Source organism: Mus musculus, chromosome 11, assembly GCF_000001635.26.
Source record: "Mus musculus strain C57BL/6J chromosome 11, GRCm38.p6 C57BL/6J".
Taxonomy (NCBI): Eukaryota; Metazoa; Chordata; class Mammalia; order Rodentia; family Muridae; genus Mus; species Mus musculus.
Window position 1 is genome coordinate 39298428 of NC_000077.6, and position 144179 is coordinate 39442606.

General features: G+C 35.7%; 1 long non-coding RNA gene across 1 annotated transcript; it reads right to left on the reverse strand.

The window, feature by feature from the left end:
* Positions 1-9275: 9275 nt before the first annotated feature.
* On the reverse strand, positions 9276-91798 carry 4930553C11Rik (RIKEN cDNA 4930553C11 gene). Its single transcript, NR_126439.1, has 3 exons — positions 91223-91798; positions 89045-89088; positions 9276-9448 (listed from the first exon to the last, which is right to left on the reverse strand). It is a non-coding gene; the product is annotated as an RIKEN cDNA 4930553C11 gene (long non-coding RNA).
* Positions 91799-144179: the final 52381 nt, after the last annotated feature.

Consider the following 144179-nt stretch of genomic DNA (forward strand, 5'->3'; position numbering starts at 1 on the left):
AAAGTAAATATTTGTACTTCAGTGATGGCTAATCAGGCATCTTTAGTAAATGCTAAAACTGTATTTTACTCAAAGTTTAACATGGAATGGTTAAAGGCAAGGACAACTTTCAGGTGCCCTTATCAGCATATTAGCCCCAATTGCATTTTCCAAATATGTTATCAAAATGGTAATTCTATGCTTTCCTTTCTGTAGCTAGACTAGGTTTCATAAAGGTAGAATTATTACTATAAATATATCGGGGGGAAACTATTTCAATTACTGAGAGAATATGTAACTCCAACTCTATTTATTTCAATTTATTCAACTGTCTTGATATATTCGTGCACAGAACTTTATAAAGAATGAATAAATTCACCTTGAAATTGTACCAATTGACTTTGGCTGGGCTAGACTGTGAGAGAAATCAGAGTCCCCTTCTCAAATAAGCCTTGACAATGCTGATCAAAATAAAGGGGCTATTCATTTATTAAGCTGACAGCTCAACCCAGGCTTCAGGCTTATGGGATGATGGGGCCTGGGGTGTTAGTCATGGCCTGGGGTGCTGGCCTCTACCAGATACATCTTTGCTACACACACACTCAGGGCCTATATCTGATGGTGTGACATTTCCTATGGCATTGGCAGCTGTTCAGATGTCAAGCAGCTGGTGTGAGAACTGTCATCCACTCCAGGTTATTATGCCATGAGTGACATGTTAGCACATCAGAATTTTTTTTTCATAAAACCACCTTAGTTTTCCTTTAGTTACTTATAGTCGATCAAAAAATTGCAGCAAAAAGATGTGTCATGATGAACAACTATATTAAAGCACATTAGGGAATGTAATAGTGACTCTAGAGAGCTAGTTATTCTTTTTACAGTGGTCACATATGCATCAAGCAATTTGTTTCTAATCCATCCAGTTTACCAATTTTCATGTTCAAATGAGTTATTTTTAAAACTGGTTTTAGAATCTACTCTCTATTTAGGACTATTTAGGATCCATGGTTCACCCTCAGGACCCACAGTGTAGAAGGAGTGAATAGAATCCATAAAGTTGTTTATCTTCTTCCCATGGACTACTACACACTCATGTTTGCATTTGTCAACATACACATGCATGTATATATGTATAGATAGATAGATAGATAGATAGATAGATAGATAGATAGATAGATAGATAGAGACAGAGACAGATGATATAGAGATAGAGATAAAGTGTGTGTTTGTGTGTGTGTATGTGTATGCATATATATAATACATATTACATATGTGTATTATATATGTGTAACTAAAATCTGTAGAATAACCACTGTAATAAACAGAGTCAAACATTGAGCACAGAGTAAGGAATGTGGCAATGCCTATAAAGCCCTGACTGCCTGTGGTGCTTCGTGGGCTTCCTATACTCATTAAACAATATTTTAGTGACAATGTTGTTTGTTATTACTCTGATTTCTCTACTGACATTGTCCCTCCTCAAATGGTTGTTATTTGTACATTCCTCTAATACTACATTCTATGGTAAAGAAATACCCCATTAGGAATATTATGGCATTATGGGGGGGGGCAACTATCTATGGACATAAATTGGTATGAGAAAGCACTGGGCTAAAAGGGTCTAAATGTGAATGTAACTTTAAATAGAGCAGAGCGCAATGCAAGCAAACTGGCAAAACATGGACAATTTCAAAGCCACTGTTAAGTTTTGTCTTTCCAAAAGAAAGAAACAAACAAACAAACAAACAACAAAAAAACAGAACAAGGGTCATTCAGGTTTATGCAGGGACTTTAAGGGATAGTCTGTGAATTTTACTATCATGTTAATAAAATAAGAACCAGAACTTTATAAAACTTTTTTATAGTAAAACAAATGTTTATCTCTCTAATCTTTTACTTTAACAGTACAATGGATAAGTGGTTTCTATTCTCTATATCTTCTACATGTTCATGTATCCAATGGTTCTAGGGTAGTCGCTAATATAGAATTAATATAGTAAAAATAGCTAGTTTTCCAGTCTTGGAAATAGGGTCATACTTTTAAGCATCAGCTGCTAGTCATTCATTAGAAATCCAAAAATAATTTTTGAGGAATTATACAAATAATTTGTTTTCAAATTTTAAACTGTGCGCTATTCTGAGTAGAACAATGGAATTTTGTCATTTTTTTCCCATTTCAGCTGACTTCAGATGAGTAATGTGGCCCTTTCCCGTGTCCCCATGCTGTATGTGCCACTGCCAATTGGTCAGCTTGGTTGCTGTTTTTATTTTAGGTCATCTGTTCTAGTGTCAAGTAGCTTTGGCTCTAGTAAACAATTCCTTTACTAACGTGATCCTCAAACATACAGTGATGTATAAATCCAGCTACTGTAAATGTGAATGGAAAACCACAGTTAGAAGGTGCATATGAGATGCAGAATCATAGAATATCTCAAGAGAATTGATTGGGATAATTCTAGTCCTATATTATAGGTGAATTTTTAGGGAAGTTCACTGAGGCTCAAAATCAATCAACATACAAAAGATAGTTTATGTAAGAAATGAGCCAAACAGAAGAAAAACCAAAAGCCATAAAGAGATTATGGTAATGTACACAAACTTGATGAAACCATTCATCTCCAGAACTCACCGCCTCTCATGTATTTTCCTTAAAAGAGGAAACAAATCTCTAAGCTATTGTAGTGACTTTCTAACAGTTTGCACTTGGAAGAATGCTAAAGAATATTCTAAATTTTTACTTTTTATTTTAAAGTTTGTGAATGGATGCACATATCTGTGGTTGTGTAAGAAAGAATGACAATTAAATACATTTAAATAAGACATTAATAAAGTTCACTAAGTTATTTTGACTATATTGTAAGACAAATCTAGTTATTATATACCTGCACATATATATATAAAACAACTTGTGCTTTTATAAGGAAATGATTATTGTACACTCTTCTGCTCTCATAGATTCAGGCTTATCTGAAAATCCTAATCTTGAACTTAGAATAAAACATTTATAATTTAAATATTTTTATATTAATATAAATAATGCACATATATACATACACATATGAGGTTTAAGATTATCATAAAAGGATCAGTAATTTCAATATTTGACATATTGTATATGTGTATGTATATATGTATGTATACATATATATATATATATTTAAAGGTTGTTGTAAACACTTCTGTGGATTAACGTATTACTCTGTTTGCAATCTTCTTTTTTTTTTTTTACTGGTATTATAATTATTTTAAATTAGGTATTTTCTTCATTTACATTTCAAATGCTATCCCAAAAGTCCCCCAGACCCTCCCCCGCACTCCCCTACCCACCCACTCCCACATCTTGGCCCTGGTGTTCTCCTGTACTGAGGCATATAAAGTTTGCAAGACCAAGGGGCCTCTCTTCCCAATGATGGCCGAATAGGCCATCTTCTGATACATATGCATGACATGCATGACATAAAGACATGAGCTCTAGGGGTACTGGTTAGTTCATATTGATGTTCCACCTATAGGGTTGCAGACCACTTTAGCTCCTTGGGTACTTTCTCTAGCTCCTAATCTTCCGATTCCCCAAAATTTACCTGAAAATTATATTTGTTTACTCAGGTAACAAAATTGTGGCCCCAACCCTGTTCTTTTCTGATTCCATGCAGTCCTCCTTCAATTTACTCAAGACAAACTAACCAAGATCATATTTGTCAGATATTTTCTAAACGTTTATTTTCTGATGATTAGATTCTAAATAACAGTGATTGTTTTGTTAACTTTGTTTCTATTAATGTAGCAAATTATAAGTGTTGTACAAACTTCTTTTTATATAACTGAATTTTTCCAACAATTCTTTGGTGTTATCTTTCCCTTTAATAAAATTTTACATTACAAACTAATGAGTCAATTAGTTATAGGTGGGGTTTCTACTTTAAATCAGCATGCAAAACCTTGAGTAGAATTGTAGAATATTATCTGATACTAATTTATACTTTAGGTCAATTAATTTACTTGAGGGAAAAAGGCCAAAATTTATTCTTATTCAGTATTTCACACTTGTTACTTACAGTCAGTACACAAAATGGTAAGAAAAATTTATGACTTTTCTTATACTTCATAATTTTATTACTATTTTAGTTTTCAATGGAGAAAGCATCTGATAATTTAAGATGCAAAGAGGGAGTCAATGATATTTTAAAGGCATTTGAAAATATGCAAAATACCCTGAAACAATAATCACAATAAAGGCACAAAAGCAATGAATATTAAAATTACAGCACAGACGTGTGGGTCAAACTTGAGGAAGAGCAGATTGTAGAAGGAAGGACCAGGAAGAAGGTAAAAACCCACCACTCAGTAGCCCAAGAACAATGGCTAATATGGTGCAGTTAATCTTAGAAAGTATTCTGTGTTCAATGTCTCCATGGTCAAATAGAATCTGCTGCACTGAAATGGCATAACCAATTACAAATTTTAGGGGTAGTAGCTAGAGATTTTGGGCAGGTTGTGAGGCCTTTTAACCCAACCCCTTTAATCCTCCATATTTGACAGGACTGTATATGGAGGAAGTTAGATTCTATTCCCCTAGCCTAACCTACATGTAAAGGACTTATCTCTTATGGAAGAAATTTAGCACTATTCAGTAGTTATATGTGATAAAAAGTAATTACTCCTGCTTTAAAAAACTCTATCTTGCGCTTTTACTTTAATACCACAGGCTGGAATGCATACCTCACTATGTAATATAGATAAGTACTTTTAACATTGCAAAATATCCCTTCATTTTAAAGCTCTGATTAAGTGAACTGCCTTACTTTCCCAGGATACATCACAAGTTCTTTACTACCTAATATCCTATTTTTAGAGATTCTGATCTATGTACTTTTACTGTAAATTCTCAAGGCTTTAAATCATTTAATATAAAGGTCTAGGATAGAATATAATAGGATTTTTACAGTCACCGATGATATTTCATCATTTGTGAATTATAGTAAAATGTTCTTAAATTTGCAAAATTTTTATATAGAATATTGGGTATAATGTGCAGTCATTCTCAGACCCAATGAAATTCAGAGTTGGGGTTTACATTTTTCTAATCAGCACCAATGATTAAGGAAAAAGAATGTGTAACTCTAGCTTTGTTTCATCTTTTAGTTACATATAAAAATACATGTAAAGAAAAGAAAATGAAATCATTAAATGTTCTATCATTAAAGAAAGTAAAAGTGGTCCAGGAGGACCAAAAGAAAGAACAGGAGCAGGAAGTGTAAGAAAGTAGTGGATGGAGGCATCCAGGAAGACATTATAAAGTCAAGTATTTCATCTAAGGACATAATAGTCCCAACGTGACTCTGCAAACTTTGGTGATAGAGTTCACCTGATATTATTATGATGTAGATGTGTTAAACTAGATTTCCTTAACTATTATCTTGTTCAAAGAGAAATCTATCAAAGCAATGGTTAGTTCTGAGCAGTAGTGGCACATGCCTTTAATCCCACCACTCATTCAGATCTCTTGTCACTCTGTTTGAGCCTAGCCTCATATACAGAGGGAGTTTCAGGATACCCAGGGCTACACAGAGAAGCCCAGTCCTTAAAATGCTAAAAAGAAAAAGATAATAAGAGTAAGAATAAGAATAAGAATAAGAACAAGACCAATAATAATAATAGTGAATTCTTACAATAAGGACAAAGTAACATGAGAAACTTGGTTTCATTCATAACTATTCATACTTGACCTAATCATATTTTACTAAATAATTTCCTTTGGAAATATATTAAATGTCACTTAAAGTAGGACTTAGACATTTTTCATCCTCTCTTCAGTTTCTGGATTGTCTTAGAAATGCTCATGAAAGTCAAGGTATTATAATAACAATAAATATTTTGAACTGTGAATAACTTTCAAATAAATACTAGTGTATTTTTTTCCGAGGGAAAAGGGCATGCGGATATTTCTTTTTTATTGTATATTTTCTTTATTTACATTTCAAATGTTATCCCCTTTCCCTATTTATCCTCCTCCCTGAAACCTCCTATCCCAATCTTCCTTCACCTGCTTCTATGAGGGGTTCCACCACCCTCTCACCCACTCCAACCTTACCACTCTCCATTCCCCTAAACTAAGGCATCTGTCGGGCCTTCATAGGACCAAGGATCTCTCTTCCCATTGAGCCTGACAAGACCATTATCTGCTATGTATGCAGCTGGAGCTATGTGCACTCCTTGGTTGATAGCTTAGTACCTGGGAGATCAAGGGATCTGGTTGGTTGATATTGTTATTCTTCATATGAGGTTACAAACCACTTCAACTCCTTCAGTCCTTTTTCTAACCACTCTATTGGGGACCCTGAGCTCCGTCCAATGGTTGGCTGCAACCATCTGCCTCTGTATTTGTAAGGCTGAGGCAGGGCCTCTCAGGAGACAGCTATATCAGGCTCCTGTCATCATGCACTTCTTGGCATCTAGTACACTGTCTGAGATGGGTATATGGGATGGATTCCCAAGTGGGACAGTCTCTGGATGGTCTTACCTTCATGATGATATTTCAAAACACTGAAACACTCTGTTGTTTTGTGAAGGGAAGTTGCATGGATCTAGCCTTTATAGGGTAGTTAAATTTGTTATAGAAAACAAAACAAAAGAAAAAACAAAACAAAACATCAACAACAAAAATAGTATGCAGACTGTGACTTAAAAGTTCACTCCCTTTTGACAGCTCTGGAAACTGGGAACACTATGGATTTGCCACTTAACATAGATGTAGGGTCCATTCAAGGAAAATCTTTTCATTCATATATAGTCATCTTCAGATCAAGTCATATGTGTAGAAAATAGAAACTCTGTGTTTCTTCTGTCTCATCATAAAGACAACAATCCCATCACATGGCTCCGCAATTATAGTAACCTAAGCCTATTGACTCCCAACAACCTACCCTTGTGGGGAGCCGCCCTCACATTCGCCGTTACAAGATGGCGCTGACATCCTGTGTTCTAAGTGGTAAACAAATAATCTGCGCATGTGCCAAGGGTAGTTCTCCACTCCATGTGCTCTGCCTTCCCTGTGACGACAACTCAGCCAATGGGCTGCAGCCAATCAGGGAGTGACACGTCCTAGGCAGAGGATAATTCTCCTTAAAAGGGACGGGGTTTCGCCGTTCTCTCTCTTGCTCCTGAAGATGTAAGCAATAAAGCTTTTGCCGCAGAAGATTCCGGTTTGTTGAGTCTTTCCTGGCCGGTTGCTAGAACGCGTGTAAGATACCCTCTCACACAATCAGTAGTATTAGAAGGAGTAGCCCTTGGGTTTTAAAGCTTCAGTGTATGCATGGTTGAAGGACAGAAGAATTCAGTCTACAGTAATATCTGAATAATTATATCTGCAAATGTATTCACATAAATTCATTTTTAAAGGTAATTAGTATCATTTGAGAATGTTAATATATTTGAAGAATTTAATCTCACATCCCTTGAATTCCTGGGATACCTGAATCTCCTGAAGGATATTCATAAGCTAAAATGATTTTCAAATAAACAAGATGTGCAACTGTTTTTATCTTAACACATACATTCTTTTTTTTTTAATTAGGTATTTTCCTCGTTTACATTTTCAATGCTATCCCAAAGGTCCCCCATACCCACCCCCAAAACCCCCTACCCACCCACTCCCCCTTTTTGCCTCTGGCGTTCCCCTGTACTGGGGCATATAAAGTTTGCAAGTCCAATGGGCCTCTCTTTGCAGTGATGGCCGACTAGGCCATCTTTTGATACATATGCAGCTAAAGACAAGAGCTCCCGGGTACTGGTTAGTTCATATTGTTGTTTCACCTATAGGGTTGCAGTTCCCTTTAGCTCCTTGGGTAATTTCTCTAGCTCCTCCATTAGGGGCCGTGTGACCCATCCAATAGCTGACTGTGATCATCCACTTCTGGATAATAGCCCAGAAACTTAGGATACCCAAGATATAAGATACAACTTGCCAAACGCATGAAATTCAAGAAGAACGAAGACCAAAGTGTGGACACTTTACCCTTTCTTAGAAATGGGAACAAAACACCCATAGAAGGAGTTACAGAGACAAAATTTGGAGCTGTGACGAAAGGATGGACCATCTAGTGATTGCCATATGCAGGGATCCATCCCATAATCAGCTTCCAAATGCTGACACCATTGAATACACTAGCAAGATTTCGCTGAAAGGACCCAGATATAGCTCTCACTTGTGAGACTAGGCCGGGGCCTAGCAAACATAGAAGTGGATGAACACATACATTCTTCTTAGTACTCATTTCAGTGTGTGTGTAGACCTGGTTTTGCAATGTAAATTGTTTCTTTTAATTTAAATGCTGATACAGTTAGTGTTATAGTCATTTGTTTGATGAAACATTTGTCTCCTATGCAGGAAAAAGAGATACCTCATGCAAGAAAATGAGAGAGAGAGAGAGAGAGAGAGAGAGAGAGAGAGAGAGAGAGAGCGAGCACTTGAACCTGTAACTTTGAATAGATCTATATCCCTGCTGGTTCTATTTTAACTAATAGGTATCTTATGGTTACTATGAATGTATACTTTAATTCACTCTTCTGGGTCATTAAAATTCTTGTTTCCATGATCATATTTGTGCATTAAGTATGTGTTGGAAAATTTTGAGTTCATCATTACAATACTAGTAATTCTGCAGTTAATAATCAGCTTGTGATTTTCGGATTAATAATTTATGCCTTAGAGAGAAGGATGAATAAAAAAAAATCCCTTTAAAAAGTACCAAATGTTAAAACATATAATAAAGTAAAGTGAGCAATGAAGAAAACTGTTTATCAAATGGCATAATTATTTAGTAATTATTCACTTTGTGCTTTCAAAATATGGTACAGTGTTTGGGTTTGCAACAGCTCTTTCATTTTTCATGTGAAAGCATATCCATTAATATTTGTCTAAGTAAAGACCTGCTCTGTGTACAAATGATTGTTGAAACTGAGTGCTTGGAAGGAAGATCTTCAATGTTTTCACTGAGAAATAATGAAAACATATTTGATAAATAATTCATTTATACCTGCTGTGCATAATAATCACTGCTGATGTTGGAGTTCTTTCTAGAATAGTTCTCCAAATAACTTGTCCTTTGCACAGTGTTGTTTTCAGTGATGGGATGAGAATTTTTGATACTTCATCAGACATGCTGTTCTAGGAATTAATACAGTGAAATTGTGTCCCAAAGCTTTGTATAAATGATTTATTTTAAATGTGTGATGAGCTTGGCCATAATTTAAATAAGAATTTCCTAAAAGGTATAGAATTATTCTAATCCTATGCAAGACCCACAATTTAATTTCAGTTCTATATGCATTCAGTATATTAAGCCACTTAAGAAATCTTAAAATATATGTGAATGAAAGACTACTACCACTTGTCCATGCTTGATTGTCTGCTTTTCCCGAGAGTCGCAACTGAATGTTACAAAATGGTAAATCTTCAGTGTCCAGTCTGGAAGTAGATATAGAAAATGGTCTAAGTTTAACAAAAGCTCAAAGGGATTCTGCTGTTTCCTGGACTTAAATATTACTGATATCTCTGATAAGAGGAAATCATATTGAAGACAATGATTTACATGCTATTACAGTGAGTATCACAAATGAGAGTCATCACCTCTGAAGAGCAAGAATTTGAGAGCCAGTAAAATATTTTGTTGTAGAAAGTATTTTTCGTTTTTTATTCCAGTTTAAGTGAATTCCAAGTATTCTATATTTATATTGAGAATTTCTTGAATTTTACATTTACAATAAGCTTTAAGAATGCTATTTTTACAATATAAAATAAACACCTTTTTATTCAACAAAGTAATTTGATATATATTGCTCACATTGTATCATGTGGTACTGGTTTAAAGATTCTAGATTGTAAATTTTATTCTTCCAAATGTTTTAATAAATAAAATAGTGATGAATATATGGGAACCAATGCATTACCAGTAACATTCATGACAAGAAAATCTTGATAAAATATTGATAAAACTGGCCACACACTGATATAAGGACGACATGCTTTTATATGATCTCTTATAATGTACATTTAGTAATGTTTGAATCTAATTACTAAACATCATAATTTCTAAAACTACATCTTTATTGGAATTATTTCTTCTTATAAATAAATTCAAAAATTAGCGCAAAAAATTAGAAATGTCTTCCCTAACAATTGACTGAGGGTTCAGGGAAGTCCACATTGAGTTGGTAGCTTTCAGTAACATGTGGCAATTTAATTCATGATACAACTGAGAAAGCAGTCTAGGGAAGGAAATGAAAATGTAGATGCTCACAGATCAGAAAAGCAAAAAACATCAAATCAGAAGGATATTTTTATAATAAAGCTTGTGTACCTTATAATTGAATTGTTACTTCAACTTGAGGTCCTTACTATCTAAGAGACAATTCAAATACAGAAAGACTTGCATAGACTTTTCAAGACTGTGTAAAATGAAAGGCTACACAAAGGCAAACTGACGAATAGGAACTCACAGACAATTATTAAAATAAATTATTTTCATGAAAGGAGTGCTTGTGGAGTTAATCAACACAGGAGCAGAGAAGTCTCCTTGATAGACAAATAGTAGGAATTCAAGTTATATTATTTCAAAACTGCTGTTATTTTGCACTGTTCTCATGAGAAACATTCAGTCAATATGCTCAATATGTGTTCTCATATTACTCTTGAGCATGGCCAAGTATTTTAAACATGTTTTTCCTAAAAATGTAAATATGATATTCTCAATAGCGTAGATGTGAATCAGGTATTTGTGTAAGGTTCTTTCAAAATTTGAGCAATATTGGAAAGACATATTTTTTATTTTACATTTAAGGATTTTTTTCAACCCAAACTGCTTTCATGTTGAGCAAATCTATCAAGCAGTGAAACTTCCACAATTAGTTTAGAAAGTAATTTAATCATCACTATTCCATCTGAGGTACAATCTTAGCAAGCAGGTAATGTACTGGTCACTGGAGTTGATTATTTCTGCTTCTCAGGGCTCTGTTTGCTGCTACCAAATGGTGCATTAGAGGCAGCTACGTGCAGAGAAGAGGTTGGGGAAATAGGTACACAACTGTGTCAACATGTCTCCTAGCAGCGCATTAAGCTTAAATGTGCTTTCATGATTTTCCGTTTTTTCTCCCTCATTCCAGGGCTCCCTTCAACCCTTCCACTTGTATATACTCTCCCCCACTAACATCCCACATATACATATGTCTGCTGGGCTCTTCGTGTGGCATATTGAGAGCAGCAGTTTGTTTCTGCAGGACATCACACATGAATGACTTATTTCAATTTTCTCATTTCTCTTTGGTGCACCATGTCACCAGCTGCAGATGTGATCCTGACTTTGGAGTTCTAGGTATAGTAGTAATATTGATCATCTTTCCTTCTTCCTCTAACCCTTTGGAGTATCTTAGATGTTTCTGAAGACAAATCCTAAAACTAAAAAGTTTTCTTTAACCCTTCTATTGGGAAATGTCTCTCTGATAACACTAAACAATACACAGTACAATTTAGTTTGAGGTCTCTGGTGATGCTCAGCAACCAGATCAATACACTGATCATCATTAGCACTCTAGATACATCACCCTGTTGTTACCTCTCAATAACTACTTACTGGCAGTTTCGACAGACATCTCAACTTCATGAAAGAATTTTCTTTCTTTCGTATTACTTACATACTGAGAATGAAATCCTAATATTCATTTCATTTTTTTACTATATTTATAAAATCTGCCCAATCATGTAGATTCTTATGTCTCCCAGTAATATCATTCATGCAACATTACACATATTCTTTTGTGCAGTTTCATTTCTTTCATTTTATTGATGCAGAGTGTCATCATTTACATTTAAGGTAATTTAATTTACCTATATATCAGTGCTAAGAAAATACTGTTATATGGATTTTCTCCTGGTACTGAACCTGAAAGGATGATTGGTGATCTATAAAACACACACATTTTTTATACTTAAAATGAAAAGTGAATGTGATATCAAAATCTATCTCACTGCTGCATCATTAGCAAGTTCTTAGCACTCCACGCCTTTGCTAAATTTGAGTTGTCAAGCCTTATAACTTCAATGACTCTAATGCCGACGTTGACTTTTCCTGGTTAACAATCATTAGCCGACAATGTTTTTAACTTATATCTGATACAGATGTCTTATTAGAGTCCACTTCCCACTCAATCATTTTTTTTACTTCTATTTTTTAGGGATCATTAAGAATTCTCTAAATATTCTTTCAGTTATGATTATATTAAAACTATATTCTCATTTACACTTACAAACATTTCACATTGGCCCATTGTGAAAATGAGTTCTTAATTTCACTGTCAACTAATCAAATATTTTGCTGTATGGCTATTACTTTGCCCTACTTAAGAAACAATATCCTATTTTATGATGGACATATTAGTCTTTATTAACTGAGAGAAATTTTGCAACTGCTAGCTAAATGTGTAATTCCTAGAGATTCGTTCTCTAGACACAGTTTTGTTAAGTAACACCATTTCCATTATGGACAAATGATTGCTCCAGAATCACCTGTCACTGCTAGTAACATTTCCTGGCATGGACTGTATCATCCATGTTGGAATAGGCATCTACACACACATGTCTGCTTCTGCTTTGGCTACTTAGCTATTCCTGCATAGACAGTACATTACCTCTCTACTGAAGTGCAATATTTAAGACTTGATTGTCTGATAGATTGAGTTCTTGCCCTTTGCTAGTCTTCAAGGAAACGTGCAATGTCTATTATTAGCATGTGGCATATTGGTAACAAACACTGTCTGTCCATGGAGTTCAACAAAAGCTCCTGTTGGAATATTCCAGGAGGATGCAATAAATCTAAAGGTATAAGTTTAAACCATTCATGATACTTAGTTTTTCCTTCCATCAGCATGTTATGCAAATCAATATTCTTGCTTTTTCATTAATTTTACTCAGGAAATATCTTGTCTTCCCTTGCAGAAAATATTGCAATGCAGTATGCTATGCTGAAAGACATTGTTTTTCATTGTAATTTTCTTCTCTTGGTTATAAAATTAAATTGTTTTGCATATTTTGATTTATATCCTGGTAATGGGATGTAGCACGGTATTGATTTGAATTGAGTTACTATTCACATATGAATATTCACAGACAAAAAGTATTTTCTTTCTTACTGTTGGGACAGTGTTAGAAGGAAGAATAGCAGAGCACCAGCTAGGGTTAGGGTTAGGGTTAGGGTTAGGGTTAGGGTTAGGGTTAGGCAATGCAAAAACTGTGGTGGGCTTGGATTAGGTAGTGCTTTGGAAATCAATACAGAGTTGTGAGGGAATGATTTGAAATGTTGGAAAGACCGTAAGAAATTATGTGTAAAGCCTAAGTGTATGTGTTTACATATATAGCTTAATGAAGTTATGACACTTAGATTTGCAATGACCTCCCTAAGAGCCATACTGAGGTGACACAAATCCCAGAATGAGGCCTGAAGTCTCTTGCATTTGTTGATCAGGATAATCTAAGATATTCCCAAAACAATATAGACAGTTGATGTTACCTTTGAAGTTCATGATAGTGAATACACAGGGCATTTGAGCATAGGACTTTAGATGATGTGAACTGGACCTGACCTCAAATCTTCCTCCCTGAGGAATAGCTTTCACAGTATGGAAGGGGCTGAGAGAGCTTCCTAGGGAGGAAGGAACACAATCAACAATCCCAACTGTGATATCTCCAAATAATAGCAATAAACGATATTGCAATACCTCTAACATTGAAATAGTAGCACTCATATCTTGAAAATAAACATCAGCTTTCTCAATAAGCTTAAGCATCAGTACACAGAAAGGAAATCATGCCTCATACCTGAAACCAATCCATCTGATTTATCTTAAAGGATCATTGATGCTTAGACCCAGCTGGTATATCTACAACATAGCTCTTTCACCCAAGGCTCAGAAAAATATCATGAGAAAGAAGGAAGAAAGATTTTAAGAGCTATAGGACCAAGAAATCTCCTATGAAGTTGTATCTCCTGGAATTAACTTGGAAATTTCAAGACTTATATGCAAAAGTATGGCCGCCTTATCAAGATCTCAACAAGGACATTAGTAGACATGCTAGTGAGTTCTTAGCCATTCCAACTGGGATGGGATGAAATATCAAAGTTCTGTTGATTAGCATCTCCCTCATGGCTAAAGAATTTAAGCACTTTTTAGATGTTTCTAAACATTTATTTTTTATTTCTTTGTTCATATCCATAGCCTATTTTTTAGTTCTGTTATTTCTTTTCTTGAAATTTGGGGTTTTGTTCCTTATGTATTCTGGATATTAATCCTCTGTCAAAGATTCTCTACCAGGTTAGGGATCTCTTCACTCAATTCATTGCTTCCACCTGTCAATTATTTTAATTCCTGACCAAATGAGGTCCTATTCCAAAAAGCCTTTTGTTGCACCTATACATTGTAGAGTACTCACTATCCATGTTCTTTCCTAGATAAACATTTCTCAGCCTGAGGGCTGTGACTCCACAGATGTCTCATGTCAGATATCTTGCATGATTCATAATAATAGCAAAATCAGAGTATTGACATAGCAATGTAGTAAATTGATTGTTGGTGGTCACATGACATGAGGAGTAGGGTTAAAGAGAAACAGCACCAGGTGAGTTGAGAACCACTTGTCTAGATGTTTCGCCATTTTGGCTTTTACAGTGAGATTTAGATCTTGGAGTTGATGTTTGTTCAGAGATAGCTATAGATATAATTTTATCTTTCTTTGTGTGGATATCCGACTTTTAATGCACAATATGTTGAAAGGGTATGCCTAAATAAATTTTAAAAAATCCAGGCAGTGGTGGTGCAAACATTTAATCTGAGCACTTGTGAAGCAGAGGCAGGGGGATTTATGAGTTTGAGGCCAGCCTGGTCTACATAGTCAGTTCCAGGACAGCTAGGGTACAGAGAGAAAACTTGTCTCAAAAACAAAACAAAACAAAACAAAACAAAAACAAAACAAAAACAAAAAACAAAAACAAAAAACAAAAACAAAACAAACACTAACTAACTAAATAAATAAATAATAAAATTTTAAAATATGAAAGGAGTATCTTTTCTCCATCTTATATTTTGTCACCTTTGTCAAATATTAGGTAATTGCACCTACATTCACTCTTGATTTGCTCTTCTATTTTTCCACTGTCTATACATCAGTTTTTAGTAAGTAATATACTGGCTTTGTTACTAAATCTGTGTAATATACATTGAAACCTGGTATGGTAATATCTCCAACATTATGTTCAGACTTGCTATGGTTATGTGGTATTTTTTGTGGTTCCATATGAATATGAGAGAATTATTCTTATGTCTGTGATGCTATGGGGAGTTTGATTTGGATTACATTACTGTGAATTGCTTTTGGTAAGAAACAGAAAGATTGTGAGAGCCAGAAGAATTAAGAAGCCTACTGGGAGATTGTGTCTGCTGTATACGACAGGCAGAATGCATCTATGAAATTTCAACTATATACTTGTTTAAATAAGACGATAACAATAATAACACTGGTGAGCATGCCAATTTCATTGCAGTAAATCTCACAGGTCTTAAATCTAGATGATGAACTATTGGTAAATAATGACTAGAGAGAGAGGGGGAGAAAAATCAGTCTTGCCTAGGAATAAGCAACCAAATTGCATATCCAATAGCAAGTTGTCCTAGAAAAAAAAATGTACTTAAAAACAAAAGTAAATGAACTCAGCAGATGTGAATGTCTGCATGTTTGTTTGTAGGTGTATGAATGTGTGCGTGTAACAATGGCAACTAAAATAAAGAAGCCATGAATTTGAGAAGAACCAAGAGCACTGAAGAAGTCAAGTGGGAGATGAAAAGCATCCCAATACAGTATTATGTATAAAATTCTTTAAAAATATAAAACATGCATAAATACAAAGATAATGTATTAGAATGTGAGATATCTTGATAACGTTTGGGTTTGTTGGTTAACATTTAAAAATATGTGTTCTCAATGGAGTAGCTTTCCAAAGTTATCTGGACAAGTATCAGAAAATGATACCTAATTCTGTAATTTTCTGAGGCTTAGCCAAATCTTCATTTCAGAATGTAATAATTCTGCTAGCTCTTACAATGATGTACTTCACACACTGAGTACTTCCTCCAACAAATGATGCAGTCAACAAATAATTATTGAATGATTAAAAATGAAATGTCAATATAGAAGATGTTTAACATAGTGTTTGGAATTAGTTGAAAGTTACATAAATGATAGGCATTATACATTTATTGTTATGAATCCAAGATAATTGCAATCATCTCTTGTCCATCTGCAGAAACAACTATTGTGCTTATCCTCTTCAGCTTTCTAACATATTTCAAATAGTTATCCCAAGTCTCTAAGTATACATATTTGGACTTACATTAAAAAAATGTGACACAGGAATTAATAATTTTCACCTTACATTAGACCAGAGTATTTTACTCTGCAACAATACAGGTAAATATAACGTGGGGATCTTCACTAGCCTCCTTGGATATTTGTAATTTGTGAAGAAAACTGGGCAGTGGTGGCACACGCCTTTAACCCCAGCACTTGGGAGGCAGAGGCAGGCAGATATCTGAGTTTGAGGCCAGCCTGGTGTACAGAGTAAGTTCCAGGTTTCTACATAGAGAAACCCTGTCTAGAAAAAAAAACATAACAATAATAATAATAAAGTTGTGAAGAGAATTTTAAAGATATCATGGATGCAAATAATTCTGCCATAGACGTACAAATATAAGTAGAAATATTTAAGGCTTAGTTTTCAGTCCCATCATTACATTGTGATTGTGTTACAAGGGAATTGGTTGGTCTTTGAGAAAGTCAGCACCAATGAAATTAACCTCAAAAACGATTATCAGTCACCGGCCAATTACCAGGGACATGGCTTAGTGTTTGGCAGCTTTTCTCCTATACCCAGTGCCCTTGGTTAGATCTATATACCCATAAAATGTAAAGAAACAAAAATAATGCTAGTGACCATTGTAAATTCTGAAAGAATACTAGGATTTATATTGCTACCCTATTTATTTGACATGTGTGATGTTACAATAGAATTTACTGCAAAGATTATTCATTAATATAATTACCCACATAAATCAGCACTGTGAATTGTATGTATATACATATGTATATATGTATGCATACACATATGTATATATGTATGTGTATATGTATTAATGTGTAAATGTATGTATGTATATACATTTATATATGTATGTATATATTTGTATACATGTATATATATATATATGTACATATGAGTATATATGTACAAATGTATGGGTGTATATATGTATTATGTACATATGTACATATATGTGATTATATGTATGTATATTAGTATATCTATGAAAAATTATAATTTTTACATGTGTCCTTTGCACATAGGTACATAAAACTAGATTATCAGGTACAAAGATTCATGAAACAAAATGTACTATTGTGTTGCAAAAATGTACTCTGAATGTATGTAACCCTAAGTCAAATCTATTGCATCTGTTTGATTTTAAACTTTTTAATCTAGTTTATCTTTGTCTTAAAATCTTAATAAATTTAATTTTCAACAAGATCATTGCAGTAAATGGACACAGACAGCATATAAAATTATACCTAATGAATTTTCCCTGTTTAAATGTCTTTCTAAAGACCAATATTTTGATATTTATTGTAATAAAATAGCCTTACTTTCTTAAAATTAGCAAATTTAATTGAGACAAGTAAATTGAGGCAAAGTCTACTGTTTACTTTTTAGCATAAATGGGATACCAGACAGAAGCAAAACTTAACTTTTGTATGAGCTCAAGGTAAATTACAAATACATGTGTGTGTGTGTGTGTGTGTGTGTATTCTTACTATGATAATTGAATAGTAACCAGGAAGATGAAGGTGCAATTCATAAAATCATTGCATATAACTTAACAGGTGATAATATTATCTTCTCACAATATATTTACTCAAGCTTTACCACACAAAGACTCAAATTTTTCATCTAAAAATAATCCAAAGTTAGAAGAAAAAGTACATTGCCTATGACTACTTGACAATACCCACAAGCCAGATTCCCTTCCAATAATCCTATTTTATTATAATAAATATCAAGATATTGGTCTTTTTTTTTTCCATTTTTTATTAGGTATTTAGCTCATTTACATTTCCAATGCTATACCAAAAGTCCCCCTTACCCACCCACCCCCACTCCCCTACCCACCCACTCCCCCCCTTTGGCCCTGGCGTTCCCCTGTACCGGGGCACACAAAGTCTGCGTGTCCAATGGGCCTCTCTTTCCAGTGATGGCCGACTAGGCCATCTTTTGATACATATGCAGCTAGAGTCAAGAGCTCAGGGGTACTGGTTAGTTCATAATGTTGTTCCACCTATAGGGTTGAAGATCCCTTTAGCTCCTTAGGTACTTTCTCTAGCTCCTCCATTGGGAGCCCTGTGATCCATCCATTAGCTGACTGTGAGCATCCACTTCTGTGTTTGCTAGGCCCCGGCATAGTCTCACAAGAGACAGCTACATCTGGGTCCTTTCAGTAAAATCTTGCTAGTGTATGCAATGGTGTCAGCATTTGGAAGCTGATTATGGGGTGGATCCCTGGATATGGCAGTCTCTACATGGTCCATCCTTTCATCTCAGCTCCATACTTTGTTTCTGTAACTCCTTCCATGGGTGTTTTGTTCCCACTTCTAAGGAGGGGCATAGTGTCCACACTTCAGTCTTCATTTTTCTTGAGTTTCATGTGTTTAGGAAATTGTATCTTATATCGTGGGTATCCTAGGTTTTGGGCTAGTATCCACTTATCAGTGAGTACATATTGTGTGAGTTCCTTTGTGATTGTGTTACCTCACTCAGGATGATGCTCTCCAGGTCCATCCATTTGGCTAGGAATTTCATAAATTCATTCTTTTTAATAGCTGAGTAGTACTCCATTGTGTAGATGTACCACATTTTCTGTATCCATTCCTCTGTTGAGGGGCATCTGGGTTCTTTCCAGTTTCTGGCTATTATAAATAAGGCTGCTATGAACATAGTGGAGCATGTGTCCTTCTTACCAGTTGAAGATATTGGTCTTTAGAAAGACTTTTAAACATGAAAGATTCATTAGGTGTAAATTTATATGTTGTATGGGTCCATCGATTGTAACCTTTTTTTTTTATTATAAAAATTAAATCCACTAAGACTTTAAGATGAAGATAAGCTAGTTTAATTTTTGGTTTATTTTACTTTCCCTTTCAAATACTACTATGAAAGCTCTTCACACATTCAACTTATTTCTCCTAAAATATTCAGGCCATTTTTAATTAAACCATCCTGCATTTCATATGACAGGTCAATTCCCCTCTGTCCTTTGTGAACGGTCACCCAGCTCCTTATTAACAGCATCCCAGGTGATGGCGGACAACTTTATTTCTTGGTTTATAGGCATTATTAAGGAATGCTCCACTGCTAAGTGTAAAGACTGGGATTCCTATGGCATCGTTCAATGTTCTATCCTCCACAATACTTCTCCATCTGTTATTATCACATGAAAAGCTCATTGTTTTCTGGGTAATTTTACATTTACCAAATGCAAATTTCAAATATTTATCATTTGATATTATCATGAATATTTCTTAGCTAGTTTCACACTTAAGATATAATATCATGGTTGATAAGATAAACTCTAATTTAGTTTCCCAGAGATGTTCTTGGGATGACAGATAAGAATATCTGGGGACTTTAAATTCAAAAAAATCATTCCATGAATGTGACTAACCTAATCTGTCCAGTATCAGGCCTTCTCAGGTTCATTATCTGCATGTGTATGTAACACAGCTTTAACTTAACCAATGGAAAAAAAGTGCTTTGCGGGGCCAGAAGGGTCCAGAACCCCTGTCCTGGTCTTTCACTTATGACAATGTGTTGGTTCTGTATGGATAAATGAAGAGTGTTGAGTTTACCAGAGTGCTTTGCTTGGTGTGTTGACTTAATAATTTCACCTTCCAGATTATAATGCTATTGCACAGCACTACTAATATTTTTCATGAAAATAGGCTCATTAGTATTTTGAAGGTGTTATTGGTTTTAAAAACTTCCATACTTAACGTTTTTCTTTATTTTTGATATTATATTCATACCTACTTCAAACTCTGCATAGTCCACATAATGTTACTTGCATGCTATTCTTTTAGCCCATTTGTTGTTGTCTAAGAACTAATTTTTTAACCTAAAATACACTTTACTTCATTAATATATTTATCATTAACATGCTCAATGTATCACAGTTTTACCTAACAGAGGGAGGACCACAGCACAGTGGAGCATTTCAGTGGTATTTGGCATCAGATCAGTAAAGGTCTTTCAGTTTCTGCTTCCTTTATGCTTTCACCTTAGGCAAATAAGTACGTACAAAAGGACATTTTAAAACTATTACATGTGCCAACCCAACTGGCTGTGCAGTGCTTATCCATTATGGAGGCCCATTAAACCGTTATTAAGTAAAAAGGAATGAGATAGAGGTAACAACATGCTTAGGGAAATGACCAACAATGAATAAGATTTTAATGAATGTCAATCTTCCTACTACCACTTACATTGTTGCCCTGGTGCTATTTCTTTTTCCTCATAGGTGCCATTATCTCAATAGGCAATTCTCTTGTATTTCACAACCACGATCTAAATTGAACAGTGTATGCCTTCCTCATTTGAATTAGTGTTGTCCTTTGTAAACATTTGAGACCTCCTCTTACTGTGTATTGCTTTCTAGTCTGTTGTAATTTTCAAAGATGTTTTCCATGTTCTACTGAGGACACCATCCTTACTAATATACCATGTGTTCCTATGAGATAGCATAAAGTATAATTTAGAGATGGTGACATGATGGAGGGAACAAATCACTGAAGACACTTGTGTATAAAATGAAATCATAGAGATTTCGGTGTAGTTCATGGCAAAAAAAAAAAAAAAAAGAAGATAGAGGATTAATAGGGACTGCTGATAAAGAACATTAAAGTTGTAAATCTATCACATATTTTGGGGCTCATGTTTTAAAGAAAAATAAGCATAATATTATTACATTAAATTTACAATATGTGTGGGGTGTGGGGTCTGCCCTTAAGTGGTTTGGATACCAAATCAGACTCCCTTTGAAGGAGCTGAAGCAGTTTGCAAACCCATAGGAAGAACAACAAAATCAACCAACCAGAGCTCCTAGGGTCTAAACCCCCAACCAAGGAGTACACATAGAAGGACTCATGGCTCCAGCCATAAATGTAGCAGAGGATGGCCTTGTTGGCCATCAATGGGAGAAAAATCCCTTGATCCCATGAAAGCTTGATGCCCCAGTATAGGGGAATGCCAGAGCAGGGAGTCAGGAGTGGGTGGGTGGGTGGAGGCACACCCTCATAAAAGCAAGAGGAGGGGGTATTCAATAAGGGGTTTCTGGGGGGAATCAGGAAAGGAAATAATATTTGAAATGTGAATAAATAAAATATCCAATTTAAAGAAAATTTTTTTTAAAAAGAAACGAAATTTTCATTTGGTAGTAGATATCACTTAGAAATATTCTAAGAATTCTAGATCTTACAGCAATGTGCTACCAAATGAAAAATTCGTTTCTATTTTTAAATGTTTTTCTTTAAATTGGATATTTTATTTATTCACATTTCAAACGTTATTTCCTGATTCATGAAACTGCAAAGCTTCTGTAAGGCAAAAGACACCATCAATAAGACAAAAAGGCCACCAACAGATTGGGAAAGGATCTTTACCTATCCTAAATCAGATAGGGGACTAATATCCAATATATATAAAGAACTCAAGAAGGTGGACTCCAGAAAATCAAATAACCCCATTAAAAAATGGGGCTCAAAGCTAAACAAAGAATTCTCACCTGAGGAATACCGAATGGCTGAGAAGCACCTGAAAAAATGCTCAGCATCCTTAATCATCAGAGAAATGCAAATCTAAACAACCCTGAGATTCCATCTCATACCAGTCAGAATGGCTAAGAACAAAAATTCAGGTGACAGCAGATGCTGGCGAGGATGTGGAGAAAGAGGAATACTCCTCCATTTTTGGTGGGTTTGCAAGCTTGTACAACCACTCTGGAAATCAGTCTGGCGGTTCCTCAGAAAAATTGGACATAGTACTACCGGAGGATCCCGCAATACCACTCCTGGGCATATATCCAGAAGATGTCCCAACCAGTAAGAAGGACACATGCTCCACTATGTTCATAGCAGCCTTATTTATAATAGCCAGAAGCTGGAAAGAACCCAGATGCCCCTCAACAGAGGAATGGACACAAAAAATGTGGTATATTTACACAATGGAGTACTACTCAGCTATTAAAAAGAACAAATTTATGAAATTCCTAGGCAAATGGATGGACCTGGAGGTCATCATCCTGAGTGAGGTAACCCAATCACAAAGGAACTCACACAATATGTACTCACTGATAAGTGGATATTAGCCCAGTAACTTAGAATACCCAAGATATAAGATACAATTTGCAAAACACATGAAACTGAAGAAGAACAAAGACCGAAGTGTGGACACTTTGCCCCTTCTTAGAATTGGAAACAATCACCCATGGAAGGAGTTACAGAGACAAAGTTTGGAGCTGAGACAAAAGGATGGACCATCTAGAGACTGCCATATCCAGGGATCCATCCCATAATTAGCCTCCAAACGATGACACCATTGCATACACTAGCAAGCGTTGGCTGAAAGGACCCTGATATAACTGTCTCTTGTGAGACTAGGCCGGGGCCTAGCAAACACATAAGTGGATGCTCACAGTCAGCTATTGGATGGAGCACAGGGTCCCCAATGGTGGAGCTAGAGAAAGTATCCAAGGAGCTAAAGAGATCTGCAACCTTGTAGGTGCAACAACATTATGAACTAACCAGTATCCCAGAGCTCTTGACTCTATCTGCATATGTATCAAAAGATGGCCTCATCGGCCATCACTAGAAAGAGAGGCCCATTGGACATGCAAACTTTATATGCCCCAGTACAGGGGAATGCCAGGGCCAACAAATGGGAATGGGTGGGTAGGGAAGTGGGGGGGAGGGTATGGGGGACTTTTGGGATAACATTCTAAATGTATATATATAAGAAAAATCTTCTGAGTTAGGGATTGGGGCTTGTGTCCATAACCTCTCTGAATACTAGGACCCCATCCAGCTTAGACTTATGCATGCTCTGTTGTGCTGTCATGTCTCTGTGGGTTCATATGATCATTAGTTTTGCTGTGTCTAGAAGTTCTTGTTTCCTGGGTGTCTTCCAGCTTCTTGACCTCTTAGACTTTTTTCCCTTCCTTATCTACAGAGTTCCCTGAGCCCCATGGGGAGGGATTTGATGGAGACACATTATTTAAAACCGACTGTTACAGGGTCTCTCACTCTCTGCACGCTGTCCAGTTGTTAGTCTCTATATTTATTCCCATCTATTGCAAGACACTGCTTCTCTGATGATGGCTGAACAAAGCACAGGTTTATTGTTATAGGTGTTTATTTTTTCTTTTATTTAATTTCTGCCTGATTTGTAGTGAGAGAAAAAGAACAAGAAAGGATGTGGATTTGGGTTGGACAGGCAATGAATGAGATCTGAAAGGAGTTCATGGAAGGGAACCATAATCAGAAAACATTATATGAAAACAATCTCTTTTCCATTAAAAAGTATGTGTTGAATGGACATAGACAGACATACACACACAAAAAAGTTACACACACCTACAAAGGAAAATGGTTGCTGGTGCATCCATATTTTTGCATAGAATAAATAATTAGATGCTTTTTATCTTTCAGAGGGTTGTAAGGTTTGCATACATAATAGAAAATGAAATGTGATTGATGGATGGTTTCAATGTCTTCATGTTAGAGAGTAAACCAGTAAAAGTAATGGGAATTTAGTGATGTATATTCATTTCATGGGTATGTCTATACAATACACTAAGGTATCTGTGGGTTTGCTGAAAATTGCAAATTATTATATTTAAGTAGGTATTTGATAGATGTTTATACCACATTAGAAGTATTTTAAAGTCTGATCTCAATTCTAAAATAAACAAATTTAGATAAGCATTCTATGAAACAAGTACTCTGTGAGGCATAAGGCAAATACTATTGTCATTATTAATGAAAACAGCAGAACTAAGCATAATTGAAATAGTCTTGAAGAACATTCAGGGTTTAAAAATAAGAGATAAAGAAACAGTACTTTTATTAAATGACTGTGTTTCTTTGTGTGTGTGTGTGTGCCTGTGTGTGTGTGTGTGTGTGTGTGTGAGAGAGAGAGAGAGAGAGAGAGAGAGAGAGATGACAATCCTTAAAAATGTTAAGGGTTTTGTATGATTGTGGAGCATCTTTTGAGTATATGACCAGGAGCAGTATCCTGGTTCTTCTTGTAGAACAATTTCCAAATTTCTGAGGAACCACATGACTGATTTTTAGAGTAATTGTACCAGTTTGCAATTCTACCAACTATGGTAGAGTGTTCTCCTTTCTCCACAGCCTTGCCAGCATGTGCAGCCCCTTGAGATTCTTATTTTAGCCATTCTGAATGGCATAAGGTGGAATCTCAGGGTTGTTTTGATTTGCATTTCTCTGATGATTACTACATCGTTTTGATTTTAGTTCACAGTTTGCAGTGTTTCATTGTTTAAGAACTGCATAGATATGACCTGTGGATGGTCCTCCTTTTATCATTTAGGAAAGAATTATGGTATTTGACCTCCAATGCTGTTCCTATTTCTGTGTGAATGCTGTAGAATTTTCTTTGAGGTATGAAAACAAAATGAAATCAGAAAATGTTTATGAAAATTCTAACCAGTATTGATTATGGCACTGATACCTCCTTTGTACTAAGATCACCATATGTCATTATGTAATTACCTTTCAAATATAAAGGTAGTGCACACTATCATTTAAAAGGAAGAGTCAACACCATTTATTATAAATTCTGTGAATAAAAACATATTTTATCAGTATAGCAAGTTGTATTAATTTTCGACTAATGATCCTTAACTCTTTTACCTCCTTCCTTTTGTTAATTTTGATGATAGTTTGGTCACAATTCCAATTACCTTTCACATATATTTTCATGTGAATTCAGATAGCATAAGTGCTAAGCGTACATGGGAATCAATAGCTAATATATTTCTGAACACAATCCTCAGCATTTTTATCTTGAATTAAAACAACTTGAAATGTTCACAGTCCCACCTTTAATCAAGTGGAACCATAAACTACAAAGAATTGAAAATGAAATGAGTATAAGAAATTTCACACTCCAAGCAGTTGGATGATAATAAGTTTCCACCTGTTAACATATTAATAACAGTGTTAAAGAGCACATTGTGCCTGAGGTATTACAAGTCTGTGCAATTTTACATGTGTCAAGAAATGGTTTGCTTGTTAGCAACTGGCTAGAGTATCAAAGCAGAGTGAATTCCTTTGGGGAAAGTAGTTGTGTAATAAGGAGACCTGGAATTCTCCACTCACTGAGTTATTTAAAATAATCTGTGAAAACCACTGGATAATACAGGAACAGGGATTGCCCTCTGGAGGGTATTAGATGACCTACAGTAATAGATCATTTCAGTGCCTAATACCTGTTATTAATATGTCATAATTTTGAAAAGTACATTCTGGGGGAGAGGCAGAAAATGGTCATATAAGGAGACAAAGCACACAAAGGGACAAAGCTTAAAACACAAAGCAGACATCTTGCACCAATGATTTTGATTATTATACCAGGCAAAACATCTGGTTAGAATTGCCAAGAAGAGAAGAGTTAGATGACATTTTATTTGACTCTTTCTTTATGAGATGTTCTCTTTTAGATAAACTGGGTTCAGTGATATATTAAAATCCCGAAGGTGAAAATAGAGCAACCTACATTTTACATAATAGTTACCCCCAATAAAGCCCAAAGGAACAGAGATAATGCAACAAGATTCCTGAGAATCTGGGGTGTGCTTAGAATGCTGTAAACAATGAAAGACAAATAAGCCAGTGGGTTCTCGATTTGCATGTAAGTTGATGGACACAAATATTCCTTTTATATTTTAACAGTCTTATGGGTGAAATAATATTACAATAAAGTTATTGCACTACCTTATATGTACCTGTTTGGTATTGACTCCAGGAGAATATTTAGCTGGAGCATAATAGTTCATTTCAAGTGAAATACTTTATGACACAGTAGATAAGAATGGCAGAACAAACAGCAATGAAACACGAAAAGGTGGGAGAGACCCTTTTGGCTGTATCTAACAATGATAACAACCAGGCACCAGCATAGCCTCAGAAGAGACAGCTATATCAGGGTCCTTTCAGCAAAATCTTGCTGGTGTATGCAGTGGTGTCTGCGTTTAGAGCCTGTGCCTGGCAAACACAGAAGTGGATGCTCACAGTCAGTTATTGGATAGAACACAGGACCCCCAATGGAGGAGATAGAGAAAGTACCCCAGGAACAAAAGGGGTCTGCAACCCTATAGGTGGAACAACAATATAAACTAACCAGTACTCCTAGAGCTCGTGTCTCTAGCTGCATATGTAGCAGAAGATGGCCTAGTCGGCCATCACTGGGAAGAGAGGCCCCTTGGTCTTGCAAACTTTATATGCCCCAGTACAGGCGAACACAAGGGACAAAAAATGGGAGTGGGTGGGTAGAAGAGTGGGGTTGGGGGAGGGTATGGGGGATGTTTGGGATAGCATTTGAAATGTAAATGAGGAAAATACGTAATAAAAAATTGGGAAAAAAGAATAATAACAACCAAGGTATATTTTGGGGATAAGTATTTTAAAGTCAACTTAAGGATATTTAAAATTCCAAATGGGATAGGTCATGGCTACAGTCTCATAATTTGAGAGCCATAGGGAAAAGGCTCACTCTGGATTTGAAAGAGAATGGAGCTGGTTCTCCATTTTGTGAGGGGGGGCATTTTTTTTCTCATTTTTTTTTGTTGAAGTTTATCTTCCAGAAATTGTACATAACTTGTACAAAATCACAAGATGAGTAAAACAATGTAAATATAAGGCAAATTAGCATGGTAAACAGCAAAGAAATACTATTGAAAGTAATCATGGCTCCCTTATAATAGAAAGGTGCCCTTACCCGACTCCCTGTTGGGAAGGAGACTGAACGTAAACTCTGCTGAACCAATATTCGCCAGCACCTCCAGCCTGTGGGAAAACCTCCACAGCCACAGATAATCAAGGAGGCTCCAAAGCAGTCATTATGCTAACCACATGCAGGGAAGATCCGTATAGGAGCATTTTGATGATTTCTTTAGCATACCTAGTCTCACATTTTAGATTGAGAGGAACTAATCGAAGCATGCTGACAGCATGCCTGCTATAGAAGAGGAAAAATTTGTACTTAATGTTTCCCACTGAGCAAAACCAGAGACTACATTCTTCAGTAAATAACAAAAAGTTCATATAAAACGCCACGTGGAAAATAGACAGTGATACATATTTTATAAAGCCAAGTCTATATACATTTTATGAAGACCCCCGTATTCATAAAGATGCCCATTCCTAAGTCAATTATTGGATTGCAGAAGTTAATATAAATACAGATAAAGCTTGGAAGTTCTGCTTGCTTTTAAAATCATGATATATGTCACTATATTAATTATCTCATTAGTATCATATATAAGCGAAATCATCTGGCACATCTAGCAGTACATCTGTAGTACTGTAGAACATCCCATTGTCCTTCTACATTAGATACATGTTTTTCATAAGATGTATATGTAGAAAGTTTGAGTAAGGTTAATTGAAACTGCAACAAAATATCCTCAGATGGACCATGGAATATCCTTATCTGTAATGAGTTGGAATTGCATTCCCCCAATCTCAGAAAAGTCAGTATTTTTCCTATAGGTAAGAGAAGAAATATGAGACATGAGACATGTATAATAGTCAAATGATATACCTGAACATTTCAAAAACATCTCAAAAATTAACGAAAATAGCATTGACACTGTACGTGATTTTAGCATTTTCTAAATTTACATTATTTGGCTTACACCAAAATTTTCTTCCTCAGTCAGCATTTCTTATAAAAATTTGGACATATGTATATCAATGTTTTACTTTTTGTAAAAGTAAATTTAAAGGTGTAAAATAATAAAGTAATATGTATGGCAGTAAGTAAATATATTTTAACCATTTGAAACTACAAGTTAAAACAATTCAACTACTTCACTCTGCTGGGAATTTGTTTTCCAGATAAATGGCCTATGACAAAAATAGATGAAAATAATTTTAGTGCTTATAGTTATTGCAACCACATCTTGCCTAGAGTACATACCTTTTATTGGTCTGTGATCCTTCTTTTAATAGACACTAAGTAAATTTGAAATCACAGATAGTTCACAAATCTCTTCCCATTATTTTGAAGCAGAATTAAACTCTTTTCCATATCCTGAAAATCTGTTTTCCATCTTGCTTTCTCAATGGCTGACTTCAGAGTATGATGTTGCTAGAACAGGCTATCTTCTTTTATATGAGCCAGTACTTCTCACTCATTCCCTGTTCTCTAGATATTGATATAGCTGGCTTCCTTCAGTTCATAAAACTGTCACAGCTCTAAGAGTAATCTATTAGTCTCGTTATCTAATGAAGCTCACCATAGACACCACTATAGAGCATTTCATCAGATGCCTTATCATTGCCTAAATTTGTCTTAATTCCTTCGTGTATGTTTCTCTTTCTGTAACCATTGGAGCTGCAGGAAGTGAGGTGACATTTTTGTCTTCTTTAGAGTCAATTCTTTGAATCCTTAAAAAGCATCTGATTCATTAAATACAATCAATAAACATATAAGGTTTGAAAGAACACTTTGATTGATATACAACAAACTGTAAACTTGAATTAAGTTGGAAAGTGTATGGGACAATAGACAATAATCAAGAGCAACCACTTTTATTAATTGTAAATCCCTATGTGCATAACTAATTCATAAGATTATTTAATTTATGCAGATTTTATGATAAATACTTTATGATAAATTGGATTTTGATAATTGGATATCTCTAATGAGTATCATTTTTCTTGTAGTGTGTATGTAGTTGTTTATCTGTATTTATGTATGTGTGTGCATGTGTGTGCATGTATGTATGTGTTTGTGTGTTTACGTAGGTTTGCAAGTGTACACATGCATATAGAGGCAAGAAGAAAATCATATCCTTCACTGTTCTGGCACTACCATCTTTTTTTTTTTCTAATATTGGAATTCTCTCTTGATGAGAATTTGTCAACAATGCAAGGCTGGTGAGCCAGTGAGCCTATAAACCTGCTATGTCTATATTTTAAGAGTTGGAATTACATTGTATATCATATCTTGCTTTTTTTCACACATGTTCTGTGAAATGAATGTAAGCACTCATTCTTGAAAAGAAGAGGGTCATCTTACAAACTGAACTCTCTTCCTACCTTATCCCCTTATATTGTCTCATCTGCAGATACTGTTTTCTAGTGACACACTACAATTCAATTAGTGATAAAGGAAACTCCTAAGAAAGAACATTTGTTTGGAATTAAAAGACTGTATTGTAGAAATATATTAGTTCAAATTCAGTGGATAGATACTAGTTGCCTTAATTAATAGTAACTTGGGGATTTCTTTAAAAATTATTACTCAGCGATGGTCTGGAAAAGTCTCATCAAATAACTATTACCAAGAATATGTTTTAATAATAAATATTTCCCCTTAACTTCTGAGTTCCTAAATTCTCCGTATATAGCAAATTCTAATTGCTCAATATAATTTTCTTAATCTGGAATATGTCTCTTTTGCATCAGTGGCAATGATTCAAATATCCTGTGTGGTGTGAAAGTTTGATTTTCAAGTCAGAGCAGTTGTTGATAGTGATGAAAATAAACAAAAAGAAAATGCTATTCACAAAATTCTGAACCTGTTAAAATATTAGCTGTCATGAATAAAATTTTGTTTTAATATTCAGAACACTGCAGGTCAATTTACATAGCAATCTCTTTCCTCTGATATTCTTCCTATAAACTGTTTAACATGTAGAAGCTAAAATAACCTTTACCAAATATCTTGTAAATGATACATTTTCCTTACATTTTAGAACACACCTCATGTTATTTTACTTCTTTTTTTAAATTAGGTATTTTCTTCATTTACATTTCCAGTGCTATCCCAAAAGTCCCCCATACCCTCCCCCCCACCCCCCTACCCACCCACCCCAACTTCTTGGACCTGGTGTTTCCCTGTACTGAGGCATATAAAGTTAAGAGAGGCCCATTGGACTTGCAAACTTTATATGCCCCAGTACAGGGGAATACCAGGGCCAAAAAGGGGGAGTGGGTGGGCAGGGGAGTGGGGGTGGGTGGATATGGGGGACTTTTGGTATAGCATTGGAAATGTAAATGAGTTAAATACCTAATAAAAAATGGAAAAAAAACAAAAAACAAACAAAAAAAAATGTGTTAAGATAAAAAATAAAGTACATAATTTTATACCAAAAAAAAAAAAAAAAAAGTTTGCAATACCAATGGGCCTCTCTTTCCAGTGATGGCTGACTTCTTAACTAAAGCATGTTTTCTAATAGATTTCTTTCACTGCTCCTCAAATAATGAATGACTTTACTCTTCAAATGGTCCTTGGGATGAAACTTTAACTGCCTGTGTGTGGTAATCAGAAAAATGTTTTGAAGTTGTCATCTATTATATTTTTGACAGGTTTATAATAGATCAAGTTAACTTGATTTGCTGTCTTATACAGGATCTTCACAAAAAGATATTTTCAATGTGGAATTAGATAATGATTCTTTAAATACAAACTAGTGACTGAGAGAAGTACTGTAAAGCTATATCACACACACTTTACAAATTCAAACAAATATTAAACTATGCTTTCCATTTTTTAAACAAAAAGGTGTTTCTAAATACTTCCATTGTGTTTTTATAATGCTTTGGTAGCTGTTAGCAAAATTCTTTTCCAATTAAGTATTGTCACTGTTTTTAGAATAATTTGAAAAAAAATCTAATTGAAATATTTTTTAATAACAAGTACAGCTATCGATTTAGAATGTCCTAGTTTTTAAGTGAAATTTCAGTTTCATCATGAACACTAATTGAACAATACTCCATGTTCTTAAAAATAATTCAAGAAAACTGAAGATATATCCTTAACTTAAATTATTTATACATTTGTGATTTTCCTTTTCCCATATGAAATAATTTAACTCAAATTCTATTTTCATAAACAGTAAAAGTATATGCTTAAATGCAGCTTGCTTAACCATGGATCACACAGTCTATGACCAAATAAATAGCTCTGATTGTGTTTATAATTTCTCTATTTGTTTCTTACTACAAGAGAGGACATAATTTTTCCTTTCTTCTCTTCTTTTGTTAAGGATAATCATCTTTCTATATAATCCTTATATCACTAATTCATGATGTCACTTTATTTTTTTAAAAAATAGACATAAAAAATTGTGGACCTAGCCTTTATACAAATTTTGGAGATCAAGCTATTTTTTCCAAATTTTATTTTGTTAAATTGTGCATGTATAATTAATATAAATGTTTATAAAATGGAAATGATGATCCTGAAATATTATGATAATGTTTCAGAGGCCAACTTTGGGTTGTAACATCTGGGACTTCTGCTGCTCCTGAGCATCCTTCAGGTACTACTTCACGTCCTCCCGCTCACATCCTGTCTCCTCACCTGCTTCCACTCTAACCACTACAGAAATGGGTCTCTTAGTTCATTTGCATGGTGCATAGAGATTCGATGCTTGCTGGGGTTCCAATATGTGTATAACAAGTCACCTCATCAAAGAGTTTCTACTTTTAAAATCCTGATTAAATGCTGTAGACTTTCTAATTTGTGAAAAGATGGTGTTGTCTTATTCTTAATTTTAATAAACATTTCCTTTCCTTTGCCTGACTGGACATTCTAGAATGTCCAGAACACACACACACACACACTTGCTCACGCTTTGTGTGTGTGTGTGTGTGTGTGTGTGTGTGTGTGTGTATAGTGTTCTGAATTTGCTTTTATGTTATATAACTCCATTTAGTCCATTGCTTTTATGTTATATATCTCCATTTAGCCCAGTCGTAAACATTCCATGGAAAGAAAACTGCCAATAAAATTCTGAACATTGCAACTGGCTGAGCCCTAGGCCTATTGTAGAGCACTGTGAACTTCTATTCTGTCCTTCTATGGCTTTCATTCCTCCTCCTCCTCCTCCTCCTCCTCCTCCTCCTCCTCCTCCTCCTCCTCCTCCCACTCCTCCAACATGTCCTCTTCTTCCTCTTTTTATGCCTCCTCTTCTCTTTGTACTGGCTTTTAGCTCTTTTTCTCTCGATCCTGTTTCTCTTCTTTCATTCCTCTTCTGATCAATTCTACCCTGTTTCTGAACTCATCTAATGAAGTGCCCTGTACGGCTGCATTCGTGGAGGCATCTTGAACATCCCAACCTATAAAAATACATCTTGTAGTTGTGGAGAAACTCCTTGAATAACTCCTTGAAATATTCTCTAAGTTAGTTTGTTATTGTTCTCCTGTTCCACTTTGTTTATCTAAGATAACATTGTTTTTCTTCAACCATTTGACTCTCTAAGACGGACATTTTTTCAGTCTTTTCATATTTTTTTCATAGTAGACACTTGTCTGTGAGTTTATGAAAGATATGTTTGATTTTCTTTGTTGCCAAAAATAATACTATAGTAAACAGAGGTATTAAATTTACATTTTCTCAGTTCTATTGTCTTGCCAGGAAAGATTGGAATTAGTGGGGTGGTGGTGGCACATGCCTTTAATCCCAGCACTTGGGAGGCAGAGGCAGAGGCAGGGGCAGGCAGATTTCTGAGTTCGAGGCCAGCATGGTCTACACAGTGGGTTTCAGGACAGCCAGGGCAACACAGAGAAACACTGTCTCAAAACAAAACAAAACAAAACAAAACAAAACAAAACAAGAAAAAAGAAAGATTGGGATCTCCCCAAAGAACTACTTGCAAAGAGAATCACAACCCATATTTTCTATTAACCTTTCTTTAACCCTATCTCTGGTAGGTGGGCTAGAAGGGAGGTTGAAGTGTGAAAGAACCTCAATTAAAATAGGTTTTGAAAAATCTAAGCCTACAGGATCTTAAGAAGAAAAATGATTGCTATAGTAATTCAGTATCAAGGGGACTTTCAGGATAGCATTTGAAATGTAAATGAAGAAAATATCTAATAAAAAATTGAAAAAAAGGAAATAAACATTTAAAGAAAAATTAATATTATTTTCCAACATATCACTGAAAAATAAAGAGGAGAAAACAACGCAAAGTGTATTTCATTAAGCAAGTAGTGACCTTACTTTCAAACTTAGCAAAGTTACTAGGAAACAATATATAATAATCAATTTAATAGCAAGACTATCCCAGTAGACTTAGACACGAGTGTGCAACAGAGTTTGTCAGAGAAATGCAACAACCATTCTGTATATCAAGGCAATACATCACATTATTATGATTAAATATAAGTATATCAAATTACTAACACTGCAGTTCCAGAAAGATATAAAAGGATTGTCCATGAATGTATAATGGGTTTATGATAGAAATGCAAAGATCATTCCAGGTACCAAGGCAATGCATAACATTATCACACTTAGATCAAAAGACCATGTTATTCTAAAGAGAAAGTGATGGACAAAACGCCAACTTTCTTTTGTGTTAAAATGATCTCTGCAAATTTCTTCTAGAAAGAAACTTTCTCAATGTGATAAAGGGACATATAAAAAAGAAACCCTGCTCCACACACTTAACAGTAATAGGCTAAATCTATTTGCTTTAAGAATAAGTTTACTCTTTTCTCTTAGCATTTATGTATAAAATTCTAGCCCAATTAAGACATACCAAATAAAGATAATGAAAAAATATCTGGCTAGAAAGAAGCAAAACTATATTTATTTGTAGATTGTGTGCATGGTCTTCTTTGGAGAAAAATTTTCATGTATAGATGTATAAACACATATTTATATAGCTAATTTTAATATACATATATATATAATTTACAGAAATATTTATATTTGGTTAATCTGGTTATATGGACAAAAAGTACATACCATTGTGCACTTAAGGAAATTGAGGCACATTTGTGGTTGTTGGTTCTCTATTTCTACCAAGTTGGCTCTAAGTGCTTAAACTTGTGTCATCAGTCTTGGAAACACACATTTTTACACATGTAGGTGTCCAATTTATTCATATCACGTATCTAGCAAATACATATTTAAAATCAAGCACAGCTTTTGAGAATTCAGTAAATCGAATGATACAACATCAGTATACAAGAGTTTGCTCCATTTGTAAGCACTAGTAATGAGCTATCTAAAACTGACATTAAGATTTAATTTTCAATGGAAGAACTAGGCATACAAGGATCACAACATTATAAAAGCAACTTACACCAATTTCATAGCCAACATGAATCTAAATGGAGAGAAACTCAAAACATTTCCTCTAAAATCAGGAACAATTAGGGTTTTACACTATCTCAATACCTTTTCAACATAGATCTTGAAGTATTACACTGAACAATAAGATAACTAAAGGAGATCAAGGGGATACAATTAGGAAAAGAAGAGGTTTAAGTACCTTTATTTGTCAATGATATGACAGCATACTATTTGATCCTCAAAACACTAACTGGAAATTCGTACACCTAGTTAACATTTTCAACACAGTCACAGGATACAAAATTAATAAGCAAAACAGCCTTTATCCTATATGCAAATAAAATGGACAAAGGAAAAAAATCAAGAAACAACACCTATCAAGCGCCTTAAAAAATGAAAATATCTTAGGGTAACTAGCTAAGAATGTGCAAGACTTAAAGACTTTAAAGAAAAAAATTAAAGAAGATATCAAAAGAAGTTAAAATCTCCTATGCTCATGGATCAGTAGGATTATAATAAAACAGGCAGCCAATTGATAGCAATCTCTAGATTCAATGCATTACTCATGAGAATCCCAACAAAATTCTTCCAAAACCTAAAATGGATGATTTTCATCTCCCTATGGAAACAAACACACTGACACAAACATACACACACTCAAAGCAGGATAAGGAAAACATTAATAAAAAGAAATGCTGCTTTTATGAACCTATGAGATCTCAAATTGTATTACAGACCTCTAGTAATAAAAACAGCATAGTACTGACACAAGAACAAACTCATTGATTAATAGAAATGAAATAAAGACCCAGGCCTAACTAAACAGACCTATATTTTTTTGTATGTTTTTTGTTTTTGTTTTTTTTAATTAAGGATCCAGTAATACACACTAGTAAAAAAGATAGCATCTTCAAAAAATGAAGTTGGTCACACTGGATGGCTGGATGTAGAAGAATGCAAATAGATTAATTATTATCACCCTGCCCCCCCCCACACACACAAAGCAAACAAACATTAACTCTGGATGGATCAAAGACCTCAAAATTAGGTCAGAGACCCTTAGTCTGACTGAAGCCTATATGCTTGATAGACTTGAGCAACATTAGCAAAAGAAAGGGCTTTCTGAACAAAACAGTTACATAGCAGGCACCAAGAATACAAGTTAACAAATGGGACTTCATGAATCTGAGAAGCTTCTGAATGACAAGGGTTACCATCACTGGAACAGACCAGAAGGCGATTGGATAGGGAAAGATTCAGGGGAAGGGGTCATCTCTACTATGTGCCAGAGACCTAACACAGGGAGAACCCAGGGAGTCTATGAGGTGATTCTAGCTGAGATTCCTTGCCATGGAGGATATGGGACCTTAATGACAACTGCCTTTAACCAGGCAGGTCTCCCTGTGGAGGGATAAGGACAGCAAACCACCCAAAAAATCTAGAGTGGAGTACAGATGGAGAAAGGGCAAGCAAGTAGGAAGGAGGGATGGAATATGGGCTAGACAAATAAAGATAATTAAAGTAAAATAGGTGGAAGAGGGGAAGATGACAAAAATTAGAAAACAGGAAGATGAATGAGGTTTAAAAGAATAAGGAGAAAGCAGAGTAGTATGAGGAAGAGGACTAGAAGGAGAAAAGGGAGGATGAAGAGAAAAAATAAGAGAAAGGAAGATAATGAGGAGGAGGATGAAGATGAGGAAAAAGCACAAGAAGCAGAAGAAAGAAGACAAGAGAGGAGGAGGAGAAGGACAAAGAGGGCATCACCAACTAACTAATTTTGACACAGTCTTTGCCTGTGTAAAATGTGTTAGTCTATATCCTTGGCCCCAAATTTAGAAGTTAGGAGCTAAAGAGTTCTATCACAAACAAGGCCATTGTCTCTGTGGCAAGTCCTATGTGACAGTATACTCACATTTACATGTTTCTTTTATGGTGTGTATTCTAATGGCACATGAAAGGAATACAGGTCACATTAGTGTATGTACATATACTCTCATGTTCACACAGCTGAATGTAGAAGGAGCAGTTAACAATGAAAATGACATCTCTAACACCATGAAGACTTTTCCTTATCCAGCTGAATTTATATGCATAGAGTTGATATTTCAGTTGCTACTCCTGTGACAAGATTGCCTCTTGGGAATTCAAGTACAGAGGCTAAAAAGGGCTATGATGATGATGTTTGGAGAGGCAAGCAAAAGTGAATCTCGAAATTCCTTTAGAACTTTTGTGAAAAACACCAGTCTTGTGTCAATTATATATAATTATTTTTATATTTTCAGCAAGTGGCCTGGGAATTTTAACAAGATTGGTGAAAAGTTATCATGATATGATTTTAATAGCACCAACATATCAGGAAAAGATAATTACATTCTTATGTCTTCAACAATCTTTAGTCACTTTAAATATTTTATCAGGCTTAGGCATTTAGTAGTTTTTAAATATAAATTATATTAAAAGTATAAACATTTTAGCCGGGAGTGGTGGCACACACCTTTAATCCCAGCACTTGGGAGACAGAGGCAGACAGATTTCTGAGTTCTAGGCCAGCCTAGTCTACAGTGTGGGTTCCAACACAGCCAGGGTTACACAGAGAAACCCTGTCTCAGACAAAAAAAAAGTATAAACATCTTAATAATGAATTATTGAAAGTTCAATGTACAATGACTCATAAATGCATGTTCTGCCCTCTCCATATCTGCTGTCCACATGTATATTTTCATGTATCTACTCTCACAATACTCTAAGAATTCAGTTATATTCACTTATCTAATGCCAGCAATGAATTAAGCTAGATTCATTAAAAATATGTGGATCACAAATACTCAGACATTAAGAAAAATATACATATTATATAATTTTTATTTTATATATAATACATACACACAGTATTTGTCAGCTACACGGGGATATATAAAAAAAAGGTTTTATTCGATCTAAGTAGATCTTATTCACTTAGACACTAGACAAGTGTTTAATAGCAAAACATAGCCTAAAATTCATACATAAAATCATATATTTATATAATTTGTTTTATTATATACAGGTTACATATGATTTTAACTTTTAATACAAATCTGTAACACCTGTGTCAATATATTCATATAATTTTTATCTCGTGATGTTTCCATACTAGTAACACTGCTAAAACCCTGAACAAGTCCTAATCATTTTACTAAGATTTCCTGTAAACATGCCTGTATTTGTCAGCTATACAGTTCAAGATATTAGGAGTCCAAATTCATTAAACAATTTGACAAAAATCTGTTAATTAATTTCTGTTTGGGAGCATTTCTCAAAACAGCACAGAAAAGTCAAGCACCTATTTGGTATAGATTTGTTTCTCATGGATGGAGACTTACAAGGAAAAAAAAGGAGTACCCTGAATACTATAATGAAAAAGGTTTTCTGTCTTCACATGCATGATGTAGCCAAGAGGGAGCTTAGGCAGTTATCTAAATGGAAAGAATTAGCCCATAATTAATTTGGAAAAGAAAAACCATGGAAAAATTGCTTTGGTGAATAACTGGAAAATGACCAGGTTACTAGAACACACAGAGAGGAAGATATGAAGAAGGTTTTATGCAATATAAGTTGATCTTATTAACTTTAATAGATTGAATTATGGTTGCAACATAAGGAAATTCTATGAGGAGAAAATGCATCGCAGAAATATAATTATCTCAGAAGGTTCATTTAAGATGTAAGCTGCTTTTAATTGTGTATGTGTATGTCTATATAGTTAAGTATCTATGTATGGGCATAAGCATATGAATACAGGTGCTAACAGAGGCCAGAAGTTGGCATCCATTTCACTTAGAATTGGAGTTATAGGTGTTTGTGACCTGGTGTAGGTGCTATGCACCTAATTGACTCCTTACGAAGAACAGTAAGTGTGATTGGTAAATAACCATCCCTGCAATCCCCTTTAATATACATTTATCAATGTAACAGACAACTTTATAGTACAAGAAAGATACATCTTCTAATTTACTTTACTCACTATTCTATGGCCAATGATTGCTTTTGCATTAACTTTATCATGTTTTTTTTTAATTGAAAATAGACTCTTATCTCATAATAATTCTGACCAGAGTTTCCCCTTCCTCAAGTCCTTCCTGCTCTCCCTACAACTCCCGTTTCCAGAGCAACTCTCCCACCATTTCCTCTTCAGAAAAGACCATCCCTCAGAGGGACAATAGCCAACCTGAACAAAACAGGATGCAGTAAAGGGAAAGAAATCACCCCTCATATCAAGTATGGACAAGGCAACCCAGCATGAGGAAAAGAGTCTCAAGAGAAGGTAAAAGAGTCAGAGATACACCTGCTCCCATTGTAGGAGTTCCACAGAAATACCAAGCTAATAGCCATAATATATACAAAAAGTACCTGGTACAGACCCGTGCAGACCTCATGATTGCCTTTTCAGTCTTTGTGTGCTCATATGATCCTGCTTATGAGGGACACCAGGAGAACATGACACATTGAATCAGCATGTTCATTATCTAATGGCCCTTTCAGATAGTAAACTCCATGATTTATAATTCCTATGTAACAGTACAAGAGTTTGGTCATATTGTTTATTCAAGATTTCCCACTAGGAATAGCTGAAGGAAAATGCTGTAAGACACCCTCTCTGTTCAGCTCACTTTTATCTTCCTTCATCAGATAAGAAACCACATTGCACTCTTAGGAAGCAAAAGAAAACTGTAATTTCATTCTATCATTTGTCGTTTCAAAGGAGTAAAACCCATTGTGGAATCAAATGCCGAAGTTTCTAGTGACTCTATAAGAAGTGTAGGTAACTGTGTGGGATGAGTATTGTCCCGATTATTGGGAGATAACCATCTGAACAAATCAATGAAGCAACACCAAGCCTAAACCATTAAAGCATGCTGCAACAGCTCAAAGGAAATCAATCTTTCTTTTCTCACACACTTCTCCCTGAACACACTTCCCAACTCACTTTCAAGATTATATTTGGGTCAATGTTACACTTTTAATGCCTCAAAGCACTTACTCTTGCACACATGAAAGTTAACTTAGTTCAAGAAGAAACTACTATTTAAACATGACCTTGCAATACTGCCCTTTTTGACATTTGATTTACAGTGTCCTTGTTTTTAAAGAAAGCTATCCATTTTATTGGATATTTTCTTTATTTACATTGCAAATGTTTTCCCCTTTCTAGGATTCCTCTTCAGAAAGCCCCTATCCCCGCCCCCAGCCTCTGTCCATTTTATAACAAACTTTTTTGACATAGTTTGAGATGCATTTCATAATATTGTTTCATGTATTGGGTTCTAATGGGAAGAATGATGTGCATAGAATGACATAAAATTAAAATTGATATTTTGCTACCATTCAATCTAATATATATATATATATACATTTAAATATATATAGCAAAAAGTGTGTTATAATTCATACTATACTTCATACATACACACATATGTATTTCAAGATATGCAAAGTTACATAATAGCTACCAACCGCTACTACTCTCTAATGGTCATGTATTAAAGGCTTGGTCCCTGATGTTTCATTACTCATCTATTAAAAACAATGAATTCATGAAATTCTTAGGCAAATGGATGGATCTGGAGGATATCATCCTGAGTGAGGTAACCCAATCACAAAGGAATACATATGATATGCACTCACTGATAAGCAAATATTAGCCCAGAAAGTTAAAATAGCAGTGAATGTTTTTAAGTAGACCAATGTAAAATAGAAGCCTCTGAGTGTGTGTGTGTGTGTGTGTGTGTGTGTGTGTGTGTGTGTGTATTTAAAATGGGAATTCCAAATTTTACCATATATTGATAATATGCTTCATGTAGCATTCTGAAGTTGCAATCTATGGAAAAGGTAAACATGAGACCTGGTGGGAATGAGAGATTCTAGGTTCTCCAGTTCAACATCAAATATCAAATTTTACTGTTTTTATTGAACTCCTGGAAATTTTTGAATTGTATCAAAATTCTATTTGTAAAGAAAATACAGGGTCAAAATGTAAAGCACACTAACAAAACACACACACAAAACCCCAAATGATTAAGTGTAACATAAAGTAATACTCTGTGTAGAACATCGCTTGTTCATTGTGCTGGCCTGTGGATGTCTGTGCAAGACTGTCTTAGGTTTATTGTGGAAAAATGCTGCAAAATGTAGGAAGCGCTAACCTTTGGACAAAGGGCCTTCAACAGTATTAGAGTACAGAAATAGAGCCAAGAAGAAGCAGTCAAGTAGTAAACATGTATCAATTTCTCTCTGCTATTAACTGTGCCTGTGATGTGACTATTTAAAATTGCCACCTTGATTTTTGTTCACTAGAAGGAGGAGCAAAATACTCATAGATGGAGTTATAGAGACAAAGTTCAGGGCTGAGACTGAAGGAAGGACCATCCAAGATGCCACACCTGTGGGGATCCATCCCATAAACAACCACCAAACCCAGACACTATTGCATATTTCAACAAGATTTTGCTGACAGGACCCTGATATAGCTGTCTCCTGTGAGGCTATGCCAGTGCCTGGCAAACACAGAAGTGGATGCTCATCGTCATCAACTGGATGGAACACAGGGTCCCCAATGAAGGAGCTAGAAAAAGTACCCAAGATGCGAAAGGAGTCTGCAGCTCTATAGGAGGAACAACAATATGAACTTACTAGTATCCCGAGAATTCATATCTCTAGCTGCATATGTAGCAGACAATGGCCTAGTTGGCCATCAATGGGAGGAGAGGCCCTTGGTTCTGTGAGGACTCTATGCCCCAGTTAGGGGAATGCCAGGGCCAGGAAGTGGGATTGGGTGAGTTGGGGTGCAGGGGGAGGTGGAGTGTATAGAAGATTTTCGGTGAGGAAACAAGGAAAGGGGATAACATTTGAAATGTAAATGAAGAAAACATCTAATTAAAAAAAGAATGTGCTTTGCTTTATGAATATCTTCATTTTATTTAAAAGTTAACAATTGTATGTTTGGAAGTGTCTGAACAATTAAACATTAAAAGAACTAAATGAATTTTCTATAAAATAACTACAGTGTAAAATGATGCAGACCATGGGAATTAATGAGTTTGATAAACTTAACAGAGAGGTGAACAGATCCAATCTCACATTCAAGCAATGCCTACGTTATTATCATTTACCTAATAAATTCTTCTCCTTTATTCTCAATATTTGCTGTTATTCTATGGAAATCAATTGTGCATACTGAAAACCAAACCCGATACTCCACAATGTAATCCTACAATATAACAACAATCACAAATTACTGATATTTATAAAGGCAACATTAAAAAGTTATCACAGCAATGGCTTGTGCTGTAAAATCGAGAATCAACAAATAGGACCTCATAAAATTGCAAAGCTTCTGCAAGGCAAAAGACACCATCAATAAGACAAAAAACAGATTGGGAAAAGATCTTTACCTATCCTAAATCAGATAGGGGACTAATATCCAATATATATAAAGAACTCAAGAAGGTGGACTCCAGAAAATCAAATAACCCCATTAAAAAATGGGGCTCAGAGATAAAGAATTCTCACCTGAGGAATACGCAATGGCTGAGAAGCACCTGAAAAAATGTTCAACATCCTTAATCATCAGGGAAATGCAAATCAAAACAACCATGATTCCACCTCACACCAATCAGAATGGCTACGATCAAAAATTCAGGTGACAGCAGATGCTGGCAAGGATGTGGAGAAAGAGGAACACTCCTCCATTGTTGGTGGGATCGCAAGCCTGTACAACCACTCTGGAAATCAGTCTGGAGGTTCCTCAGAAAACTGGACATAGTACTACTGGAGGATCCTGCAATACCTCTCCTGGGCATATATCCAGAAGATGTCCCAACCGGTAAGAAGGAAACATGCTCCACTATGTTCATAGCAGCTTTATTTATAATAGCCAGAAGCTGGAAAGAACCCAGATGCCCCTCAACAGAGGAATGGATACAGAAAATGTGGTACATTTACACAATGGAGTACTAATCAGCTATTAAAAAGAATGAATTTATGAAATTCCTAGGCAAATGGATGGACCTGGAGGGCATCATCTTGAGTGAGGTAACCCAATCACAAAAGAACTAGCACAATATGTACTCACTGATAAGTGGATATTAGCCCAGCAACTTAGAATACACAAGATATAAGATACGGTTTGCAAAACGCATGAAAATCAAGAAGAACAAAGACAGAAGTGTGGACACTTTGCCCCTTCTTAGAATTGAGAACAAAACACCCATGGAAGGAGTTACAGAGACAAAGTTTGGAGCTGAGACAAAGGATGGACCATCTAGAGACTGCCATATCCAGGGATCCATCCCATAATCAGCTTCCAAACACTGACACCATTGTATACACTAGCAAGAGTTTGCTGAAAGGACCCAGATATGGCTGTCTCTTGTGAGACTATGCCGGGGCCTGGCAAACACAGAAGTGGATGCTCACAGTCAGCTATTGGATGGAGCACAGGGTCCCCAATGGAGGAGCTAGAGAAAGTACCCAAGGAGCTGAAGGGATCTGCAATCCTATAGGTGGAACAACAATATGAACTAACCAATAACCCCCTGGAGCTCATGTCTCTAGTTGCATATGTATCAGAAGATGGCCTAGTAGGCCATCAGTGGAAAGAGAGGCCCATTGGTCGTGCAAACTTTATCTACCTCAGTACAGGGGAACGCCAGGGCCAAGAAGTGGGAGTTGGTGGGGGAGCGTGCGGGGGATTTTTGGGATAGCATTGGAAATGTAAATTTAATAAATACCCAATAAAAATGCTAAAAATGAAAAAAAGAACTTAGTTCAATCTCAAATTTCCTGGAAAGAATACAAAAATATATCAAAATATAAATAAATGTAGAAAATTTCTGCACAGACAACATTAAAAAAAGTTATCACAGGCCTGGTATATTAGACAATATTTATACAACATTTTACATATTTATCAAAAATGCTTTCATGTCATACCATATGTTCATTGTTCCATCTCGGAGATGAACATATAAGGCACATCATTCCATGATCTCACATTAATATTTGGCATATAAAATTTAAACCTGGATCTGCTTGCCTTCAAATTACTCAGAAAACTGTCCTAAGAACTGACTTGAGATTTTTTTGGATTACTGTAGATTATTCATCTCCTTTGAATTTTTCCACTATGTTCTCTCTCTACTACTGAGTCACTAATCTGAATTTTAATATCTCTTAAATTAGCATCCTGTCTTTCTACACTGATTATTATGCTTCAGAATCACAATATGCATGTGCAATGAGCAACCCAAAAAATGTCTTAGTGACTTTAAAACAAATCACCTCCCTCCTGAGGGAATAATTTCTGGCTTTTTCTTACAGTGTGTTAACCATACTTAGAAGGATTTTTACTTAATGCTATTTAATACCCTGCTTTGTCTGGTAATCATAGCTCAAGATTTATATTTAATTCAATGATTAATTGTATGAATGTATGTAAACAGGATTTGTATACTACAATTTGCATGTGCTAAAGTTCTTAATTTCATTCACCTACTTAGTGCCTACTTTATTTCTAAAGTTTAGAATTCAATCTCATAAAATTGTTTTAATTGACTGTTTTATATACTTTCTTTCATTTATTACAATTACTGCTCTGGTACTTTTAATATCTTCCATATTGGGATTTTGCTCTTTTTGTTAATCCCCTTTTCACCTTTTTTATTGCCTTCTTTCTTCAATCTGAGAGAGTGTTTCAGTCTGAAAAAGTACCCCAGAGTCTCTAGTTAGTCTTTTTGTGTAGTGAGATCTGCATTATTTTTCCTGTATTTTATAATATTTTATTAGAACATGCATTCCTTCAGGCTCATTTTTGAAACAGCCACCTTGTTAGTGAATTTTTTCGTTCTTGATTTTATTATTTATGATTTATTTCCTGTGGTGCTTATTTCTGTTTTGGAAAATGTGAATTAATACTGGAGAAATATTCCTGATGCACAGCCAAACAGAAGTAGCAGTTTCCTGCACATACGAAATCCACCAAAGCAGAATTACACTTAAAGTATGATCATCTATGGGCCAATATGCTATTAGTAAGTCTTGGGCATTATGACACTGCTGACTTAAATGCAAAGTCTCAAACATAGGTTTGAAATATTGTTTGCTATTCTTTTGGTTTTTTTATTACATATTTTTCTCAATTACACTTCCAATACTATCCCAAAAGTCCCCCACACCCTCCCCCACCACTCCCCTACCCACCCATACCCATTTTTTAGCCCTGGCATTCCCCTGTACTGGGGCATATGAAGTTTGCCTGTCCAATGGGCCTCTCTTTCCAGTGATGTCCGACTAGGCCATCTTTTGATACATATGTAGATAGAGTCAAGAGCTCTGGGGTACTGGTTAGTTCATAATGTTGTTCCACCTACAGGGTTGCAGATCTCTTTAGCTCCTTGGATACTTTCTCTAGCTCCTCCATTGGGGGCCCTGTGCTCCATCCAATAGCTGACTGTGAGCATCCACTTATGTGTTTGCTAGGCCCGAGCATAGTCTCATAAGAGACAGCTATATCACTGTCCTTGCAACAAACGCTTGCTAGAGTATGCAATGGTGTCATAGTTTGGAGGCTAATTATGGGATGGATCCCTGGATATGGCAGTCTCTAGATGGTCCATCCTTTTGTCTCAGCTCCAAACTTTGTCTCTGTAACTCCTTCCATGGGTGATTGTTTCCAATTCTAAGAAGGGGCAAAGTGTCCACACTTTGGTCTTCATTCTTCTTCAGTTTCATGTGTTTTTATTTGGCTTGGAATCAGGTTTGTCCACATAGGATCCTAATTTTGGTATACAGCGTAGTGGATGTTATATTAAATCTGCTACTACAAGGGTGTGTTTCTAACCACTTTTTGGCTCCCAGTGGCATAAATTTTCTTAAAACATTCACCAAAAACATTGATCTAAAATATTGTATATGACTTGTATGGGGGATAAACACTTATATCCATAGTACTTAAATTGTCCTTTTAGTATGTGTTTCTGTACATCTGATACCATCGAGTAAGAAATTGTGTATTAGATGTTCAGATTTTAATTAAAACATACCATTCATTTGCCATAGGTGTTTTGTCATTGTCTTATTTTGCTTTAGATCATCTCTGTACATATACTACACACACACACACACACACACACACACACACATATCATATCATACATACATTCATTTGTACAATGTTATAAATTCCTCAAAATATTCTATAGCATATAGACATATATTAAATGTGTGATATTTTCCTTATTATCCATTAATTAATATAGTCATGATTTCAAAATGTGGTATTACCTGTTTTTACCTTGTTCAAAAATTTCATGGAATGGTATTAAAAACATGGTCAAATCTGGGTAAGGGACTTGGTATAAAACTAATACTTAGATAAATTTTTCTCAGTGAGTACACATAATATGAAATGAGTTTTTCAAGGAGCCAATGTCTTGATATTCCAGTACCTATGAATGGAATTAAGACAACTTGAAGGTTTCAGGGATGACTGTGATATGTAACAGGATCTCTGACAGAGCCAAATGATAGAGCTACATTTTTTTTTTAACTTGAAAGTTGTAAAGTCTACAAACTGGTGAGATCAAAGTAAAATTGGTTTAAAATTAGGATATAGTTATCACTAAGTCACAGGTCATAGTAATTCAATTTTCCAGACCAGTACTAAAAATGACTTATTACAGAATACTAACCCAAAGTGCTAGCCTTAAGTACAAGTAGGGTCACAATGACACTGGCCATCAGGTCTTCAGGGAAGGAGGTGGCTTAGCTTGTGGTTTGTTTCGATCCAGAAGCAGATACTGATATTTTATCCTCTGTGATATTGTATTAAAAGTGATAAGAACCCAAACAACCACTGAAAGATAATTTGTTAAGAAGAAATTGAACTCTTCTTGGCTTATCTTCTATTTAATCTTGTATTTTCTAAATGACAGCATGGTACATTTATGTGATATGTGTACATTTAAAATTGAAACTTTTTATTTTTCAAAACTCTGCTATTTGCTTTAGCCTATGAATGATGCAAATTGAAATTATCTTTAAGTTACATTAAGAAAATTTCCAATGTCAGCTAAGCAGAATTGAGTATCGGTTGGCTGTTCACTATTGGGGACTCTATGGGGATTGAGATGTTACATCTGTAAGCACATTTTAATAATACTTCATATATTATTGGGTCTTCACATTGTATTCATTTCATGATTATTCCATTGTGAATTAAATATGTCATATATCTACTATACATTGTATTTAAAATTATTAGATATAGCTTTTCTACTGTCATAAAGGCAACAAATATTTAGAGAAATGCATGAATGAAGAACTAATATGAATTTGTCTAAGAGTACAAAGCACTTGAGACAGAAGTGTTTCAATTATAAGACATTTTCAGATTTTAAAATGTGCATAGGTATTTCTTGTTAAGTTATTCCCAAATCATTAAACCTAGAATCTCAAATGTTCCAAAATCTGAAACTTTTGACTGTCATATGATGTTTCTATTAAAAAATGACAAAATTGTATAAAATCTATGAGTGCTCATTCAGAAATGACTACAAAGTAAAACAGAATAGTTACCTAGTAGTATTACTTAGATAAAAAATTATAGGGTTAAAACATTTTTGGCATAATTATATTTTACTAATAAATGGAAGTTAACTAAATTAGAATTACAGATGTTGAGTTGAGTTTAGTGATGTATAATCAGTTAGCAATAATAATCTGGGTGTAAATATCAAAGAAAGAACTGTGGCTTCTCACTGAGTTTTTGAACACAAATATCCTTAAAGGTCGGAGATTGAACGCTTTGTCCCAGGTGATGTTAGTTTTCAGAGGTGGTTTGGCTATGCTATTAAAGGATGGCCCTAATAAAGGCAGTAGGCCATTAGACGTGTACTTTGAAGGGACTATCCTGTACCTTGCCCCCTTCTGTCTCTGCAATCTACCATCTACTACCATGAAGAATCTTTCCTCTTTTACAATTCTGCCTCCCCATCGACCTAAAAACAACGTAGTAAGGAAAAAGCAGAATTTATTTTTGAAGAGCATATTTTGAAGGATCAAAATGCAATGAAATGCAGTGATGTAATTAGAAGTAAGTTTAGATTAGTCTTTAATTAATTATGAATTATTTGATAATACATACTAAATGAAGTAAAATAGTTTTGAGCTAATTACCTTGTAATTAAATTATCTAAAAGTTATTATTCTAAGGTATACAAACAAAGCTGGGCCCTGTGGCATTTTATTAACTCATATGTATATTTGCACAAAAAATGAATAGTTCCAAATTGCAGATTTTTCTCTTTTCATTCTTTAATTCCAACTGTCTAGAAGCACACCATTATCTACTAAATACAGCTGAACTTAAATTTGGACAATCAGTCTTGCAGTAATGTGGACCTGAGACATGGCCTGACAGAATAACTAATATACACACTACTGCTGGCTATGAAGAACACAAAGAGTGTGATCAGAGATGTAAGATTAATGTGAGGTAGTTATAAATCTATCATAATGGCTGAGTAGGACCCTTTTATATAGCAAATCTCTTTCTTCAGTGAAATTAAAACAACAACAAACAAAACAAAACAACACTACAACAAACAAAACTCATGGCTTTCTCCTTTCTTCCTATCCAATCCTAGTAAGTGCCAGGATTTACAGATTGCCTGTCTTTCTAATGTTCCTTTAAACTCTAAGATATTGGCCTTGAGTCTTATATGTTACTTCTTAAATTTTCTCATCAATAAGAATAGAAACCCACAAAAGGGAGCCCCAAATCACCCAATAATAATAGTAATGTTTACAATCACGATTAATGAGTCTTCTAACAATTGGAGCAGAGTCTGTCCCTGACTCTGTTGCCTGTCATTGGATCCCCTTCTCTTTGCTGGACTGTCTGGTTGGACCCCAGTGGGAGGAGATGCATTTAACCCTGATGCAACTGGTTGTCCCAGGGTGGAACGGTACCCAGGGGAAGCTTCCTTTCTCTGTGGGGAGGGAAATGGATAATGCAAGAAGGATCTGTAGGGTGACACTGGAAAGGGAAGAGGGGTGAGCTGCAATTGGACTGTAAAGTTAAAATGGATTTTCTTCTAAAATTCTTAAAAGTCATATTAATGCTCATTGCAACAGTGTTAAAGTAAGCACATTGGCTAAGTGATTAAGTCATAGGTTATTAGCATCCTGAGAATATTAACATTTATGTAAAGAGACTGAAGACAATACTATATTTCCTGATTATACTTTCTGTCTTTTGCTTAGCGATAATTTAGTTAGCTGTTGTCTTGAAAAAAGGTGGATTCTTTAACACTGGTACTATTTGGGTTTGTGAGCCTCTCAATACTAAGGTAGGAGAAACTTTTTGTCTATAATATCCCAATCTAAATAAGGCTGCTATGAACATAGTGGAGCATGTGTCCTTGTTACATGTTGGAGCATCTTCTGGTTATATGCCCAGGCAATCAATCAATAATTGGATGGAGCACAACATCTCCAAGGAAGGAGCTAGAAAAAGTACCCAAGAAGCTGAAGGGGTGTGAAGCCCCAAAGGAGGAGCATCAATATTAACTAACCAGTAACCCCAGAGCTCCTTGGAACTAAACCACCAATCAAAGAAAACACATGGTGGGACATGTGGCTCTACCTGTATATGTAGCTGAGGATGGCCTAGTTGGTCATCAATGGGAGGAGAGGCCCTAGGTCCTATGAAGGTTCTATGCCCCAGTATAGGGGAAGGCCAGGACTGGGAATGGGAGCGGGTGGGTTGGGGAGCAGGGGAAGAGGGGAGGGGATAGGGACTTTTTGGAGGGGAAACTAGGAAAGGAGATAACATTTGAAATGTAAATAAAGAAAATATCTTATTAAAAAAGTATATATATATATATATATATATATATATATATATATATATATATATATCCCAATCTAAAATATTGATATAATCATGTTATCTTTGGTCTATAGTACCATATTCATTCATGAAGGAACTTTTTAAAAATAAGTCCTGATAGAAATGCATATAAGCACATATGTTTTGAGTTATTTAAATCCAAAAGATATCTAAACAATTAGTAGCAATAAAATAGTCTAGTCTCAGAAGAGTAGGCTATATTAAGGAATAGAATCTATTTATGTCAAGCAAGTTCATTTATTTCTGATGCATAATTTGGATTTTACTTTTCATCCCCTTTACAACACTTAACACAACAGAATACATTATTTGTAATTGTCAATTCTAATAACAACATTGAAACTAAGGATATAAGTAAAGACATCAGAGTAATTAGGCAATACAAAATGATTACTAAAACATCAAATAAAGGGGAATGAATGGCTTTAGAATCATCTATAAGCATGAAAAGTTATGATTTATTTGGAATAATTTTAAAATACAGAAACATTTATTCATTCACCAAACAATTTTAGTAAATTTCAGCTCAGAATTTTCACTAGAAAATTTCAACTTAAATTCAATTCAAATTTTAGATCATTTCCTTAATTTTGAGTCCCATTAAATGAAGTGTATGTAATAGTATTTATCCACTAAGAATGGAAATGAGAATAAACTATCTTTGTTAACAGCTCAGTTTATGTAGGATAACTTTCTAAGTACTTCATCTCTGGAAGAGATTAATATTTTAATCTAATAATAATTACAATATATATTATTTGATAGTGGTAAATGTTACAAATTTAGTTTGTGAATAAGAATTATGTGACAACTATTACTATTCAACAATTTTATATTAACCAAGGAAAATTATGTTTATACTCAAATGAGTTATTTGTTGTTTTTGAATAGTATATGGCATGTAAGTATTAAAATAATATAGTCTATTTTGTCTATGTGCCCTAAATAAAACAATGACATTTTGTTAGTCATGAAAATAAATCTTTCTACTATCTTTGTAAGCTTAAAGACACCAAATTGATGCATGATAAGTAATACTGTTCCAACATTGACTGAGAAGAATGGGAGGATAAAGTATTTGCCATTATTCTTAGCGAGAAGAAAAGAAAATCTTTATTCTTAAAAATAGATACTGGTTTTCTGTCTTGAAAGACTATAAGTTTGCCCACAGAAGTGTTTGAAAGTGTTTCAGGAAATGTATATTAAAATAATATAATAGTCTCCTTCAAAATAAATTTAAAAAGATACATTATTTATATACACTTTTTACAATATAAATAATTCAATTTATCTACAAAGACTTAAGTAGTGGTACTTTTAGGAGCAAGTATATTTTTGTTTTAATTACATAGCTCTTGACAAAGTAAAAGGCATATACCTGTGAATAAATCATTACAAAATGCAGTATGTCATATTCAAAGTCATTAAAAAAGTTGTCTATACAGCATCTCCATGGTTACATTAGTGGTATGGAGATGAAGAAGAGAGGGGAGCCCATAAGAAAATGATTACACATAAAATGTCATTCTTTTTGAGTCTTGAAAAATAGGAGTATCATAGCAAATCCATGTGAATCTCAAAGCAAGTCATGCTGACAAAATCTCATGGTCAAAGCCTGAGAGCTAGCAGACCTGTAACTTAGAGTCTGTAAAGATGGACACAGGGAAGGGTCAGGGAACAAAATCAAATACTGAGTCTAGACATGAATATGTTTGCGTGCCAAGATAAAATAATCCACTTGGTGAGTAAGACAGGGAAAATGAGGCTCAAAATGCTGTTGAGCAGCAGCCTGGACAGGAAGAAACACATAGAGGAGTTTTTTTTAAAAAATCTTGAAAAGTGTTACAGTTTAAAAAATTAAAACTAACCAGTATCCCCCAGAGCTGTGTCTCTAGCTGCATATGTAGCAGAAGATGGCCTAGTCGGCCATCAATAGGAGGAGAGGCCCTTGGTCTTGCGAAGATCATATGCCCCAGTACAGGGGAATGCCAGGGTCAGGAAGTGGGAGTGGGTGGGTTGGGGAGCAGGGCAGGTGGAGGTTATAGGGGACTTTTGGGATAGCGTTTGAATTGTAAATGAAGAAAATATCTAATAAAAAAATCCTGATTGAGGGGAGCTTGTTAGACTATCTGCCAAAGAACTATTGTTTTAACTTTTGTGCTTCCTATACCAAACTTTCATTAAAAAAAACAAAAAAAAAAAATACAAAAAAAAATATACTGGAAATAAACAGGCCAAAGTAACCTCATACAAAGACATGGAAATCCAGCAGAAGTAATTATGTGTTAATGACTGTATATGCATTCTCTTTCTCCTCTCTCTCCCTTCCCCTGTTCCTCTTCCTGCCCTTCCTTCTCCTCTTACTTGTTTACAAGCTAATCATAATTTTTAATATTATACGACTTATGGACTTTTATAGTGTGCAATGACAATTTGGTTTGTGCTTCCTTCACATCAGCATGTACACACACACACACACACACACACACACACACATACACAGAGAGAGAGAGAGAGAGAGAGAGAGAGAGAGAGAGAGAGAGAGAGAGAGAGAGAGAGAGAGAGAGAACATCCTATACATTTTTGTGTAGTTCTTTTCCTGGTACAATGTGCAAAAGGCAACCTACTCTCTCACTTTTTTTTTTCATAAAAGACAAGAAAAAAGTTCTCATCAAAAAAGCTTTTCTTTCTTCCTCAGCAACATTAATTATGTTGTCTGCTGGTGCTGAAGGAATGAGATAGGCAGAGGCAATCTGATTCTCATCTTGTTTAAACTTGTCAGCTTCAAAATGAAGTAGAGGGTTCATCAGGAAAAATGGAGAAGGTCTCCTTCCTCATTTAGAGATAAATGAAAGTTCTGCCTCCAGGCGGATTTTTTTTTTTTTTAAAGGGAGGGTCACCCAACATCTGGCAGTCATCTGTTTGAAAAGGTATTGCTACTCTGGCCCTTCCCTGACACCATAGGTTGGGATTGCTGGTGTTTTTCATCAGAGACACTCCCAGTCTCAAGGCTGCAATGTATCATCAGTTGGTTGTGCATTTGACCCTCTGCTGAGAGAAAATGTGCCTCTAAAATGCATGGGAGCTGACAAGACTTAAACAATCAGTTTCAAGTTGAACTCTGGCTTCAAATCACACTTGTTCCTTAAGAGCCTTGCTGGCACACACAGCTCCTTAACAACACATATGAGAAGCCTATTTCTGCACATACCTTCTTTGTAGAACTATAGCTTTATTAATAGTCTTTGTGTGCTTTATAATCAGTAGAGAGAAGAGAAGCATGGGATGAGGTGGCAAGGCCAGGAAACAGCAAAGGAAGATGACCTGTGAGTAAGCAGATTGTCCACTCAAGGGAGACTTACACACATGGGACAGATAAGAAAGGATCGGTGTTAAGAGAGTGGCATGCAGGCCACATGCAGGGCTACTGGGAAAACGTTGCATGTGCTGTGCAATACAATTACTAGAGGTTTATATACAGTCTGTAAAATGAGAACAGTTTGGATCAAATGGTAGATTTTCTTCGCCTTTAAAGTCATAGTTTTTTCTTGTTCCTTAAACAATGTATTTTATTGAATTGTGTGTCAGATAATCCTAGAAGAAGGGAAAGAAAAGTGTGTGTTGATGTCAGTTATTGCAGAAAGTATACAGATTGAATTAATGTCTGACAGACTGAAAGACAGAGCTGCGCATGAATAATCTTATTTTAAGAGATTAATATGATTAATATGATTAATATGATTAATATGATTAATATGATTCATTTTGGCATCTGATTGCATGACCATGCTCATGATTTACATTCCCTTTGAATGAAGTATATTTTTACAGTGTGTTCTGAGAACTAGGTTTAAATGTCATTTTTTTTTTAAACAGAAGATTAGATACACTGGTGGGTATTGACGTTACGGGAACTAAGATCCGTTGAAGCAAGACCTTCTTTTTGCCAATGCTCTGCCTAAGCTCTGGTGTGACACTTCAGTGAGACTCAAGGGCAATATCAAGACCTAACTTTGGATTAGGAGATAAGGGTTCCTCTGCTCTCTTCCGCATAACCTGAGCCTTAAAGGTCAACTAATGGTGGCAAACTGATGGAAGAAAGAAACACAACAACAACAACAAAAAAGTTTTAGTGTTAAATTAAAAAGAAAAAAATCGTGATAAGTAACAAAGAATTCTTGATTTCTTTTTAAAAAGTGCATTTGCCATTTTTTTCTAATCTCTTTAAAGTTTTTTTCAATAGTTCTAAATTAAATGCCTTTCACTCCTATCTCTTTATCCATCAGAAAATCCGTAGGGTATTTGGATTCACACATCTATTGCACCAAAGCTCTTTCATTACACAGCAAAACAAGCACCTGTATTGAACAAGAACCCAATTACTTAACCTAGCTTCAGGTCTCATTCTACCCTGTGGCATCCACCCTGACAGAGGCTTACTAATCTCTTCTGATGGACGCTGCTACATATCAGTTCTGATACACAGAGATGATCCCTAACCTTCTTGTAGAGAACCACTGATTAAATAAACTGAGATGCCCATCTCAGCTTCCTTGGACCAATGAATAACAATGAGTAAAGGCATAGATGAAGGCTTTCATCTTCTGTAAGGCATGCTCAGAGAGGAATAAGGAAAGAATAGACAAACACTCTGAGGAAATGGTCAGCATTTGCTAGAGCTCATATTGATGTTAACTGAGGCTGTTTATAGCTTCTTTTGACACTGCAAATTACTGTCATACATCCTATATTTTACAATAGAAGAAGAAAGTCAACATCTTACAGATCATACAGAAATGCTGCTGCAACTAAAAACAATTATTGAGAAATAATGTTAATAGCTTCACATTTTTGGTCAGTAATTTTCAGCAATGAATTCTCATTATAACCCAGGGCTTTCTTTTTTTAGATTTTATTTATTTATTTTTGACTTATTCAGTTTTCATCTGCTCACTGCCCCCTCTACCAGGCATCCCTTCCCACAATTCTCCCCCCACCCCTCCACTTCTGGTCTGAGTAGGTGTGCCCACCCGCCCCAAATCTGAACCCAGAGATTTCTAAAGAAGATCAGCCATGCCTAGAACCTCCAAGTTAGTAAATTACAGTTGGCATGTGGACATAATTACTGTTTTATCTAATTGTTGTTATTACCATTAATTCTTCTATTATGACTTCTGTGTATGCATGTATAGTGAATTTGTGCACATGCAAATTCTCTCTCTCTCTCTCTCTCTCTCTCTCTCTCTCTCTCTCTCTCTGTGTGTGTGTGTGTGTGTGTGTGTAGAAAGCAGGGGTAAATTTTGTATTTCATATGTGTTCTAAGTTACCCCTCTCTTTTGGTGACAGGTTCTTTCACTGAAACTTGAGCTCAAAACAGCTTTATCAAGAACTGACACCATTTTTTACCAGCAGGACAGTCATTACTGAAGCAAGTGGCTGTACTTCATCCACTATAGTATCATTTTTAATAATTGCCAGCCAGCTCTGGAATAGACACAATGTTTAGTTATATCACAGAAAGTGGTGGACAGTGGAGAGTCAGCCTGCTAAGCCTTTCAGAAAAATTCAGAGAACATACTGGAAAAGATATAATGATGGTTTAAGATGAGGCCTCAAAGCTGAAATGTTTTCAAGGGATAACTACAGTAATATAGGAACTGTTTCAAGGTAAAGCAAAGCCTGGAGTTCTGTGCTCCAACACATTCTCTGTTCTCAACAACCATTGATTCAAGAGCCTATAGAAAATATATCTATGGAAGACAGATATAGACTTTTTTTCTTGACATTATTCATCAAGCAATGCAGTAGGACAACACTTAATACAGTTTTCACTTTGCCTAAACTATGATGAGACATATGGGAGTATAAGGTGTGGGTCAGATGTGTATAGGTTAATACCACATCAATTTATATAGGCTTTTGAGCATCTATGAACTTCTGAATTCTTACATGCCTGAACTGATTTCTAATGAATAAGGAAATGTGTCTATATCTGAAGCTACTATAGGTAATTTGATGTTCTGTGGGAGATAAGAAACATCATCAGAGACAACCAGAAGTGAGGTTAGAAAAGAAGATTACAAAGCAACAATATAGAGGGATTTTGTATTCAATTCAACTAGCAATAGAAATAAAAAACATGTCTCAAGATATTATTTTATTCTGAAAAATACCTTTATATTTTCAAGAAGCTAAAAAGAACTGAAAGAAAATATAATAGAGACTCTCTCTGGTAAAATAAAATGTCCACATAAATAACAGTACCTTTTAAGTTGAAATGACAATTTATTACTTTTGTAATTTTTACTCCCTATTGTGAACAGAGTCTTACACTTTTTGTGAGAAATGGTTGTCTATTTCATTAAGTTATGCACAGTATAAAGGAGTCAACAGGTGCCTAATGTGACTCCTCATGGTTAAGATCACTTTTAAATTTGTTTTGGCATAGTATTTCTGTCATAACATTCTAAGGCAGCTAATATAAAAAAATATGGCCCATTTCCATTACAGATCATTTATTGCAGGCTACTTATTGTGATTTCTTTACTCCCAATTCCTTGTCAAATGAAAGGCCACATCTCAGCTTCTCCCAAACAATTTTGAGCTGCTGAATCCCCTGTAGTGAGAATGTCTATTCACAGTTTCAAATGGGGTTCCTTGGTAAGAATCACAGAGATCCATTGTAAGGAAAGAAAATATTATACACACACAGACACACAGACACACAGGCATACACACACATGTATATGTATATGTATATGTATATGTATATGTATATGTATATGTATATGTATATGAAGATCTCTCTCTTTCTCAGCTTCAGTGTGTTCTTTAAAATGGCTCACTGGTTGTCTCTGATATGAAAATATTTCTCAAAACACACTAAATGTATTAAACAATATTCTATTCTCTGAAATTTTAACAAAACATTTACTACTCTGAGGTAAAAATAATGAGTTGATTAACTCAGTCTGTATGTCATCTGGTTATTGCATATCTTGAACATGAACTCAACATTGTTTCCAGAGTTCATGAATTGGAGATAGTAATTATTGTGTTTATTTGATGGAAGTATGTCATAATTTCTATGTAGATTAATATTTTTCATGTTTAATTGTTATTTTAATTGACTGATAAAGTCACAGACAATGAAGCTGCCAGATGAAATCATTTTGTGGAGTTTTCAAAACCAACATGTGAAGTAAGAATGGGTGGCTTATAAATGTTAGAAAAGATTCCGAATCTGCATCTGTGTTGACTTAAGGCAGCCTCTACCTTGTTATTTTGTGGTGTTATTTAGAATTTCAAATTCTTCACAAATGCAACAAAGATGAAACTTTCTGAAATCGTAGTGCAGCCTTAAAAATTCAAAGGCTAGCTGGGCATGGTGGTGCATGCCTTTAACCCCAGCACTTGGGAGGCAGAGACAGGCAGATTTCTGAGTTCGAGGCCAGCCTGGTCTACAAAGTGAATTCCATGACAGCCAGAGCTATGCAAAGAAACCCTGTCTCAACCTCACCAGCCCCCCAAAAATTCAAAGGCTGCTACAGATATGTCCATATGTATAAGTATTGGAACAGCCTCTTTTGCAATTGCTGAACAATTTGACAAAGATTTATAATTCACTATGTATTTTGTGTTCATCACTTTGAATACAGGCCCAAAGGATGGAGCTATGGTTTGCACTCTCCCATAATTTAGTTGGATATTAAATAGACACACAATTAGCATCACCTGTAGTTGGCGTGCTAATAAGACAAGTTAATTTATCAATTATACTGCAAAATCTGCTGAGGTTAGGGAGAAAGAGTCGAAGCATATAGAGCCCATGAATTCTTTAAGAAAAATTTCAGTTATAAACTAGAGTTTATAACAGCAGGCATTGTCTTCTAGACATGTTCTTCTAGCTGAGATGCCTTTTCTGGCCTCAGTAGCAGAGGATGCTTGTAACCTTACATAGACTTTATGTACCAGGGTTGAGTGATACCCAGGGTGCCCCTACCCACTCAGAGGAGATGTAGAGAGGGGCGGGGAAGGATTTTGGAAGTGGGTAACTGGGAAGGGGGCAGTGAACAAGATATAAAATGAAAAAAAAAAAAAGAAAAGAAGGCAGACAGGCATTATAACCAAGAAACTCTAAGTCTTAAGTTATGTTAAGAATGGTGACAGATAGTATTTCTGTTCAGTATGATGACAAATATCTGTAATCACAGCACTTGAGAGATAAGAGGTTAACTAGATTTGAATTCAGTATGGGCTATATAGCAAGATTGTGTGTGTGTGTGTGTGTGTGTGTGTGTGTGTGTGTGTGTAACAACAAAATTTGGATTTATCCCAACGATTTGGTAGAAATTTAGTGTGTTGTTGTTTTTAATTTAAGTACTCTTACCCATACTTTCAAAGATAGAAGAAAAAATAAAATAGATACCCTAAGCTATATTGCTTAATATATCTATACAGTGTTTAGTTTTCAAATAAAGTTTGTTTTTATTTCAAATCCGATGTTTTCAATATATGTTGCAATGGATAAACCATGAGGACAATGAAAAAAATCAAGTTAGACTTCTCATATTCTGAATCCAAATTCTGAAATTATCCAAAATCGGACTTTGGTTCACATTTCTTGGATATTATATGCTTTCCAATAATACATATAAAGGAAGCAGAAGTGAAGAGAAAGACCGATCATGGAGTAGAGAAAATTTGTACTCAACATTAAATCAAATACACTTGATGGTTTGAATTTTAGAAGAACCTTTGCCGTTGAGCAGTGGTGGCGCATGCCTTTAATCCCAGCACTTGGGAGGCAGGGGCAGGTGCATTTCTGAGTTTGAGGTCAGCCTGATTTACAGAGTGAGTTCCAAGACAGCCAGGGCTATACAGAGAAACCCTGTCTTGAAAAACCAAATAAATAAATAAATAAGTAAATAAGTAAATAAAAGAACCTTGCCAGTCTCTCTACCTATTATATTTTGTCAGGCTCATGTACAGGAAGGAAAAGTATAGAGCAGGTTTCAATAACCTTGAATATTTCATTCAAATTTATTTTCCTTTGCATGTGTGTGTGTGTCTACGAGTTCATGAGGCTCGTGTCCCAGTGTGCTCATGCAGAGGTCAAAGGCCAATGTCTCTTGTTGTTCCCTACTTTCCTCCTTGTTTTGTGTCTGGTTATCTTATTGTTTGCCAAGGTCATGCGTCACTATATCACCCATGGACTTCCTCATCTCCACTCCTGTCAGAGCAGCCCTGAGATTACATACACAGGCCAACTCTCCCAGCTTGACATGTGAGCTTGGGATCATGATTTATCCACTTATGTTAACTCCAGCAAGGACATTACCCACTAATCTGTAACCTCTGCCACTTTTTTTTTTTTAAATTTTTTATTACATATTTTCCTCAATTACATTTCCAATGCTATCCCAAAAGTCCCCCATACCCTCCCCCCCACTTCCCTACCCACCCATTCCCATTTTTTTGACCCTGGCGTCCCCCTGTACTGGAGCATTTACAGTTTGCGTGTCCAATGGGCCTCTCTTTTCAGTGATGGCCGACTAGGCCATCTTTTGATACATATGCAGCTAGAGTCCCCTGCCACTTTTGTAAAGAAGTTTTAACTCACTTGCTCTGTCAAGCTGCTCAAATGGGTATCAGTGACAGCAGGCTTATGCCTCTGGGACAAGAGGAGAAAAGAACAGTGAGGATATAGAACACAAGATAATATATAGCTCCATCTATAAGGATTTATCCCAGAGAAATGGGTACAAAGTTAGTGATTAAGTCCCCAAAGAACAGTACATTCAGTATGATTGTGGTAGTATAAAAGAAGTACATATCTAACTGTTAGAAACTATGATCTTTGTCACTATGTAAGTAATGCACCTCCCTTTTGTGAAATTGGGAAAACTGGTGCCCCTGCCTTTTACAGTTTTAACATGAAATCCCTAACTCCAAATTCATACATTGTATGCTTGATCTGCTCTGAGTAGTTTTAATTTGACAAGTGCTAAGAATATCTAATGAGGAGTCCTAGTTAAAGGTGGTAGATTATTTGACTTTGAAGTACACATAGTATCTCAGGAATATCCTTTTTAGTCTCTATGCCTAGTACTGTCTATCTTGGCATGGAGAATTTCTTCTATCACAGGTTTCCTCTTACCATAACACTGTGACCAAAAATGGAATGAAATACCCATGGAAACTTGAGACAAACAAATCTTTATTCTTTGTTAAGTTCTGTTGGCTATTTTGTCAGTGAAAAGAGTAGGAACAGGTCAGCACTTCAGAACTGGGTGGAGTAAATGATCTAATACACATTGCACACTGAGACCAGGACCTGCTAGAACATGGTACTTGGCACTGAGTTTGCCATAAGCAGCCACGTCACTATCACTCTCGACAAAAGAGAGCAGACCCTGGGCCTCAGAAATTGTCTTACTTCAGCAACTAGATTTAGTTGGAAAGCCAGCTTTGTACCCCTCCCTAAGGGCAGGATATTCATTTTTGAAGCAAAGAATATCTTAGGACATCAGAATTCCACAATATTATTTAGTTAATTACTATAACGGAATAAGACAAGAACAAAAAGAGTAATAAGATAATTCATAATGATATCTATATACAGTTAAACATTTCACTATACAATCACAAAATATCAGATGCAGGCTTCTCTATGATGATAGAAGGAATTATTTCCTTCACTTTTTAAAACATTGCGTTCACTTTACTCTTCTACTAGATAAGATTTACGAGGCCAAATAACAGGGCTATAATAGCTTACTCATAGCGTTCAACCCAATGAGGCTACATGTACTTGACATGCCTACAAAACACAAAAACTGTAGCTCAACTCCAAAAAATCCTTTTTTCAAGTAATTTAGCAAAAATATACAAGCCTTACCCCATGTGTACACCCCATCACTTCAAAAAGAAGCAACTCTAGTCCATTTCCACAACAGACCACCTGCTATGATTTTTGCTGAAGAGCAATGTCAACATTTAATCATCTTCTTCTTCATCATCATCTTCACAGTCACCTGCACTACCACCATCATCTTCATCATCGCCATTCTTTTCTTTTTTAGCAGAAGAATTTACATCTGCACTTCTGAACCTGTGGGTCATGGTACTGTTTGAGGGTTGTATATCAGATATCCTGTGTATCAGACATTCACGTTACAATTGATAACAGCAGCAAAATCACAGTTATAAATTCAGAACTAAATACTTTTATGGTTGGGGTTTGCTAGAACATGAGGAGCTACATGAAAGGGTCAAAGCATTAGGAAGTTCGAGAACAACTGTTTTAGATAAATTACTGATGATATTTCAACATACATATTATAACAAAAAACAAAGTAGTAAGAGAATAGTTTCAAAGAGAATCGTGTCAAATGGCTAAAGTGGATGGTTAATGACAGAAGAGACAGGAGCTCAGCATTGAGGGGAGGAGCCAGTTAGACAGACTGATGACCTTGTTCAGTGAGTGAGTTTATGAGAAATCAAGGAAAGGTAGCACTTGTGTTCAGTTTATGTAAATAGGAGAGCTTCAAGGATGCTACACTGAATAATTCAGAAATGTCTGGCTACATAAGAACTGAGGAAAGCCTGCCAGCTGGGACTCAGATGGTCTGAGAGTCAGCACTTCAAAGAGTTATACATAATGACATGGAATATTATTGCAAAGCGACTAGAGGAAGGACATGAATCTTTTTCTAAAACCTGACTTGTGAAGGGAAAAATTTATAGATGAAAGAAAGAAGGGACATTTGATTAAACAAAGCCTTCTAACATGTGGGAAAAGAGATGGTGGCTGCATGTGGAGAGGCAACTCTGAAAGGGAGAAGGCATGTCATTCTCTGAAACCACGGGAATGAAAGACAGATAAATACCACTAACATTCAACCCACAGGTTCTGTCCATGGTGAAGAAGAAAAGCAGCTGAAGAAACTCATGCCTGTGAGTATTTGTACTGGACATAGTCCAAGATGAGCTGAAAAGATGAGTTAGGTATGTGGTAACCCTAGAGGAGCAACAGAGAAAATGGAGCTACAGCCAGTAAGAAATACTGTTAAGTATTATTACGATGAAATTAAGACTGAAGATTCTAGTCTCTGATCATAAGTGTACTTGATCAGTAAGGTTATCCAGTGCCTATGATCAGCTCAAGGATGAACAAAAACGAAGGCTCTTCTTTGTTAAGGGTCATGGACTTTCTAGGATGGATTGTTAAAGGGACTATAAAAGGAAAATTCTGATGACCATGAGCCCAAGCTAATAGATAGTGCAAGAACCCAGTAACAAAAAAAAAAAAAAAAAAAAAAAAAAAAAACAGTTTCAGGGAGAGGTGAATTCATCTACTGCCAGTTACAGAGAAAGAGAGAGAGAGAGAGAGAGAGAGAGAGGGAGAGGGAGAGGGAGAGGGAGAGGGAGAGGGAGAGGGAGAGGGAGAGGGAGAGGGAGAGGGAGAGGGAGAGGGAGAGGGAGAGAGAGAACAATGGTGATGTGCAGATTAAGAAAATAGGATAGCTAAGAAAATGTGAATTTTTATGCAACTTAATATCCTCACTATTAAACTATTAAGGGACAGGGAGAAGGATAAAAGGGGAAAGAGGAGTGAAAATGAGCTTTAATTTGTCATATTTAAATTCAGAAATATGTATTATTACATGTTAAAAATATTATTAAGTTGGAAAGAGGATAATTTTTATAATTACAAATGTGTTTGTCCAATATATTATCTTATATAAAAAAGAATACCCCTGCGGGGGACATTAATCCACACACAAAACCTTCAACCCCAAATTTGTCTTCCCTACAAGGTATGCAGGGATAAGATGGAGCAGAGACTGAGGAACAACCAACTCAAGAATTCCTTAACTTGAAACGCATCTTATGTGAGAGAGTCAATCCATGACATTATTAATTATACTCTGCTATGTGTGCAGACAGGAACCTAGCATAACTATCTCCTGAGAGGCTTCACCCAGCAGCAGACAGAGGCAGATGCAAAGACCTACAGTCAAACTCCAGGAGGAGACAGGGAATCTTGTGGAAGACTGGAAATTGGAAGTGAGAAATTCACAGGGGTCAAAGACACCACAGTAATACTCACAAAGTAAGCTCTCCTGGGAGCCTAGATGCTCAACAACCAGGCTGATTCAACAACCAGGGAGCAAGCAGGAGCTGGATATAGACACTACATATTTGTAGCAAATGTGCAACTTGGTCTTCATGTGGGTCTCATAACAAGTGGATAAGAGGCTGACTCAGTACTCAGTCCCTGCCATTGAATCCCCCTTACACAATCAGAACTATCTGGGTGGGCCTCAGTGAGAGAAGTCTAGTGCTTAGACCTGCTAGCACTAGATGCCCCAAAGTGGGATGGTACCCAAGGGATGGAGTAGGAGAGGTGTCAATGGGGAAGGGTTTTTTAAGGGTGGGCCTGGGAAGAGAAGAGGATGTAAAATGATTTTAAAAAAATAATAAAGTACCCTGCCAGATATTTCTTTAAAGAGGTAACAGGTGTAAGAAAAATATGTAGAGATTTGTTCTAGGTTCTGGAGAGAGTAGAACCTATTTGCCATGTTAACTTCCAAAACTTTAGAAGGTATTTAGCGATATGTAGAAAACATGCATTGTGAGAAAACATTATGATGGTTTTTGAGATTTTGTTCTCTTGATGAATTTCATAGTAACTGTTACTAAATAGATTTTGAGTCTTTGGTAAATACTTGGCATTTCTATAACCATTTTCTTTTACCATATATGGAATTTCAGTTTTCTCATCCTTGATGAATTTTTGTTTTGTTTTATTTATATCATAGGATTTTAATAAAAGGGACTTATGGATGAATTCAGGGACACATATTTGATAAAAGCCCCCAATGTATCTGAAAAAAAAGCAAAATAAACATGTTAACATAAAATCATGTTCTAGCTAGCTAAACATTTAAAAAGTCCAACTTAATGCCACCAGCAGATGTCAAATATGATTAGAACTCACTGCACTGTTAATGGATGCATTTTGATTGTCTGTGGGTGATCTTGATAGAGTCAGGAGGAGCTCTTTCATAGATTTAAGGACAGATGATGGGAGAAACAAGGTTTATTTGAGTCTCTCAAGGCATGTGAAACCATGAACAAAAATATCATATTCCTATTATGTTGCAAAAGGATAGATTGAAACCTGGTTGTAGGAAATGCCAAGGAGTCATGAGGGTCCCAAGAAAATAGAGTAATATAGCTGACTATGTAACTCCAGCTTGTGGGCATAGCTGTCCTAGCAGCTTGAGGGGGCGTAGCTTTGAGAGCTGTTCAGCATGGGACTGTGTAACTGCTGTCCTCTCTTGATTCTGTTAAGCTCTTTGCTATAGCTCATGCCAGACCTTTCTCTACAGAAATTACCTGCAGAGGTCACCAGAAAGTACATTCCAGTCATACCTGGCTTCAGATACTCTTCAAGGGATTTTTTTTTTTTTCTCTCTGTTTCCAGCCTGGGCTTTTCCATCCCTAGATAAAGGATATATGCTATTTCCTGAGTGTGTTCAAAGAAATAAAGTTATGAAAAATTAACCCTTGCAGGAGAAAATAACTTGTGCAGACCACACTGGTGTACTCCCAGATGTGACACCTGAGCTAATAGCAAGGTTTTCTTCTGGTCTGAAAGGCATTGAAAAAAAAGCAAAAATAAATTATCTGTGTTTTCCTATAGTGAAACAGTTACTTAATGGAACACCAATCTTGGTAAGTTTTTTATAAATAAATAATTCTAAGTATATTTCTTCTCAACTATCTGGGGTTCAGTGGATAATACTAGGCTCCCAAACAAAAGGGGTATTTATTTTAGTTGATACAAATGAGCATAGATTCTATGTTTACCTTATACAATAATAAATGATATTTCAAAGTAGGAAAGTTTCCTCACAAATTTCCCGAGTGAATAGTGTGTAATAATGCCTAATACATTGACTCAACTGTGTTTGGTAACCTCTTCATTCAAGATTTATAGAACTGGATCCTAGAACATTTCAGGAATATTAAAAAATCCAACATGATTTCTTTTAAAAGGTCAGGACATAAAGCTTACGTACCTACTGGATATACTGGGAGTAATTATTATTATTATTGTTATTTTTATGTTACTAAATTTATGTTATTTTATATGTATGTCTGTTTTTTTTTTTTATCATGGTAGTATGCCATGTGTGTCTGCAACCATCAGAGATTGTCTGAGCCTCTGGGACAGATGGATCTTTACAGGCTTCAATATGGGTTTGGGGAATGAAACCTGGGTCCAACCATTATTTGATGGCATATATTTGTAAAAACTGGAGGGAATTAAATAACAGTATACTTCTGAACACCTAATGATAGTTTTTTCACCAACCAAATTATTTTCTTCATTTTAACAAGGAAAACTTTCATTGTGTTGTTTTCTTTCTTTTTCATGTTTTCTCTTCTTCTTTAGATTATATTATGTCATTTTCCCCAACCCTTTCCTCTCTCCAAAAGCTCCCATTTCTAAATATCTTTTATCACACCTGAGTCATGTGATCCCCTGGCCATTTTTATGTGTGATGAAAATCTCTACTTACCTTACTATCAAAAAGTGAAATTCTCATTGAAATTGTGGAGTTACCTGTGAGGATGACATTTTGTATGTAGGATCATATTCTGCATTCTCCTGGTGGAATTTTTTAACTTAAGTTGAATGGTTTTAGCTAGTAAAGCTCTTTCCTATTATTTGAAAATTTAAATTCTAAACCTGTGACTCTTTTTTTTTAATTAGATATTTTCTTTATTTACATTTCAAATGCTATCCTGAAAGTTCCCTGTACCCTCTCCCCCCCACCCCGCTCCCTTACCCACCCACTCCTACTTCTTGGCCCTGGCATTCCCCTGAACTGGGGCATATAAAGTTTGCAAGACCTATCCATACCATAATCAGTTACCAAACCCAGACACTATTGCATATGCCAGCAAGATTTTGCTGAAGGGACACTGATAAAGCTGTCTCGTATGAGGCTATGCCAGTACCTGGCAAATACAGAAGTGGATGCTCACAGTCATCTATAGGATGGAACACAGGACCCCCATTGGAGGAGCTAGAGAAAGCACTCAAGGAGCTGAAGGGGTCTGCAACCCTATAGGTGGAACAACAATATGAACTAACCAGTACCCCCAGAATTCGTGTCTCTAGCTGCATATGTAACCTGTGACTATGACTCATTTCTTTTTACATTTTTCAAAGCTAGAATTATAATTATTATTAGGTGATATGGCATATTGGCTTTTTAAATTTTGAATTAATATGGTAGTCTTTGGTGATAAACAGCTATCTAGCCCTTGACATGTATGCTTAGTCTGAATTTAAGTAGAAAACCCAAGACACATGTTGAAGTCTAAATCTATCAAATATTTCTTTAATATACTTTTATGTTTTATATTTGCTAAAATAAAAAAATGTTTAAATCAGTGTCCTGATTATTTTATTATAGCTATCAAAATTTAAATTTTTACATGTAATTCACATTTTTAGTTTCCTTTTTAATGGGCATTACTAATAAAGCATTAGTATACTTTATGAGTTTGATATTTCTCCTTTTAGCAAATGTATTCCACAAAGTGGCAGACATAAAAACATTATAAAATTAATGTTTTATAACTACAGAAATATTATATAAAATACAGGTGGTTAATGACATTGTTAAAATAGCATAAAACAGATCAAAGATTACTATCAATTCATTCTGGATTCTTCACAGGGGTAAAACTATTAACTTAAGAAAAAGGGATCAAATCTTCCTTTCTGACCCATATTTTCTCAGGTCTTCTACATGCAGGCTTTCTGAAAGGAACCCACATTTTAATAGAAGCTTCTTTGAATCTTTGAATAGTAAGACCTAAAATGTTAAGTATGTCAAAATGGAAACATTTGGTTCTTTTTGTTTCCAACGTGATGTGTTATATTGCCAGGACAGTCTGTGCAGTTCATCCCTGTGTGAGAGGGAGTGGCATCCCATGTGCAACAATTCTCTATTAGATAGTAAGATGGTTATGCAAAGGCTGAGAAAATGAAAATGCAGTTCAGTGCTGTTTCAAATTTACATTTCCCATCAGGAATTTGCAATGATCTCTGATGCAGGACTTTAGCAGTGCCCTATGCTGAGTACAGCAAATGATTCAGCACTCCTCTGGTCATGAATAATTCATTGAGGAAGTGTCATATGCTATATTTGTTGAGTAATGTGAGTTCTACAATGCCTTTTAAAATATGTTGTACACACTTAGGCCTATGGCTCTGTTTATATTACATCTTTGCAGGAGAACAATTCCTGTGATGGACTTAAAAAATAAAACTGGTTAGTGAATACTGAGAAATGCTCCATCAAAGGTTAAATGCAGCATCTAATTGTTTTGTTTTGCTTTTCATTTGTTTGTTTTTGTTTTCAATTTCTCTGACTGAAACCAAACTTGAGACACAAAATGCCAAAACTCTCTTTTAAACAGGGATATTTTAAATGCTTATAAATAGAAACTAAATAACCAAAAATAACACATTAATATTTTTTAAGTTACTGGCTTTTTTTTTTCACTTCTGTCTTACATCTAAATCTAACCTTTATGTTCTTTTGATCAAGATGATAATCTTTAACAGTGTTCTAAAATAAGAACCTGCAGTCAATGCTCTTAATTATCAAGAAGAACATTTGATTTTTATAATGGATTAATGATATAAAATCTAGAAAAATGCATTAATTCTATATTATTTTAGGCAAGCCAGCTTCAATCTACCACAGATTTCAATCATGTCACTTCCCAAGAGATGATATTTTGCACTGCTATTACTATATTGGCACAAAAGTACAAATCTATATTTATGTGACATTAGTTTACTATGGACCTGTGAAAAATAAATACAACCCACCTTCTTGTGATTTGAGATACTCTTTCAGTGCTATTTTTGTATTAATTAAAACACACACACACACACACACACACACACATATATATATATATATATATATATATATATATATATACTAACTTAAATCATACACACACATTAATATCTTTAGTGAAAATATATCTTGAATTTAATGATCATTATGCCTGAACTTGTTGAGTAATTGTATTAGTAATGGTGTCATCTTAATAGCTTCTTCTTCTTCTTTATGTTTTATCCACCAGTATGAATTAGGAAAGCAATTTTCTATCATTTCATAAAGGCACTAATTTCACTCTAGGAATACTTTCACCTCTCTAGTATTACTGCTATTATTTCTCACACTAATGCCACTGAATATTTCCTAAGTAAGTACTCTGACCCATCCTTGATATCCTATATAAAGGGGATGGGTCAAATGATTGCTATTTATGTATCTGTGTCTGGTTCTGGGAATTGAAGCCAGTACATGATAAATACTGGGGAAATTCTATCTTAATGATTCAATACTCAAAGCCAAATGTGTTTTCACTGAAAAAATGTAATTAAAACAAATAATTTTTGTCCTGATTGTTCCATTACATTACCTTGTTTTTTATTCAAACACAATTTAATGACTTAACAATGATTTATTGTTTGCTACAAATTATAGATTCTAATTCCACTTTCTTGCTATTTTATGTACTTCTGCTGTTTAGTTAAAAAGGAGAAAACTGTTCAAGAAAAGCTCCTTAACTCTCCTGTTTATTCTTACACAACAGCAGTTATCTCAAGTTCATAACCTCTAATATGCCTCTTCAAATGTAATTTTAAAAGAATTAAGATAACAAATTATAATTTACCATAATATTAAATAAAATATTTGCATTACAAACTAAAGTCCAGCCTCAGGTAAGCACTCAGCCAAATAATAACAAGGATTTAAAGTTGTTGAATATAAAGGTGACTCTTATCAAACTGTAGAAGTGTATTCAACATCTGCTAAACTATGTAGGGGACAACCATAGTCTAAAAAATGCTTGGATCATACATTAAGTTTGAATTCAAAAGATTTCATAGGACAATTGTTTTCACTTGAATGATAGAGAAGAAAATTTCATTTCAAGAGTTATGTCACCGACAGGAAATCAGAGACTATATTATACTGAGTATGTGAGGGTGATAAAATCTGATGGTAGATAGAAAGAACAGGAAGAAAATGACAATGGGAATGGTTTATTTTGAGAAAGGAAGGAAAAAGCAGAATCCTGAGGACAGTCCAGGAATAAAATGTTTCAACAATCTTTGTCAACTAAAATGTCCATTAGCTCACTCAGTCAGCGTCTGAGGGTTGTAGAGGTAAGAGATACTCCTGAGGTCATCGTAGAGGGTACGATTGTTTTCACAGAGCTTTGTCAAATGAAAATGTAATTACTTGGATGGAAGTAAAAACTCAAATGAAGAGAAAAATCAAACCCCCTGGGTACTGTTTCAGATGGGCACTAGTACCTCTACAGTAAACCACGGGATAATGTATTTAATGGCTTCAGCCATCTGGAAGGATTAGGTAAGGGAGTGCATTTACTAAGAAGAAAACTTTTCACCTGGCCCACCCGAATCTAGAAAGGAAATTCGCACATGAGTCTTGGAGAGAATATAACATGTATTTCTTAAAGCTTTTTCCAACCTTGGGTGGCATAAGGCATTATGTATACGAAAAAGAAAAACAAAACAAAAACTTAACTGGCATTTGCTAGCTTCAATTTTTCAACAAGGTAGAAATATAGTTATTTTGAAAATGTTTTGACGCAGGCCTTTTTACACATCACACTTGAAATAAGGTGCACATTTCTACAAAATGCTGGTGTACTACAAATCATTTGAGTAGTAAACAGTGTCACACTGGTATGGTTTTGAGATTGCATGCAGATTTCAGGTCTTGGGGTGATTTGTGAATCAGGTCTACAGTTAAATGAATGTTGATTCCTTTGTAGTGTCTGGGAGGTTCTATATTTTACAATCCAGTTCAAACACATTTCTTCTTTTCTTTATGATAGTTTTAAGAAAAACGTTTGTAATGCACTGAGATTGGCCCAGTTCTTCATTATTAATTTCTATTATTTCTTTACTTAATATTTTTATTGATTATTTGGGAATTCCACATCATGAACTCTAATTCCAATCCCTTCCTAATCCTTCCATGTCCAGCCACATCATTGTTACCCCACCACCACCAAATAAAGCAAACAATCAAAAACAAAACAAAACAAAACAAAACAACAACAACAAAAAAGCCATCACTGGTGGAGAACTACAAATCTCTATTACCATTTCTAAGAGTTCAAGCCCCCTAAGAAGGATCAAAGTATCTACACATTGGTTTTCCTTGAGTTTCATGTGTTTTGCAAATTGTATCTTGGATATTCTGAGCTTCTGGGCTAATATCCACTTATCAGTGAGCATATCATGTGTGTTCTTTTGTGATTGGGGTACCTCACTTAGGATGATATCCTCCAGATCCATCCATTTGTCTAAGAATTTCATAAATTTATTGTTTTTTTTTTAAATTTTTTATTAGATATTTTCTTCCTTTACATTTAAATGCTATCCTGAAAGTCCCCTATACCCTCCCCCTGCCCTGCTCCCCTACCCACCCACTCCTACTTCTTGGCCCTGGTGTTCCCCTGTACTGGGGCATATAAAGTTTGCAAGATCAAGGGGCCTCTCTTCCCAGTGATGGCTGACTAGGCCATCTTCTGATACATATGCAGCTAAATTCATTGTTTTTAATAGCTGCATAGTACTCCATTGTGTACATGTATCACATTTTCTGTATCCATTCCTCTGTTGATGGACATCTGGGTTCTTTCCAGCTTCTGATTATTTAAATAAGTTTACTATGAACATAGTGGAGCATGTGTCCTTATTACAAGTTGGAGCATCTTAGAGCAAAGTGTGGATACTTTGATCTTTCTTACAAGGTGGAACAAAATATCCATGGAAGGAGTTACAGAGACAAAGTCCAGAGAAGAGACTGAAGGAATGATCATCCAGAGACTGCCCCAACTGGGTATACATCCCATAAACAACCTCCAAACCCAGACGTTATTGAAGGTGCCAACAAGAGCTAGCTGATAGAGCAGTCTCCTGAGAGGCTCTGCCAGTGCCTGACAAATACAGAAGGGAATTTTTACAGCCATCCTCAACTAAGCACAGGGTCCCCAATGAAGGAGATAAAGAAAGTACCCAAGGAGTTGAAGGGGTTTGCAGCCCCATAGGAAGAACAACAATATGAACTAACCAGTACCCCCAGAGCTCCCTGGGACTAAAACACCAATCAAAGTGGGAGTTGGTCAGTTGAGGAGCAGGACCGGGGAGGGGAGGGGGGTTTTGGAGGGGAATCTAGGAAAGGGGATAACATTTGAAATGTAAATAAAGAAAATATCTAATAAAAAAAAAGGAGTTCAAGCCTGATATGCTGTCTCCTGAGAGGCTCTGCCAGCGTCTGACAAAGCTAGTGGTGGATGCTTGCAGCCAACTAACCACTGGGCTGATCATGGGGCCCCTGGTGAAGCAGTTGGAGAAAGGACTGAAGAAGCTGAGGGGGTTTGTAGCCCCATGGAGGAAACAACAATGTCAACTAGCTAGATGCCCCGGAGCTCCCGGCGACTGGACCACCAACCAAAGAGTACACAAGGAGGGACCCATAGCTCTGGCTACATATATGGCAGAGGATGGCCTTGTTGGACATTCGTGGGAGGAGTGGCCCTTGGGCCTGAGGGTGTTAGATGCCCCAGTGTAGATGAATTCCAGGGCTAGAAGACAGGAGGGGGTTGATGGGTGGAGGAGCACCCTCACAGTGTCAGGGTGAGAGGGGATGGGATAGTGGGTTTCCAAAAGGGAGACCTGGGAAGGGAAAAACATTTTAAATGTAAATAAAGAAAAAAAAGTGTGTGTGTGTGTGTGTGTGTGTGTGTGTGTGTGTGTGTGGATGAGTTCTCTTCAGTGGTGTTTTTGTATGGGCTGTTACTTTGAGGTAGGTTAGCCCTGGGGTGGAAATTGGAGTTGTCATACAGGCCTTCTGTATCCCTCTTTCTCATCTGTGAGTCTGGCGTCATCTATATCATGGAAAAATTCGTTTTCTTGTTCTTTACCATCAGCAGAAGCAGAAATCTTAGTCTTCTCCATAGTCTCTGTCATCAGCACATTACAACGACCCCTCACTGTGGTCTCTAGTTCCTTTATAGACCATAGACGTCATCATGGCCCTCAGCCACAGCATGGACCAATGACACCAACATAGTTTCAGTGACAGCACAGGTTAAAAAATATAAACATGGCTTCAGGCAACAATACAGATCATAGACATCTTCATGGCTTTCAGTGATATAGGACACAGACATCAGCACAGCCCCCAGATGTGGTAGGATCATGGACCAGTACATGGCCCTAGGCTGCAGAACAGACCACAGATATCAACAGCATACCCTGATGTAACTGAATACAGCATTTTAGACAGTTATACAACCCCTTAGCATATGAGCAAAGGACCTACCCCACAGATACCTACACAGCCATGGTCATTATTGCTGTGTTAACAATAGCTAGCAAATAAAAAAAAAAAAAACCTAAAAATGTGCTTTAATGATGAGTCATTAATGAAAATGAGGTACATATTCATGCTGACAATATTATTCAGATATTAAAGAAATTTAAATAATGAATTTTTAACATAAATGGGTAGAAATAGAAAAGATTGTATGGAGCGATTAAACACATATAATATCACATATTCTTTCTCAATCTCCAAAACTTCAGATAGGAATATATTACTTGAAATAATAATAGAAACTAAAAAAAATGGTAGCATGTATGTGTGTGTGTGGGGGGTACTTAATAGGGAAATAACAGTATATAAATTATCTGAAGGATGAAAGAGAAAAATGGGGATCTGGGGCATCCTAATTTGGGAAGAAAAGGAGTTTGTCAATACAGAAGGAGATGGAAACAGTAAAAAATAGCTCTAAGGATGTTTTTTGTTTTTTTGTTTAAAAAAAATACTATAAGAAATCATATTATTTTTATATACTTAAAATTACATGTAATGAAGGTATACGTATGTAAATACACATATTGTTTAGAGTAAATTGTGCCTTTTGGTGTGACAGTGTTTCCACAAAAGCCGTATACTAACAAAAATCACAATACCAGGCAAGAGAATCTCTTTTCAGATTCTTAGTCAAGACAATCCAAGAGAATTTGAAAACAATATATGCTATGGCTATTGGCCTTGGTTTTACTCTCAGAGATTAAATTTAAGTGTCTCTTTCTGAAACCATCATCCACGTCAGCTACAGGAATCAGAATTCTAGTTGTATTTCACTTGAAACTCATCTATATTAAGATCTAGAGTAGAAATTGCCAAGGAAAAGAAGCAACCAATGGTAGTTCTCTTCATTTGCGATGCCTATGAACTTCAACAATGACCAGGATGGCAAGGTATTCCTAAGGGTACAGTAGTAACATTAATAATAATTAATTAATTAATAATAATAATAATTAACAGTTGAAGAATTGGACTTAGGGTCCACTCAAGAAAAGGTAAATCAAACCATTCCTGGTATAAAATCTTAGAGCAATGCCTGAGAATAGTGAGTTCAGGGAACTTAGAGAATGTACAGCCAACATTTGGCTTTGTTAAATATTTATCCATTTACCAACAGATGAACATAGCTCTGAGCCTCATCAAAGACCCTGCTCTTTTGGACAGATAAAACAACTGAACAAACAGCTGTTACTGGTTAAATTGTAAAGAGCATGTGATCATTGTTATAACTCCAATGTATACAACTATAACACAACCTTTGCCTAAAACTCATGGAACTTTGTGGAATAAGGATGTAAATATTGTAAGGACAAGAGGAGCAGAAAGGAGGCTATGAAATGGTGTCTCCTAAAAATGATAAGGAATCTGTACCAATATATGGCTGTCTAAACAAGGACAGCATCAATAAACATTTTAGCACACAATGGGAAAGAAATCACATGGAGTCCTATGCCCAATCAAAGAATTATAGGTAACTTAGGTATGCTGAGAATGGGGGAGTTAGTCTTCTGCAGGTGTGAACCTCCTAACTGGTTACTCAATTGCAAGTCGTCAGCCCTGAAATCACACATATACAAGCAATACTAAACAGACTTATCAGGTTGCATTTGTGGATGTTATGAATAAGTGTATAAAGGTGTGTGTGTGTAAAACAATAACAAGGTAAAAAAAAGGAGATACATTAAAAGGGGAGCAAGGAAAGGTATTGTTGGTGTTGGAGAAAGGATAGGAAAATGAATAAATGATGTAATTATATTTTACTTCATAAAATAATAAATTAAAAAATGCATTGAGAAATGTGTATAAATTCTTGAGTGACAAAATGAGAGAATGAGTTAGAGGAAGGATTCAGGGTCACAAAGGAACTACACATGAAACAAATAGACTCAACTAATGTGGATTTCTGTGGATATCAGAGACTGAACCACCAAATGAGAGCATACACTGACTGGATCTATGCCTGCCACACTGATGTAGCAGAATTGCAGCTCTATCTTCATGAGGCTCTCAAACAACTGGAGCTGGAGCTATCCCAAAAGCTGTTGCCCGTGTGTGGGATATGTTCTTCTAGTTGGGCTGCCTCAATAGAAGAGGATTCTCCTAGCCCTACAGAGACTTATGCAGGGGTGGAGGAAAATCAAGAGGGGCCTCGACTCTCTCAGAGGAAAAGAGAGGAGTGATGGGGAGACTTTGAGAATCAGTGACCGGGAGGAGAGGCAGAGATCAGGATGTAAACAGAAAATCAGCTAATTAATTAATTAATTAACATATGTATCATAATAGTCTATAATGTAAAATTTTGATAGATAAAATCGTGTTTTAAGAGATCATCAGAAATATAGTTTATGAATTTGTTTTAGTTATAATAAACTGAGCACTGGAAAATTATCATAATAAAATGATCCTTGTTAACTATAATATTTCCGACGTTGATTCTGTTTTAAAGTTTTCCACATTTTTTTAGTATATTTGTAGGCTCATATATTGATATGTACAAACGACACAAATGTGATCTTATTTTTTTAACAAAAAATCTATTTTCCAAGGGATGAAAAATTGGAAATTAAGATTATGGTATATATTTGTTCCTTAACAACCATAACAAGTCTGGAAACTTTTATTTATGCCTAGTTCTTTTATTTAATATATACATGAAAGACCTTACCATATGTCAGAAGGAGTGGACAAACAGAACCCTTTCAATAACCACTTGAATTGGGCAGTGTTGAATTCTGTTTCTAGGCTGCATAGTAAAGAGCAAATTCATTTGCTTATGATGTCTTCAGGGAGGATATAGGGTCCCTGAAAATTTCTAACTTTCTTTGCTGTAAAGTTTTATCCTCAGCAGCAATTGAGCAGATTCATAAGAAATAATTCTTTTGAGAATAGTAAATATTCAGGAATAGGTCAGCCCAAAATAATACCAGCATGAAATCACTTGAAATTAAATTGAAAGGAAAAAATAGTTTCTATATACACATACACACACACACACACACACACACACACACACACACACACACACACACACAGGAGAGAGGGGGGGATATTGAAGATCTTTGGGAACCTTCACTTAAAAGAATCCTTTATTTTAAAAATTAAAGGGGGATGCTAGAGGGGTGAGACTGGAGTGGGTTAGTGGATGGGGGGGGGACACCCTCTTAGAGGCAAAGGGGAGGGAGAAGGGAGATGGAGTGGAAGATTGTGGAGGGGAGACCAGGAAGGAGGATTACATTTGAAATGTAAACAAATGTTTAATAAATTATCAATAAATAAAAATTAAAATCATGCAATCCTTAATAAAGAATAACTCATGGTATAACACAATATTTTATATTTCATTAATATGTTCTGTTATTTACATTAGAATGGTACAAAAATAAAAAATATAAAATAGCTAAATTAATTATCACTGTATATTGTCAGTTTGTCTAATAATTGAATAAAATACATAAACTTCAATTATCTCATCCCAAGTGATGGTCTGAGCTCTGGTTCTGTTTTTAATTTTAGTTTTACCCAGTGTTAATGTTGCCCTGTCTCATTTGTTGTAAAATATTCTGCTGCTTTTCTATGGCTTGCTAAAGTTGTCAGATTCTATATTTTCCCTACAGTGTTTCACTCAGACTTAATGAAAATTAACCTTACAGTCAAAATAAAAATGAATGTAATGAATGGAATGCAGAAGGTAGAAAGCTTTGTAAGAAACTGATCCCGTCCCTGGGACAATCAGTGTCAAAGCTTTGATCACGGTATCACTTGATGATGCAGCATCATAAACAAGGGTGAAGTAAAGATATCAGAGCCCAAGGAACTGTGTCTGAGAGAAACGCAGGTGTTCAGTGTCTATACCACCCATCAGATTCAACTCAAAGCCTCTGAAGGTCATGTCTTGTCATCACATTTCAGAGTCTGATATAAAAATAACAACATTTCAGAGGATAAAAGATAAAGCCAAAGCACGCATGGGAATCCAAAATCTTGCCAAGGAAAGCATTTTCATTCTCATAGAGTAACACTGGGGTAGATCAGTAAATATGTGAATTCCTCATTAGTGAAACTATTTTCTTAGACATTACAGAATCTTTCCCATCCTTTCCTTCCTTTCTTCACCTTTTCTGCTTTGTAGTTAGGCCTTAGGCCATAGCTAATAGCTTTGGGTTTATCATGATCCAGTATATGTGCATCCATGAAGTGGATTAACTTATTGAGCACCTAAGTTTCATAGCAGGCTTTGTAGAAAATCACACTTAGGTTGCAACTCCTCAGCTTACTGTCTCAACCTGGCAGCCTCTTTGTTTACTAGCTTCTGGTATATTTATTACATTCTTAAGCATGTAAACAAAAGGACATCCACAATTAAAATTTAAGGTATAATAATAATAATAATAATAATAATAATAATAATAATACCATTGGCTTATAAAGAAAAAAAGAAAATTGAAATTTAGAATATAATAATAATAATGAACATCACAGTTTAAATTAACACTTTCCTTTTACCCATCAAAGTTAATAGGTATGTGCTCATAAAATATCATTAATAAGAATCTTTTTTCTTCTATTTATCATGCACTCAGAAAAATTGATTTGGGGGAATAAAATAATTTGAATTTATTCAGCATGATTAAATACAATGGCTTTCAAATATTCTTATATCTATTAACTGAATGTTACTTCTTCTGTTTTTTTTCTACATGATTCTGTTTAACAGAAGAAATGTATGTCTTGTAAATGATCACATTTAGAGACAGAACTTCTGGTGCTCTCTGTGGTTAAATGAAGCACAATTACTGTTCCTATACTGGGTGTTGTATTTTCACACTGTTAAATGTCTAATAAAATGTGGGAAAAAATCTATGAACTGACATTTTTATTTTATGTATGTGATAATAATTATTAAAACAAATTAAATTATATTAGAAATAAACTCTAAAGTTTAATATTTGTATACTAAATATATACAGATATGAAAATAATTCATTTTTAAAATATTATCTTTATAATAACTGACATAGAATATATCAAGTAGTTGAAAAGAAACTAAATGTTATTATTTTTTAACACAGGTAACTTCACTGGCAATTTGTATGTAATGCCATTCCAGACAAAATCTGAATCCTTATTCAGAGAACCTTCAAGGAGATCATGTCATTCCAATCATTGATGCAAACTATTCAATAGCCCTTTAACAATTCTCATGTTACTGTAGCTCTATTATGCAATAGAAAACAAAATTTTAGTTGTGACTTCTTATCTGGGAATATTTTCTTGCTATGTTCTGTATATGGGATTCCTACATAGTGGACTTTATCATTAGGGCCACGGGTAGTCTGTGACTCAGTCATGGATTGTGAATCTTCACATAATTTTGGTTCCAAAAATGAGTGCCAAAGGCACACATGACATCATCAGACCTAATAAGATGTTCTGTGACTTGTATTTAGGTGTCTTATGAGTGGGCATACTTCTTTGTCTATATTGTGTGGATTCATGGTAGCCACAGTACAAGCACAAAAAGAAAGTCTATCTGAGAATGGAATTAATACTTGAAAATAGTTGAGGGATCTGGAGGATATCATCCTGATTGAGGTAACCCAATCACAAAAGAACAAACATGATACACACTCACTGATAAGTGGATATTAGCCCAGAAATTTAGAACACTCAAGATACAATTTGGAAAACACATGAAACTCAAGAAGAAGGAAGACCAAAGTGTGGATGCTTCATTCCTTCTTAGAATGGGGAACAAAATACCCATGGAAAGAGTTACAGAGTCAAAGTTCAGAGCTGAGATGGAAGGAAGGACCATCCAGAGACTGCCCCACCCTGGGATCCATCCCATAAATAATCACCAAACCCAGACATTTTTCTCTTTGAAAATATGCAATTGTCCATAAGGAAAACCATATATGTTCTAATTAACTGCACTCTCTTACTGTATTCTTCAATAGATTCCACGTAAATACATTGGATAGAAACAAAGATGGTGCCTTCATAAAACAAAATTCTGTTAAAGATATTTTTCCACCTCTCCTTCTTACATGAGTTGTAACAGTAACAGAAGAGGAGACAGTTCAAATGTTCAGATATCTCATTTAATTATTAGATGGATTATTTAGAAATAAATTTTATTTCATTTCCATTTTGCATAGAAATTATTTTAAAATGTGAACACAGTTATCTCAAATGGCAGAACTATGTGACACGTATTTCAAGTAATTAAATAGAGTATAGTTATGCACAAAATCATGATAAGTACTAATATTTAGATGGCATTTTGTAGGACCTCAACAATTATACATACTTTATGAGTCTTTCTGAAGATTGTTTGGAGCCAAAATTACTCTCTGTAGCATTCAATCCATCTTTTACTATGATTTCTGTGTATCATAATTATATATGTCAGTCTATTCTGAGGTGTATCTTTCATGAATAGAATCTATGCTGTTAATTTTATACATACGATGTTAAATCTACAATATTCTATGGAATTTTAAGTATAGTTTTATCAAATATTTTGCGTATATTTTTTCTAAATTATTTCCAACAAATACCTATTTGTTAGTTATTATCTCTTGATCTTGCTTATTTCTCCTATTTGCAATATGGCTAAAATGCTATATTATAGCTAGTCTCTCTTTGTATCTGTCTGTCTATTTGTTTGTCAGACTTCATTAAATGCATATCAACTCCTCTACTTTGAGTGGTGTGACTTTACACGAATTAGAAGAGCTCTTTCTTCATACATAAGTACAGATCTCATTTTAATTTAAAAAACGACTCCTCCTTATTTTTATTAAATATCCAGTGCCCTTTACTCAGGGTGAAAATTAGGAGTGCTTTACTTTTATTTAAATGTTGAAAGAACTCTTTCACACAGAATCTTCTGTGTCAGATGAGGTTAGTGATTAAACACTGTCTAAAATAAGAAGAGACCCATTTATATTTTCTTCTTGATTCTCTATGAAAAATCAATATTTTTAGTTCTATTATAGGATGGGTACTATTTAAATCTATTAGGTAAAATAAGAGTTTCAAGGTTGATGATCAGTAATTGAGTAAATTACTAAATTCAATTAGATTCCTGTGTCAACACCTAAATCAGAAGGTCATCAATTCAGCAAGAATCCTGTTTGCATCTTTATTGTCTTATTAACAACCTCTTGGAGAACTGCAGGTTCTGCAACCTCTTGAGTCTGCCAGTTCTGCTTGGAATACGGACTTAGAGAAGAGTACCTAATCAGAGATTAATTTATTAAAACTTAGCTTTTATGTAGAACATATTGACTTCTGACAGATTTTGTGCACTATTAGAATTTAGGAGTCCTGCAATACTAAAGCAGAATAGAACAGAATTTTAAAACAATAGTGTTGCTTTAAAATACAGTATTAGTCATAGTCACACTAAAACATTAATGTTCATGGAGCTCCTAGAGTTCTGCAAAAACAAGACAGAATAATACAGGATATTTTTTTCTGGTTGAAAAAAAAAAAAAAAAACTAGGTAAAAGAGCTACACACACCTTTTTTGCAGGGTATAAATAAATCAATCTTGAATTGACCAGAAAAAGGCCCTCCCCGCTGACTGTATTTCATAGTGCCAGAAGTTTCTATCTAGGCCACTGAAGGATAAAAGACATCTCTGGCCCGTACAAGTTCTGGACCCTGATTGCTACAATACTAACCTGCAAGACAACGTGTGTCCACTGGTCAAACAGAGGCATGACTGTTATAAAGCAGCCAACCTCTTTCTAATTGGACCTGAATAAGTAGTTCTATAAAATTGGACAAAGCCCCATGGCCCAGGAGGTCCTATAGCAGAACCTTCTGCTGTTTTGCTGACCAGTTATAGTGTCAAACTGACAATAAATGCTTTGAAACCTCTTTTCATCGGGATCTGCCTTGGGGAGCAATGGAGAAGGCCTTCACTTAAAGAGCGGCTAACCTCCTGTTAGAAGGTCTCTTCAGTGCCCCAGTTAAGGCTGCCACCAAGCCAAACCCAAGCCAGCCACCCACCAACAAGCCAAGGACTTTCCCCGGGGGACCGAGCCTGAGTTCCCCTCTTTCCCTTCTCAGCCACGGGCTAGATCCAGTCTGAGGGCCCCCACTCCTTTCTCAGCTCTTCAACAGCTCCCAGTGGCACCTGGATGCCTAAGATCCTGAGAACAACTACTAAGTATGCCAGAAAGACTTTGCTGACAGGACCCTGATATAGCTGTCTTCTGAGGCTATGCCAGTACCTGGCAAATACAGAAATGAATGCTCATAGACATCTATTGGATAGAACACAGGGCCCTCAATGGAGGAGCTAGAGAAAGTACCCAAGGAGCTGAAGGGGTCTGCAACCCTATCGGTGGAACAATAATATGAACTAACCAGTACCCCCAGAGCTTGTGTCTCTAGCTGCATATGTAGCAGAAGATGGCCTAGTTGGCCATGATTGGGAAGAGAGGCCCCTTGGTCATGCAAACTTTATATGCCCCAGTACATTGGAACGCCAGGGCCAAGAAGTGGGAGTGGGTGGGTAGGAGAGCAGGGTGGGGAGAGGGGACTTCTGGGATAGCATTTGAAATGTAAATGAAGAAAATATCTAATAAAAACAATCTCGGAAAAAAAAAAAGTAAAAGAAAACATCCTTAGAACCAGAGGGCTCTGGCTGTCCCCCTGGACCTCAGACTGTGCTGATCCACCACCAGAGCCATGTCCTGTGGCTTCCCTATAGCCTGATGCCCGCCCTGTGCCCAGCTAACCCTACACCTAGTCCTCACTTAAAAATTTAAAAATAATGTTACCTTAGTGTTCTTTTATTGTGTCAAGGTAAGTTTTGTTATGATCCTAAGTGTTTTGTCATTTAAATCCTTTTTTATTTACATAATAAAACTGTTAATATAGCCTGTATACTTTTCAGAATTTATGCCTTTCAAATATATCTGAGACTAGGGAAGCAGCTCAGTTGTGAAGTACACATGTAGCCTGCACATGGCCTTGGGTTCCATTTTCAATACCAAAATAAAATAAAAGAAAACAAAACAAAACAAAAAAACCAACCAACCAACCAACCAACCAACCAAACAAACAAACAAATAAAACCAACTAATGTCTAGTGTTGTGGTAAAGAGATTTTTCAAAGACAAGCAAACAAAAAAATAAATAAAATTAGCAAACAGAAGATATTTTCTGCCCATCTCAACTTTCTCTACCTATAAAATGTTTCCACTTATAAAATTATACATATAGGCAAAACACGTGCATGCGCGCACGCGTGCGCACACACTCACACACACACACACACACACACACACACACACACACACACACACACTCAAACAGAAGCCCATGATATGACTAGTTAAATAAAATAGATCAAGATTTTTGTGCCAAAGTTTTAGCATCACAATAAAAGCACAACTGTGATTTCATGATTGATTTTGTTCATGAGAGAAAAACTTTTGCTGAAAAGTCGTCTCTGTAATTACAAGTAATCTGTAATAAGTTTAAACATTGTAGAGAAGAATAAAAAAAATCTCACTCAACAGATTTAGAATAGTGAGTGACAGTGGATGATATTCCATGTCTCCCCACAAATCAAAATGCTCTGTTCCTTGACAGGATACAAAATTTGCCAGATTTCAAAGATTATTTTGTGCTAGCATGTCATTCTCCAACATGAATAGATGATAGTTAAAATGTAACTTCACAGTTATTTTGATTAAATTGTATTTGGATTTTGTCATCTCAACTTCAAACACACCATTTTTCATAAGCATTTAATTCACTTCAACAACTGAGTTGGAAATTCTGGGTATATGTTAGAAAGAACATCGAAACCCCAGAAATCAGTACTGATCATTAAATGTACAAGAAGAACCTCAGCTATGGGCATATATAAATGGAAATTTTCTGATAGACCTGCTAAAAACAAATTAGAGGAATTAATTTTAAAATGTAATGAATTTAATCAACTGTGTGACAAATATTATCAGTTTACTCTCTGCTGATTGAAAGGAACATTACAAGACTGGGGAGGTAGTTCAGTGGATAAGAATACTGGAAGCTCAAGCATGAGAATCTGAGTTCAGGACTCAAGAAGCCATGTAAAACACTAGGCATGGCTGTGAGCATGCAGATAGCCTCAGTGTATGGGGGAACAGAAGTCAACTGCAGTTGCTTGTTTCCATCCTAACTCCAATGCAATTGGAGACCCTGTCTCAACGAAATGATGCAGAGAACAGTAATACAGTACACTCAGCATCCTTCTTTCCGTGTCCACAAATACATCCATTGAATACATACCATACTCACAATGAATTAGCAAATGACTTTAGTAGTTTATTACATGTGGGACTATAATGGCCCAGGGTTGTGCATAAAGGGACAAAGTGAGCTTCAACCCTGGATCCCTCAAACATAAGCATGGCAGAAGGTGGCTATTGTCCCCACCTAATCTAGAGCCGTAGAGCCGGCTTTCCTACCAACAGCACTAATAAGTATATACTATTATATATACTTAATATATATAATATTATATATATTAATGACTGTTTGGCTTCACTCCTTGTTTGAACTTATTATGTTCTCCCCCCACTCCTGAGGACCTACAGCCACTGAATATGTAGATGAATCATTTTCCAATATTCATGCCCTCGCCAATGTTACAACGGCACATAAACATTACCCCAAAGACTCTGGCCACATCCCCAGGGGCATAAATACATGCTTCTCCTCCAGTAAACAAACCAATTCTACAAAGCTGTTCTCCAACTGTCTTCATTGCCTGTGCACTCCAACATAGATCCTCCACTGTACACACCCCTCCCAACACAGCTTTGCTCCCTCCAGGCTAGCTGTGTGGGAACAGTCTGGAGACATCACCATCATGGGAGAAGCAGACACTGGGTGGCAACTAAGTCTTTGAAACATGGAGATTATTTCATTTATAGTGATTAGCATATCCTGCTGGGAGCTAGCTTTGTTTCAAGCACTCAAATGCCTGTTGAGACGAGGGTACCTCCATTGAAGGTATATTGAAATATAGCATAATATAATCTTCTGTGAGTCAGGTTTAAAGCATTAGGTATGCTTAGTTTTAAATTATTTTCTCTAATTGCTTCAGATATTTCAAGAAAAATATATTTGATATTTTACGAAATGTAACGATATCTCTGTGTTATCTGTATTAAGGAAATATTTTTTCAAATATTTTTTCCCTGACAGACAGGGAGAAAATTCAATGGATAGGACTTTCAAGACAACTTTGACAAGGTAAATTACATCTATGGAACCACATAAAAATATTTTTGGAATATAGTATATTGTGATTGGAATTGCAGGATTTTCTATTGAGAGATAAAGACAGTATTAGCTCCAGGGCCAGGAAGCGGGAGTTGGTAGGTTGGGGAGCAGGGCGGGGAGACTGTATAGTTGATTTTCAGGATAGCATTTAAAATGTAAATGAAGAAAACATTTAAGAAAAAAATTGTTTAAAAAAGAAGTAGAAAACAGTAGTGTTATCAGTACAATAACTGACAGAGGGAAAGAAAGAAAAGAGAGAAAAAGACAGACAGTCAGACCTTTCCTCAAAAACAAAAATGGGGAATACTAACCTCCAAATGTTGTCCTTTGTTCTCCACACATAATATGGTTCAAATGAGCCCAAATACACATACCAGTGTGTCACTACAAAATAACAGCTCATTGATACATCTTTTTGAAAAGTAGTTTCACAAAAGAATCATTGTCTTTACAGAATTTGCTAAGAAAAGGGCCTTAACTCAAATGGTAGTTTCTGTAAACTCCTCCTATCTTCAATAGTAAGCAACCCCAAGACAGAACATTTCATATTTGTGAACTTGGAATAAGAGAAACGCCTACTCTTCCTCCAGAGTCACATCTATAGTCTGAGTGATACACTGGTGTTAATCCAGCATTAAAAAAAACAAAAAAAAAAAAACTTGTTTTTTTCTCCTTATTGAAAACGCCTCTCAAATTTAATTAAAGTCAATACAGAAATTAAGAGCTTACTGAGCGCAAGGACCCTCTGAGTGAGTGCCTGCTGTTATCAGCCTGTGATGCTGTAAAAGATAGGATTATGATTTTATTGTCTGGATAAACAAGAGAAAGGATAAAAAGAAGAGTTGTGAAATACCTCCTGGTGGGAAAGATCTCTAAGTGTAAAACTGTTGCTTTAATCAAGTCAACAGAGAAATTAAGTAAAAAGAAGGGCACAGTCACCTATTGTTTGTTTAAAACAAAGAGGAAAAAAATCATACAAAAGATATTTAAGTAAGATTGCCATTTAGTGGGACACTAACTAGGTTGGAATCCTGGGATAAAAATCTGCTCTCTCTTTTCACTCTGTGAGACATTAGAAGTCAGGCAGGACTGACAATAGGTAACACTTAATTAGATTTTAATTTAAAACCTTCAACATTGACAAATGTGTAGTCCATTACAAATTCCAAAACAAGATATTCCTTAATCAGGCATTGAAAAGTTAAGTAAAAGTGAATAACCTGGTATGAGTGCAAAAATAATCTATGGCTACATTTAGCCCCGACCTTCGCGATGAAGAAGACCCCACAGACACTACATTTCTACTCCTCCTAACTTCCTCCAGACCATTGTGGAAACACCACGTGTTGTTATTTCTTTAAGATCTCTAAAAAAAAAAAAAAAAAAAAAAAAAAAGTATTGGCTTCATTTCTCATCTTCTACATTTTCATGGCATTGCATTATAACAATTTCTTTTACTTTGCTCTCATGTCCTAACCTTCCATAGTTGAAATGGTATCATTGTGGAATGATCTTCTCAGTCTCTACACTAATGTTCTCTTCATTACATTGGCAAGACAGTTGGGATTGCTGGAGGACACTGTCTTCTCAGCAGAGAGTCTCTTTCTGTTTCAAATTTCCAGCCCTATTGGCAGAATTGGTGTCTTCTTTATGCATCATCCGTTCCAGACACTTGACTCTCTTTGAGGTACTCTGGTGTTGACTGAACTGCTGTCCAGTTCTTCTTGCCTTAGTCAACAACCTCAGATTTCTCCGTAGCATTTATAAAAAAGAGAAGAAAAGAAAAGAAAAGAAAAGAAGAAAGGAGAGGAGAGGAGAGGAGAGGAGAGGAGAGGAGAGGAGAGGAGAGGAGAGGAGAGGAGAGGAGAGGAGAGGAGAGGAGAGGAGAGGAGAGGAGAGAAGAGAAGAGAAGAGAAGAGAAGAGAAGAGAAGAGAAGAGAAGAGAAGAGAAGAGAAGAGAAGAGAAGAGAAGAGAAGAGAAGAGAAGAGAAGAAAAGAAAAGAAAAGAAAAGAAAAGAAAAGAAAAGAAAAGAAAAGAAAAATGTCTCTACAAGCTTGGACTGGAAGCAGCTAGTAGAGCAGAGGTTCTCAACCTGTGGGTCATGACCCCTTTGGGGATCACATGTCAGATATCTTGCATATCATATATTTATATTACAATTCATAACAGTAGCATAATTACAGTTATGAAATAGCAATTAAATAATTTTATGGTTGGGGTCACTATAACATGGGAAACTGTATTAAAGGGTCACAGCATTAGGAAAGTTGAGAGCCACTGCGGTAGAACATTTTCTCAGTGATTGAGGTGGGAGGGTCCAGCCCATTGTGGGTGCCCAGGAAAACTGGAAAGGTTGTCCTTAGTTCTATAAGAAAGCAGGCAGAGTAAGCAGTGGAGAGCAAGCTAGTTCCATGGCCTCTGCATCAGCTCCTCTCCATGTTCTTGCCCTGTTTGAATAACTGTCCTGACTTCATTCAGTGTTGGACTCTGGATGTTGAAGCATAAGACAAATAAACCTTTTTTTCACCAAAAAAATAAAATAAAATAAAATAAAATAAAATAAAATAAAATAAAAAAATAAAATTCAGCCCCATCCCATTGCCTCTGTATTCTAGACTACTGTACTCTTAAATTGTGGCATTTCTAAATTACATGGATATAATTCTAAAATTTAGAATTCTCAGTACTTGGAAGCCTTCTCCTCTAACATACCTGTTATCCATCTTATCTTGGCCTCAGTTTCCTTTTTCAGGCACATAAACTAATGCCTTCACATGGCAAACATCTCACTTTCTCTTTTCATTTTCTTTTCTTTAACTATCAGCATCTTTAGCTCTTCAACTCTTGGGTATTTTTTCTATGTTTAATCCCCTTGCTTCTTCTCTTATCCTTAATATTTCTTACCTTAAATATACAATGGTCCAGTTATTTTTTTTCGGTGTTTTGTTTTGCATTGCTTGGAAACAAGACTCTGGTGTATAACTCTGTCATGATCCCTGTTTTCATTGTCTAATAATAAGTGATAACAAGGTAGTGTTTGGCACATGATGAATCTGTTTAAAACAACAGGTGGTTGCAATAAGAATAGGTCTAAAATTACCTTCTAAGATAAGTATGTTGAATGTGTACACCTTTCAAGCACTCTACTCATTGTCATCTTTCCAATCTATGGTCATTACAATTATTATTCTGTTTGCCTGGAAAGCAAATACATTAGTATTTTGCACAGCTGACAACATGGAAGCATCCTTTATTTCACATGCTTCCTCAACAAGAACTGTACTACTGTAGGCCACTGACTGTCATTATTGTACAACTCACTATCTCAAAATCCTGGTTTGCCATTTTGGTGGTAGTGGTGAATATTTTATTTTGTTTTGTTTATATTTTTGTGTATTGTTTTTGTTTGTTTTTTTAACCACAAAGCACCTATAAATTTCTCATTTATTTAATTATATTTACATTATCAACCGACTAGAAACATGCTCAATGAACACAGAATATAAGAATATATTCATTTTACTTCCTAACATCTAACACAGGCTTCACATACAATGTAATCAATATATATTTCTAATTGCAAAAACAATGAGTTAATTATTTATTTTAAATTTAAAGTGTAAAAAAGAATCAATAAATATAGAACTTTTGATCATCTATTGTAGTGTTACATATATATATATACATATATATTAGTGTTTTCGTAATTTATCATTGCAGAATATAAGTTATTTAGTGTGATTTTAGCAATCATACAAGTAGATATATGCATACATTTTAGAATTAGAAAATAAGTTGCCTTGGAAAATAAGTTACACTGGATTCTATTCATAGGTACCTAAGAAGCACAGATGTCAAGTCTTGAAATGCTGTATTCAAAGTGTGTGTGTATGTTTGTTTGTGTGTGTGTGTGTGTGTGTGTGTGTGTGTGTGTGTGTGTGTGTGTGTGTGTGTAAGAGAAAGAGAGACAGAGACAGAGAAAGACAGAGAGATCTTTGCATTAATATCCTGTGCATTTTATCTTCACTTCTTTACAACTAGTTGATTTCAGTATATAAGTTCCAAGAAAGAACTTTATATTTGAAATTGTTCAATAATAGCTCAAATACTAGCACCTTATAATGACATAACCCACAGGGGATTCTATTGCCTTCAAACATTTCCTTGATTTTATAACACAACTGATTTACAACTCATAGGTTTTCCATGAGCATGTTTATAAGTACTGCGAGGAAAACAATATACATAGATTAGAAGATGTCTTTCTTAAATATTTGCAAATGCATTCTATTATATCTCTGAACCATGCAGCTGTCAATAACAAGCTAAGTAGATCCCAAGGTATTATATTCTAATGGAGGAGATGTATAATAAAGAGATATGTAAATATGTTTTATCATATGTTGGTAAGATTTTACAAAAACTACAAGGGTTACTTTGAAGAGATGATGCCTAAAGAAACTATGCCGTCATATTTGGTAGTTAAGCTCAGGGAACCATCTGGGATTCAAGGTTCTCTTCTCTTCTGGTCCTTTCATTCCCTTTCATTATCCCATCAATTAAGAATCTCTGTTATCATTCACTGTTTATGAAGAATCACTTCAATCTATTACCATGCATCTACATCTCAATAACAATAAATAACAAAAGTAAAGGCAACATAGTATCAGATTTATTGTCTATTCATAACGTGATATATATCTCCTTTAGCACTTGGTATCTTGCAAATTCAATTTGAAGACACAATGCTGCACAAAATTATGCTTTAATCATTTTTGCTAAAGTTTTATTTGTCATAATTGGAAGAAGTTAATCACCCCAAAAAGAAGTGTTGAGAGAAATTTCTCCTAAAATTTGAGATGCCCAGTTCAATGGAAGAAATATCTGTGTTCTGCAATAAGTTATTCATTGAAGATAACCTATGAGATTATTGTGAGAAGTGACTGAAATTATGACTAATTGAGGCTGTGGAGTGAAGAGTGATGAGACCTGATTGATCTTTGCAGATTTTCATTCAGAAAGATCAGATTGAGAATGAAAGGAAAACATTATCAAAGTAAGAGATGACTATAGTTTTTCACATAACTAAAGATGCCAAAATGATTCCGGAAACTGAGGTAGCAGTTGGATGGGAATGAGAATTTGGTCATAGCAAATTAGTGTCACATGTGCTCATCGTAGATCTGGCATTTGTGTGGATGGCTCCACTGAGTTGGTAATAATGGAAGCAACTTGGAAATAGTAGGTGCTATATCAATTTTGGAAATTACAACAATATTTAATTTGGGAGCCCAAAAGGAAGGTATAAACTTGAGCCCCTTTGAAGACCAGTACTTTCTCCAATAACAAATCTAAGCTGGCTATCGCTTTTCCAGCAGCAACAGAGACGATACTACAAGAAGAGGTTTGACCTACATCCAGAAACCACAATTGAGCAGTGACAGGCAGCCTGCTGTGACAATGGTCATGAACTCAGGCAGGTCTAGTACAGAAAGAGTCTTGTTGCTACAAAGAGCACATTTTAAGCTCAGGGAACCATCTGGGATTCAAGGTTCTCTTCTCTTCTGGTCCTGCATGTGCATTTGGGGTACCATGGAGGAATCTAAGGACTGCATTTCAGAACTGTTGAATAAGAACTTGGTTGTTTTTTTTTTAAATATTCTGTAGAAATAATAAAGCTTTCAAACAAAGGATTTAATGAATCCCCTGCTTTATGTAATTTGTGCAGTTGTTGTAAATTCCTCACCAATAAGCAAAATAAACATTAAATAAAAAAAAGTTTCAATTGGTTTATGGGCTTACCATGAGAATGTCTTCATTGGATAATATCCCCAGTGATGACCTCCCTATAAAATTGGGGGGGGGGGGAGAAAAAAAAACATTTTAGCACATGATGTTGACTTTTAATTTTCAATTTTTCTCATCTAGATAAGTAAACTTTATTTAATGGAAAGTATTACCACAATTAAATAGAGAAATTGTCAAAATACACATATAATGTCTGTTTCAAAATTTAGGAGGACGGGTACTATCTCCCAGTCAAAGGGGAAAGACACAGAGGAGTTTCAGCTCTCAATTCTAACATCAAATCCTCTAATTTTGTTAGTCTCGGTTTCTTCATTTATAAAATTGGGGAAATCGATTGAGTGGGACTCCATTTTTTGATTGGTTTAAGAGAAAGGAAATGTAATTTCAACCAATTTAAAAATGAATTATGCTATCCTCCCCCAATGTCAACTAAATATATACACACAAAGCATCAAGTTGTGTTTGGTGTAGTTTGTTTTTAAATTGGAATTTGATGCTATTAAGCAATTTGCAAGTGTTTCAGTTCAATCTGGAAAAGAATATATTTTCCTTGCATTTCAGTATTCTTAGCACAGGGAACTGAGGATGAAAATGAAAAAGGAAGACTAATTTGTCCCACAGAGATTTCAGTGTCTCTAAAAGAAACGTGTGCTTGTAGAAAATATTTCTTCATAATTAGTTTTTCTCGTCACTGTTGCTTTTCCAGCACCATACTTCAAATTTAGGCTACAGACTTACAATTGAGAAAGTAAAGGATTTCCAAAGTCAGAAGGCTACCCTCAGTCACTTTTGATAAGAAAAGGAACACAAATGAACTACAGCCAGCATTAGGCTCCAAAGGGAAATGACGAGCTCTCTGAGGGGTATTTATATTGTGTGGTCCAAGGAAAGTGCAGTGTGAGTCCATTAACACTGCAGATTCCACTGACTTATGAAAATGTTCCTAATATCTAAGAGTTTTACAAAAAGTTGCCCAAACCAAATCCTCCAAATATTCCCTAGATAAATAAAAGACTCACTATTTATATTGTAGTCTTACAAAAACTTTAAGACATGCAGAGATATTTCATGTACCAAGTAGTGAGATGTCTGGCATGAAAATGAATGAGCTGCGTAACTGAAAAAACTCCATTAAATAGACCTGATTTTAAATTCCATCACCAATAGAAAATTACTCCAGTTCTCCTGAAGTAATAAAGTCCAGATCTCTCTTGTGTGGTTCATTGCTGACTGGGGGCAGCTGCAAGTTACAGGAAGCTTCATTTAATTTCAAAATAAGAGCCAAACATCCTGATTTACTTTCCAGTGACTAAAAGCATTTAAACAGAAGCTAGATACCCCCTATTAGACAATGTTAGGCCTATGTGTCTCCACTTTCACCTCCCCTTTTAGTAGGTACTAGGAAACTGAACCTCTATCTTCTGGTATGCTAGGGCAGTACTATTCTTCACTGAGATACAAACCCTAGGAATAACATTTAGGAGAAGGCTGTTGGATTCAAGGGTTAGTTACTATAGTTACTTTCTAGATCTAACATTGTATAATTCCATGTTTCTGTTACCTTTGTCTAAGACAAAACCTCTGGGTTAAGACAGCTTGAATTTGAAGTGCTAAAGTGTTGAAGCTCTTTTCTTCCCACTTTCTCAATAACTCCTGAGGAGCTCTGAGCCTGGGTGTCATCCTGACAGTCCTCATTGCTCAAGGCTGAAACAGTCTATGTTCTCACAGAACCTGCTCACAAGGTGTCTTAGTCAGGGTTTCTATTCCTGCACAAACATCATGAGCAAGAAACAAGTTGGGGAGGAAAAGGTTTATTCAGCTTACACTTCCATACTGTTGTTCATCACCAAAGGAAGTCAGGACTGGAACTCAAGCAGGTCAGGGAGTAGGAGCTCATGCAGAGGCCATGGAGGGATGTTCTTTACTGGCTTGCCTCACCTGGCTTGCTCAGCCTGCTCTCTTATAGAACCCTCTCTCTTAAGACCACCAGCCCAGAGATGGTCCCACCCACAAGGGGCCTTTCCCCCTTGATCACTAATTGAGAAAATGCCTTACAGTTGGATCTCATGGAGGCATTTCCTCAACTGAAGCTCCTTTCTCTGTGATAACTCCAGCTGTGTCAAGTTGACACAAAACTAGCCAGTACACAAGGCTTCAAGCACTGATACTCACAATGCAGCATTAATCAATAAGTATTCTTTCACTTGAAGTATAGAACAAATTGTTTCCATATTAGATCAGTTCTCTAAAGGAGGTGGGGGAAAACCTGAGTCCCACCGGAGTTCTGGTGCTCTGGGCGGGTGGATGCCGGAGGACTGCTGCATGCTTTCCAAGTGGCGCCGGGTGGGTGTCTGGCTATGGGAAGCCAGGGAACCCTAGTCCAGTGGGGGGTAGACAAGGAGCAGTCTGAGGTCTCTGGGGCCAAAGGAAGGAGAGGGCAGGGAGAGAGGGGGCGCTGGACAGTTCTCATGAGGGCAAGAGTTCTTGGTTCTGTCAGTTGCTGGAGCACAGGAAGGCCTTCCGTTGGGAGGTTAGAAGCAGCTCTTTAGGGGAAAGCCCATCCCATCTTTCAAGTACAGCGGGCCTTGATGAGCAGAGACAGTCTATGGTTTTAGAGCTTAATTGTAGAAAGGCAAGGAGAAAGAGAGAAGGTAGAAAGAGGGAGACCAGCCATGGCCACTTGGAGAGAAGGGTAGAAGGGAGGGAGAGAAGGAGGTCTAGAGATGAGAGTAAGAAAGGTAAGAGCTTAAAGAGAGAGAGGAGGGGCCAAGCAGCTACTTTTATAGTGGGCTGGGCTACCTTGTTGTTGCCAGGTAACAGTGGGGCGGAGCATACCTGGCTATTGTCAGGTAACTGTGGGAGTGGTATCTAGCCAGAATGCCAGGATCTCGGGGCTTTGTCTGCATAATTCTGTGACTGATATTCATAGAATTATGAAGTTGGGGGCTCTGTGGTGTTAGGCACCTGTCTCTGGGAACGTGGCTCACTATTCTCTCTCTTGTAGATTTTTCTACTGGGTTTCAGGAGCAAGCCTCATTCAACCAAAACAGGCTGCCTTTCACAGCCCCACAAATGCAGATATTTGCACCCAGCCAATGGACAAAAGCAGCTGACCCTTTTTGTTGAATTGGGTAAGGCTGAAAGAAGCTGAGGAGAAGGGAGATCCTGTAAGAGGACCAGTAATCTCAATTAATCTGGACCCCTGACATCTCTCAAACACCAGACGACCAAACAGGCAGCATATACCAGCCCCCAACACACATGCAGTAGAGGACTTGCGGGTCAGAGATGATGCACCTAACCCTCAAGAGACTGAAGGCTCCAGGGAGTTTAGAGGTCAGGTGGGGTGAGGGTTGGGGGAGTCCCCGTGAGACAGGGGGAGGGAAGTAGGTATGGGATGTGGAACATTTGGAGGGTGGATTGGGGGCGGGGAGTAAAGTATGGTGTGTATAAATAAATTAATTAAAAAATTTTAAAAGTACAAAAAAATCTTGGTAAAAAAGAAAAAAATCAACTGAGCTACTAATGATGAGTAGAAGGCTGGAGTGCAGCTCAGCAGGAGAGAATTTATCTAGCTTGCACAAAGGACTGGGTTTGATCTCCATACCTGAAAATGAATTATTTATATTGATTAGCATTATGAAAATCTCTGTATTATAACAGTGTTAGAGAAACTTGAAAGTCTTAGGTAAAATGGATAATTTTGTGGACAGATATGACTGCCAAAAGTGAGCCATAAGAAAAAAACTACAAAGTTACACACATCTATTACAATGAGACAGATTACAAATAGAACATCATCCAATGAGGAAAAGTCCCACTTGAATGGCTTTAGGACAGATTTCAATAAGGCCCTTTATTCACTTTATTTTATATGTATGGATAGTTTGGCTGCAAATATGGCTGAGCACCAAAAATCCCAGAATAGTGCATAAAATCCCCTGAGAGTGTGGTAGCTCACCGTTCTGAATTGACATTTCGTACTGAAAATATAACCGAGATCCTCTGGAGGAGCAGCAAATATTTTTAACCACTGATCACCTTCTCCAACACTTTTAGCAAATTTGTAATAACAATTACTTTTCAAACTTCCCAAAACCAAAAGGTGACTGATCCAGTGGGAGGCCAGCGCACCCTACTACCAAAATAAGAGAAGCATTTAAAAAATAAATAAATAAGCTACCAATGTACAGGAAAACATATATGAAAGAATTCTCGACACAGTGGCAGAAAATAAAATGCAAAAGAAAATTATATAACTCATTTACCACTATCATGTAGGTCTCATTTTAAGGATCACAGCAGGATTCAATATAGACAAGTCAATTCTTACGATATACATCATCAACAGATAATAGGTAAGAATCATATAGCCATATCAATGGACACAGAAAACTGCCTTATAGAAAATTCAGGATTTTCCTACAGTAAGAAGAATAGATTTCAATATATCTACTATGTAGAAAGGTGACTAGAGCTAATGAAGACACAGTGTATTTTTGGAAAATTAGAATGGGCCTTAGGTCCTCTTTTTATAAAACTTGAAATAGTGAGGTAATGTGTTCATTAATTAGCTAGACTTATCTATTCTGTAATGTATATGCAGTTCAAAGCATCATGTTTTACAAGATAAAAACATACAGCCAATTTAAAAAGTCACGTTACATCTTTGTACACGGGAGTAATTGCAAGGAAGGTCATAAAATAGAGTTACATAGAATCCATAAAGGCCTGTGCTTTTGTGAGGGAGAGTCATTGCCTGGTCTGATGAGGAAAGTGACCCAAATTCAGTATTAGAGGTAATCTTCCAGTTTTGCTGAACAGTCACAGAATGGAGCGATGAATTGCAGAGAGGAGGTTGTACTATGTGGAGTCCAAAGAAAGAGCATAAAGATGCAATGGGGAATGTGAAGTTGCAAGGAAGAGGACTTTGTAAGTCAAATATTTCTCACAGAACATTTACTCATTTTAAGAACATATACCTGGTAACTGCACCATTATGTATCTTAATTTATCTCTCTTATGCAGTGTAATTTCTCCAGCTATAATTTAAAATTTAATTATGTTCTTAATTAGCCATTTCTGCTCAAGGAGTGATATGCCCCCAGAGTGGCAGAATACAATTAGTCACTCACCAACTTCTTATTGAACATATTACATGTGCTACCTGCTCTTCTTGGCTGAAGAAGGGACTCCTAGCTAGGGACATATGAAAAATTCAGTGAAGTGTGAGTGGAAATTGACCTTGACAGATGGATTTAAAATAAGCAGAATGACATCTGTTTGTCCCATAACTGTTATTCTTCAAAGTTAGCAGTAGATCCCAGAAATTGTTCATTCTTTAATTCTCCAGGAGGCAACAACATCTATTGACATGCCTTGGACTTTTATTTATACACTGGGTTCTAAGGCTATGTGTTAACTTTTTACACTGTTCTATGTGGTAAGAGTTTTCTAATTTCATTGTGTCCATCAATCTACTATCACCATATTAATTCTTATACGTATTTTGTTCTATAAATACTGGTTCAATTAAGTTTCATCATCTTAGTTGGTCTCTCTTCAATAAGCTAAACTAAATATATGATATGAACTCATGTTAGATTAATATGAGGTTCACATATACAACTTAATAAAATTACATTTGACAGTATATGCAATTTGAAATAAGGAAGAACATTTCAGGAAAAGAATATTGAAAGTAAAATGCAAAGCAAAACATATTTTTTATATATATATATATATGAAATTACAAGTGGATGCCATTTTAGTTCGATGAACTTTGAACAGAGTTTTTCTTAAGAAGTGATAACAATGCTCTCGAACAGCAATACTGAATAATCTACAGTTACAGACTGAACATGTACTTACATTAACACAGTCCTATGTTAAACAGTTGAGCCTATCTTACCATTACTGTTCAACTAAAATGAGAGTGCGAGAGTTTTTACAGCCCTTCCATGAATAGCAATGGCATTGTGGTTTGTTTAACCTCTTATAAAGCTATGATGAAAGCATACAGAAGCATCATGTCACTTGTGAGCTAAGTAAGAGTACGCTATCAATTAAATTTAAAGATGTTTCTCTTTTAATACAAAAATTTATTTATCTTAGTTTATTAAAAGAAGAATTAGAGAATTGATTTTCTTGAACACGTTTTATTGTTTCAGAGAGGACCGAGAGTGGAGGGTCAGAACCGTTGTTTTTAAAGTTTCACATAACTGGATATATGAACCTGTGAAAGTTGAAACAGCGATATTCTTTTCTTTCTATTCTTTATAATAACGAGATTCAGCTGGTCCTTAACAGTGTGACTCTTCTGAGCAGTTGGGGTTCTGCTACACTGAATCATGCTCCCCCAGAGTCCTGTTTTGTAAGCAGAAGCCACTAATAAAAGCAACCTAAATGGCTGATTTGGGTGCTCCTTGCAGCGCACCTGCATCCTCAGTGGCCGGCACTGAGCAGCTCCAAGCTGGGTGGACTCTGCTGTGTGCCTTCAGGTGTCATTAACGGATCATTGAGTCAACAGATCATGACAGTTCCTTTGGAAAAGTCTAGCTCCACGTCCCCACTCTCTGCCCAGGGAGTTACACAGAGGCTTAACAGCCCGCAGTGTGACTTAAAGAAATTCAAGAGGAAAAACGGATGTGTTTCAGCTAGCTCCAAATAATAGAGCATCTACGCGACTGCACCAACATTTTAAATATGGGCTCCTGGGGAACACAAAACTATTTAGAAACACATTTTAGGATAGTCTTAAACATAAATGTGTATCCTTAATAAATAAGTTATCCTCAGGAATCAGTTTTCTTCTAAATGGTTAGAATTTGAAATAACCCCCTCCCCCTCCCCCCCCCCCCCCCCCCCCGTCTCATTTTCTGAGACCTGGTACACACAGGCTTAAATCATTTGGTTTAAAGTCACATTGTAGAAAGTAGCTTGCTGCAGTTTTTATCATTTTAAGTGGTGTCTTAAACACTCTTGCATGAAATGTTTCTGATAAGCTCTCTTAGGTGTGGCTACGATGGAAAATTTAAACATTTTAATTATTTGACATCCTATTGATCTGACAGCCACCTTCCAGACGTTTGCTGTTTAAACATGGATATGCAAAGAACTTGGGATAGAGTACTTTAACGAATCCTCAAGGGAAGGTTAACTTTATGTAACACACTCAGTTTATCTTTTAGGAAAACTACTGGCTCCATGTACTGCTATTTATAACATCTGTTGACAGGCATAATTTGTACTTATTGGAGTATGGTATTAAATAATATCATCATTAATGTTATTTTAGGATGTGTATATAGATGTATACACATATTTCTATGTGTGGCTGCACTTCTATGGAACCACATATCAATGTTAGGCCACCTTCTAGAGATGCTGCAATGTTATTTATTTTGAGAAATGGTGCTCAGTGCATCAGGAAAATTAAGCTGACTGTCTATGAAGCTCCAGCCTGTTTCTATATCAATTGTACTTGGGACATAACCACACCTCTATGCCCAGCTTTCCAATGTGAGCATTTGGGAGTGAGTTCAAGTACTCCTGTTTGCATGAGAAGAATTTTACTGAATTAGCATCCCCTTCTCTGCCCCAGCCCTCCTGGGAGTTCTGAGTTAAGATCCATAATACCAAAGTGCTTAGTCTAGAATCCAACTCACTTTACCTTGTCTTCCCCTCACTTCTTTGAAGGAGGGTGTCTTAGTCAGGGTTTCTATTCCTGCAAAAACATCATGAGCAAGAAACAAGTTGGGGAGGAAAGGGTTTATTCAGCTTACACTTCCATACTGCTGTTCATCACCAAAGGAAGTCAGGACTGGAACTCAAGCAGGTTAGGAAGCAGGAGCTGATGCAGAGGCCATGGAGGGATCTTCTTTACTGGCTTGCTTGCTCTATCTTGCTCAGCCTGCTCTCTTGTAGAACCAAGACTACCAGCCCAGAGATGGTACCACCCACAAGGGGACCTCCCCCCTTGATCACTAACTGGAAAATGCCAAACAGCTGGATCTAGTGAAGGCATTTCCCCAACTGAAGCTCCTTTTTCTGTGATAACTCCAGCCTGTGTCAAGTTGACACAAAACTAGCCAGTACAGAGGGGTTCTCAAATTGTGTGTGTGTGTGTGTGTGTGTGTGTGTGTGTGTGTGTTTGCGCATTAGAATCAATTGTAGGGTTTGTAAGCCTAGGGTTGCTAGATCTTATCCAGAGTGGGTGATACAAGTAACTGGTGCCTGTAGTCCCTGTTTCTCGGGAGGCTGAGGAAGGAGATTTAGGTCTAGGTTTTCACCAGTTTACAACACAGTGAGGAGACTGTACTTGAGCACAACTATAAGTTGGGGACTTTACATCTTTAATCAGTTCTTTTCTTGGGGCACAATCAGTTCAAAGCTATGAGTACTCACGGTTCTTCTCTGTTCAGACTAGCTCGGTGGCCTCTTTTGCAGCAGTAGTTAGTCCTGTTGTTTATAGTGTGTAATGTCTGCTCTGTCACTACGTAAAAGGGGACTGACACACTAAAAAATTCTAAATTTAGGAAATTCCTTTAAATGTTTAATAAGAGATTTAAAAAACTTTCCAGTCAATTAAAGGTACAACATGACAGTTGAGAATAAAGAAGTTTGTGGTTCCCTTATAACTGAAACTGAATATATATATATATATAATCAGTTTATTATATATATATACATATGTATATATGCTCTGATTCTAATAAAGTACATTATTAGCTAATAACTTGCAAACAAAACTCTATAGAATGAGGCTAATGCTCAAGGAGACTGCAATTAAACTTAACTCTACATATACTATTGATGCTGGGAGTGGAACCCAGGGCCACCCATGTACTCTCCCAAGTATTCTGCCACTAAGCAACAACCCCAGTACTTACATAACACTTTGGAAAGTATTATCTTCTAGAAAAGATCTTAGTACTGCTGAACCTTCCTCTATAACACTATGGCTCTTAGGAAGTAGAATTAGTCTATAATTTGAAATGGATATTTCAGAATACATCCATTACGTGCTACATATCTCTAAATCATAATTCTATCACTGTAAATTTTTCAAGAAGCATGCTGTTTTTTAAAAACAGTTAGTAATTCTCACTAAATATAAAACAAGATCAATTAGCATACTCTATGATAGCTATAATTTATTTACATTTTTTCTAGAGGGTTGTTGCTCTTGACATGGAGAGTCATGGATGGTCTCCCAGTGGTCAAGATTCAGCATCTTGAGCAGTGTGTGCTTCACACTGAATACACTAGAGTATACTCATGTCCACACCGTTATTTTTCCTGTTATCATAGATACACTGAAGTATATTTGAAGAAAAACCTAAGGAGGAATTTTCTTATGAATTTCTTTCAGTGAACTGAAAGATAAAGGGCCATATAATGGTTTTCTCTCTTTTATTCCTACTTACAATGATGAGTGTTTGGGGGTTTCATGGAAGACCTGCCCTTAGTTCCTAACACCCTCACTGGGTAGCTCACAGCTTTCTGTAATTTCAGCTACTTGGAGTCTGACACCATCTTTGGGCTGAGCTAGCAATTGTATCCCCAAAATGCACACAAAATCCTACAGCCACACACACTTACTTCAAAATATATTTAAAAAGAAATTATCAGTTTAAATTTTTATCTTGATACATTTAATAAGTAATTTTAAAAGTTTATGGTATTCTTGAATCCCCCCCCCCCAAAATTTTTTTAAAAAGTTTTTGGTGTTATCCAGTGTAATAAAATATATTTTCTGTATCGTATTTTAAAACTGATGAAACTATTCCCTTCCTTTATAAAATGCTAGCTTAACAGTCAAGACAATTGTGGATTTAGTGGTTTTGTTTGATTTTTGTTCTCACTACTATCTTTGTTGCTGTGAAGTTGTTGGAAGAATTTTTTCAAACATTCTTGTTCTCTACCCAAACAACTTTAGATAAAATGAAACTTGAGGTTAAGCCTATGATTGCCATGCTGTTGCATATGCTGTCTGGTACCATGCTACTTTTTTTTCTACAGGAAAATGTTGGCATGCCTGGAAAATGTGTAGAATCATTTCATAAACTTTGGTTCCTCCTCTGTAAACCAGGACCTCTAGTTCCTACTCTAGCTCCTACTCTCCATTCAGCTACATCATTCCAATGTGAGCTTTAGTGTAGCCTCAAATGTTTATAATTGAATTATAGAGGACACAGGAACTTCAGCAAATGTATCATAGAACACAAGGTTCATCGAAGTATCATTGTAGAGAATGATTTTCATCATTTCCTCACTGTGGTTTTCTTACACAACTGTTAACTGTATTCAACCCAATACACCGTCTTTTGTCTTTTGAAAAACAATATAAAATGTAATACAAAAATGAATTTAGGCAACCCTATGTTAAGATGAAGAATATATCCTATCAGTGGGGACTTGAGTAAGGTGACACTATAAGTGACCTATGTGGCCCCATATTTAATATGAAGAAGACCTCTGGCACCTGTGTTGGATCTCATGACATCCAGATCATATAAAGATGTGCCTGTATTATCTATGAGTACCACACAAGAGGAATCTGGATTTGTTGCAAAGGAATGTAGTGGATGGGGTTTCAGACAGGAGTCAAGCAGTTTCACAGAATCCAAAGGGAAACTACAGAGGAAAATTTATATTGCCAAGAATGTTCATGTGAAAGACAAATGTCCTTGATCTCTACATGAAATATCATATTGCTTATTACAGCACTGAGAGTTGTAACCAGTACAGAAAGCAGAAAAAAAAAAATCACCATTGTGTGTTTTAACTGAAGTGTGTACTAAAGAAGGTGCATAAGCCACAGTGTGTATGTGAGTATCAGAGTACACATTTTTGGAGTGTGTTCTCTTCTTTATCTTTAAATTGGACATAGTACTACCGGAGGATCCCGCAATACCTCTCCAGGGCATATATCCAGAAGATGTCCCAACCGGTAAGAAGAACACATGCTCCACTATGTTCATAACAGCCTTGTTTATAATAGCCAGAAGCTGGAAAGAACCCAGATGCCCCTCAACAGAGGAATGGATACAGAAAATGTGGTACATTTACACAATGGAATACTACTCAGCTATTAAAAAAATGAATTTATGAAATTCCTAGGCAAATGGATGGACCTGGAGGGCATCATCCTGAGTGAAGTAACCCAATCACAAAGGAACTCGCACAATATGTACTCACTGATAAGTGGATAATAGTCCAGAAACTTAGGATACCCAAGATATAAGATACAACTTGCCAAATGCATGAAATTCAAGAAGAACGAAGACCAAAGTGTGGACACTTTACCCTTTCTTAGAAATAGGAACAAAACACCCATAGAAGGAGTTACAGAGACAAAATTTGGAGCTGTGACAAAAGGATGGACCATCTAGTGATTGCCATATGCAGGGATCCATCCCATAATCAGCTTCCAAATGCTGACACCATTGCATACACTAGCAAGATTTCGCTGAAAGGACCCAGATATAGCTCTCTCTTGTGAGACTATGCCGGGGCCTAGCAAACAAAGAAGTGGATGATCACAGTCAGCTATTGGATGGGTCACACGGCCCCTAATGGAGGAGCTAGAGAAATTACCCAAGGAGCTAAAGGGAACTGCAACCCTATAGGTGGAACAACAATATGAACTAACCAGTACCCGGGAACTCTTGTCTTTAGCTGCATATGTATCAAAAGATGGCCTAGTTGGCCATCACTGCAAAGAGAGGCCCATTGGACTTGCAAACTTTATATGCCCCAGTACAGGGGAACGCCAGGGCCAAAATGGGGGAGTGGGTGGGTAGGGGATTGGGGGGGTGAGTATGGGGAACCTTTGGGATAGCATTGAAAATGTAAACGAGGAAAATACATAATAAAAAAAAATAAAAATAAAAAATAAATAGTTTCCACAAGTCTAACTTAAGTCAAATAGGCTTGCAGGCAAGCATCCATACTGCTCAGCATTCTAGATGGCCCTAAACAAACTAGTTTTATTTAAAAATCAATATATAAATAAAATGAACCACATAAAAACGACTCAAAATTTTTTAAGGATCAAGGAAATGAAAATCAGAACCATGGAGAGTGGCACTAATGATGACTTTAGTCAAATAGGTTGATAGTAATAATTATTAGCATGGCTATAGAAAAAAACATAATCATCAGCATTGGTCATTGTACTATAAAATGGTTCTGCTGTTTAACAAACTGCCTTGAAGGTCCTAAATGGATATATGCAAAGTCATTACATGGCCCAGCTACTCATTTCAAATATGTTTGCTCAATAAGAACCTATGTTGACTGTTCTTATATGCTCACTTAAACATGCATATAGTAACCAAATGAGTCAATTTGTCTGTAGGCACCTCTCCAACTCACAAACTAAGAAGTATAACTTTTGTGATTCATTATGAGTTAGCTTGAAAACATCCTTAGAAGTATAATGTATAAACTGACAATTGCTACATTTTGGATCAAGATTAAAATAGGCTCAATGAAAGCAATTCATCAAAAAGACACAACTATTTGGATCTTTTATACAAAACTTAGGAAAGGAAACAAACCTGGTGAAATAGAAAATAGATTTTTTTTTTCATTTCCTATGTATATTTTGAGGTAGAAACAAGCAAGGCACGGTGGCTAAAAGCAGGTTCTACTGATGACTGAAACTCACTTAAAAGTAGAACAAGAGAACAAATCCCACAAAGTCATCTTCTGACCTCCACATTAAAACATAAAATGTGCAACCCCTACATTAGTGGTTCTCAACCTTTCTAATGATGTGACCCTTTAACACAACTCATCATGCTGTGCTGATCCCCAATCATAAATTTGTTTCCATTGCTACTTCATTAACTGTAAATATTTCTATATGAATAAACTGAAACTATCTGATATGCTGATGCTCTTAGGGTGATTTTACCCACAATGAAGTTGCAACCCACAGGTTGAGAGCCACTTCCGTACATGATCAATCAATCAATCAATCAGTCAATCAGTCAATAAGTAAATAAAATGACAACTGAAAATCATTGCATTGTTTTCATTTTTCCATTTCTCACAGGCATGAAAAACACATGAGAGTTATATCATTTTAAGTGATTAAAAACTCACTGAATAGTAAAAATAATAAACTCCCGATAAATGATTCAATGCACTGGCCTTGTTAACACTCTAATTTGAACAATCTATGAAATTCACAGGGAAAAGGAATTTAGAGTTTGCATATCCTTGAAAATAATGCCTTTATGTGATTTCAGCTTAAATGACCATGGCTAGCCCCTACTGGTCTATGTGTATGTATGAAAGGTTTCTGTAAGCAGCTTGGTCCACTTCTAAATTCCAGGAGCTCTGAATTTTATCACTGGGACAGAGTTCCATTCATTTGGAAATGAATCCCTTGACCATAAAGGAGATGCAGTTCAGTTTCTTGCTGTGGAACTAGTAACCAAATCCCTGATGCGTGAATTGATTCTGTCAGAATAAAAATGGACAAAGGTACATTCAGGGGAAGGGGTAGGAAATAGCTCCTTGGAGCCTCTTTTTAATATGTAAGAGACAAAGGAGGCCATGTCCTTAGTACTTCTGCCACAGTTAGTGAGTCCATAACTGTCTAAGAGAAGGCCCATGCATTTTAATAGGAAAGACAAATGCTATGCTAACCGTTCATACAGAACATTTCTTCAATTTTAGTGCCAGAAAGTAAGTGGCAATCTGCTGTGACACAACTATTGTCTGTGTCTCTTAGTCCAATCTTGGCTATGTAAGTAAGTGATTATCTTGCCATTCCTCCCTCAGGGCATGTTCAAGTTAGCCCAGTACAAATGGACTTTAGACTGACAATACAACAGCGTTAATATCTATTCTTAACTTGAAAACATCAAGATATTGCCATATATGTGTTCATATATAGACCAATCCAAAATGTAGAAGCCACATATTCATCTTATGAATAATCTCATATCCCTATCAAATATAATAAACATTCAAGTCTAGACATGGTCACAACTATGACATATTTATTAGCTATACTACTTAATTCCTAATAGCTCCTTCTCTCTGTAGATGTAGTTTCACTTTTATATGACATAGGTAACAGGTTTTTTGGTTTGGTTTGGTTTGGTTTGGTTTGCCTTGCCAAGGAATGAATGTGATTTATAACCATTATTTTCGAATATAATTTTGCTAAGACTAGATTTCGAGCTCTACATATAACTTTTCCTTTGGACACTTTAAAGATGCCATTGACACCCCTATATCTGCCACCCTGTGACACGCTCTCCTTCTCAAGTCCTTCTTATCTGATTTTCTTTCTTTAGCGATTTTTTAATCAATTTGATGATACAGTTGTTTGTACAGTTTTCTTCATGATCTTATATGTGGCTATACTACTTGAATTGTCACAGAGTTTTATAATGCTCTTTCACCTAATCATTAAACTGCTCAGTTATTTATTTGGGATAGCTTCTTGATATCGGTAAGTTCAATGGTCTTTTCCTCTAGTTCTTCTTTTATTGGTCAACATTAGGCTTAACCAGTTCATGTATTTCAACCAGGTGCTTTAACCTTCATCCTATGAAGTTTGCTTTGTCTGCGTGCTCTATACTCTTCTTGAGTTATTGGACATATGACATGTAATTACGATAACTATTGTAAATATTTTATCTGTTAATTATACCTCTTTCAGTTGTTGGTAGATAAAATTGCATTTTTGTTACATTCTGGGTTATATTTTGTTTCTGTATCTTTGGTAATATCTGAGTTGACAGACATTGTATGTTACTTTTTATAACTGTTTTCATATTCCTACAAATCAATGTGATACCCAAACTTGCAGGGAGAATGGTAACTAAATACAACGCCATTTGGTTTGAAGTATTTTCTCAAAGATTTGGAAGAATATCAATACAAATTTCTTAAGGCATCTTCTGTGGTCTCCTCCTCCTCCTTCTCTTTCTCTTTTTTTCTTTTACTTTGAAAAAAGAATCTCACTTCTCAATGAAAGTGAGAACTAGTCCAACTTAAACTGAAATTCTTCCTGCCTCAGCCTTCCACGTACTGAGATTACAACCATGTACTGCCACACAACTTTTTCATTTAACTCTAGTCTAGCAAGCATAGAGCACTTTCCTTCTGGTCCTGATCTATTCTACATGTGAATTAAATGCTAACCATATAGGTACCATGTGTTAATAAATTGAACAGCAGTCTGAACAATCGGCTGATTAAATTTGACATTACTTTTTAGAATTCAGTGACAGTCCTATGAGCACACCACTAAAAGGTTAGTTTATTGGAATTTTTGAGAGATAGTAATTTAAATATATCTTTTCTGGCAAGGTTCTTGCCATTTGTACTGATTATAATTTGCAGGAGCAAATTTCAAATTGGAAATCAAGGAAAGTAACGCACCATGGTTAATTGTGAAAGCCGAACTTCTAACATATTTTATCGTAGCTGATTAGGAAATCTGCCTCTTCAAATTAGACATCACTTTGCAGTGCTAAAGAGCCAGTGATGAGTGACAGATTGTTCACCTATTGTCCTTCCCTTTTCCAACTTTCCCAAAAAGTTATCAGCATTAACATCAGGACCTGTTGGCTATCTCCTGAAGATTTATATTCTAAAGAAATGGAAAACATCAGCCTTTTGGCTAAGATCAAGTACAGAAAAGGAAAACAAGTAGATATCTAGAGTCTGTAAGTATGGGAATGTGAAGACAGTGTGGAGGGAATACTGAAGAGGGAAACATGTGGCCAGCAACACATTTGGGGAATGAGACCCATCCTTCTCAAGAGGAGTGTTTTCATGGTATACAGGCTGACCAGAACAGAACTGTTAAGAAGTCCATGGGGGTCTACTGTAAAACCTTTTCTAATTAAGTGAACACTATCATACAAAACAGACCCTGATATGTTTTCTTAGAGACCAGGAGATGTACCCAGTGAGACTGAAGAGTCTAAGAATAGTTGGATCTTTTTAGCTCATGAGACATTAGACAATGCTTTCACATTATGCATGTGATGGTTATTTTAAAGATTGTATCAGGAGAGAAATGTATGCTAAATAATTTTAAGTAAAGAAGTCTGCAATATTAGATATGTATCTGTTCAAGCATGGTCACCAGCTACCTACAAAACTCTTTTTAAATTTACAGCACTAAATCTCCATCTTCATTAAACTACAATTCTTCATTGTGTTCCTTCCTCAGCCTCTGCCAAACAGCATACACCTTTTTGTTTTATGAGTCAGCGTACTCCAGCAACCCTAAGCAAATGAAATTATATAGTATTTGTTGCTTTATGCCAAGCTCACTTTATGAGAATAAGCTGTACAGATTGCACCCATGTTGCAACAGGATTAAGTTTTTTTTTCCAATTAGGACCGAATAATTTTCTCTTGTCTTTATATAGTTACTTTGCATATCTACTCATCACTGATGATATTAGGGTTGCTTTTATACATTGGCTACTATGAACTGTGTTGCTTTTACCATGGCTAGATGGTTATTTTGTAAGCAGCATCTTTTTAGGTATCTTGGACCTCTGCCTAGAAATAAGTAACTACGTTATATGTAAACTCTGTCCAACAATATTTAAGAAGCATTATATTGATCCTACAATGAATTCATATTTTGAACATTTATACAGATAGTGCACAAATGTTCTGCTCTCTCTCCATTTTTCACCAGTAAGTCTCATTTTCTGCACCTTAATTTTCTTTTTGAGACGATTGTGTTTTGCTTGGAGAATGTACAGTAATTTAGTAGACGTCATTGAAATGTTCACATATCACTACATTATGAACATTTCTATTTAGTGTTTTATCCTTATGGACTTTGGTCAGAACTAAATCAGTGTGACAGTAAACGTATCTGAAATTCCATTTTATAGCTTAAAGATAACTTGAATATAATAGACTGCTTTCTGTCTTCAGTAGTAGTTGTTTTGCTAAAGGGGTAGATTCTAAGACTCATGGGATTTGTTAACTTTTTTTGTTTTTATTCTTTGTAAACTTGGAAAATATAGTATTATTTGTAATATATGTAGATAATAGCCATCTTTGCCAAATATTTATTTTTATCATTAATGTAAGTATTCACTGAGTGTTTATTCTTGAGTATGTATACAATATTACTGACCTCGGGACACTAAATTTAATATCATTTTGATGCTTGTTTGATACTCTTTCTTAAAATTAATTATTTTCATTTATTTACAACTAAATGTTGCCTTCCTTCCTGGTGCACCCTTCCAGAATTCTTCATCTTAGTTCCTCCCCTTTACCTCTGAGAGGCCACCCCACTCCTGGGCATCTCCCTTCTCTGGGGCTTCAAGTCTTTACAGGACTAGGTGCACATGCTCCCAGTGTTGGTTCTTCTGAACTTTTCAAGACAAACATACATTTCCAAGAATGATCAGCAACTAAATATATATGTTTCTATTTATGTGTGCTTGCATATTTGTGTTTCTGTTGTGTATGTCTCAGTTTGTGTGTGTCTTTGTGTAAGGGTGTCTGTGTGTGTGTCAGTATTTATGTTTATGTCTGTGTCTTTATGTGTGTTGATCAATCTATCTGTGCATCTGTGTGTCTTTGTGCATGTATATGCATTTGTTTGTGATGAGGCTTTTAAAAGTCTATTACATTTAGATGTAGTATATGATACATAATTATCAACTGTGACCATCACAAAGTGTACTACATATCTGTAGTTATCCTAATTGAAGCTTTCTCCCAATTAATCAGTATTTCCTTTTACTTCAATTTTCCTTCTAGGTTATTCCTCCTACAGTAACTGTTCTCTTATCACTTTTTATGAGTCTAATTTCAGTGAAATTACATAATACAGGAAGTTGATTGCTTATCATACTTTAGCCATCATAATGCCTCCCCTCTTAGAAAAATATTAAGTATGCATGTAATATTTACATATCATATATGCATGTTATATATACACATATATGTATAATATACATGTATAGTTTGTATATTTGAAATTGAATAAGGTACAAAAGTCAAATTACATGATTTAATGCTTATTTCCAAGACTAATGTCACTGGAGAATTAACTAAAACACAATAGTTCATTGCCTTAAGCAATCTGATCATAAAGCCTTACAGCTGTCAACTATGCCTTTAAAAAAAAGTCATGGCTTTAACAACAAAAGGTTGAGTGCTCCAGGTGATATCTCACTTGCTTGATAATCCCACTTTATGGTTCTAGATGTAACATGAGAATACAAGCCGGACCAAACAGCAAGATCTTTAAGGAAATACCCAAACTTTGGTCCAGCAATGAGTCCATTTCCTCACTTCCACTCATATTATGTCAAAGTGATTATTCCAGAATCATTCTCCCGGCACATTTTACTCATATTTAAATAGCATGGCTTTGGGTATATGAACAATAAAGTTGAGAGTTACATTACTGCACTGAGATCATTCAGTTTACATTCAGTCTATTCATGTATAAGTCTCTCTTTTCTCTACATTCTTGTCAATGTGAGCTATTATTAATTTTAGTATATTTATCCAAATAAGCACGAGGTGATACGGCACTGTGATTTTTATCGGCATTTCCTAATGATTATCATTGGGAAATTTTCTCATATGTGTTCAAGATGTCTGTCTCATTTTCTAAGGAACCTCTATTAATATGTTGTAAGTTTTTAACTGGGTATTTGCTTTTTTTCCAATGAGTTTATTTTAAATATTTTTACATTATTCTCTTTTCAGATAAAAAGTATTTCTCTACTTAATTGAATAAACTCACTTTGGGAACTCATAATTATTAAGGATAAAACAGCAGAAATCAAAAGAAGAAGATTTTCACTTCTGTGTAAGAGCAGTACTATAACACTAACCTAAACCATCTATGTAATTCTGGTACCTATCCCAGATGTTATTATTGGTCTCAAATGTTAGGTAATAAAACTATTGTTTATTGAAATTAAATGCTATACCCACACTCACAACATCAGTATGACTGGACAGAAAACCAGGACCCAATCCCTCAGGAACATACAAGCTAGTAATTTTCTATCACTTTTTATAGTGTAGACAAATAGTAACACAGAACATTGACTGTGAATTTTGTAGCCATTTATGCACTAGCGCTCTCAATATAAAATCTGTAGATGAGTGTCCCTGTAAAATTGAGTCCCTCATACTCTTTGATACCATCTGTGATTCTATCAGCAGGCGTTAATTGTTCTTTTGATAATACCCAAACTAATCCTATTAAGGCTAACAGTAGGAGGGTGGCCTATTGCAACATAGAACCAAGGTCCAAATCATAAAAGGAGATCTTATACCCATTTACACCTCCAAAGAATACACTTTTTAACTGTGATGAAATGGTCATCTCCCTAAAGACATTCCAAGCATCTGCCTTTTGTGTTCAATGAGTTGTTTCCCTATGATACCAATTATTATAGGTAAATCATTTGAAAACATTATCAGTCTATGTATAGTTTATTGGCTAAAAATTATGAGTAACATAAGGGAGGCTTTGTGTAGATGGATGGAATTTTGAGGGTTGACAATTTAAAAGAAAAGGTTAATTGATATACTTTAAAGAGTTGTATGTTGTTGTAAATATATGTAATTAATAAAAGTTTAATATTATTCTCTGTAATTAATATGTACTATATATTATAAAGCCTAAAGCATAAGCTTTTTGTATTCAAATACTCATAGGCACTTACAACACATACCCACACCTATACATAATTAAAAATTATAAAGTAAATCTTTTAAAATAAGAAAATAATATTTTGTTGACTTTTGTTTTAAGGGGATATGTGCTATGTAGATTTTTGTAGAGAGATAATAATTTATAAGAAATATTTTGAAGTTATTCAATGTAAAATTTGGCAATTTAGCATGAATTGTAAAGTTCACAGTTTTATATGATTTAAAATACAATGTAAATCCACATATACCTAATAGGTACTAATATGAATACAGACTATGTGACAGCAAATTATAATACTTCTATCTTAGATTCACAGTTTTCTTTTTAGATGTAAATAATATTCCTTAAATGAATGTAACCTATATCAATTACATGCTCATTGTTAACTAATCAAACTAACCTTTGAGCCTAGCAAATTGACCAAAGAACTAATCATGAGTTATCTGATGTGCTAAGTATCCCTAATAAGGAATAGCTAAAGCATTGAGCTGAGAACTGAAGTGTGAAAACTGGCCATGCTCTTAATTTGATGATAGACACTAATTGAGGGTTATGTTTCCAGTTAATGTTGGAGAGGAATTTCTACAAACATATAGATATTAGGTGTTCTCTTGGGTGGGATTCCCGCAGTAGAGTGTCAAAGCAAAGGAACACTAGATCTTACTGGAGAAACAGCTACAGTTTCCCACAATTCATACACTGACACATTTTAATTTATATTACTAGTAATCTTTTCCTAGAAAGGACTATGACAGAATCTGTAGGATATTTGCCTGGATTAGATTACAAGAGGAATTATTATATACTCACACCTCATAGCATCATGTTACTTAGGAAACTAGCCGAAAAGCATATCCCCCCAGCTCTCAAATGCATTTACACCAAAAATATAAGTAAAATAATAAATAATTCCATTTTTTCATTTGTCTTTAATCTTAACGTTAGTATTAAAGTGTAATCTTGATGTGCTATGACCCAAGGAACACATAACAACAATAACAACAACAACAATTTACCATGCAAATGCAAACACTGAAACCTTAACTCTAGATACAAATCTGTCATCCTGCCCACTCATATGAGTATATATTTTAAATAATTAAGAGTAAATGCTCATAATATTTTATAGTAATAAATAAATACTCAGTAGTCCAATACAGGCCAGGAGGAATGGGTTATTTGCTAAAACACTTCCCTGTAAGTTCCAAAGTCCTGAGTTTGGACTCTATGAACCCACATGAACAAGACTAGTAGTTTGGAACATAGTTGTAGTCTATACCAACTATGTATAGTTCTGAGGAGAGAGAGACAAGTTGAACTTTAGAGCTTACTGTCCAGCTAGCCTCATTTTCATTAGTGAGTATCAGAAGCAACAGGCTAGTGAGAAACACTGCCTCAAAAGAACTGCTTTTCAAAACTGTCCTCTAGCTTCCACTCATAGAAAAATTAAAGCCCCCAACATAAACATATAGATAAAAAACACAGACATGAACTAAGTAATAAAAACACATGTGGATATTTCCCTCAAGCACAGGAATTGCATTACCCTTCCATAGGTGTATCTTCAGAATGAATGTTATTAGATATAGTACTTTGAGATTCTCCAATTGAAAAATGAAAATTGCCTTTGTTTTGGTAATTCCTTATTCCCGCAAAGATATTTCAAGGATCTTCAGTGGTGACCCTTAAGAAATAACTCAGTAAATATATTGGCAATGTTTTCTGTATATATGACAGCCAAATAATGACCCGAATTGAACACTAATGAAGCACTAGTCCCTCTTAGAATTCTCACCTATGCTCCAATGTGCTGCTTCTTTGCATACTCGGCACTGTGTATGCCCAGGCCATCATGACCCACAAAACAAAGAACACTTTCTTAAAGTTCTTGGCTTTCACTTGACATTACTCAATACTTTTGTACTATTTTACTGGACATACAGAGTTTTTATTCATTAACCTTTTTTACATTTATTCATCATTAATTTATTTAATGTGTGTGTGTGTAGAAAGAAGTTGTGTATATAAAGTCTTTGCTAATGTCAGAGAACAACTTGCAAGAATGTCATTTCTCCTTCCAACTTGTGGTTTCTGCGATAGAACTAAGGGCTTCAGCCCCTGCAGGAAGAGTTTTACCTATTGAGTAACTGGTTGCCAAAATCTGTTCTTATGGGCCTATATGTTTTCAAAGAAAAAAAGTTATTATTTTCTTACTATTATTATTTTGCATGTAAATATCAAATTTGTATTTTTGGATTTCATTTTGGCTGAAATGTTTTACTTTAAAAATCACTACTTGAGTCGTATACTTGAATTTTATTTAAAATAAAATTGCTGAACTAATTTGGGATCAGGATGAACTTAGCAACAATTTCAGAAATGTCCCTGAAGATGTTTCTACACTTTTGGTTTTTATGAGATGTGGTGTTGTCAGAATTGTCAATTACAAAATCAAAATATTGATCAATTATAAAAAAAAAATCCCGAGAATGATCTGTATCACACAGTTTCAAACATTCTGCCAAGATTTAATTGTTTTTATAAAAATAAGCAAACATATCCATCTTATTAGTATATCAATCAGCTTTCATCTTCAACAAATGGAGAATGACATGTTTATCACATAACTGTTTAACAATGTTTATTGATTTACTATCAATAAATGTTTACGCTGGAAACATATAGTTTCCTGAAAAATAAGGATAAAGGGACCCTAAGTGGGGAAATATAAGAGGCCCTAGCCTTTGATATATAATACTGTCTTCATCCAAAATATGTTCCTGTCCAAATCCATAGTATCTGTGAAATTTATCTTCCATAACAACAACAACAAAAGCCATTGTATTACCCTGGAATATAGATATAGACCCATTAAAGACTTACATATAGGATTATTGGATTTGGATTTCTTACCTACAATATAGTGACTATTTCAGCACAGCAAAATTATCTGTGGACCAGAAAACATAGTATCTTTTATTTTGGTTACAGAGCACAAATAAATGCAAACCTCCTAGTGTGAAATAGAATTACATAACTGGAATTATTTATTATTAAATAGAATCTGTTAAAAATCAATTGACCATCGTGGTGATTGAATACACTAAGATAGAGGCTGGAAAGTTATCTCAGTAGTTAGGAATGCAGGCTGCCCTTTTGAAGGACTTGCGTTTGATCCCAGCATCTCCATGGTGTATCACTACTTCTTATGAATCCAATTCTGGGAAATCTATCAGTATATTCTTCATGCTAAACAGGCACACATGGATCAGCATACGTGGGGTAAGTAAAACATGCATATGTTTAAAATAAAATAAGTAAAACAAAGATAAACCCATATTGGCCAGAGGCAGCTAGTACAAAGCCTTGGATTTAATATCAACCTCACGTTTAAACAGAAATACAGTGAAGGTCTAAAGGGTGATAATGCCCACATTTGTGTGCTTAGTTGCAACGATTCATAACTTTTCACTCATTTGCAAGATTATATTCTTCATTATGAATAAACAATTAGTTCCACGTGGAAAAACATTTTCAATTTTAAAAAATTACTACTAACCCCTTGAGCTCCTTCAGGAAGAACAACAATATCAGTGAAACAGACCCCTCCGCCCCCTGCCCCAAATCCCTAGTTGGGTTAGGGACTAAACCACTATCCAAAGAGGACTGACCCATGGCTCCAGTTGCATATGGAGCAGAGGATTACCTTATCTGGCATCAATGGGAAGGGAGCCTCTTGGTCCTGTGGAGGCTCAATGACCCATGTAAGTGTGCTAAGGCAGGAGGAGGTAGGTGGGGAAGGAGTACCCCCATAGAAGCAGAGGGACAGAGTAGGATGAAGGGAGTTTAACTGGGAAGGTGAACAACATTTGAAATATACATAAATAAAATAACCAGTAAAATTAAAAAATATATTACTACTTTAAATTCTACATTTTTCTCAGAAGCCTAAAAATCACGTACTACTTGCAGTTTTAATAGATCTAAGTCATCTCTAACACATGTTTAGGCAGCAATATCAGTTAACCTGGAGGACAGGTACATTACTCTGAGACCTTAGACAATTATTCCTATTTGTCTTCTCCATTACTTAATGCAGTCATTGGCCTGGGGGAAACTGAGATGGAGACATTTGCCCAGTATTAGTGCCTGTTGTATTATAATCATAGGTATCGTACCTCATGCTCATAAGAACTTTGCCACTAGGTGGAAACCTTTAAAAGATGATCACTGAATCATTCTTTACAGAATCAGATTTAACACTGTCTAACACATGGACATTGTAAGGACTTTAAATCTTTCATTTCCCTTGAGTTACAATAATATGTCTTCAAAGAGAGATTTCTTTTTAATTCAATTTCAGTGCAGATGACCTTTGAATATAATTTGTGAACGAAGCCATTCACAATACACATATGCTGATGTCTGAACTGAAATACAGTCCAAAAGCATTTGTAAAAACCTTTATTTTACTTGTGTCCGTTTTCTGTTTCCGGCATTAGGTCTTAATATGCTTTTATGTTGTACTCTGTACCTAATAATCTTATACTGTGGTTAGCATATTGAAAGTGTACGCATCTGCTTGAGAGCTTCATTAGGCGCTTAACTAGATCTTCATTTGATTTAGGCCTTGCAGCTCTTGGCTCTCCATTTCCCATGAAGTTGCCTGTTCATCCTCTGAGTGGCTTTCAAGCTCAGAGAAGCCAAAACAGGCACCCTTGGCAGGGGGTACAGCTTCTCCTGCCATCATTTCTGTGAAAGCCTGGCTTTTCCCATTGTTAGAATGCAAATAGCACTGCTGATTTTCAAAAAAGAAGAAAAGAAGAAGAAGAAAATACTGCATTTATTCCTTCCTCTGAACATGAAGTTACATTGCCTTCTTTTCTTTTTAAAAGCTAAAATCCCCCCAAGCAGGACAGTTAGAGCAGGAGGAAATAGTTTCCAGGATAAATACCCCAAATTGCTTTGAACACTCTGTAAGACCTGCTTGTTACTGAAATCGACAAAACAGGAGTGCACTCAGTCTTCATAGCTCATTTGTGAGAAGAGTTAGGAACAGCTGATCCCTGCTTTCCTTGACATGCCTACTAAACTAAAAGTGTCCTTAAGTTAATAGTGCCTAGTGTCTGATCAATGTCCAGAGTAAGACAAGAGAATTGTGCCCTCCTGCGGAGGAGCTTTGCACTGTCAACAGGAAGCATGGTGGCATTCAAGAATGTTCCAGCCTGGTCCTCAAACATCTGGTGTTGACTTGTGCTGATAGCAGGCAAACAGATTTGATGGATCAGTATTGAACATGGGCTGGAAATGTGATTTTCCCATATGTACCCACATCCCTTTCAGGATGTCTGATAAAGCTTTACTTCGGGGGTGGGATATATAAACTATCTCTAACCATCCATAAATCTAATCCTCCTTCAGGGGGGATTCTGTCATATTAAGTCTATGTACAAATGTTGATTCGACTAGCCTAAGGGATGATATATTCAAACTGGCTTTGGAATTCAGAAATATGCCGTTTGAAAACTAAAAGGGTGACAATTCTACCATGCTCGCTTTTCATATTTGTGGAAAAAATCAAGTTGGTTTTACACACTTTAGAATTAGGAATCAGTTCTTTTGAGTCTTTTTCTACAGAGTATTAGAATGTCATGTTCTATATCTTATATTCAGACTGTATATCATATATAGGAGCAATTCAAATCTGGATGCAGGTTTAAAAATATACATGCATAGAACAAGTTGGATGAATTAAACAATACAATGACATATTGTTATAGAAACCATATCACCAATAACTAATCCAGAATATAATACTAGAGTCACATATAGCTGGATGTTATTTTTACATGTAAGTGCATTTATTCCTGCATATGACTCTATATTGGGCATACCAATATATAGTGTATAGAAAAATCATACTGTATCCTATAAATCAATATAACTGTGTGTCAATTTAAAAAAAAGCAGTGGTTGGAGAGGTAGATTAGCAGATAAGATTATACACTACTTGCACTGAGGACCAAAGTTCAATGCCCAGTACCTATATCAGACAGCTTAAACTACCAATATGTCCAATGTCAATAAGATAATTTAGTACCTCTGGCCTCCACAGGCACCTATGCTCATATATATATATTGATTGAATAACTTGGTAATGGATAGAAGTGATTCTCAGTTGATGAAGTTGATCAGAGCTCAGTGAGTAAATGTGTCCTACCCACTTCTTTGCATTTAGACACTTTCATCTTTAAGAGTCTCTAGTGAAGAAAAAACAAGCAAACAAATAAACAAAAACTCTTTCGAGAATTTTTGCAAAACCATACTCGTACCATTTCCTCTTACAAGAAGTTAGGAAAAAAAAAAACTTAGATGAAGTAATTTATAAACAGTGATAATCTAAGGGTGTGACATTTATTTTACTCATGGCAATTTGCATGTAGCAGAAATTTAGAAATTGTCCTCTAACTTAACAATGGAGTTTGCATCCATCAGAGGCTATGAAAGATACCTCAACTAGAAGACTTCCCTAAAATCCTGACATCCATGACGGTTACGAGTTATTTTGTATTGTTTTAAAACTGACTTGTATCATATGAGAGTCATGTCCCTTTGTCTGTGTTCATGAGCATTACACCAGCAACTTTTGGCCAAAACTCCACATTTAACTTATGCAATTAAGATTTTCCTTTTCAATTTTTCCCATGAGAACACCAGGGAATAAAGGGGTAAGAGTGTCAAGGCCATCACCTAATGGACTGCACAAAGTTGGTGTTCAAAATAATTTCAGACTCCAGAGTAAGGAAACTTGACAACCTTCTACTTCACCAAGTTGGAATGGCCAGTATGAAAACTCCAAGCCAGAGCATGTATCTGCTTGACATATTTAATGTTGATATAATTTGGTATGCCTTCAGAAGAATTTTATGAAAAATTTAAATACTTAATTGGCAGCAGGGAACACAATAGTCAATTAGTACCTTAGATGAAGAACACTGTAATTTTATGGTTTCTAAAAAAGTTAAGCCTCTGAATACTATTTTTGGAAGATTAGCATGCTTTTCATCTTTAACTCTATTGATAGTGTCTTTGTTGTGATGGAAATTTTCAGGAGAAAAGTGGATTCTCATACAAATGAGGCATTCACTTAAAAGTTCACATGGAAGGATGGTAGATTCACACAAGATTGTGTTTTATAGTTTTCACAGTGTTATTTGTTATATAGGTTAGAAACCAACTGTAAAATTTACCTGGAAGAACACATAACTTAAAGTAGATAAACTTTGGAAAGTAACAAGAATGAAGGAAGAAAAATATGCCCAATATTTAGTCCTACTGCATTCTTTCATGAATCAAGATTTATGAGATTATCAGAATCTCAGACATGGGATGTGATGAAAGAGAATATAGCTGTCTCTTGTGAGATTATGCCGGGGCCTGGCAAACACAGAAGTGGATGCTCACAGTCAGCTATTGGATGGATCACAGGGCCCCCAATGGAGGAGCTAGAGAAAGTACCCAAGGAGCTAAAGGGATCTGCAACCCTATAGGTGGAACAACAATATGAACTACCCAGTACCCCCCAGAGCTTGTGTCTCTAGCTGCATATGCATCAGAAGATGGCCTAGTCGGCCATCAGTGGAAAGAGAGGCCCATTGGTCGTGCAAACTTTATCTGCCTCAGTACAGGGGAATGCCAGGGCCAAGAAGTGGGAGTGGGTGGATGGGGGAGTGGGTGGGGGAGCAGGTTGGGGACTTTTGAGATAGCATTGGAAATGTAAATGAAATAAATACCTAAATAAAGAAAACAAAATAAAAAAAGGGTTAAAAAAAGAAAATGGAAAGAAAAAAAAACAATTAAAGAAATAGAAACAAACATGCTAAACTAATTTTTGACCAAGCAGTTCAACAGAGAAAAGATAGTTCTTTGCTGGTTAGTACTAGAAAAAAATGGACAAATATAGGCAATAACAAGCCATTGGGTTAGCATACTCAAAAAAAAAAAAAACTTAACCAAAAGGAATATAACAATTAAAACATAATTAGTATACAATTGATAAAAAATATTTATGGGTCCAGGCATAAGATTTATTTTATTAAATGTAGACAGGTCTCTGTGAGTTCTAGGCCAGCCTGATCCACATAGAAAGTTCCAGGATAGACAGTGCTACATTACAAGATACTGTCAAAAATCAATCAATCAATTCCAAAACTAAATGAAAAAATTCGATAAGAGACTATAACAAACGGGTGAGGATAACAAATGAACATGTAAAAAAAATGGTAAGCATAATTATTCATCGGAGAAGTGCAATTCAAACCACTCAAGACATTATATGCTAGAAAAAATGCCAGTGATGTTGGTGTTCATGTATTTCTTATGAAAACACAATTCTGCAGCCATTTGGACAAATAGTAATATTTGCAATTGGTGATGTTTTTAAAAACAGTTTGATCTAGCATTTTCATGCTAGAGATTTATCTTAGAGAATTGACCTTTTTTTTTTTTCATCAACAGCTGTGTGTTAGTACTAGTCTCATTTTCATTCTCAAAAACCTCAAATGGAAATAAACTAAATGCTTTTCAAGTGAAAACGCATATATATGCATATATGTGCATCATTAGGTACAAATAATTAAGAAGGAATCAACTACCGATATATAAAACAACTTGGATTATCCAAGGAAATCTAGTCTAGCAACAAGCCCAATACAAAGGTGGCTTACTTTGTAACTTCAGACTTACATAATTAGAGTTGGAAGAATTAGAGAAGATATTTGAAGATGATTCACCCAGCAAGGGAGTAGCAGGAGGAAACACAGGAAATGAAGAACACGTTTGTGGTTATGAGAGGTTATGGATGAGGTAAAGTTGCTGAGACAATCACTAAGAGGCATGGAAGTCTAAGACAGATGCTGGTTGCTGGGATAAAACTGTTCTGAAACCGTCTAAGTCACATCCTCAACATGCACAGCCTTTCAGTGACAGTGGCTGTCATTGTCAGGGAGAAGTTACACGACGATTTCAAAGTAAGTCTCATTGCATTCGTTGTAAAAAGCATGCAATATGCAATGGGCCTCAATTTAAAAGTTCATTGAAATGGGATTGTCAGATCAAGAACTAGATTAAATCTTCAATACTGAAGGAAAGCAATGAATGAATGAATGAATGAGTGAGTGAATGAACAATAGGTTCAATACATTTAGTTAAAATCAAACTACAGTTCTGGAGAGATGGTTTGGTGGTTAAGGGCACTTGCTGTTCTTTACAGGTCCTGACTTCAGTTCCTAGCACTCTACATGGTGGATTACAACCATCTCTAATGATCAGATATGTTTTCTATTGTGCAACTGTACATGCAGACAAAGCACTCACATACATAAAACACAAACAAGACTAAAAATGTATGTGTTGCTTACCTTTATGTTGCGTATAGCACTTTTAAATCATGTTTTTGTTTGCAGTAGTGAATATGCACTCTTTTTTTTTTCAAAAACAAGATATTTTCTTATTAGATATTTTATTAGGTATTTTCTTCATTTACATTTCAAATGCTATCCTGAAAGTCCCCTATACTCTCCCCCCTGCCCTGCTCACCATATCACCCACTCCCACTTGAATAAGCCCTCTTAAATCAGTTTTATATCTTACTCAGTTTTCCGCAGGCTGAAGCAGGAACTTGAGAGGAAGAACCTTGAGATATAATTGAGTCACTCAACAATGACATGTCCTACTGATGTGATTGCGGCATGACTTGTTTCGTGTATTACAGATGCAGCTTAGGTTCAAGGTGTTTGGGATGATTAAGGTGACAGAAATCACAATGGTGCTCGGGTTAAGTGATATGGATTTCATTTTACAGACAAAAAATACTGTCTTTTATGGCCCTGATGTCACTAGTATCTCCGATGACCACTATCAGTTCCATATATGAGTTTATGTGTATTCCTTCACTTTGAAATCCACCTCATGCTTTTCCTTACATTAGAAATGCTCTGTGGTTTTGGAAATGGTTTGTGAGACTTTTTGGTTCTGTTGTTGACTATTAAATATATTGTCTACAAAACAAATCTTATATCTGGCTATTTATGAACTCTGATTCTGCCTCAGCTAATCAGCAGTTTCATTGCCAAAGTTCCATGTAGACTTCTTGACGGACAGCACATGAGAAACTACATTTGAAGGATGGAGTGGTCATTCACTGAATACTGCCTCTGAGAGTTTGTGCATCACAAATTCCCATTAACTACTCAGTTATTAGGCATATGCAACAAAAACCATGGAAGATATAACTTAAAATCAATCAAAATGATATACTCTGGCTTCTAGATATGTTCTGATTTAACAGGTTTAAAATCTGAAACAAATCAAAAACCTAGAACTATTTTGTTCTCTAAAGTAGGGCGACAGTGTCAACTTTTTCTTTCAAACAATCCATGCCTGGAAATTGTCTCCAACAAACTTTATATATTGTATTACATGCTAATTTTGAATTATCAGTCTACTGAAAAAGTGACAGGATATTCCCAGAGTTCATGTTAATTACAACAAAATTACTCTTACAGGCAAACATCATTCATGCTGTTATCTGTGTCTCACTAACTGCATTGTCCTGATATCTAAGATGTGAACAAGACACATGACGCATCGTAAATTTGGTTTGCAAATATACAGTGAAAGTGGATAACCCAGGAAGGTTTGATAAAAGGACTGTTTTCTGTCTAAGCTTACAGCTTTTACATTGCTGTTCAGTACAGTGTGAAATGTCTCTGAGGTGCCCCTGGGCAGGAACACTTTGTTAACAAGCTATCAAGCTTAACTGGGATAACACACAGGAAATCTTCACAAAACAAACAGAAGCCGTCAATTCTTGGGAGATGGCTGTTGAAATGAGCAGGGGGCAGCTATTGTCAACTTGAAAGTCTAATTCTTAAGCTACTGGTAGTTGATCACTGATTGTAGGGAGTTGATTCAAATTTCATAAAATATCCACTTGGCTTCATTGTTTAAATCCCTTTTCTTATATCTCTTAGGGCACATTTTTAATGTAATACCGTTAATGTAAAATCCTTCTTTGAGTTTATTTTTCTTCCCCTCTTTCCCCCTCCCCCTTCCTTGAGTTTTCTAAGGTGTTTGTTTTTGTTTTGTTTTGTTTTGTTTTTCTCCCTTACTTTCTAAAGGTAAAACTACCAGGTTCTCCTCTTAAAGTAACTTTCAATAAATTCAGAGCGACAGAATCATACCAAGGCAAAAGCAGCAGAAACCACAAGCAAACTGCTGATTCTTGGACTGCTTAACTTAGCCTAGTCTCTCTAGCCTGACTTAGGAGATATTCTATCCCTAAGGTAGAATTTGGGAAACTGAGGCATGGGATGCTGCACTTTGAGAGTTAGCTAACCATAGACCTTAGTTCTTCCTTGAACATCACTGAAGTATTTATAATGATTTCAAAACTGTCTCTGGGAAGTTTTCTTTAGATAATGAGATATTTTTACACAATAACTAGTGAGTTTTACAAGAAACTAAACAAAACAAAACACTATTGTATATAGCTCATCTCACAACAAACCCCACAGATGTTCACTTGAGAAATGATTGGATTTCAGTTGAAATATTCTAGCCAATGCTTTTGGAGGTGGTAACTCTGGGAGCTGCTTCTCTGTGATCTCCTAGTGTGGTTGACATATACACCATGTTGCCCATGTCTAGTTACAACAAAAATTCCCAACGTCATTATTTACAGGGAAATCATTTTGGTTTTGTTGATTATATAAAGCTATATATAATCAGCAGACTATAAACATTTATGCAAGTTTTGATCAGTCATTTGATATTTGTATAGCTTATGGACATATGAGAATGGACATGGTTTATCATGATAGCACTTGAAAGGCTGACACAAGAAGATTATATGTGGGAAGCCGTTGCAGAGTGGCAGTTGGCTACTGCTGGCCACCACACATTCATAGGCAGTGAAGGTTCTTTTGCCAAGACAAGTTAACAAATCAGATGTGAGACACGCCTCTCCTAGGCCTATGTAAGCAGCACCAGTTCTGGGCTCAGGGTCTTTTCGCCTCTACAATCAAGCTCTCCCAATAAACGTGTGCAGAAGGATCCTGTTGCAGCGTCGTTCTTCCTGGCCAGTCGAGGCACGCAAGAATTATATATGTCTGAAGACATCCTGGATTACATAGCAAACTTTAAACAAACTTGAGACACACAGTAGGATTCTGTCTCAAATACAAATATTTAAAAAAAATAACTTCTTATAAAACATATGAGAATGTACATAAGAAATATAACTATATTGGATTACCCTTTACTATAATGGAAATGGTATTGTTTGTCCTGGGAAGCAATAGTTTTCTTTTTTTCTTTTTTTACTTTTAAAATATATCTTAAGGTTGCATAAACGTGCATATGTATATGCACATAGGCTATGTATGGGCAGAAGGGGGATAGTGAACAACCTATAGGAACTGACTTTCTTTTTTCATCATGTGTGTCCAAGGGATCTAACTCAGCTCATGGAGTTTTGCGACAGGCACCATAACCTGTTGAGACATTTGCAGGCCAGGGAGAGATATTTGGATAAACTTTAAACTAAATAATAATAACTGGATAGTACTAAATATTTTTGTGTAATCATACTGTTATCATAAGATAACTTTAAATGTCCTCAGATATAACTGAGTCTAGGGTGCACATTGAAAGCATAAATATATTAAGGTACGATGATTTTAATAGAATAATGCACTTTGGGATATATAGAGTCTTAGAGAAATATTTCTGAAGGTGTGACATCAACTATCCATAATTTATTTGGAGTCATTTGAAAACCTCTTTTGCTTGTGATATTAAATGATTATAACTATTTCAAATATCCTTTTAAGTTACAAAATTTTCAAGTTTCTATGATGAAATTTAGAATGTCTGGTGATATCTATTAGCACTTCCTAGTTTGGATGGCTGAGCACAACACAAATAATATCTAATGATAGATTTTTAAGTGCAGACATTTAGATTAAGTTTGAAATAAAATTTCAACTACACATGTTTATTTTTAATTTAGGAAGGATGTTAATAATAACAAAACAAAATGTTTTTTCTTGTTCAATGAAGAGAATTTTTAAGAGTCAAGTATAGTATGACTACATGCTATTATCTGTGTCAAATCACAATAATGTTGAAATTTTATAGCTAACATAAATACTCCATTAGCTAAGTAAAATATCTAATGCCCTTCTTTTTATTAGTTTTATATGTTTACCTTCTGCTAGTTTCGTTGAAATAAAGGTGACCATTAGAGATTAAATATCCTTAAGGTACAGATATTCACTGTCTTATGTCTTTAGCATTTTTATTCCCTTTGTGCATTGGGCACTCTCAAAATCTCCCTCTACTTAAAAAATTCCCAGTCCTTGATATTGTCAGTGGCAGCCTGATTGCTGTAGAGTTGGTCTCCTCAACTCACTCACTCTATGAAAAAAGAACCTGTGGCCTAGAGTGAGCATGTCTCCATCTGCTAAACTCCCCAAATTTAGGCAGCATTATTCTTAGGTTCTTGAACTTGACTCCTACGGGTGTCTTATATTACAGCCTGTGTGAATCATATCTGTCTTTCTACAAGTGACTTCTGTCACTACTGTCCTCTAAATTACCTATGTTCTCTCATACGTCAGAATCCACAAATCCTCATAATCAACACACCATCATTATCCACACTATCTTCACATTCAAACACTTGTTTTGGCATTACATTATCCTACAGATTTTAATGTGATTTAACTTTCCCCCAGTAAATCACTTCATCACTTCAAGAACAATATGCTCATTACTTTTATCGCGCCTCAGTTATAAGTTGAATGCCCTCTGCTAGGATGAAACAGTAGAAATCGAGTCTCAGTTGAATTTGCCCCCTTTTTGTAGAAAGTTTTACAGTGTATTGTACTGGTCCACATCTGCACTTGCTCAGAGATTATATCTCTTGAGCATTGCATCTGAAATTTAACCAAATAATTACATTAATAATAATGACATTGCCCAAATCTAAATGCAAATAAGATTTATAGCCAATGTTTCTGAACTATAAAGATCCGTAAAACAATCTTATTCCAAGTTAAATCATTCAACCTAATTTTTATACCTGACTGGCTCTGACCTTAATTCTATCTTAAACCAAAGGTTTGCTTAACAGTGACCTTTTCAGAATGTTCCAGTGAGACAGCAGAGCATGTATTTATAAAGCAGATGAGTTACATAATACAAGTGTATTAAGCCCTCTGTGGCTGGCAGGAGACAAGCCATCAAAGACTCAAGTAGGAAAGAATGGCCCCTTTCCAGGGGTTTCCAGTCTAATTTTGGTGTTGAGTGTTCACATTGTAACGCAACTTCACATCAAGTTTTGTAACTATATTTTGAACAAAGCCTATGAATATATGTGGAAATAGACTATTTATGTGAATTGCAATCTGAGGAACTACATTGGAGCCAAATCCCAAGACACATATTGACCGTGAACCACTGGAGTTTTGTCAAGAACATTTTAGGTACAGAGAATGTCTTGAATAATTTTTTTCTGAGACAAGAAGTTGTGCACACATTAAAAATCAAACAGGAAAGGATGACCTATAAGATTGGCGTGGCTTTAGTGTGCAGAAGCCACAACAGGTTTGGTGTGTCCAAACCTTGTTCTCAGGGCTAAGCGCCAATTTCTCACAGTTGAGGTCAGACTCAGTGGGATTGGGTTAATAGTCTACACAACTTCTTTAGCTAATTAAATTAGTAAGTTTCAGAATCCTTCCTGTTCCCTACAAAGGGGAACATCTAAGCTCTTAAATCTCACATAAAAGCTAGTGGACTTTTAAAGTCAATTCGACTCATAGCATTTAGAATAGACTTGACACATTGCCAGGGTTTTAGCTAGATGGAGGGAAATTTGGAAATTTGGAAAGTAATTTATCACCTGTTGTATATTTTTTGAATAATATTATATTTGAAGAATATTTTCTGATTGTGTGTGAAGACATGCACTCAGTGCTACAGCCTGGGTAACTTAACAGTGTGTCTTCATTAAATATTGAGCCTGTGTGTTATTTTGGACTATACAGTTCTTAAGGTTAGAAGAGAAAAAATTTTAATAAGTCTCCAGTTGCCATGGGAAAAATGTTATAATATTATAAATAAACAACAACCTTGGAGCTCATTCTTCTAAGCAGATTGAAGACGGATACTCACTTCCCAGCAAATGCTGAGTACAAATTCAGCATCATTCTCTACATCAAATGTTTACAAGGATATTTAAGTGGCTAGCTTGTTATATTGAGTGAACGTGTAACATCATTTCTTGGTCTATGAGAGTCATTGGGAGAACGCAATTATTTCCTGTGAAATGTTTATGCTGAATGAGATTATGGCTTTTTGATTACCTGAGGCTCACAAGAATACTTGCTTAGAGAGTTAACTTACTTGATGTAAGGCAAAATATTTATAAAGTAGAGAGAACCATATACAAGTTACTTTTTGCCTCATTTTATACATACACTACACACACACACACACACACACACACACACATATGTGTGTGTGTGTGTGTATATATATATTTATATATGTGTATATATATATATATATATATATATATGCATAATACACATGGATAATATATAAGTTCCTGGGGGGGGGGTGTGGGTGCACATGTATGTGTTTGTGTGTCTGTGTCTGCGTCTCTGTGTATACAGGTGTAGATTCCATGAGCCATATGTAAATGCTAGAGAATAACCTTAGGTGATACTATGCTTCCTCTTCTTGATTGGAGCAGAGCCACTTTTGTGTTTGCTGCTCTGTTGCATATCCTGGGCTACCTGGCTCTTCTGTCAGAGTGCCCTGTCTCTCTCCAGAGTAGTAGAATGCAAGTCTTGTTTTTACATGTTTTGGAGGGATTCATGCTTGCATAGCAAGCCTCTTTACCCCATAAGCCTTCTCTTCAGAGTGACAAGTTAGTTTTAGGTATCTTTATTAGTATCATTTTGTAAGCTTCTAATATCAAAGTAACAAAGCTTTTTATATTAGTCCATATCTTTAAAATAATTATTGTTTTAACCAAAAAATAAATAATGGCTTATAAATTGTACTGTAACTCTGACACTGCCAAGGGTCTTAAAAGAGTTTAGGTTTCCAATCATTTTACAAGTTAGCTATCGCCGTTTAAAACTTGACTCTGAGCAGAGATGTTTTGTCTGAAGAAGTCAGGTACTATCATACCTGCATGTCCAGCCTCAATTCCTCAACCTACATCATTATCTACTTATGATCATATAGAGAAGCATCTAGCTTCTTTTACATTTTCTGTGACTCAATAAAATGCTCTGGTTTTGAATTCAAACTGCAGCTGAAGCCTGACACTCCTTAATTATGTATGTGGTCATCAGAAAGTTATTAAATCACTCTGAGGATTCAATGTTGTCTTATCATTAAAATGATAATAGCACCCTACCTCACAGAGTTGCTGCAGGAACTAAATAGCCTAGAGCCAACTTGGACCATTATAGACACAACAAACTACAGCTATTACCATTAATAATAATCAGGGCATCTGCATCTTAGATTCTAAGAGAGATTTTGTGCATACTATGATAGTTTGAGAACCACCATTCCAGAGTGAGCATGTGATTTTGATGTTAGTGAGAAACGCATTTAGCTCAGTTTCCCCAGGAAATTGAAGGTACAAAGAAACTGCCTTGTATTGTACACATTGCCTGTAATAATGATAAAGACCTATCAAACTTGAAACATGTTAGCTAGTTAAATCCAAACATAGACTGACACTGAACAGACTCATGTCTCATGCACATCTTAGAGGAATGAGTACTTAAATCCAGAGATAATTCTGTACACAAATGGCGGTCACCATTAAATGGGTAAACAACTGTGACAGATTCATAAAAAAGGCACTACTCAAAACCCTAAAAAATTATAAAAGACTAATGCTTGAACAATATCGTTTGACCTCAAAAACTAAATGACAAAATTTCAGAATGAATTGAAGAACCAGAAGTAAATACACACTCCTATAGACAATTGTTTTTTTTGGTTTTTTTTTTGACAAAGAAGGCAAAATTGTACGAGAAAAAAAAATCATCTCCAATAAAAGGTCCAAGTGGAGTAAAGACTTCAACATAAAGCAGACACACTGAACCTTATATAAGAGAAAGTGAAAAATAGCCTTGAGTTCATGTTCATGTGAGACAATTTCCTGAAAAGAACACCAATATCACAGGCACTAAGATGCACAATTAATTAATGGGACCTCATAAAACTTACATGGTCAAAAGGACAATACAGCAGCCTAGAGAGTAGAGGAACAAACAAACAGACAAATGAGCATAAAACTTCATGAACTCTATGATCAGCACATCTGATAGCCAAAATATATAAAGAACACAAGAAATAAAACATCAACAAGCCAAATAAACCCTTTTAAAAATGGGCACATATCTAAACATATCTTCTCCAAAGATGAGTCTCTAACGCCTGAGAAGCATTTAAAGAAATATATAACATCCATAGTCACCTGGGAAATGCAAATTCAAACAACTCTGAGATTCCATCTCAAACCTATCTAAAGGCTAAGATCAAAATCTCAAGAAAATCTCATGCTAGAAAAGATGTGGAGCAAGGGGAAGACTCTTCCACTGCTGGTGGGAGTGCAAACTCATACAACCACTTTGAAAATCAATTTGGTGGCTTCTCAGAAAATTGGGAATAGATCTACCTCAAGATCCATCTATACTTCTCCTGGACATATACTCAAAAGGAACTTCACCCTACCACTAGGACACTTGCTCAACTATGTTTATAGCAGTTTTACTTGTAATAGTCAGAAACTGGAAACAACTTAGATGTCCCTCAACCCAAAATAATAGACAAAAAAGGTGGTACATTTATAAAATGAAGTATTACAGCCATTAAAACAAAGGCATCATAAAATTTGCAGACAGATGGATGGACCTAGAAAAGAACATCTTGAGTGAGATAACCCAGACTCAGAAAGACACACATGGTATATATTCACATAGAAGAGGATGTTAAAGTACAGGCTAACCGTGGTACAAATCACAGACCCAGTGATGCTAAAGAAGAAGGAGGTCACCAAGAGGCTTTGGGGGAGGGGGACTTGAATCTCACTGAGAAGGGAAAATTGACTAGACATGAAGGATGATAGATAGAGGGAACTGACTTGGGAAGAACATAAAGATGGGAACAGGAGGGATGAGAAAAACGGAAACTCTCAGGAATCTATGAGGGTGACCCTAGCTAAAACTTCTAGCAATGGGACATATGGAGCCTGAAGTGGTCATCGCTTATAACCAGGCAAGGCTTTCCTTGGAGTTTTTAGAACATCAACCCAGATACAAAACCTTAGATACACAATTTGTTCTACTTGCAAGAAGTGTAGGGCTAAAACATGTAGTATAATTATAAGGAATGGCCAAGCAGTGACTGGGCCAGTTTGAGACCCATGTCATGAATGGGAGTAGCTCCTGATACTATTTATCATGTTCTGCTATATTTTCAGACAGAAATCTAGCTTAACTGTCATCATAGAGAGGCTTCACCCAGCACCTGATGGAAACTGATGTAGAGACTCACAGCCAAGCATTAATGTAGCTTGGGGAATTCTGTTGTAGAAAGGGAGGAAGAAATAAATGTGCCAGAAGAGTGAAGAGCACCATAAGAAAACCTATAGCATCAAATTACCTGGGTTTATAGGGGGTCATTGAGAATGAGTTGCCAAAGAGAGAGTAATGGGCAGACCTAGTTCCTTTGCACATTTGTAACAGTTGTGTAGCTAGGTCTTCATGTGGGACTCCTAAAGTGGGAGCGGGGGCTGTCTCTGACTACATTGCCTGTCTTCGGATCACTTTTTCTTAACTGCATTGCTTTGTCTAGCTTCAATACAAAAATATGCATTTAGTTTTACTGCAACTTAATATATCAAGGTGGGTTGATAGCCATGGGATCCTAACCTTTTCTGAGAAGAGGAGGAGGAGGAGGCGTTGATAGGAGTGAGGAGGCGAGAGGGAAGGCCTAGGAAGAGAAGAGAGAGGGAAAGTTGTGATTGGAGGGTAAATTAAATAAACAATTTAATATCAAAAATGTTTACATGCATGATTCTTCCACTTACCCAACACTGTAAACCTGAAAATGGTGTAAAAGTAGGAGCTACAGCAATGATTTCCGGGAGTTGGCTGAGGATTTAATTATTAACGAGTAAAGAGACGAATGAATTCTACTGTCAATATGTAGGACATACCCTTGGTTATTCATCAGTTGATGGAAATCTATTGTTTTATCCCTTTGCATCTCGTTTTTGTATAGCTATAAAAAAACCTAAGACCACAAGCCCGTTGAACAATTTTCTATATATAAACTTTTGTCAGATTTCTGTAAGAAAACTTTTCTTGCTGGTGGGGTTGGTGAATAATATATTGAATGAGGATGCTTATTAAGATGGTGAAAGTGGCAATTAAAATCAAATGTGCAGATACCAATCTATCTTCATATATTTTCCTGTCTTAATTTGGTTTCGTGAGAAGCAAACCCTGAGGCAAAGATTTAATTGCAAATAATTATTTTGGAATGTCATCTTTGTAAATGCACTAGAGAAGGAGAAGCAAGCAAGAGATGCAGCCAGGACAGAGCTCATTCGCAAGGAAGTTACTTGTGTGAATAATAGAAATTAGATCCCACTAGAGAAGTATATACATACACACAAACATATATATGTATATACATATATCTGTATGTATGTATATATACATATATCTATATGTATGTATGTATATATATACATACATACACAGACACAGACACACACACACAGAGAGAGAGAGAGAGAGAGAGAGAGAGAGAGAGAGAGAGAGACATCCATTGGTTGTGATTATAATGCGCTTCTGGGACAAAAAAAATGTATGTAGCCAGTGGGCCAGCAATATACCCCACATAAATGATTAAGGTACTGGATTTGAAGGCTGTCATTTACACACTGAAAATAATTAGATGACAGGGATCTAATAGACCCCCAATAACATATGTTCAATGTCTGATACTGTTTATATTGTAATTTAATAATCAGTGTAAAAATGTGAAAATTATCTCATTAACTAAATAATAATCTTCTATATGATAAATTTTGTCAAGATTTCATTTTAATGTGATTTAATATATCTTTAATTTTAGATGATATGAGATTTTATAATTTTATCATATATTTATTAATGAAAAATGACATATTACGCAGGTTTTTTGTTTGAGATTTATATAACCATAAAGAGTCAATCACTCCGCATTAGTGATGATATACTGTTTAATAGTAGCCTTTTATTATATGCAGAAGCAATTTAAAATAACAATTCAAAACATTGTATACTAAATGCACTGCTCATTACAAATATAATTTATCACTGCAAATTTTGATGGGCTAGATATTTTATATGTCTTATACACTTATGCAACTGATATTAAAGACAGATCTCATATCTGTTTCACCACAAACATAGGAGTAATTTGTTATGTTCTCTATGATGCCAATAAATGATAGAATTTTTTTAAAAACCATTATAATCTTATGAGTCTACCATTGTATATGCTATTGATTTGAATGCCATCTTACATTGAATGATTTTACTCTGTAAATTTCAGTTGCATTAACAAGTAATTTCTCATTTGCTGATATCACAGAGAACAACCTGGAGGAAAGTATTACGAGTATTTATGAGGAAATAAGTAAATGATGCACGTTGACAGAGCTCATGCCCTCATATCTGCAGAATCAAATGGTAATCTTCTGTATTTGGAAATATATGGATTTTAATTCACGTGTTAGATGGGTTTGGTTAAAGACATTGCAATATTAGAATATTTTAGAGTAGATGTTTTTTCATACAAGGTCTGTATTCATAAATCAAGTTCATTCTTTTTTTTGTATTGAATTTTTATTTTCTTTTTTTTTAATTAGGTATTTATTTCATTTACATTTCCAATGCTATCCCAAAAGTCCCCCCACCCTCCCCCACCCACTCGCCCACCCACCCACTCCCACTTCTTGGCCCTGGTGTTCCCCTGTACTGAGGCATATAAAGTTTGCACGACCAATGGGACTCTCTTTCCACTGATGGCCGACTAGGCCATCTTCTGATACATATGCAGCTAGAGACACGAGCTCCAAGGGGTACTGTTAAGTTCATATTGTTGTTCCACCTATAGGGTTGCAGATCCCCCCAGATAAATTATGTAATTAAACCACACTGACGATGAACAGAATTTGAAAAACAAACATTTTAAAATTAACTTATTTGAAAAGTTAAATACATCACTTAATTTCTAAATCATAAAATAATAACTCAAAAATTTAATGTCATATTATTTGAGTTTATTGCTACAGAAAATTTCACATCTAAAGAAGGCCAGAGTCTCACATGAGGAAAAATGAGATCCACAAATCAATGTTTTCTGGATCAAAGACCTTAGGGTAATAACAGAAACTTTGAGACTACCAATAGAAAAGACACAGACAGCACTTCAAGGTAAAACCATAGCCACAGTGTTTAGAGAATAAGGTTCTACTACGTGTGTACCAAGGGCCCTGTTCCAACAAAGGGAGCAGAGACTCTCACTAAAGCTTATCCTGACTTTGGTATCCATTTCCCAATATGACTGCCTTGTCAGGCTTTAGCAGGAAAGCATGCGCCTAATCTGACAGAGACTTGATGTGCTAGGGTTGGGGCACACCAAGGGGGTCCCCATCTTTAGGAGGAGAAAGTGAGGGGGATGGAAGGAGGAAATCTGGGGAAGGGGGAAAGGGAAGGGTTTGGGTGGGATGTAAAAGGAAAAAAAGAATAAGGTTATACTAGGTCAAGCCATAATAACAAAATTTGGACCTTATTCTTCTCAAATTACAAAGCTTCTCTATTGAAAATGGGTTCTTCTCAAATAGAACAGGTAGTATAAAAAAATAAATAGAATGATGTTGTCAAATAGTCCTCTCACAAAGGGTTACTGTCTAGATCACATAAAATAAAAGAATAAAAAAATTAACAAAAAAATTAGAGATGAATATAAAAAAATTGAAAACTAAGACAAGAAACTAATTTGAAAATGAGTAAGGGAATAAAATAGTTTTCAAAAGAATTTCAAAGTCATGACACCTTATCTGTAATTGGAATTCAAATCTAAACACCATTAAAACTCCAACTGTCACACTTATAATGGCTATCTTCACATAAATAACAAGGGCCAATGAGGCTGCATTAAATAGATACAGATATACAGATACAGTGTTGGATGGAGGGTAAACTGAAGTAGGAAAAATGGAGATCAACATAAAGGATTTAATAAAGAGAAACAAAGCCAGGCAGTGGTGGTGCACACCTTTAATCCCAGCACTTGGTAGGCAGAGGCTGGTGGATTTCTGAGTTTGAAGCCAGCCTGGTCTACAGAGTGAGTTCCAGGACAGCCAGGGCTACACAGAGAAACCCTGACTTGAAAAACCAAATAAATAAATAAATAGAAATAAAACTGAAGGTTACCATATGACTTAGCTATATCACTGATATGAATGTGTTTTACACACACACACACTTGAAGGAACTGAAGTCCCAAGACAGCAGAGGTATCTACAAATCCATGCTCCTTGTAGAACTTTTCATAATAGCTAGGTAGTGAAATTGGACTGTCTATCAAAAACACTTGAAAATAAGGAAACATGTTGCTTATGCTTCATGAGTTATTATTAAACTATAAGGGAAAACTAAAACCTAATATACAAGAACATAAGTGGAGCTGTAGATCAAGTTAGCAAAATAAGACAGACTTATCAAAACAAAGGCTAATAGAAAAAAGTCACCATCTTATTAATCACCAGGCAGTAATAAAAAAAGAAAGAGATAAACACGATGAATAATCTGCTATTACAGCAAACTCAAATAGAGGTGAAAGAGTGACATTAATGAAAAGAACTGGTCACCCTCCATGATTTTTCTGATTCTTTCAAGCATGATACCCAGCTTGAAATGAGACAAAGGTGGGGAAACTTGACTTGAAGACACAAGACAGAATGATATGATTTCGAAACACCATTATTTTTTTAGAAAAAAAAAAAAAACAACAAAATTTGACAATCTGGAAATAACTAAAATCAGACACACTGAAACAAACAAAATGAAACTAGGGGGTAAATGTGAGAAAACACAACTGCTTAAGTTTATAACTGCAAATGGTTAATTGTATCTCTGATTACACTCATATTTGTTAAATGTTCACTTTTGGTTTTGCATATATTAGTCAAGTGGAAGTTTTGATAAATTACTTGACAGCATGCAGTTGAACATATTTTTATTTAATTTGAATTTATTGTGCCTTCAACACTAATCCAATATGCAAGCTTTAATTTATAGGCTTGATCAGAACACACCTTTAAGTCCTTTATTTTCTGTGAAAGAAAATGACAAGATATAGAAGTTAAATATGACTTAATATTCCAGGGATGTTTGACCTGAAAAGACAAATGTAATGTGTCCTTTGATTTCCTAGCACCATTATTCTAAAATTTTCCTGTAGTTCATTACTTACTCTAGAGTTGGATCATTCAGAGGGAGGTGAATCAGCAAGGTGCAAAAGAGGAAGCCACCTTGAAATGGATTAAGTGAAATAATTGTGGGAACATATGGCCTCAGAATTAAATTGATTCGGCTAAACAAGTTATATTAAACATATCAGGTAATTTTCAAGCATCTGGTCAGGTGATCACACTTTAAAGCAATTATGTAATTTGCATCTTTGAGAGAGAGAAGCCTGTAAGTCTATGCATTAGAGAGAAAAAGAATACAGAAGAAACTCGAATTTCTGATTATCTAAGAATTTATCCTATCTTTTAAGAAATGCATATAAAGAAAATATTTAGAAATTAAATATTGAATCTAATAAATATAGTTGAAACTAGTAACATTGCTAAGATATTAATTTTTTTAACTTGAACAACAAATATTCATCCAACACTTCCTATGTAGGCTCATTAGCAAATGATAAATCAAAATATTATGAGAAAATTAATGAAGAAAATGGCTGCATAAGTACCTAATACAATAAAGCTACTTTTATGTTGGCTGTCATGATGGCATTCATATTATAAGTAAAACACACACACATGCAGTCTGTCTCTTACTGTGACCATGTGCTCATATACACAGACTGCAAGCTGTAATTCTTCACTGACTGGGGAAGTACAAGAAATGTTTGATCTACTTACAAATTACCAGAATCACTTCTCATTATTTAAAACAATCACCACCAACTGGAAAAAGTCAATTTTTTTACTTAAGGGCAATAAACCATTAGTTTATATATATTTTGCTTAAAATATTTAAAAATCTTATGAAAATATTCTTACACACTGAATTGTTCAAATCATTGCCATGTATTTTTTAAAAACTATTAAAACTGATGTTTACTAGCCATTTTAACACAAAATATTACATTATACTCAATCAGAAAGATTCCTTAATGAATGACAAATCCTGATGAAATATCTCTTAGGTTGCAAAGAATATGAAGGAATTAAGGTAAAAGTTTGAGATTCTAGTAGAAAAGCTTTTGCCATAAAAGGCAATGACAGCAAGGTATATAGTAAAAAGCATTCTAGTCTATGAATTGACTCCTTATCTGTATTTTCATTGAATCAGACAACTAGCAAATGACATAAGTTTTAGATATTGAATATAGATGAAAATATTGTGGTAACAAAAATGTTGATGTTCCCACAAATCCACAAATAAATAAAAGTCGTAGCCCGGGAAGAAGTAAAACTTTCTTAATAATTTTTTTTGACTATCAACAATAACATGCCAGGAAAAATCTACCAAATTAATCTTAAAAACACAATAATTGGCAAACTAAAAGACTATTATATTTGCAAAGAAGAAAATAATGGATATTAAGTAAAGTTTGTATTTCTCAAATGTAAACTACCAATTAACAAAATAACATAGGAAGAAATATATATACTGTTTGTGGATATTCATTTGAATACATATCCATTCAAAGGTCAGTCAAAATACCACAGAGTTAAATTTTAATCATATCTATCAACACATAGAAGAGGAACAGCCAAATATTTTTAATTAGTAACAGATTTAGATGCCTGATATTATTTATTTTAAAGCAAAACATAAAGTTATAATAATCATAATATTAAGATAGTATGATATTGAGAAAGGCAGACTGGACAGTATACTATGAATATCCTGAGTTAGACCAACAAACATATCCCTAGTCCTAACCCACAGGGACAAGGACTGAAGGGGGATTGTCTATACTAGAGAGTGCTTGAACACTTAATATTGATACTTCTCTAGTTTGTTCCATTTGTGTGAAGAATCTGTTGTATCTGGTCTGCCAGGATCCATGAATAAGCCATGAATAAGAAGAGAGTGTCACCACTGAAGTCAAAACTTTGTATTAGTGGGATAGTTGGTTTTGGTTAGGAACTGAAAAATTAACAGTGATTACGAACAGCAGCATTGAGGCGAAATCTTCTAAGACATGCTCCACAGGCAGCCAAAGTTGTAGCTCACACTTCCAGCTGAACTTGAAAGTGTAAGTGTCACTAAGATAGTTCTGGTTTTAAAGACATGAAGGGGTCATAGTACTGGAGCTTGGCACTCTGAGACAATTACCATGAGTATTGTATGGAACAATAGAAGAGGCATTGGAAGGTCACACAGTAAAACAGTGAGAAGAAGAGTGAACATTACCACCGTCAAGTCCATTAAGGAATGGAATAGATAGCTTGGAGCCAGTACAGAGGTTTGAAGAATGTAGGAGGTGACCACCAACATCATTGAGCATGCCAGTTGGCTTCAATATAGTAAACTTATACATAGCTTACAGTCTTATGATAGCTTTTCTATTCTGCAAATGAGATTATGAAGTAAAAAGTATATGGCATCTTTACTGTATTTTTATTTGGAGAACAGAAAAATAAATCTGACACTGCCAAAATTTTTTTTGTCTGTATATATGTTTGCATGTATACATTTAAGTCTAACACTCTAAGGAACACTGGGCATTTAGTGGGTATGAGTTGCAGGCAAATTAAATACCTGGACATGCCCAAGTTTTTATTTATTTTTCAATTTGGTGAAATGGAAGAACAAGTCTAGTATATGAATTGAATACATTCTCAAACATGAGTATTTTGGTTAAACTACTTATGAAAACTGCACATGCATAGAGAGAAGAACATGATAGTGTTAATGTTTGAGACATAATTTAAAATAAAAAGTATAAAAGAATAAAAATTAATGTGGAATTTCTCACCAGATCACTGGATTTAGAGCCTGTAATAATTAAACAATGAGTAGGAATAAAAGGATTTTGAGATAGTATGCCAGGAAATGTCTATTTGTCATCTTATAACATGATAGCAAATGGTAAAATAATAATAACTGACTATATTAGCAAAAGTCATATATACATTCAATCCAATTCCCGTTAAAACTTTCATGCTCATCTTTATAGAATTAGGAAAAAAAGCAACTGAGGAATCCATATAAAATGACAATAGACCGTGAACACCCAAAGCAATCCCAACCAGAAGGGAAAAGCTGGCAGTGTCAGGCTTCAAATTAGACTACAAAGCTACAGTGGCAAAGCACCGGAAAAACCCAGCCAATGTGACTGAGTAGGCACCACAGAAATTAACCAACAAAGCCATATCCAACTAACTTTGACCAACCTGTCAAATATTTCAGTGAAAAAAAAAAAGCCTATTTCAAAAAGGGTATTAAACAGGTTAATCAGTGGTATGGAGTGAAATAAGATCTATAAATTTCATCCTGTATAAAAACAACTTTCCTTATATCACCTTTATTTAAACTTGAAAATATTGAAATTGTTAGAAGAAAACAGAAAATGAATTCATTATACAGGCAAAACAATTCTTTATAAAGCTCCCCTAGTCCAAGAATTAGCCCTAAGAATGAGCAAATGGCATCAGAGGAAATTAAAACTTTTCTGCACAGTCAAACTGCCAGTAAAAAAACTTGGAGAGCCTACAGCATAGAGGAAAAACCTTTCATTGTTCTACTTCAGACAGAGGGCTGTTAACAAAAGATTTACAATGAACTGCAAATACTAACACACACACACACACACACACACACACACACACACACACACACACACACACATCACTCTCTCACACACACAAATCCAACTAACAAATGGGCCATGAAATGAAAAGACAGTTCCCAACAGAAGAATTAGAAATGGTCACTAAGTGTTTAATATCCCCAGTCATATGGAAAATGATTATTTAAACTACTCTGAAGTAAAAACTCCCTCCAAGTCAGAATTGCTATCATAAAGAATTCTGACGATGAATGTTAGAGAGCATATGCAGAGAAAGAGGAACCCCCATTCACTGCTGGTGTAAGTGCAAATTAGTATTGCCATTATGGAAATCAGGATGAGGGTTTCTCAAAGTATTAAAAATAGAACCATAAGGACTCAGCAATACTACCCTTGGGAATATACCTAAAGGAAAAAGGAGTTCATATTCTCCCACAAAGAACTTGTACATCCATGTTCATTGCTGACCTCTTCGGCACAGTTGGGAAACAGAAACAGACTATACATACATCAAGATATAAATGGATAATGAAATATGTATTGACACATATTAGAAGTTTCTTTAGCTATTAAAAAATGAAACCATTAAGCTTGTGAGAATACAGATGGATGTGAAACATAATATTAAGGAAAGTAACTCTCAAAATCAGACACGATATGAATGGTCTTCATGAGAATTCTAGTCTGCAATCTTCTCTGTTTCTGTCTTTATGTCTTTGTTTCTGTCTGTCCCTGACTTTCTGTCTCTCTGTGTCTGTCTCTCTCTGTCTCTCTGTGTCTCTGTTTCTCTCTCTCTGTGTCTGTCTCTATCTGTGTCTCTGTGTCTCTGTCTCTGTCTGTGTCTTTCTCTCTCTCTCTCTCTCTCTCTCTCTCTCTCTCTCTCTCTCTGTGTGTGTGTGTGTGTGTGTGTGTGTGTGTGTGTGTGTGTGTATGAATTCTATCTGTTTTCTTTGGCTAGACTTTAAGTACTGTGATATGGCATAATGTGAGCAAGACTCTGAAACACATTATGATTCAGGTAATTTAAGGAGCATATTGTATCTATATTCACAGACTATTTCCATTTGGGAAAATTATTTCCACACCTAGTTGAAAGAAAGTTTGTGTGTGTGTATGACTGGAGGAAGAGAAAACCTAAAGTTGGAAACCTCCATAGAGTTGTGGGATAGTGAAAACACAAGTTACTTTGCGTAGTTAAAGCTTTTAGAAGAGATCTACAAGTGTACGCCTGGTCAAAGAACCATGCAATTCAAAACATTTCTTTATTGGAGTTTGTAATGAGCCTGCAATTGGTTTGAAACAAAGAATCTTGGCTCATAGAAAAAAGCCACCAACCAAAGCGCATACATGGGATGGTTCTTGACCCTGGCACATATGTAGCAGAGGACTACCTTCTCTGTCCTCAGTGGGAGAAGATGTGTCTAATTCCCAAGAGACTTGATGCTCCAGGGAAGGGGAATAGGGGTGCTGGAGATGTGGTTGAGGGGGTTGATGTGGTGGGTGGGTGAGCATCCTCTCAGAGGCAAAGACAAAGGGGGGCAAGGTGAAGAATTCTAGAAGGTAGGACTGGGGAGGGGGACAACATATGGAATGTAAACAAAATAAAACTAGTTAAAAACTAAAATAAAAATGAGTAAGGACATATAACATTACATTTTTATAACATTTAAATTTACAGAAAGTAAACTGTAAGCACAATAAAACATTTATCAAAGGAAATCAGCTGCACTGTGGGTCTTTTGTCTGTAGTGACCAGGACAGAAGTGGTCACTATTATGGTTCTTTTCTGCCAGAATCCAGACTCAGTTCATCTCCTTCTTAATGCTTATGTCAAAGGGATTGTTTCCAACAGGTCAAACTGTCAAGCTATTAAATCCACAATTGATATCCTCATCACATTTCTCATAACTGTGCATAATTAACATGCCTTGGTGTAGAGCTACACCCCACACTTAAGAGAGAAGACAGATTTCTTTTCATTAAACATTATTCCTCTCAAAAAGTTTTTTTTCTATTCTCTACTCCCCATTTTCACCTATTTTTCTCAGAAATGAGATACCTGACAGATGTGAAGATGGTTTAGAAAGCCATTTTGGTCTTCATAAGAACTGTAAATCTTTTCTTGACTGAATTCACAAACAGATAATCACCAAAATTTTATTATTTCTTAACTTCTATTAAAGTCTTTATGAAACACCAGCAAAGTATTTTATTGGCAAGATCATATGTGATATTAAAATGTTATTTAATTATATTCAAGAAAGGTTATTTGTGGGCAATGGGCTACGCACAGACAGCTTGGTCTCCAGTCGAGCTGAGATCTTGAACCCAGTGAAACCCGGTGGTGATCATTTTCACCTACATGGGAAGAAAGGCCTTCCCTCATGTCTCCTGGACCCCTGGCTCCTGTTGAAGTTACTGCAACCAAAACAGCCCTCCTTCCCCCCCTCCCCCCAAGGAGAGGCTTGTGGCTAGCAGTCTTCTACACAATGTCCCAAGCTTCTGGTCTTCTGGCTAGACTCCTCCCCACAGTTACCTAGCAACAGCAAGATAACAGCCCACTATAAGGGGCGCTGCTTGGCCCCTCCTTGCTCTCTCTCTTTTTTTTTTTCTTTTCCATATTTTATTAGGTATTTAGCTCATTTACATTTCCAATGCTATACCAAAAGTCCCCCATAGCCACCCACCCCCACTCCCCTACCCACCCACGCCCCCTTTTTGGCCCTGGCATTCCCCTGTATTGGGGCATATAAAGTTTGCGTGTCCAATGGGCCTCTCTTTCCAGTGATGGCTGACTAGGCCATCTTTTGATACATATGCAGCTAGAGTCAAGAGCTCCGGGGTACTGGTTAGTTCATACTGTTGTTCCACCTATAGGGTTGCAGATCCCTTTAGCTCCTTGGCTACTTTCTCTAGCTCCTCCATTGGGAGCCCTGTGATCCATCCATTAGCTGACTGTGAGCATCCACTTCTGTGTTTGCTAGGCCCCGGCATAGTCTCACAAGAGACAGCTACATCTGGGTCCTTTCGATAAAATCTTGCTAGTGTATGCAATGGTGTCAGCGTTTGGATGCAGATTATGGGGTGGATCCCTGGATATGGCAGTCTCTACATGGTCCATCCTTTCATCTCAGCTCCAAACTTTGTCTCTGTAACTCCTTCCAAGGGTGTTTTGTTCCCACTTCTAAGGAGGGGCATAGTGTCCACACTTCAGTCTTCATTTTTTTTGAGTTTCATGTGTTTAGGAAATTGTATCTTATATCTTGGGTATCCTAGGATTTGGGCTAATATCCACTTATCAGTGAGTACATATTGTGCGAGTTCCTTTGTGAATGTGTTACCTCACTCAGGATGATGCCCTCCAGGTCCATCCATTTGGCTAGGAATTTCATAAATTCATTCTTTTTAATAGCTGAGTAGTACTCCATTGTGTAGATGTACCACATTTTCTGTATCCATTCCTCTGTTGAGGGGCATCTGGGTTCTTTCCAGCTTCTGACTATTATAAATAAGGCTGCTATGAACATAGTGGAGCATGTGTCCTTCTTACCAGTTGGGGCATCTTCTGGATATATGCCCAGGGGAGGTAGGTATTGCTGGATCCTCCGGTAAAAGCCCAGGACCAGAAGGGTTTAGTGCAGAGTTCTATCAGCCCTTCAAAGAAGATCTAATTCCAGTTCTGCACAAACTATTTCACAAGATAGAAGTAGAAGGTACTCTACCCAACTCATTTTATGAAGCCACTATTACTCTGATACCTAAACCACAGAAAGATCCAACAAAGATAGAGAACTTCAGACCAATTTCTCTTATGAATATTGGTGCAAAAATCCTTAATAAAATTCTCGCTAACTGAATCCAAGAACACATTAAAGCAATCATCCATCCTGACCAAGTAGGTTTTATTCCAGGGATGCAGGGATGGTTTAATATACGAAAATCCATCAATGTAACCCTCCTTGCTCTCTTAAGCTTTTACTTTCCTTACTCTCTCTCTCTAAGCTCTCTCTCTCTAAGCTCTCTCTCTCTCTCTCTCTCTCTCTCTCTCTCTCTCTCTCAGCCTTCACCTTTCTTACTCTTTAACTCTCTTTCTCTCTTTCCCTTCTCTACTCTTGGCCATGGCAGGTCTCTCTCTCTCTCTCTCTCTCTCTCTCTCTCTCTCTCTCTGTCTCTCTCTCTCTGTCTCTCTCTCTCTTTCTCTCTCTCTCCAACTTCTCTCTTTCCCCCTGCCTTTCTTCAATAAATCTCTAAAACCATAGACTGTCTCTGTTCCTCAAGGCTCGGTGTGCTTGGACTATGGGATAGGCTTTCTTCTAACGAGCCAAACCTAACCTGCCTTCTGAAGGCGTTCCTGTGCTCAAGCCAAGGCCCAGACTAAAGACACTCACCTGCGTGGGAACCCCCAGTGCTCCCTCACCCCCTGACCTCTCTTCCTTTCCCCTCCAGAGCCAAGTGCTGTCCCTGAGCCCCTATTCTGTTCTCAGCTCCTCTGCCCTATCCCACGTTGGATGCCAGAGACTGAGAACCTGGTACCAGGGGCTGCCCCTTGTCCACCCCTGCCATGTGGGGTCAGTGGCTTCACACAGCCAGACGCCCACCCGGGGCTGCTTGGAAAGCATCCAGCAGTCCTCCTGTGTCTGCCCACCCAGAGCACAGGAACTCTAGCCAAAAATGTGCTCTCTCTCCCTCCCCACTCTTCCCCTACACCCACAGCCCAGCAGTTATTTATAATATTGTGCCCACACACATTGTTATATTTGGCTACAAGCTTAGTATAAGGAATCAGGTGTCAATGTTTACCTGATACTGGCTATGTAATGTCATTTAATAACTCCTCTTTGTTTCCCTATCTTTGATGTGAGTGAGTGTATATAAGAGGTTGCAATGTCACAAAACATACAGGGTGATCCTTAAGAGACTATAATTGCTTTATATAGACTGTGGCTCCGTAATATTTATAACAACCTCAACAATGGAATCTTTGAATTTAGCTAGCAACAAAGGGACTTATGTCCTACAAATAAAAGAGATGACTATAGGAGAATGGTTTCATATTTACAAGAAAAAGAGGCTGAAGAAAGTATAGACCTGTGCATTGACTCTCCTTAGACAAAAATATAAAGTATACGTGGGTAAAATTATTATCACTAACTTGAGGAGTTGCTTGCTGATGATTTATCCAAAACAGAGATAGAATAAAGGATTATGAAAGTTGTGAACTGAGATTCTATGCTATATCGGAGGCTCCATTATAGTAAAATAAAAGGTGTTTATGACTTTCATTTTATGTTGATTTTGCACAGCACTTTTTATTTTACATGGAAATTAAGCCCATGCTAAAGGAAAATAAGGAGAAATTAATAGAAACTTAATTTGGAGCTTTATATCTCTGATTATTTGTCATAGTTGATTCATAATCTTCGGTGATCATTAAAGTCTTAGGTGATCAACATTGTAAAGGGTGATATTAAATTTAACGAAGAGCATTTATCTCCTGACAATGCTGTATATCATAGCTTAACACAAGACAATTTTGAGGAAGGAGGGTCCTGGTTCTCCTCAGAGTATTTTGTCCACTTTGCTAGTATGCACTGACATACACCATTGATTTTATAATATATGATATTTTATTAATAGGCAATATTACAGTATAAGTTTTAAAGACTAAAATTATTCATGTATAGTTATAATAGCATATATAAATATATGTCACAATAAAACATGAAATAGTCTATTCAATATCCAACAGTACCTTCCTTTAAAATGAAATATGAAAATTTTGCAGATACAATAAAATAAGAGCCTTGCAACCAATTCAAACATCCAAACACTGACTTCTGATTGGCATATAATTATTTTGCACATGATTATTCAAAAAGGACTTAATGTTGTAAGAAATTTGGTTGTCTTTTATACACAGAAAAACTAGTGAAGTTGTGAGCTATGTCAAATTTATCCAAAAATGACAACTAAAAGCAAGCACATCTTAGGAGATGAGTTGGAAGAAATGTTTTCAAAATAAAACCACTTTCTTTAACTCTAAGAATATTGATACTTTTCATGTGAAAACATACCTAAGTGCATAAATTCAATTTTATTTTCTATTACCTCTCTTACTCTCCCCTTGCCAAAACAAACAATTTTTTTTGAAATTTCTCTGAAATGGATTTGTTGAAGGAAAAAAAAGTGTGATATAGATTCAATAAAGAAATCTATTAAAGTAAGGTTGTGACTGACAGCTACAGTTAGGAGAACACCTTCTACTAGATAGGATTTTTTTCTTGTCAACTGGGAGTTGAAAATAGTATTAATTCATCCATGGAAATCTACATCCAAAGTCATATCAAAACTGCTGCACTTAGGAAGCAAAGGTTTGTATTTCTACAAAGAATTCCAGCTGATGGATGAGATTTAGACACTAGGTATTAACAGGAAACCCCTGTCTGTACCCATGCAAAAGTATTAACTAGGAAACTCAAATAGGTTTGTCTCTAAAATCAGACTGGATAATCAAGACAATAGAAACTAAAGTTTTAATTTTGAAAAAAAAGTTGCATAATTGTTGGTTTTATTTTTCTTTGTCTTTATGGATTGTGACATATAAATAAGTTTCTCTACCATTTATACTTAGATTGATATATTAGGTATACATACAAATAAAACATATATACTATATATATGTATGCATAATGTGTGTATATACAAACATGTAAATATGCATATGCTGATATACATGAACACTTAGGGTAAACATGAACATGTTCATGTAAATACAGCTAGACAAAAATATACTATATGAACTACCTGGTATTTTACTTCAAACATGATTGCATAGAGGTCTACAGGTGGCTCAGTGGTGAATAAAACCATATGCTCCTACAGAGAATCTAAGTTCAGTTTTCAGCTCCCCCATCAAGTAGTTGGCAATAGTCTGAAACTTCAACACTAGGGAATCTCAACACTAGGGAATCTGATGCCCTCTTTTGAACTCTACGGGCACCCATATTTCTGTGAACATATCTACAAACACACACACACACACCCACACACACACACACACACACACACACACACACACACACAGATGTGAAAAACAAAAATCATTTTTTAAAAAAGCAGACTGCATATACAATAGTTATGGTCCTTCAGATTTATAAAAGAGCTGAAAAATTCCCTGTTGCTTAGTGATTTTAGTGTATCTTTCCTATCTTTAGTTATGTGTATACATATAAATACTTATCATTATGTATTAATTCCTGAAACTTAACTGAGGAATATTGTTATAATGCTTTGTAGGTCAGAATCAATCAACTGTAAAACACAGCTTATATATCTTACAATACACAGTGACATATGTAGCTGTGTAAGCACATTCTCTGAGAGTCATACTATTGTGAAATAACCTAAAACCCACACTTCTCAGAACTTACCATCATCACTTACTCATATAGTACACACACATACATACAGAGATTTACATGCATCCATCCATTTATATATGTGTGAATTCACATAAAAATAATCAATATCACCTATGTTAGAAATATTGATGAATAAGCTCAAAAGACTGAGAGTTGTATTGGCTTGAAGATTTAATTTCTTAATAGTTTTACTCAGCTTGGCAAGAACTTTATAATTGTTTATGAAAAGTTGGTCATATCCATGAAGTATGAGCAATAATGTTAATATGCATCATGTAATTTTTATTTTTGCATTCAAATGTGATCCAGATAGATGTTAGGGAAGGGTATATCAACTCATCTAAGGAAATCTTCAGCCCAAAGTGAACTGGGATAAAGATGGAGATGACATTGAGTGAAAAAGACCAACCAATAACTGTCTAAACTTGAGACGTGTCCCATGTGAGAGAGCCAACCCATGCCACTTTTACTGATACTTTGTTATGCTTGCAGACAGAAGCCTATCATGGCAGTCTCCTGAGAGTCTTCATACACCAGCAGTTGAAAACTGATGCAGAGAGTCATAGCCAAACATAAGGCTGAGCTAGTTAGGAGTCTTACAGAAGAGTTGGAGCTACAAATTGAGGGAGCTGGAGGGGTCAAAGACACCAGAAAAAGACATGCAGAATGAACTAACATGAGCCCATGGTGGGTCTCAGAGACTGAACCAAGCTTGTAGGGGCTGCACCTAGGCCCCTACACAATGTTTTTTTTAACCAGCTATACAGCTTTATATTCATGTGGGTCACCTAATAATTGGAGCAGGAGCCGTCTCTGACTC